We start from the raw sequence: 144,179 nt of genomic DNA, 5'->3' as shown, positions 1-144,179 counted from the left end.
GCATACATGTTTCTGTAATCACCCACGTCGGGGGATTACGTCTTCAGGCCAAGAACTACCTTCAAAAGTGACATTTCCACCAAATACATTTTTCTATTTCGTTTATCAAGTAAAAAATACAACCTGGGTGGGAGTCAAAAAAAACAAAAACGGTAAAAGGATGAGTGAGGTCTATGAAGATGATAAACATCTTTTTTCTTTTCCCCCTCCCCCATCTAACTTAACTTTTGGCTTTTTATGGCATAGGGTACTTGAGAGTTTCGTTTTCTTGTCTTAGAGTCTGTAAGTTAATAACCTTAGCTATGGTCAACCAAGTACTGACCGGTGCCTTTTTAATCTACCTCCACCCACACATACACGCAACACACACATAACACATCCATACACAGACACTGCCAACACACACAGTATACACACATTAATCCATATATTCAAAAGCGAATCCATGCTAGACACTTTTTGTTTTATTTACTGAAACTAGACAATGATTCTGAAACTACGTAGAAGATAAAGTAAAAGTTACATTAAGGTAAATAAAAAAATATAAATAAATAAAAATAAAATACATAAATAAATACATAAAAATAAATAAAAAATAAAAAATATATAAAAAATACAATAAAAAATAAAAAAATAAAAAATAAGATAAATAAGAATAAAAATAAAATTAAATTAAAACAAATAAACCAACAAAATGTGAATAAATATAAACCCGAAAGTTATCTAAACCCCACATGTACCTATATGCGTGTATCAATACACTTATAAATGTCTAACATTTATCTACACCCGCGCATATATACACACACACACATTTCAGACATACAGAGACAAATAATAGTATTTTTCTTTACTTATGTAGCGTGGTAACATCTTCGTATATGCAATATTATGCTACCCGACTACAGACGGGTGTATATATATATATATATATATATATATATATATATATATATATATATATATATATATATGTATATATATATATATACACATACATACACATATATACACAAACACACACATACATACATACATAAATACATACATATACATATATATATATATACATATACACATACATACATATAAACACACACACAACAGACATACATATACATATCCACACATACATACATATATAACATATATATAAACAACATTCGGACATCCATACATTTTTGTAATCTATATTGTTACAACAATTCTATACGAGGCAGCCTATTCTAATAGTTCAGAAATATACGTGTGTATACATATATCTACATACAATAGACACAGAGACACATCCACATACAAACATACACACAGATACATAGATACAGATATATATATATATAAACATACAAACATACATGCATACGTAAAATACACTTATATATCCAAAGTCACACAAATATAGACATATATATATATACATGCATACATGTACCGTGCCACCAAATGATACATCTAAAGTAGAAACAGACATGAATACACCTACTATATAAATTCACTTTTTCTATCAAATTCCACACGTCTAGTTATGTTTCATGGCCCCATCCGCTTGTTACACTTTCCTAAGTTGTAGGTTTTTACCGTAAAAATTGACACTACGTAAAAATTTATATTGAATTCAGCATGAAGTTCATAGGGTTATCCTCATATTTAACAAAGATTCTTTCGATGGTAAGGCAGGTATACATAAGATGTATCACGACACTATAATAATATATAATAACATATGACAGAAATCAGAGTATTTAGGTTATACAAACCTAGTATATAAGCTTATATATTGTAGTACTTACCTTCATCTTTGCTTATTCACTCTAATACCCTTATTCCTTTCTCTTCCATTCACCCTTCATTCCTTACTTTCTTTCATCTATTTATTTCTTCTATTTTTTTTTATTTTTTTTTTTTATTAATAAATTATTTTTCCTACCCGGGTATATAAAGATCATATATCCATACATGCACACACCCAAAAATATCCATATGCATACATTATTACGAGCTTCACTCAAAACGATCTATTACTCATTTAGTTCAAATATACCTTCATACAGGTACTTATTTCGGCTAGTAATACCATAACTGCTCGATGGTATTACTAGCCGAAATAAGTACCTGTATGAAGGTATATTTGAACTAAATGAGTAATAGATCGTTTTGAGTGAAGCTCGTAATAATGTATGCATATGGATATTTTTGGGTGTGTGCATGTATGGATAATAAAAAAAAAAAAAAAAAAAAAAATAGAAGAAATAAATAGATGAAAGAAAGTAAGGAATGAAGGGTGAATGGAAGAGAAAGGAATAAGGGTATTAGAGTGAATAAGCAAAGATGAAGGTAAGTACTACAATATATAAGCTTATATACTAGGTTTGTATAACCTAAATACTCTGATTTCTGTCATATGTTATTATATATTATTATAGTGTCGTGATACATCTTATGTATACCTGCCTTACCATCGAAAGAATCTTTGTTAAATATGAGGATAACCCTATGAACTTCATGCTGAATTCAATATAAATTTTTACGTAGTGTCAATTTTTACGGTAAAAACCTACAACTTAGGAAAGTGTAACAAGCGGATGGGGCCATGAAACATAACTAGACGTGTGGAATTTGATAGAAAAAGTGAATTTATATAGTAGGTGTATTCATGTCTGTTTCTACTTTAGATGTATCATTTGGTGGCACGGTACATGTATGCATGTATATATATATATGTCTATATTTGTGTGACTTTGGATATATAAGTGTATTTTACGTATGCATGTATGTTTGTATGTTTATATATATATATATCTGTATCTATGTATCTGTGTGTATGTTTGTATGTGGATGTGTCTCTGTGTCTATTGTATGTAGATATATGTATACACACGTATATTTCTGAACTATTAGAATAGGCTGCCTCGTATAGAATTGTTGTAACAATATAGATTACAAAAATGTATGGATGTCCGAATGTTGTTTATATATATGTTATATATGTATGTATGTGTGGATATGTATATGTATGTCTGTTGTGTGTGTGTTTATATGTATGTATGTGTATATGTATATATATATATATGTATATGTATGTATTTATGTATGTATGTATGTGTGTGTTTGTGTATATATGTGTATGTATGTGTATATATATACACCCGTCTGTAGTCGGGTAGCATAATATTGCATATACGAAGATGTTACCACGCTACATAAGTAAAGAAAAATACTATTATTTGTCTCTGTATGTCTGAAATGTGTGTGTGTGTATATATGCGCGGGTGTAGATAAATGTTAGACATTTATAAGTGTATTGATACACGCATATAGGTACATGTGGGGTTTAGATAACTTTCGGGTTTATATTTATTCACATTTTGTTGGTTTATTTGTTTTAATTTAATTTTATTTTTATTCTTATTTATCTTATTTTTTATTTTTTTATTTTTTATTGTATTTTTTATATATTTTTTATTTTTTATTTATTTTTATGTATTTATTTATTTATTTTATTTTTATTTATTTATATTTTTTTATTTACCTTAATGTAACTTTTACTTTATCTTCTACGTAGTTTCAGAATCATTGTCTAGTTTCAGTAAATAAAACAAAAAGTGTCTAGCATGGATTCGCTTTTGAATATATGGATTAATGTGTGTATACTGTGTGTGTTGGCAGTGTCTGTGTATGGATGTGTTATGTGTGTGTTGCGTGTATGTGTGGGTGGAGGTAGATTAAAAAGGCACCGGTCAGTACTTGGTTGACCATAGCTAAGGTTATTAACTTACAGACTCTAAGACAAGAAAACGAAACTCTCAAGTACCCTATGCCATAAAAAGCCAAAAGTTAAGTTAGATGGGGGAGGGGGAAAAGAAAAAAGATGTTTATCATCTTCATAGACCTCACTCATCCTTTTACCGTTTTTGTTTTTTTTGACTCCCACCCAGGTTGTATTTTTTACTTGATAAACGAAATAGAAAAATGTATTTGGTGGAAATGTCACTTTTGAAGGTAGTTCTTGGCCTGAAGACGTAATCCCCCGACGTGGGTGATTACAGAAACATGTATGCACATATGTAGCCATTAATGTTTGTATAAATAAAATTAATATACCTGCTCTGTTCACTCATTGAGCACTATTTTGGTAGACACGTGTTGTTTCATTGGATTTACTTCTAAGAAACTAAACTCTACTGGCTATATATATATATATATATATATATATATATATATATATATATATATATATATATATATATATATATATATATATATATATATATATATATATGATTTGTTCCTTGTTAATGTAGTCAGAAGACAGAGATGGTTTCCTTGCTGAGTTCGAATCCCATGCCCAGTGGCAATCATATCATAACTTCCTGCACCGATGATTCTGACAGTATGAAACTCTAGTGTATGTAGGTATTAAAAATAATTATTTATAATTATGATTAGAGATCATGACAGTTTAGTCACTTGGTCACTATAGACCATTCTTGTATAGCGCTTATGCCTTTATAAATGTTTAGTTTCATTTTGATATCGTTGTGGTCTGTTCCTTGCTAATGGAGACAGAGATGACTTGTTGCTGGGTTTGAATCCTACAACCAGCGACAATCATAAATCCTGCATTTATGATTCCGGAAGGATGAAACACTAGTGTCTGTAAGTATTAAAAATAATTATTTAATATATAAACGGCTGTTTGCCTGTCTGTCTGTCTGTCGCCCTATTTTCAAACTCTATCTCTCCTGAAACTAAACATTGCAGAGCGGCGCTAGGTGCCTAAAATGGTTTGATTTTTTACAGGTTTAATGGGTTTTAACCGGTTAAAATTGTTTTTAAAAGGCCAAAAATGGGTCAAAATTGAAAAAAAATCGTTAAACATTTTGTACTGTCATCTTAGTTTATTTTTAATTTTTAATCGGTTCATATGCGTGTCACGTTGGTACAGTGGTAACGTCACCAGCTTTGAATGCTACAGTTTCGGTTTTGATTCTAACTGAGTTATGTTGTAAGATTGAGCATAAACAGATTATATATATATATATATATATATATATATATATATATATATATATATATATAAGTTATGTATCTATAAGTTATGTTGTAAGTTGAGCCTAAATAGCATTGAAGCTAACATATCAAATTTGGATTCTGACTAGCCAATTTTCATTTGTTATTGTTTTACCATGCTTTGGGCACTATAAAATACTTTGCGAGATACACAGACACAGAGAGAGAGAGAGAGAGAGAGAGAGAGAGAGAGAGAGGGGGGGGGGAGAGATGTACAGGTGTTCATATTGTTTGTTCATATGTCCATACCTTTGTTCATACTTTCTAATATAAAAAATACTTTTTCGCCTGATGAGATCTTAGTTATCAATAACTACAGATAAAAACATTATCATGCCAGTGTAGCGAAGCATGTACAAGTTTGTATAAATAAATATTAATATTAATAGCTCTATATATTATGAAGTATTATTATATAAACCTGGTGGAAATTCTCTCATTTTTATCCTACGAATACATTCTTAAACCGGATTTTTATATATATATATATATATATATATATATATATATATATATATATATATATATATATATATATATATATATAAACCGGAAACACTGTTTACATCGCCATCTTGTTCAGATAAACCTGTAAAATCTTCAGTTGTAAGTAAAATGACCAATTTATTTGACCTATTTTGTTAATTCCCTTCTTTCTTTCTTCTTCTTCTTCTTCTTCTTCTTCTTCTTCTTCTTCTTCTTCTTCTTCTTCTTCTTCTTCTTCTTCTTCCCTTTGTCTCACATTTTCCTCCTTCCGCTATTTTTCTTTCTCTTTTTTTGTAATCCATCTTTTCTCCTCCTCCCAGCCACCTCTCTCTCTTTTAAAATCTAATCTTGTTGCCTTTGTAAAAGCAACTTAATTATCAATTAGACAAATTCTATTATCTACGTTTGATTATTATCAAAATATGAACTCAACTAATTGGAAATCGGTTCAATTAGAGAGGAGGGGTGTACTTTTATTCTTTAGCGTATTACTGAGGAAGTAGGGGGTGCGAAACCTGTGGTTATTATTTCAGAATATGCCTTTTTTGACCAAATAAAATAATCGATGCTTGTGTAGATTAGTGATGTTTTAAACCAACGTATTTCAGGTGAAAACATTATTACGTACTTACTCGTCATGTCGAAATTATTATAAATTCAAAAAATTACGAAAAAATAATCCAGTAGAAGATGTGCCAGATGTATTTTAATAATAATAACAAAAAACATCCACAATTACGTTCTGCCATTTTGTGTTTAAAAATGACGGACCCTTAATTCAAGTCAATTTAAGTCAAGAGAGATAAGCCATTTTGTCATACTGAATTGGTCGTACAACACTTTCAGGATAATAAACTTTGATAATTCCATAAATTCTATTTTTAATTGTATTTATTTTTCTACTGGATTATTTTTTAATAATTTTTTGAATTTATACTAATTTTGACATGACATGTAAGTATGTAATAATGTTTTCACCTGAAATGTGTTGCTTTAAAACATTACTACTCTACACAAGTACGAAGTATAATCTCCAACAGAAAACATCATGACCAAGAACTGTGTATAAGCCGTACCGTCAAGGATAGATTATCGACTGGTATGAACGCAGCCGATGAACCAGACATTCTGGGTGAATATTGGTAAACCGGACCACTCAAGATGAGAACAGTAGTCGGAATAATCCTAATAATCCAAATTCTGAACAATTGTCCTCAACTTTTTTTAGCATTGTATTCTCTGGTCTTCTACAGGTGCCTTTTGTCGGAGTCAGTGATATTTCAGGAATTCGGAATTGAATCAATACCATTGGTTATGGCAGACATGTCAAATTCAGCGTCTTCTGATAGTGACCAAGTGGGTCAACTTGCATTGTCATAAGAGATATACAATAACATTTAATAAAATTATTGCAGAATTTTTTACTTGGAGGTCACCGCTTATCAAGGCTCAACCTGCCATCTATCTATCTATATATATAAAAGCGAAAATGTGTGTATGTATGTTTGTATGTGTGTTTGTGTGTCCGCTAAAAACTTTCGACAGACACAACAAAAATTCATGGTATCATATTGAAGCTCCATCCTTCGCTCGAAAAATATCGAAAAATTGGCCAAACACGTTCATTTTTTCACCCCAAAATCGACAATTTTCGACAGAGGTGTGGGGGGGGGCCAACAAAAACGGTTCTCTCGTCACGACGACCGGTTCTACACATGCGCCAGATGACGTCATGACCTGATTTACTTTAAATAGTTAAAAAACTGCCTAAGTTTCATGTACGTCACGTTGGCTCAGTTGATTAGCACGTTGGTTCATTATCTAAACGTTTTGGGTTCGAATCGTGGTGTGAGATGTCTTCTTTTTTTTTTTCGATTTTTTAAATTTAAATATTGAACCAGTGTTATTGAAGCCATTTTTCATGTAACGTTCGTTTTTCTGGGGTTTTTTACTTCGCTTATCCACCCTCGACCACACACCCAAAAACACCCGGGTACCCACCGATTTTTTAAATTTTAATATTGAAACAGGCTTATTTAAGCCATTTTTCACGTGTTCATTTTTCTGTTTTCATCGTTCGTTTGCCTTACGTTAGTTTTTTGTGTTTTTTTTTCGATGTTTTGATTACCCCCCCCACTTAAGTTTTAACGTTGTTTTCTTTTTTTACTTCGCTTATAACAAACAAACCTGGTCATTGACATTGTCGTCATCGTAACACTCGACGACTTCTGTGCGCACACCTGTCAAGTTGGTTCTTACTTAAATAAATTCAAACATCTTTCAGTAACTCATTCTGGCTGGCCGATTTTATTTTCAAACTTCGCCTCAGGGCTTCGGGTTCGATCCTGCCCCCTCCCCCAGGTTTCTTTTTTATTTAACACCACACACACCTCCAAACACCCGGGCAACGCCGGGTACCCCCACTAGTCTTCTATAAATATAAAAGCGAAAATGTATGTATGTTTGTATGTGTGTTTGCTTTTTCTGTATGTCTACAAAAGGCTTTGTTCAGAGAAGCGGTCGCTCGCTTCACAACTTTTTAAAACTTTTTATATCACATATAAATCGTAATATCTCAGAGTTAACAACGAAGCTCGCCTGTCTATTTAATTTGCTCGATTTCGGGAAGATAAATATTCAACATTTGTCGCTTGCCACATGTGGGTTAGTCTTTTTCCTATAACATCTTGGGAAAATAAAAATAAAAAAAAAGCGTTCCCGCAGTAAATGAAATACTATCCCGTAGTCAAACTTGACCTCATTAACTCATTAAAACGGGCACCTGCCAAATCCAAGTAATTAAATAAATTCAAACATGTTTCCATTAGCATCTCGCAAGGTGGGGCAATGGTTAACATTGCATGTTTTTTTTTTCACACTTTAATTTACAACTTTGCCTCAACAGTTCGGGTTCGATCCTCATACTTACCTACCAAAACATTTTTTTTATTTTAAATCCTCCCCCCGCCCGGATTTTTCACATACACACCTCCAAACACCCGGGCAACGCCGGGTACCCCTCGCTAGTCTATAATATAAATCTCACCTATCTGTTTAAATGTATGCATATATGTTTGTAGGTCTCGCAAAAACTTTTGGCAGAGGTGACGGATTTTCACAAGATCAGTATCATTTTGAAGTTCGATCCTTCAGATGACAAATATCGAAAAATTGGCCAGAAACATCAATTCTTTCACCCTCAACTGGGTACTTTTCTACAGGGAGGGGTCGCTTTTTTCACCAATATTTCCGAAAGTCATCGCCTCTTTTCGATTGTCTAGCCTTAATTTGAACCTACATCACTTCTGGTTTGGCGATGGACGCAGCAGCTAGCGTGTTACGTTTTGGATTTTTTTTTCACTTTCTTTTCCTCCTTCGTGGTATGGGTTCGAGCCTGCCCGTCTACTACCACTTTTTTTTTTTTGCGCTCGCAATTTTCCTTTTTTTTTGCTCAACCAACACCCTTACACACACCTCCACTTTCTTTTCCATGGGTGAAAGCCATCCTACCTACTAAACCTTTTTTTTTTTTTTGCTCAACGCCGGACACCCAGGTTAGTTCTAGGATAAGGGTTATCGAATGTTAGGTAGAGGGTGAAATAACACTATGATGATCAGTAATGGTGGAACTTGGGTAGGATGTGATTATATAAAAGGATGGCTCAACAAGGACTTATTTGCATTAGTCTAGAAAACGACCATGTCGTAATCAGCTGTGAAGCAGCCTCACAGTATTGTATTCCACAAACGGACAGTTCTAGGAAAGAAACACTTCGTAGATAGTGAGGTAAAAAATAATAGATAAACAAATATGCTTCAAGTGTCTTGTTGGGAGAAGGTGGTAGAAAGTTGCACAGAAGAGGATGCAGTAGTCCAGTACTTGTCTAATTTGACCTTGAATTGTTGCATTGTTGGTGCATTTGGTACATCACTTGGAAGTCCATTCCAAGGTCCTCTGGTTTAATCGAAATTGGCAGTGAAACAGTTTCTGGTAATGCTCACACAAACCTCTTTCTGGTGCAGGAATAAATAGATTTGGTCCTGTCGGAGATAATAGTGGCCATTGTAGACTGAAAGATGACTGCATAAACATCACAGGAGAAAAAGTTAAGATCCTCTAGTCCCTGCACCATCTGAGTAGCCAATCTCTCTCTCTCTCTCTCTCTCTCTCTCTCTCTCTCTCTCTCTCTCTCTCTCTCTCACACACACACACACACACACACACTCTCTCTCTCTCTCTCTCTCTCTCTCTCTCTCTCTCTCTCTCTCTCTCTCTCTCTCTCTGTGTCTTCAGATGCTGGATATCACATATCAAATACTGGCCAGAGGACTGAACACCATATTCTAACAGTGGTTTGACGAGGGAGATATAAATTGGGAAGAATATTTCAGGAGTGAGTTTATAGAAAGAGCAGTGCGTGAGAAATAGAATATTTCTTTGCGTGTATGACTATGAACCTTATCACAGACTAGGAACTTTATGTGGGACCCGTGTTTAGTAGAAAAATTCCAAAGTTTGAAAAGAAGTACTTGAAGAAGGTCGGAGATTACATTGGCCGAAACTTTATGGAAATAACACACAAAATGATAACTGTAGTCCAAATAATCCAAATAATTCAGATCATTAATCCTCATCTCAACAAAATTCTGAAATATTATTCTAATGACAGTGTCAAAAATATGCTTCTGAATTTTTGAGCCGACGACTGAAAACATAGTACTTGGTAAAATTCAGTTGTTAGTGTTTCTCTTCTGGAAGTTGAAGGTTCAATTTTCAGCGTGGGCGAATTTTATCAAATAGTTTATCTATTATGCCATTTGCACTTTATCAAGGAATTGTGCCATAAGGGATAAATTACTTGGTAAAATTCAGTTGTAAAAGTTACACTCTTTTGGAGGTTGAAGGTTCAATCCTCAGTGTTGGTGATATTCAGAATACAACTGTAAGTAATAACTTAGGACTTGAACTAAATCTTGGCTGACGGAACGAAAGCATGTTACACCCGTCGATTATATAAAGATTTTTTTTCTTTTTTTTTCTTTTACACAGGAATCACCACTTATCAAGGCCCGGAGGCCACTCGAGGACAATAGTTAATTAGTCAATGTGATTATAGCGCAGTAAACATAAGTAGTGGGAATTTTGTAAATTTGATTACTTAGGGGGGGGGGGGTTCATCAAGAACTTGTTTACGTTGGACTTGAAGACTACGTAAGAAATTATGTGCAGATTTCTTAGTTCGACAGAAAGATTCACAAGTTCGACAAGATACACCTGAAAAAGGTAAGAGGTTGAAACATTGTGAAAAAAAAACTCAAGATGAGAATAGAAGTTCGAATAATCCAAATAATAATGAGTGTCAGATATATCAGACACCTTGGCTGGCGATGGGCGAAATATTGTGGGTTGTATAGGTTTTCAAGTCTATAGGTGAATACAGCATTGGTTACCATTAGTAATTATGAGATATAGCGCTATTGAATTTAGTGTCCTTACTACAAAGAGGAGTGGTGGGGATAATGACCCCAAAAGAAATAGACAGGTTTATAAAATTTACACTTACATCGAAAGAAACACTCCTAGAATAGTTATGACTCCCACAATCACACCCACACATGCACATTCTTATTATTCTAACAACAATGCTATTCTCAATAAAAGACCAATAACTGTAGGAGGTAGTGGTGGTGGGAGACGTGACGTCATAAGTTTGACTTTTATCAGTGGATCCCACGGACTACATTCATCTTGAATTGCTTTTATAGGACTTCATTCATAAAACACAGCTGAATACAAGTTAGATTACTCTACTGGATTAGTCCTCTCCAAAAGTGTATTTTCTTTTTTTTTTTTTTTTCATATACAAATGAGTCACCAATTACCACCACCACCACCCCCCACATACGCGCGCAAAAAACACTGAAGAATAACGAAATTGTCAACTGGACAACGAAACAACAACCAGGAGAAGATCAGAAAAAAAGATGGAGGGTTAATGAGATTGTTGGTTGGATTGATGGAGGACACCATGAGAGGATTAGGTAAAAAAAAAAAAAAAAAGGCCAGAATTTGATTAATGAAGAGAACAACGAATATTTCTTGACATTGCTATTGGAATACAACCCTGTTTTAATCAGCAGGAAGCAGTCTATTGGTAAAGTATTCCACAGAAAGGAAGTTTTGAGGCAGAAGCCCTGTTCACAAAAGTTCCATTTAACTTTAAATAACACAGGTGAAGTTCTTTGACAATGGTTGTAGCTAGACGAGTTCTTGCTGTGAATGTTTTACCGGAAGGAAACCAGAGATTGGAGTTCGGTCGAGTACTCTCCATGCAAATAATGTTAGAGTAGAGAAAGACTAGCAATGTCTATTTTGTGAGATATCGTCCCCCTCTTAATTTTGAAATTGATTTTGTATTTTGCCAAGGCAATCATAAGAAGAAGACGAAAATCTTTTTAAAATGTTTATTTTTTATTGCCATCAGTTGTTTGTTATTAAAAAAATAAATATTAATGAAACTTACCTTACCATGAGTGTTTTTTTTTTCTTGATTGGAATTGGAATTTTCTAAATATTTTGTAAACATTGTCCAATAATTATTCAAGAACATTCTTTCCATTTTTTAATTAATTTTTCATTAAAATATTTTTTTTTTTTTGGGGGGGGGTCAATTAATTTTTGGGGTTTGTATTACTGTACACATAGATTCGAAAAAGTTGTCAAAAAACAAATATATAAAAAATAAATGTTATCAAAGGCAAGATAAGTTACTTTTCTACCAAACTGGATATATTTTTCATGTTTTTATTCAATGTAACATATTTATTCAGCTCGAAAACCATACAGTGTTTACCGATGTATTGGAACATTCAAGATGGCGTCTTATTCTCTCTTTAACACGGTAAGTGTGGGAAAAGATGTTATAAATAAAAAACCGGATAAAATACTGTTAAAAACTCGCTCAATATATGTTACCGTGACATAGGTTGACATATATTCGGCGGGTTTTTAATAGTATTTTGTATAATTTTTTATTTATAACACCTTTTTCCATACTTACGGTGCTAAAGAGGGTGTGAGACGCCATCTTGAATTTTCGAATACATCGGTAAACACTATGTTTTTCAAGCTGAATAAATATGTTACATTGAATAAAAACACAAAAAATATATCCAGTTTGGCAGAAAAGTAACTTATCTTGCCTTTGATAACATTTATTTGTTATATATTTGTTTTTTGACAACTTTTTCGAATCTATGTGTACAGTAATACAAACCCAATTTTTTTTTTATTATTGAAGCTTCGTACTGACAGAAATAATATAGTTTTTCATTGATAATATTGGCCAACGTTTGCATGTAAAAAAAAAAAAAAAAAAGAAATTACGATATTCCCATTCTGCACCTTCCGGCATTTTCCGTAAACCGCCCGGACGATTCCGACAATAGTACCATCTTTATACTGCATAAATACTAAAATTGGTTATAGTCAGCTAACGTACTTCCTAACTTCTGGTGTGCTAGCTACTGGAAGCGGTGTCAAAACAAATCATTTCCTTGACTTTCACTTTTATCGTTCTTCGGTATTTCTATTGTGAAGCGATTTATTGAAATAAAAATATAAGAAAAGGACATTATTGAAAACAATATATATAATAAAAATTAACAAAATTATACAGATAAAAATAACACAATTAGTTTTTATTTGCACTTTTAATAACAAAATTTTCAATAAGTTTTAATAAAAATAATTCTTAATCAAAATTTTTAAACGTGTTTTCAATAATTCTTTTTTTTTTAAGCGCATAAAATGTTTTAATAATTCTTGAAAAAAAACAAAAAAAAACAAACAGCGTAAAAAGTGTTTTCAATAATTCTTAAAAAAAAAAAAAATGAAACTAATTTCATTATTTCTTAATTAAAATAAATAAGACCGAAAAAACTTTTCAATGATTATTAAAAAAAGAAAGAAAGGAAGAAAGCTCAGAAAAAAAAAAAAACGTAATAAAAAAAGTACATACACAAAGGTGATAGGCGTGAGAGAAAAAAAAACAAACAAAAAAAAAAAACAAAGGAACTGATCTTTCTTGTCACCGCTTCCGGTAGCAGACACACCGGAAGTTAGGAAGTACGTTACCCTGAAATTAATTATGAGGAAAGACAAAAGAGTGTGGGGGTGGAATGGGCGATACAAATGAAAGTAAAAATGCTCCCGGACAACGCCGAGTAAGTACAACTAGCTTTCGATAAAAGTTCAATCACGTTGAGGTATTTTATCACTTGTTGGTGACAGATGTGACATACGTTTGATTTTATCATTGGTACCTCATCTTACGAACGCTGTACGTGTGAAGAACAAAGGGCTTCTTTAGAACAAGTATTCTTTAAAACGTTTCCTGACTTGCATAAAGGGAGAACGACACAGATTGACAACCTAGGGTGCCAAGTCACGATCACCGAGATATTTACTCTCGGTTGCCTCAGCCAAGTCCGAATCCATGTCGTTGTGTGTGGGGGATGGGCCGGATGGGGTATTAGGTATAATCCTAATAATCCAAATTCTGAACAGTTGTCCTCCAAATTTTTTTTTTATAACATTCTACTCCCCGGTATTCTACAGGTGCCTTTTGTCAGAGTCAATAATATTTCAGGGATTCTGAATTGAACCAATGCCATTGGCTATAGCAGACATATCAAACTCAGCGTCTTCTGATAGTGACCAAGTGGGTCAACTTGTATTGTCAGAAGAGATGCCCCCAAATTGAATTCGTTTAATAAAAATATTACAGAATATTTACTTACTTCTTTTTGACTTAGGGGGTCACCGCTTATCACGGCCATGGAGTGCCACTCTAGGATAAGGGTTACTGAGTGTTAGGAAAATGGTGAGACAACACTGTGGTGATCATTAGTGGTGGAATTTAGGTGATAGATAGATAGATAGATAAAAAAGGTACAAACCAAGTCATGTTCCTTTTTATCTCTCTATCTCATCGGTATACTATTTTCATTATTATCATTATGTGTGTGTGTGTGTGTGTGTGTGTGTGTGTGTGTGTGTGTGTGTGTGTGTGTGTTTCATCCACTAGAGTTCTAAATGCTAAAGATTTAATTTTTTCAAAACCCATAACTTCAGAAGAGCCAACTTTACATCCACCATTTTTCTCTATTAACGTGTGCCATCTGATTGTTTTGACATAGACATAGATATAGGTTGAACTTCTTCAACTTATTAAAAGGGAAAGAGGTAAAAAAAAAAAAAACCTTAAATCTTTGGACATTTAATTTATTTTTATTGTTAATGGAAATTGCTGCAGACAAAGCATGAAGCCACTTGATGTAATGAGCTAACTACCATGAAAGATAATTAATGCAAAGACAGGAAATGAGGATTGACCTTAGGCTTGAAAGTGGCAAAGCTATATGTAGGAGGAAAACAGAAAGATACACCTGAAAAAGGTAAGAGGTTGAAACATTGTGAAAAAAAGACTCAAGATGAGAATAATAGTTCGAATAATCCAAATAATAATGAGTGTCAGATATATCAGACACCTTGGCTGGCGATGGGCAAAATATTGTGGGTTGGATAGGCTTTCAAGTCTATAGGTGAATACAGCATTGGTTACCATCATAATTATGAGATATAGCGCTATTGAATTTAGTGTCCTTACTACAAAGAGGAGTGAGATATAGACAGGTTTATAAAATTTACACTTACATCGAAAGAAACACTCCCAGAATAGTTATGACTCCCACAATCACACCCACACATGCACATTCTTATTATTCTAACAACAATGCTATTCTCAGTAAAAGACCAATAACTGTAGGAGGGGGGGGGGAGACGTGACGTCATAAGTTTGGCTTTTATCAGTGGATCCCACGAACTACATTCATTTTGAATTGCTTTTATAGGACTCCATTCATAAAACACAGCTGAATACAAGTTAGATTACTCTACTGGATTAGAAGAGAGTTTGACAAGCCTGCAGTTCTTGAAAAGAAGCAACTGGAATTTCTTACTCTAGCAGCTTTCAGCGACTCCAACTCCTCCCTGCAGTTTCCAGTGACTCCCACTTTCTCCTGCAGTGACTCCAGCATTGATTTCCAGCGCCTCCAGCTAACTCTCTGTAGCCTCCAGCTTACTTCTGCAACTCCAGCACTTCTAGCCCCCAGCTCCAGTGGCTCACAGATGTCTGGCTACCTGTTCCAATGCCCACTGACGTCCGGCTATTTACTCCAGTGTCTATTAAGGTTCAGTTACCTTCTTCCAGTGCCCACTGACGTCCAGCTACTTGTTCCAGTATACACTGACGTCTGGCCACCAGTTCCAGTATTAGATCCTGTATTGTAATGAAGTATTCAAACAACAGATTGATGAAGACCAATAAACCAACGAGTCAAACAAGCCAGAATAAAAGAAGCAGAGAATTGATCAGACAATTCAGAAGAACGCATGCTATAATATTATTGGTAGAAAATCTTAGACTAGCAACATCACGTCTGTGAGAGAGAGGGTGCAGAGAAGGAGAAAGGGTGGGGCGAATCAAATTACAGATACGTTTGTACACCTTATCAAGAACCCTCAGTAAAAGAGAAATGGATTTAATTATCAAGAAGATTTGACGAGAAAAAATACCAAGAAGTTTCAAAGTCGATTTATTGTGGTCTCGAATCACTGCTTCCACAATAGCAACAAACTTGAATCCTCGTCAGCAAAAAACTGACACTCCTTAAAACATGTGGGCTAAAAATAGCAACAACCTTGTCTTCAACAACAAAGAAAAAACACAAACTCAATTTTTCATGATGAAACAAAATAACATTTTTTATTTTCTGGCAGAGAATAAAATATATACGTGGAATAAACACCACATACATTTTTTGCATCCTATCTAAGATTTATTACAGCACTTTGTTTTTCGGCACCATCGCTTGTAGCATGGACGGTTTTCCATAAAACAAACGACTTCTCAGAATATCTTTGTCTCAGCTCGGGAGTTAGGAGCATTCCCATCCTAACTTAACTCTTGTCAAGACATTCCCAGTCACTGTGTAGACCAGAGGCAGCAGCAGTACCTAAACAGCCTTTTTCAGGGCTATTCAACAAACTAATTATGCGATTCACAAACTACCAGAATGTGATGTACACTCCAATCTCTACTACTGCCTGCCTCCTGGGACTTCCACCTAGGTTCTGCCACTCCAGTTCCTTCATTTTCTAGTGATTCTAGCTTACTACTACAGCCTCCAGTGACTGTAGCAACCTCAGCTTACTCCAGCAGCTTCCAGCGACTCCAACTCATCCCTGCAGTTTCCAGTGACTCCAGTTTTCTCCTGCAGCGACTCCAGCATTTCCAGCGCCTCCAGCTAACTCCCTGCATCCTCCAGCTCACTCCTGCAGCTACAGCACTTCCAGCTCCCAGCTCCTGTGGCCCACGGACATCTGGCTACCTGTTACAATGCCCACTGACGTCCAGCTAGTTGTTCCAGTGCCCACTGAGATCCAGCTACCTTCTTTCAGTGTCCATTGGCATCTAGCTACCTGTACCAGTGCCCAGTGCCCACTGATGTCCTGTTCTAGTGCACACTGACGGCTGGCTCCCAGTTCCAGTATTAGATCCTGTCTATGCTATTTGGATCAACCTGAGGCATGTCATCTTACCTCAGAGACGCAATAATTTCAAAACCACGAGACGCTCATTTTTGCTTCAGCTGATCCTGAATTCATTGCCATACATTTTACCTTTTTCTTGGTAAACAATAAGACGTGATACACATCGTCTTTAACGATCATCAGTGTCTGTCATTCTTCTTTGCTATTGCATTAACGCTTTGCTTTGTGTCTACTTTATTGGCTGTACGGTCGATTGGCCCCTTCTTGTTTCTCATCCGTCTTCAAGAGATTTTTCCTCAAGAGAAGAGCTATCGTTGGGAATTTCAGGAAGAAAAGGGGCACATTTACAATTGAAAGACACGAGCTGCTTCATAACAGGATTAAATAAAACATGTCAATTTGTACTCCAATCCACAATTACAACTGGATTCAGATCGCGTTTTAGATTAGTTGGATATTTCAACTAATCTGAGGGAAATGGATAAGAAGCAATACCAGAATAAAGAACGGTATCATTAGCATAGATGTTAATCTTCTGAATGATATTTTCAGGGAAATCATTGATATAAAAAGAAACCGTGTTGAGCCTGGAATAGAGCCCTGAGAAACACCAGTATTGATAGGAGAAGAGAATGAGGACATACCATCTAGAGTTATTCATAAGTTTCAATAAGGAAAAGATCTATAATGTCAAGTTCCTTACCATCAATACTATAAGCCTGAAGTTTGTGTAGAAGACCGGAATGCAATCACTCTGTAGAACACTTTTGAACTATCAAGTGCAATGGCCCTACCCATAAAACCTATAAACATTGTGCTTAGATATCTAAAATTACTTCACCCACACACACACACACACACACACACACACACACACACACACACACACATACATAAACTTCATTGCTTTATACAAAAATTAACCTGGGTGCCTTGTGTTACCCGGATGTTTGGAGGTGTGTGTTGAGCAAAAAAAAAAAAGTGGTAGTAGGCAGGTAGGTTAGAACCCGTATTGTGAAGGAGGAAAAGAATGTGAAAAAAAAACGTGACATCTTTGTCGTTGCGTCCATCGCCAAACTGGAAGTGGCGAAGGATTAAATTAAGGCTAGTCAATCGAAAAGTGGGATGACTTTCAAAAATATCGGAAGAAAAGTGACCCCTCCCCATAGAAAAGTGCCCAGTTGAGGGTGAAGGAATTAATGTTTTTAGCCAATTTTTCGATATTTGTCGTCCGAAGGGGCGAGCTGCAAAACGATACCAATCTTGTGAAAATCCGTCGCCTCTGTCGAAAGTTTTAGACATACATACATACATACATACATACATTTAAACAGACAGGTGAGATTTATATCATAGATGGTTTCTTTGTTCTGTCAGCTCAAAGTGTAAAAATGTCCTAAATCTGGATCAATGTTGTGTGTGTCAGTCATTCACTCGGTAACAGGAATTAGTTTCCAATCAGTGCAACCACCCAAACTAGATCCATTTGTTGAGTTATTGATATTGATACGATTGTCTGAGGAGTATTTGGAAGCTCTCAGATGAGAATTTTAAAAGAGTATGGAATTGGTATTTACATCCATTCCCACTCTAGGATAATGCGGCACAAGACTGGAAGACGGGGAGAATAAATCAGAGCAACAAATGCATTCTGGACCCTTAAAAAAAACTGTCTGGACAGTGCCATCAGCATTTCCCTCAGGCAGTTAGTAATTCCGAAGAGGGAAAGGAAGACGTGGGATAGTAGACCTTCTAGGACTACCCAGAACTATTACCACAGCCTGATAGATAAAAGGCCACTGCAATGACCCAGAACGAATCCTCAACTGGTATGTCAGCAAGTAGGGTTGGAATATGGACTTATTTGCAGGTCTAATGAATAGATGTAATCAATGAGAAGGACTTCATGCAGACCAGATAATCCTGAGGTTTGATCTTTGTGGGTTTGGTGAAGACGTCCAATTTGCTAAATAAACCAACAAATAAACAAACAGCAGCAGGGAGTTGACGGTGGCTTAGCGATTAATGACACAGACTGACAAATCATGTGTGCCAAGTTTGGATCCAGTTCGTTCCACGAAAACATTTTCACTTAGGGATTTTTAGGGATTTTAGTAATCTTCACATGGTGTCTCTCGTAAGCGCCTGATGTCTTTCCATAATGAATTCTAACTAGAAAGATATTGAGGAAACGAATGGCAACAAAAATCATCTGATTCATTCTCAATGAGCAACAACAACAACAACAACAGCTGCAGCAAAAGCAGAATCAGGCGAATGCTGTGAACAATAGCAAATAACAAACCAATAGACAGACTAACTGGTTTCAATCCCGTTCAAAGAAATTAACTTGCTACAGTACAACTGCTTTTTTTTTTCTTATCATTTTGTTCAAGCTGGGGATGAGGCATCCTACCGGATACCAGATATTCATCTGCTATCTCATACATTCCAACCAAGAGATCTTCTTAAGATTACGACCATCTCTTTAAGTGCAATTGTTTGTATCTCTCTTGCACTTGGTTCACCAGGTATATTTGCCAAGTAGTTTTTGAAATTATTTTTCCTGAATCCGGTTGCTCTTATAATTACTGGAATGATAGAGATCTTCGTAAAATTCCACTTTCTTTTCATGTCATACATGAGATCTTGCTTATTTATTATCTTTTCCTTCTCAGCCAGAATCATTGGAGACACTAACTTCTACTATGGTTGTTTCTTTCTTCTTCTTGTTCCATATCACTATGTCAGGTTTAATAGCTACGTAGCTGTCGGAATTGCATAGTCATAGTGGATGGTGTATGACTTATTCCCAACTGTTCTTTCCGGTAAACATGTTCACAGAACTTGCTGCTGCATTCAATATTCAAATTTTTACAGATGGTCAAGTGGAGATATTTACACTTAACAGAACTAAGTTGTGTTAGATTAATTTTAATAATTGTCAGGCAAAGATCTTGCCATGAAAACTAATCAAAAGAGATGATTTTTTTTTTTTTTTTTTTAATGGATCAATACCTATCAAGTTCCGAAGGCCACTCGTGGATAAGGGTTCGAGAGATCGTCAATTGAATGATTATTGTCACCAGAAATGTATTGGAAACAATTGCAGAAGGCCACTTAAGAGGAACTGATAATACAAGAAGCCATTTCATTATTTGTTTACATTAGACTTGAAAACGACCAGGGTGTAGTCAGTTAGGAAGCAGACTTGTATTATCGTGTCTCTAGGAAGAAATGTTGTTTATGGAAGTTCCGTCTAGTTTTGGAGTAAATAGAAAGAGAGAGAGAGAGAGAGAGAGAGAGAGAGAGAGAGAGGGGGGGGTTGCTGTGGTTGTAGCTGGACATGTTCTTGCTGTGGATGTCATGAATCAGGGATTGGAGCTCAGTCGAGCAGGTAGCATGAACATAACAATACAGTAGGTAGAGGATAAGAACTGTGTAGGTTTATTAGGGCATAAATGGTATGCATGGTGTGAAACCGAGAAGATATTTTCGATAGCGATGAAATAAAGAGGGCAGTTATACGATATGGCGTCATTGGACGCAGGTTGGAGTATAAATTAGTTCAAAGATTTCGTGTTGGTTAAGAAAAACTAAAATGCTTCGATGTGGTTGAGATATTATACTAGATTTAACAACAGCCTCAAATCATAGCGAGTTTACTGAACCATAAAAAAGTAGAATGACATAAGATGGAAAAACAATTGTGTAAAACCAGGTCCACCACATTTCTCTCTTTTGTTAATCAGGTTTTATAAAAATTTCTAAGTTCGCACTGGCATATAGGTGTTACATTTTAAGGTTTAGAAAGATTTCTAATGGTTGAAAATTCTTTCATGTCAAAAAATTGCTAGTACGAAGATGGCATATTCCGAAAATCCTGTAATTTTATTAAGTATTTTTTACTTTTGAGAGAATATCAAATTTTATGACGTGCTCGGTTAGCAGTGTCAGAAACCGACATTAAAAATGTGTGACAAAAAATTGAATAATTCGACCTCCTATCTTTCCAAGCTTATAACTACTTGAAAAATGTAATTCAAACGCTAATTTTTTTTCAATTAAAGGAGCAAAAAACAAATTTTAAAAAAATAACAAGTTTAATAGCAAATTATGCAATATTTGTTTTTTAAATCGGTTTTCTTTAAAAAAAGATTTGAAGAAAATCAACGAAATTTTACTTACTTCGATTATAAAATATATATATAAATTCCAAAAAATCACTTACCTATAAAAAATATTATTCAATAGGTACTTCTATTCTTCATTGTTAAGAATTTATCCATATTTATATTTTAAATTCCATGTATTTTTTAAATAAAAGAATTTTTTTAAACAACTATTTGAAAATACCGCCATTACATAAGCATTTTTACGGTATTAGCGAAAAGCAAAACTGGTGTTTGTTCTTGTTTTGAACTACGGATGTACAGAAGAACGTAAAAACCACACGTTTGTGTTAGCCGTCTAGCCTTGTGTTTGAAGAAATATGTGTCTGCATAGATAAAAGATAGTCACATTTTACTTATAAGTTTTTGCCTTAAAAAAAAACAGTCGATGAATTTTTTTTCTTTTCTCAAAGATATACATGAATTTTTGATTTAATATATTTTAATTCTTTTTTTATCCAGTGAATTTAAATATCTAAAAAAAGAAAACATTGAATGAAATAGAAAAATTGTCGTCAGCGTCCAATATTTACTTGACAATCCAAGCATAACATAAGCTTCCACTTAAAAAAAAATCAACGTGGTTTAAAAAAAAAAAGGTTTTACACTTAGGACTTTACAGGTAAATTTCCTAAAAACACTTCTTTTTTGTTCTTTAAAATTAGAATATTTTATTTATTGATCTTTTATCTTAAATTTGTGATATATAAAACTTTGGTGAGTAAATTAATTATTTAAATTTTAATAGACATTTCAAAATGGGGGGGAGGTGAATTTAAGAAAAAAAAATGTTTGTCTAAAATATCATATTTGGTTTATTGGAAAGAGCATAAAATTTCACATTGACCCTGAAAATATCGTAAAAATTGAACCAATAGAAAAATTTTGATAGATTTTTAAAGTTTAAAAATTGAAAAATATTTAACTCGTAAAATTCAATTGATTTCATTACGTAAAAAATGGCTGCATGAAGGCGCGCCTGCCCTTTGTAAACACTGTTTTTTTAAATATGAAAAATAATATTTCTATTATGTTTTAAACAACTTTAATAATTTATTTTGGAAGTATATTCCATAAAGAAAATAAACAACCAACATTAAAAAGAGAAATTACGAGTTTTTTTTATATTTTATTCGCAGTTTTATGTTAGGGGTCTCAAAAATTCTGATATACTTAGTGCTCGGTGGGAGAGAAAACCAGCCGCCATATTTAATTGAAATCGAGGGCAGTCAAGGGTGGACAACTCACAAGGGTGGCCAACTCTATATTAAATATATACAAAACGTACATTAGAAGCATGAATATTTGTTTACACAAACATTTATGCTTCTAATGTACTTTTATGGTACTTGTACAGTTTAATCAAGACATTCAAAAATGAAAATATTGAAAAAATGTTATATTGCATGTATCCGTTATGGAACGAAGTTCTCCCCCCAAAAATTTCACTTAATTTCCTCAAGTCGATTTTTTTTACAGCGAAAAAACAATTTGTTATGAAACCGAGCAAAAGGTTCAATTTTTAGGAAGAAAAGCTAGATGGGGAGGGAGTATCGGCGCTTTACATGGAGTTATCTCCCCATGGCGTGTTCAACAAATTCCATAATGGCTGACTTCAACGCGCTCTCATAAGAACGTGTTTTTCCGCTGTAAAAAAAACTACTCGATCAAATTAAATTAAATATTTTTCAGAGATCTTCAGTCCAAAACGGATACGTACAATATAACCTTTTTTCGATATTTTCATTTTTGAATGTCTTGATTAAACTGTACAAGTACCACTTTTACTCATTCCAGTGACGAAGAGAACGTATCAAGACAAACCAGAGAAAGAAAGAGGGTAAAGAATTAGAACCATTTGCGTTCGAATCGCATCTCGATGTCTAATCTACCACAAATCAAATATATCTGCCTACGTATCTCTTTAAGGGTTGAAAACTTACTCGATCATTTCTTTAATACAAATAAGTAATTTGTCTGTTTGTTTTTTGTTTGTTTTTAAAATCGTTTTCGGTTTTCTTAAATTTCTAATAAAATCTCAACTTTTTAAACGATCTCTCAAAAGCGTCGATATTATTTTATCATTTATCTTCTTATTTCAAATGACATAAATGATATATGTGAAATTCCCGAGTTTGACATAAAGATTCCCGAGTTCGACAGAAAGATTCCTGAGTTCGACAGAAAGATTCCAGAGTTCGACAGAAATATTCCCGAGTTCGACAGAAAGATACCCAAGTTTGACAGAAAGACTCCCGAGTTCGACAGAAAGATTCCCGAGTTTGCCAGAAAGATTCCATAGTTCAACAGAAACATTCCCGAGTTCGACAGAAAGATTCCCACGTTTGACAGAAAGATTCCTGAGTTCGACAAGATACACATCGACCGAAACATTGTGAAAATAACACTTAAGATGAGAACAATAGTAAAAAGAAAATATCAAAATAATACAAATAATCAATCCTCATCTCAAAAATTCAGAAATGAAAGCATTTTAGCAAACAAATCTACATTAAAGAAATGATTGAACAAGTTTTCAACCTCGATTGCCACTGAAGAGATACGTAGGCATATATATTTGCTTTGTGGTAGGTTTAATAGTTCCGTTTTCTATGTACATAGCTATAAGAATTGCATAGTTTGACCTTTACTCTTGATCTGAAATGGAACACGTACATCAAGTCTGTTGCCAAGGTCGCTGGAAAGATGGTGGGATCCTTCTACCGCTCCAGAAAATATCTCACTACTGATGCAATTCTCTATTTATATAAAAGCCAAGTACGTCCAAGGATGGAATACTGTTGCCATATCTGGGCAGGAGCTGCTAAAAACAGCCTATCCTGCCTTGACAGAGTACAAAATAGACTTCGTGGCTTAGTGGGGGATGCCCTTTTCTCTACCCTGCAACCTCTCTCCCAAAGAAGAGATGTTGCGAGCCTATCCTTGTTTTATCGTTATTTCCATGGCAGGTGCTCGTCTGAACTCCAATCTCTGGTCCCCCCTCGCCAATCTTTCACGAAAAACACCCGTCTAGCTGAAGCCACTGTCAAAAGTTTCCCCCACTCTTTATCTGTGCCTAAATCAAAACGCGGATTCCATGAACAAAGCTTCTTTCTTAGAACTGCACGCCTGTGGAACTCTGTTCCGTCTGCCTGCTTCCCACCGGACTACAACTTGGATGTGTTCAAGTCCAACGTTAACAAATTCCTAATGAACCGCCCCCTTAAGTAAACACTTCATCAAATCTCCACACTAACGTAATGTACTTGCAATAACCCTTATCCTGAGTGGCTTCCGGGCCTTGATAAGTGGTTATCACTGTGTAAAAAAAAAAAAAAAAAAAAAAAATAGTCATAGTGGATGGTGCATGATATATTTCCAGCTGTTCTTTCTGATATATGTTCTCAGGACTTGCTGTGAGAGCAATAGTCCAAAGAATCAAAATAATACGAATAATCGATCCTCATCTCAAAAATACAGAGATGAAAGCAGAAATTAAAACCGCAAAGCAAAGGTCAATCTGTAGTAGCTACTACAAATAGGGAGAGAATACTTCTCACAACTTCGAGATTTGAAATCCATTTCTCTCTGGCTTGTCCAATCACAAGCCAGCTCTCAGTCACATGACAGAGTATATAAAAGGCGAAATCACAAACCTTTAACTCTCGTTCTCGCTGGTCTGCCCCAACAGCAAACATCGCCTGGAGCTTCAGCCACAGGCTGAACGTGAGTACTACGAGCTAGCTATGGCTCTTTTCAAACTCTCATTTGTTTCCACGTGCGGTACCCAAACGAACATTCTTTATCACGCTAAAGAACACACATCAATACAACTCACACTCACGCACGACAACACGTCAATGCACTGAAGACTTTGCCCTTTCTTTCTCTTTTAACCGGCTTCCTTTGTTCCAGCAACTACTAGCTATAAACATGTGCGCACATGAACACTGAACAATTCTCTTCTTTAACCAGCCGGCATGACATTAAATCTATCTTTAAACACATTGAACATTTTTCTCTCTCTTTCAATGAACTCTCTTACTAATACGTTTCTCTCTTCTACCAAAGCTACTAACGAAAATGACAAATAAAGTTTGTTTATTAATATAGAATGAAACCCCATTGCGTTGTCTCTCATTTCTATAAAGCGTTCTATTGAAAAGTAGAGCGATAGACAGACGGTAGCAGATCTTACTTTAGCTGATGGAGGTGCTCTTTCAGAAAATGTTTAGTTTCATTAAAGAATTACTTTTGTTTATCAAAATGCTTAAAATCTTCAATAATAATTAAAATACGTATTTGAAAAGATTGTTTTCTGTTTTCCTTTATATTTTTAAAATCAAATTAGTCAAATTTTGTTTAAATATAAATAACAGTGAATTTGGTACTCCGACAAAAATCGATCTGTCGACTCTGTTTTAACGATACAGTCGACAGGTCAATTTTTTGTTAAATATGTGTTTTTAAGCAAAAAACATTTACTTAATTGTTATGTTGAAAATATCCAAAAATTACTAAAATTCATGAGTAGAACAACTGCTATTGTGTTTTTAGTAATAAAAAAAAAGCCTACCGCTATGGTCTAAAACCATTATATAGACATACTTATTTCCCCTTTTCTCATTAAAGTAGCGAAAAGGGAGATAAGTATGTCTCCTGTATTCACAACATTCAACATGTTCACATCTACAAAGCATGCAATTTCCCCAATTTTCCTTAAAAATTACTTTTAGCTATAAATAATTTTCTACTCAATGAATTTTCGTAATTTTTGGATATATTACTATTTTCGACATATCAATTAAGTAGATACTGTTGTTTTTGCTTAAAACGACATATTTAAAAAAAAGAATCGACCTTTTTGACTCTATCTTTACAAGCACCATGAGTTTTCTTTCTAGGTTTATTATTTATGGCAGTATTATTGATTATATAATAAAATAAAATTTATTGGCAAAAAAATAGCCAAGTGCAACAAGCAATGTAAAATGGACTGTAGAAGTATAAATAGACCGACTTCCATTCTTGAAAGATTTTTATATTGCTGACGAAAAAATGATTAACAAGAAAAAAACGTTGATATTGTAAGTACAATTCAGCTCTTCTGATAAGCACACTCTCGATATGAACACAGATACCTACAACTTTTATATATTGCGGCCCTACGCCGGTAGGTAAAGATTTAGTCAGCTAGTATAAATTTCAAAAGTGTGTCATTTGGGTGTATTTTTAGTATGGCCTAGCAACGAGCGAACTATACCTAATGCCACAGCAAAGTCAGGTGATATAGGTCAAGAGTCAGCTCCCTAGACAAAAACAAGCTAGATGCAGGTGTTGATGATATAAAAAGTTAGATCACGTGTTCAACCGATTCGAGTTTGAAAACGTATTTTCTGGTAGTTTGTGTCGGGGGAAGCCAGAGAGCAAATGTGTGCCAACAATGTAGAAATTTGTGTGAATCTTGGTCCAGTCTGCCCATAGACAAATAGTTAAGTTAGATAAGTCTAGGAAATTGTATATTCACATTATTTCCCAACTATAGTGAAAAAAAAAAAAAAAAAAGAACTGGTTGACCATAGTCAAGGGTGACCTGAAGTCTCCTCTTTCGTTAGTTAGTACACTAAGAAGTAAGGGAGAGCATCACTACTTTTTCCTGGATTAATCCATTTACTTTTTGTTCTCACATTTTAATGCTAATGGGTGTTGGAATTAAAAGAAAAAGGATTATGTACATACAAACACTTTTATTCTCACATAAATGCAAAACATGTAAAGGTTTTGCATTTCTGAATTTTTGGAGGTTAGGACTGATTATTCGTATTATTTGAATTTTTCAGACTATGGTTCTCATCTTGAGTGTTATTTTCATAACGTTTGAGTCAATGTAACCTCTGACTTTCTTCAGAATTTTGTTGAAATCAGGAATCTTTCTCTCAAACTCGTGAATCTGCACTGAATTTCAGTGCGGGTCGATACTCAAAATACAATTATGAATTACTTAGGACTCCTATCCAGTCATGACTGACGGAACAAGAACCCTTGTGGATTAAATAAAGTGTTTTGTTTGAAATTCCATACAGATTCTCGAGTTTGAACAGAAGATTCCAGAGTTTGACAGAAAGATTCCTGAGGTTGATTCCCAAATTTGACCAGATATACCCAAAGAATGAGGGTGGTTAGGTCGACTGAAACGTTGTGCAAATAACTCTCAAGATAAAAACAATAGTCTGAATGTAAATAATTAATTTTAAAGAAATATCGCTTTTTGGCTTCCTGAAATTTCTAACAATAATTCATATTAAAATGTGTTTATCATTAAACCAAATACAGTTGGACATTCTATGACTGGAGTTTATTTGTACTAAATATGGTTGTGTTGTGAATTAACAATTTCATGGGTGGATCTCCAGAAATGAAAACATTAGTTTTTCAGTGTTATTTTTTAAATTTTTTGTTTGGAGATACGCCATCCTCCCATATAGAGTGCATGGAATTCCAAAATGGTCATCCATCTGGTACTAACTATATATATATATATATATATATATATATATATATATATATATATATTGGATTTGGGTTCTTGCTAATGAAGCCAGACATGACTTCTGTTGCCAGGGTTCGAGTCTTTCGACTGGTGTTAATCGTGACACTCTGCATTGATGATTCCCAAAAGGATGAAACACTAGTGTCTGTAGGTATTAATAATTATTATAGTAAATAAGTGATATCAAAAACGCCTTCAGCGACTTCAACGCTATCAGAACGCTAGATTTTTATGTTACTGGTATAAGTACACTTGTTTTGTGTTGATACTGATGGCGCTTATTTCGATCAATAAATTTTTATTTGAGCTAAGATATGTTCATCTGAATTTAAAAATTAAAACTGCAAAAACTTTCTTGTCAACCTGATTTTATATATATATATATATATATATATATATATATATATATATATATATATATATATATATATACGCATGCTTTGTTAAATTCAATAGACGCTTTTATTAATTTTACATTGGATCCTTCCCATTTTTCGTATTGTAGTCTTTACTTCAAGTGGGAACTGGCTGATGCAATAACCATAACTTTGATTTGTCCAAATCCTTTCAAATCCTTCTGGATTCTTCTTCAGGGACTAATTAAACTGGTTGTATTTTTACCATTTATATTTATGGATGCTTAATTTTGATTGGTTAATAAATTATTATTTTTTCTTTTTTATAAGCATTTCAAAAGGTTAAGACTATTAGTAGAGTAATATACTATTATATAAAAGTCATTTTATGTGTGTGTGTGTATGTGTGTGTGTGTGTGTGTGTGTGTGTGTGTTCCTTCCTTATAGGCTCCGAAAGGGCTGAGCCTATCTTTTGCAATTTTCTCACAAAGCTAATTTATGTTTGGCAGTGTTCTTAGATAAGTATCGAAAATTGAAAAAATCTGATCCTAAAAATAGTCTTTCTTTCTTTCTTACCGATAAAAAAGAATTTTTACAGGGGAATATGTTAGGTTACACTGGCAAGGGAGATAATAAAATCTCAACAAATAATTTCTTCATAGACAAAAACAGATTTATTGACATTTTGAGATATAGCTCAGTGGTAGAGCATTCAACTACGGATCGTATAATCCCGTATTGAAGCCTGGGTGTATCTTACCATTTTATTTTAATTATTTTCTTATTAATGAATTCAATTTATGATAAAAGAAGAGGTACCATTTAAAATCACCACAAATCATTACTTTGTTTGCATATTTAAAAACTAAACATTAATCAGAAGTGAGTTTTCAGGGCATTTATCATCTAGCCCAAATATCAGCTGATGTGATATTGTAAACAAACACAGACGGAATTTGATGAAGTTCATTATCATTATTATTTATTTTTTTTGTGAATTTGTCCATCGAGCAAATTATTCTTCGTAATATATAATATTCAATAGCAGATTGATTCTATCATACGCAATCGGCATAAATTAAAATATCATGTTTAAGAGTATTGTACGACCAGGCAATGCCAGGTGTATATATATATATATATATATATATATATATATGTATATATATATATATATATATATATAAAACACACACACACACACACACACATACACACACACACACACATAAAATGACTTTTATATAATAGTATATTACTCTACTAATAGTCTTAACCTTTTGAAATGCTTATAAAAAAGAAAAAATAATAATTTATTAACCAATCAAAATTAAGCATCCATAAATATAAATGGTAAAAATACAACCAGTTTAATTAGTCCCTGAAGATGAATCCAGAAGGATTTGAAAGGATTTGGACAAATCAAAGTTATGGTTATTGCATCAGCCAGTTCCCACTTGAAGTAAAGACTACAATACGAAAAATGGGAAGGATCCAATGTAAAATTAATAAAAGCGTCTATTGAATTTAACAAAGCATGCGTGTGTGTGTATATATATATATATATATATATATATATATATATATATATATATATATATATAAAATCAGGTTGACAAGAAAGTTTTTGCAGTTTTAATTTTTAAATTCAGATGAACATATCTTAGCTCAAATAAAAATTTATTGATCGAAAAAAGCGCCATCAGTATCAACACAAAACAAGTGTATTTCTGTTTTATTAAATGCTAGCTTTTTTCTAGTCCAATACCGGCTTCCATCTTACCTCGAAATTACTTATAACGGCACCAACTTACTTTCGGAAGAACCCCCCCCCCCATCAGCCTTTTCTTTTATATCGTAAGCTTCTTAAAACGTTACTAGCTTAAGTTCAGAATAAAATCACGATTTTCTTTTAACGGCTAATTTAAAAAAAAATGTTTTGAACGCTACTAACTGAATTTCTTTCAATGCAGTTTGCAATTTGGAGACGGAATTGTTTTTTTGAGATAAGTGATTTCAATCATGCTTTTTATTTTAGATTTAAAATATTAACAACTCCATTTTATTTCAGTATTTAATTTGTGTATTTCTGTTTTATTAAATGCTAGCTTTTTTCTAGTCCAATACCGGCTTCCATCTTACCTCAAAATTACTTATAACGGCACCAACTTACTTTCGGAAGACCCCCCCCCCCCATCAGCCTTTTCTTTTATATCGTAAGCTTCTTAAAACGTTACTAGCTTAAGTTCAGAATAAAATCACGATTTTCTTTTAACGGCTAATTTCAAAAAAAATGTTTTGAACGCTACTAACTGAATTTCTTTCAATGCCGTTTGCAATTGTGAGACGGAATTGTTTTTGTTGAGATAAGTGATTTCAATCATGCTTTTTATTTTAGATTTAAAATATTAACAACTCCATTTTATTTCAGTATTTAATTTGTGTATTTCTGTTTTATTAAATGCTAGCTTTTTTCTAGTCCAATACCGGCTTCCATCTTACCTCGAAATTACTTATAACGGCACCAACTTACTTTCGGAAGAACCCCCCCCCCCATCAGCCTTTTCTTTTATATCGTAAGCTTCTTAAAACGTTACCAGCTTAAGTTCAGAATAAAATCACGATTTTCTTTTAACGGCTAATTTCAAAAAAAAAAAATGTTTTGAACGCTACTAACTGAATTTCTTTCAATGCAGTTTGCAATTTGGAGACGGAATTGTTTTTGTTGAGATAAGTGATTTCAATCATGCTTTTTATTTTAGATTTAAAATATTAACAACTCCATTTTATTTCAGTATTTAATTTGTGTATTTCTGTTTTATTAAATGCTAGCTTTTTTCTAGTCCAATACCGGCTTCCATCTTACCTCAAAATTACTTATAACGGCACCAACTTACTTTCGGAAGACCCCCCCCCCATCAGCCTTTTCTTTTATATCGTAAGCTTCTTAAAACGTTACTAGCTTAAGTTCAGAATAAAATCACGATTTTCTTTTAACGGCTAATTTCAAAAAAAATGTTTTGAACGCTACTAACTGAATTTCTTTCAATGCCGTTTGCAATTGTGAGACGGAATTGTTTTTGTTGAGATAAGTGATTTCAATCATGCTTTTTATTTTAGATTTAAAATATTAACAACTCCATTTTATTTCAGTATTTAATTTGTGTATTTCTGTTTTATTAAATGCTAGCTTTTTTCTAGTCCAATACCGGCTTCCATCTTACCTCGAAATTACTTATAACGGCACCAACTTACTTTCGGAAGAACCCCCCCCCCCCATCAGCCTTTTCTTTTATATCGTAAGCTTCTTAAAACGTTACTAGCTTAAGTTCAGAATAAAATCACGATTTTCTTTTAACGGCTAATTTCAAAAAAAATGTTTTGAACGCTACTAACTGAATTTCTTTCAATGCAGTTTGCAATTTGGAGACGGAATTGTTTTTGTTGAGATAAGTGATTTCAATCATGCTTTTTATTTTAGATTTAAAATATTAACAACTCCATTTTATTTCAGTATTTAATTTGTGTATTTCTGTTTTATTAAATGCTAGCTTTTTTCTAGTCCAATACCGGCTTCCATCTTACCTCGAAATTACTTATAACGGCACCAACTTACTTTCGGAAGAACCCCCCCCATCAGCCTTTTCTTTTATATCGTAAGCTTCTTAAAACGTTACCAGCTTAAGTTCAGAATAAAATCACGATTTCCTTTTAACGGCTAATTTAAAAAAAAAAAATGTTTTGAACGCTACTAACTGAATTTCTTTCAATGCAGTTTGCAATTTGGAGACGGAATTGTTTTTGTTGAGATAAGTGATTTCAATCATGCTTTTTATTTTAGATTTAAAATATTAACAACTCCATTTTATTTCAGTATTTAATTTGTGTATTTCTGTTTTATTAAATGCTAGCTTTTTTCTAGTCCAATACCGGCTTCCATCTTACCTCGAAATTACTTATAACGGCACCAACTTACTTTCGGAAGAACCCCCCCCCCCATTTGCCTTTTCTTTTATATCGTAAGCTTCTTAAAACGTTACTAGCTTAAGTTCAGAATAAAATCACGATTTTCTTTTAACGGCTAATTTCAAAAAAAATGTTTTGAACGCTACTAACTGAATTTCTTTCAATGCAGTTTGCAATTTGGAGACGGAATTGTTTTTGTTGAGATAAGTGATTTCAATCATGCTTTTTATTTTAGATTTAAAATATTAACAACTCCATTTTATTTCAGTATTTAATTTGTGTATTTCTGTTTTATTAAATGCTAGCTTTTTTCTAGTCCAATACCGGCTTCCATCTTACCTCGAAATTACTTATAACGGCACCAACTTACTTTCGGAAGAACCCCCCCCCCCCATCAGCCTTTTCTTTTATATCGTAAGCTTCTTAAAACGTTACCAGCTTAAGTTCAGAATAAAATCACGATTTTCTTTTAACGGCTAATTTAAAAAAAAAATATTTTTTTAACGCTACTAACTGAATTTCTTTCAATGCAGTTTGCAATTTGGAGACGGAATTGTTTTTGTTGAGATAAGTGATTTCAATCATGCTTTTTATTTTAGATTTAAAATATTAACAACTCCATTTTATTTCAGTATTTAATTTGTGTATTTCTGTTTTATTAAATGCTAGCTTTTTTCTAGTCCAATACCGGCTTCCATCTTACCTCGAAATTACTTATAACGGCACCAACTTACTTTCGGAAGAAGCCCCCCCCCCATCAGCCTTTTCTTTTATATCGTAAGCTTCTTAAAACGTTACTAGCTTAAGTTCAGAATAAAATCACGATTTTCTTTTAACGGCTAATTTAAAAAAAAATGTTTTGAACGCTACTAACTGAATTTCTTTCAATGCAGTTTGCAATTTGGAGACGGAATTGTTTTTGTTGAGATAAGTGATTTCAATCATGCTTTTTATTTTCGATTTAAAATATTAACAACTCCATTTTATTTCAGTATTTAATTTGTGTATTTCTGTTTTATTAAATGCTAGCTTTTTTCTAGTCCAATACCGGCTTCTATCTTACCTCGAAATTACTTATAACGGCACCAACTTACTTTCGGAAGAACCCCCCCCCCCCATCAGCCTTTTCTTTTATATCGTAAGCTTCTTAAAACGTTACTAGCTTAAGTTCAGAATAAAATCACGATTTTCTTTTAACGGCTAATTTCAAAAAAAATGTTTTGAACGCTACTAACTGAATTTCTTTCAATGCAGTTTGCAATTTGGAGACGGAATAAGTGATTTCAATCATGCTTTTTATTTTAGATTTAAAATATTAACAACTCCATTTTATTTCCGTATTTAATTTGTGTATTTCTGTTTTATTAAATGCTAGCTTTTTTCTAGTCCAATACCGGCTTCCATCTTACCTCGAAATTACTTATAACGGCACCAACTTACTTTCGGAAGAACCCCCCCCCCCATCAGCCTTTTCTTTTATATCGTAAGCTTCTTAAAACGTTACCAGCTTAAGTTCAGAATAAAATCACGATTTTCTTTTAACGGCTAATTTAAAAAAAAAATATTTTTTTAACGCTACTAACTGAATTTCTTTCAATGCAGTTTGCAATTTGGAGACGGAATTGTTTTTGTTGAGATAAGTGATTTCAATCATGCTTTTTATTTTAGATTTAAAATATTAACAACTCCATTTTATTTCAGTATTTAATTTGTGTATTTCTGTTTTATTAAATGCTAGCTTTTTTCTAGTCCAATACCGGCTTCCATCTTACCTCGAAATTACTTATAACGGCACCAACTTACTTTCGGAAGAAGCCCCCCCCCATCAGCCTTTTCTTTTATATCGTAAGCTTCTTAAAACGTTACTAGCTTAAGTTCAGAATAAAATCACGATTTTCTTTTAACGGCTAATTTCAAAAAAAATGTTTTGAACGCTACTAACTGAATTTCTTTCAATGCAGTTTGCAATTTGGAGACGGAATTGTTTTTGTTGAGATAAGTGATTTCAATCATGCTTTTTATTTTAGATTTAAAATATTAACAACTCCATTTTATTTCAGTATTTAATTTGTGTATTTCTGTTTTATTAAATGCTAGCTTTTTTCTAGTCCAATACCGGCTTCTATCTTACCTCGAAATTACTTATAACGGCACCAACTTACTTTCGGAAGAACCCCCCCCCCCATCAGCCTTTTCTTTTATATCGTAAGCTTCTTAAAACGTTACTAGCTTAAGTTCAGAATAAAATCACGATTTTCTTTTAACGGCTAATTTCAAAAAAAATGTTTTGAACGCTACTAACTGAATTTCTTTCAATGCAGTTTGCAATTTGGAGACGGAATAAGTGATTTCAATCATGCTTTTTATTTTAGATTTAAAATATTAACAACTCCATTTTATTTCCGTATTTAATTTGTGTATTTCTGTTTTATTAAATGCTAGCTTTTTTTTTTTTTTTTTTTTTTTTTTTCCTCGTACATATGTTTATTTATCTACCGAGTTGATAGCAAAAATTACGAATTATACTCATTTTTAGTTCGTGTGAGGGGAATCTATCACCATACTTTCCCTTAAACACGTCTGTTGGACTTTTATTAAGTACAATACTTAATAGTTTTTTTTTTTTTTTTTTTATTTTAATGGAGAGTAGAAAACGCATTGTGGATGCGTTATCGGCAGCTCCTGTTACTCTCGCTTCTTCTTATTTGTCCCTCAGTCCTCATTTTTTAAATGAGTGATTTTTCGGACAAAGGGAGAAGAAAAAGCTGTTTTCTAGGTTGGCAGTATTTTTGCGAACAGTTGGCTGAGATTGCGGAAATTTTCTGTTTCTATGTCTATCCTTGTAGCCATGTCACTGGTAAGGGTGCTGGAGGTAAACGTTTTGTCTGGGCTGACGTTATCCGCCTGATAGTCAGGGACCCGAACCTTGGATTAACCACTAAGGAGGCTGTCCTATCAGCAGGTGCAAAGTACTGGGGCTGCTGTATTGCCATTTGGTGAATGGATTCTGGACCATGCAGTAGCTTCTGGTGGGGCCTCTCGATGCCATACTAGTGGGTAATTGTTACGGCTTTACCTTATCATTAGCTACAAATAAAAAAAAAAAAAATTCTTCGTTTCTTTTTCTCTCTTAATTTCCCCTCTCTGTCCTGCTCTAAGTAAATCTGTCGACCTAGTCCACAAATTCCAAAATTTCATCATGACAAGTTTCAAGAAAAAATACACGATTAAACCCGGTTCTCCAACTTCCAACGTAGACCCCTACTACCATGTCTCCTTCTCCAACATCAGGGGTCTTCGTTCTAACCTTCCAGAGGTTGAAACCCAATTACAGGAGACTAAACCAGACCTTTTATTTTTAAGTGAAACTGGCATTGGACAGGCTATTTCCCTAGATGAGTTTGCAATTTCAGGATACTCTAACTTAACTTCTAAATCTGACCCCCAAGATCGCCATGGGCATGGAATATGTGCCTATATTAAAGATAGCTTTCCATGTGGGAGGGACATCTCCAGGGAAGATCCTAACTTACCCTATATGTGCTTCCAGGTTGCTTTAGCTCACACTACTGCATTTATATTTACTCTCTATCACCCCCACAACAGCGGAGTTACTATCTTTCAAAGCATATCTGAGAAAATTGACCAAGTCCTTTCTACTTATCCTTCAGCTAACATTCACGTATGTGGAGACTTCAATGTTCACAACGTCGAATGGTTGACCCACTCAAACAAGACCGATGATGAGGGGAGGTTCTGTCATGATTTCTCCATTGCCTATGACCTCACTCAGATTGTTCAGGAACCTACCCGTGTGCCCGATAATGACGGCCAGTATGCGAGCCTACTAGACCTTTTTCTCACAACTTGCCCTGAACTATGTTCAGTTTCTGTTCTGTCGCCTCTTGGATCTTCCGACCACTCTGTTGTATCAATTAAGATAAAAATGAAATGTAATAAGTCCCCAGACGTACCTCTTCATCGTACAGTATATCGATACACTAAGGCTGACTGGGATAGCTTCCGTACATTTATATCTGATCTACCTCTGCATTCCATGTTTAAAAAGGATGTGTCCTCTATAGTATTAGACCTAACTGAATGGTTAATTGTAGGTATTGACCATTTCATACCCTCTAAAAAGTTTCAGCAAAAACCTAACAGCCAGCCATGGTTCTCTCCAGAATGTGCTGCTGCCATTGCGCACAGAAATCACTTTTTCCACTGCTTTAAACGTAATAGATGTATGGAAACTAAAGCCGTTTTCAGGACTGCCAGCAACCATTGTAAGAAAGTAATAAGGAACGCAAGAGTGTTGTATGCTCAATCTGTTAAGTCCAAAGTAGCTGAGCAGCGGCTTGGTTCCCACCAGTTTTGGCAAATAGCAAACAGAATCCTGAACAGAAGCGTGTGCTCCATCCCAACTATTATCAATGGACCTGAGGTAATCTCGTCAGCATCAGACAAAGCCAAACTCTTTGTCAAGAACTTTGCAGCTAATTCTACCCTTTGCGACCAAGACCGCCAACCCCCAATATTTCCTCCTGTATCAGAAAACACGCTATGTGATATACGTATATCTGTACATGATGTTGCGAAGCTAATCAAAAACCTTGATTCGAGTAAAGCAACTGGCCCTGATGGTATTCCAATTATAGTACTCAAAAAACTTCAACCTGAATTAGTGCCCATACTTACAAAACTGTTTAAACGTTGTCTTAAGGAGAATAGTTTCCCATCTCCCTGGAAAATCTCATCAGTATGCCCTGTATTTAAGAATTCAGGTGATCGCTCATCCCCCTCTCAGTACAGGCCAATAAGTCTCCTGTGCGTCATGAGTAAGTTGCTAGAATCTGTGTTAAATACAGAAGTAATCAAACATCTCAACAAAAATAACCTTCTTAGTGACACTCAATATGGTTTCCGTTCTGCTAGATCTACAGCAGATGTCCTTACAGTTATATCGCATAGGATTAGCAAATCTCTCGACGGTGGCAATCTTTCTAGGGCAATTGCTCTTGACATATCTAAAGCCTTTGATAGGGTATGGCATAAAGGTTTACTTCATAAGATCGCTAGCTATGGTATAGCTGGAAAAGTCTTCTCAATTATTAAATCATTTCTTTCTGATAGGTTCATAAGAGTAGTAGTTGAGGGGCAAAAATCAGAAGCTCACAGTATTAATGCCGGTGTCCCTCAGGGATCCATCCTGGGCCCAACTCTTTTCCTGATCTACATTAATGATCTTCCAAATCATATCCTTACATCATTTGTAGACATTTATGCTGACGACACTACCATTTATGGTACCACATCTAAGACAGTAAACGACCAAGTTCTCTCCAATTCTCTCTCCTCTGATCTTGACCACGTAGTACAATGGGGAAAGAAGTGGCTGGTTACTTTTAATGCATCTAAAACCAAGCTTCTCTCTTTACATCATCAACATTCTAATCCACATTTGTCATCAATTGAAATGAATAGCTCTCGTCTTCAGGAGGCCTCAAGTTTTGACAAGCTTCTGGGCTTGACCATTACTCCTGATCTTAAATGGAACACGTATATCAAATCTGTTGCCAAGGCCGCTGGAAAAATGGTGGGATCTTTCTATCGATCCAGTAGATATCTCACTGCTGATGCTATTCTCTACCTATATAAGAGCCAGGTACGTCCAAGGATGGAATACTGTTGCCACATCTGGGCAGGAGCTGCTAGAAAGGACTTGTCTTGCCTTGATAGAGTTCAAAATAGACTTCGTAGCCTCGTAGGAGATGTCCTTTTCTCCTCCTTGCAACCTCTATCTCACAGAAGAGATGTTGCGAGTTTGTCTGTGATGTATCGTTATTTTCATGGAAAGTGTTCAACTGAGCTTCAATCTATGGTCCCCCCTCGCCATACTTTCACAAGAAACACTCGTCTAGCTGTAAACACTATCAATAATTTCCCCCACTCTTTATCTGTACCTAAACCTAAACGTAGATTCCATGAACAAGGCTTCTTTCTTAGAACTGCACGCCTGTGGAATTGTCTTCCGTTTTCCTGCTTTCCGGCTGACTACAATATGGTTGTGTTCAAGTCTAAAGTAAATAAGTTCTTGATGAGCCGTTCCATATAAGTTATTAAATTTACCAAATTTTCATTACTAATGATTACTATATTGACCAATTTCTACTGTACACTCTTTAACCCTTATCCTTGAGTGGCCTCTGGGCCTTGATAATGTGGTGATGCCTTTGTAAAAAAAAAAAAAAAAAAAAAAAAACATAAAAATCTAGCGTTCTGATAGCGTTGAAGTCGCTGAAGGCGTTTTTGATATCACTTAGGTTTTTTAAGCATTTCTCACACAGAAAGTTGTCGAAATTCTTGAAAAAGTGGTGGTCAGTAAGTCTGGCGGATGAGGAAGCGTTTCATTCAACTTCTGCAGGGTCGGTTTCGCAATGCAGTCGGGTATTGTCATGGAGGAGAATTGGGCCTTTTCTGTTGACTAATGCTGAGTGTTGTTGTCGAAGTTTCTGATACATTTCATCCATTTATTGACAGTACTTCTCCGCTGTAATAGTTTCGCCTGCATTCAAAAAACTGTAATGGATGAGACCGGTTGTAGACCACCAAACAGTCATTATTACCTTCTTTTGGTGCAACTCTGGTTATGGGAAGTGTTGTGGGGCTTCTTTGGCGTCTAACCACTGAGCTGAGCATCGCTGGTCGTTGCAAAGAACCCACTTTTCCTCGCAAATCACAACACAATCGAGAAACGGGTCGTTCTTGCTGCATACAAGAATAGAAGATGACACTTAATAACAGCGTTTCTTTTGGTTGTCATTCAATTCGTGAGGCACTTATTTATCAAGTTCTTTTGTCTTTCCAGTTTATCTCGTGGTTAGAAATCATCGTATACATTACAGCTAATTCAGAAGCAAGTTCTCGAACAGTTGTGTGTGGATTGGTTTATGACTAAGGCTCTTAATTGATCGTTGTCAACATTCGATGGCCAACCACTACCCTCATCATCTTCAAACTTCTGATTGCCGCCAGGAAATTTCTTAAACCATCATTGTGCTGTGCGTTCAGTAGCAGTTCCTGGGCTAAACGCTTTGTTGATATCTCGAGTTGTTTCAGCAGCTTTTCAGCCTAGCTTGAATTGAAACAAGAAAATTGTGCAAATTTGCTTTTATTCCATCTTGTATTTAACATTCTGAAAAGAAGATATAATTGTTTTAAAGCGATTGTAATTACAAACGATTAGATAGGGCGAAAAAAGATTTTTACAATGATATATAAAGTAAAGGTATCATAAAGTATAAAGATTTTTTTTTTTAAATCTTTATCTTTATTCTTTTTATCTTAAAATATCTTTTTATCTTAAAATAAATACACTCTGCTCTAAAGAGCAGAGTAAAATCACTAATGTAATTAAAATACAAGAAAGAATAGTGCTCGTTGTAATGCAGATATATAATAAGCTCAATAGCCATATATCCTAGGGCTATTTTAATATTCAGTAAGATGATTGATAATTTATAATTAAAATTAAAAATTAAAAATCGGTTTCATAGGAAGGAACACAACAAAGCCAATACATTGTACGATCGTTTCGGAAACAATATTTCTATTGAGATAGACATTAAGTCATGGAAAACATATAGTTTTTTGAAACAAAGTCTCCGCAGCAAAAAATATTGAGTGGGGTTTTATTAAAAACACCAAAAATAAACCTAGCATTTTTTAAGTAAGGCAGATGTATCTGGAAAATATTTAAATATTAAGGAAAATAATTACTTTTTTATGTTGATAAACAAAGTAAGATAAATTGAGAATAAAAATTAGAATAAAATTATAAATTGGAATTGGGTTTAAATGTAATGTTATACTAAGATATTTTTAAGACAATTTAACAAATATATATATATATATATATATATATATATATATATATATATATATATATATATATATTTACCTTATAATGGTTCGCCTTTTAAGATTCATAATTGTCATCGTCAAACATCCATTTGGGTGTTAGATGTAGCTTATGAATGCTTTGAATGTTGAATTTTCAAAGTGAACGCCAATCGAATAGTTTTATCGGCTAGAATTCGTTAATAATGCCAAATTTCAAATTTAAAAATATATTTAAAAAAATAAATCGTATTTGGCTAGGAAAATGATCAAAGGGAGATAATCCATGTTTATGTTGCCTTATAAAAGAATCTTATTGGTAGTAATTAAATAAAAGTAATAATAATATTTTAATAGCAATTACAATAATTATTTATTTAATTATTTACGGAACTTAATAAAAATAGTTACATGTGTGGGAGCCTTTTCAAGTCTCACACAAAAACACGCGTTCACATCTCAAGCCATATTTCTTGTCATATACATACGCCCACACAAACATACGCGTACACGTCCACACACGTACGTGTATTCACGTTCGCGTACATACACTCACATTCACGTGTATATACACACACATGCTAACGTACACACATGCACTCACATATGCGCACATGTACGCACACAAGGACAACGTCATTCCCCCTTTCAAAGGAAATCCGCACATGCGCAAAAGACCACTGGAAACAATTATAAAAGCAAGAACAATAAGCAGCATCTTTCTTTTTCGGACCAGCTCTCGAGCTGAGAGGTTCAGCGAATCAGCCGCCTCCCTTTTGGGAGGCGTGCGCTCGCGCGCATCACATCCCCTGCTACTATGTATGGGGCATGAGATCAGACAGTATGTACACTTTATACGTTTTCTATCTCCATGGCCTGGATTGACTTTTTCTCATTCTCTCTCTATACTACAATAGGCTTTCCTTCTCACCAGCTAACAGCGAGAGACGCACACCAAACTTGATTGACTTTCTCTCTTTCTCTCTCTACAACAATAGACTTTCCTTCTCACCAGTAAACAGTGAGAGACACACACCAAACTAAACACGTGTAGTACCCTTTTCTTTCACTTGTTTCTTCACAAAATAAATACTAGTTCATTTCAATCAAGTAAACGCGTTGTTCGTTCCTTCCTCAAAGCAATTCATTTTTACTTTCCCAATTCAAATCATTTCTCCTATTTTTCCTAATGACTGGGGGATATATATATAACATATTCACCAGTCCACCACAAATTGGCGACACCCGAACGTGAGATGAACACGCATTTACTTCTATACCCCAGACCGCTACACATGTAAAAGTTAAATTTAAATAGATATTTAAATAAGATAGAAAATAATGGTGAAAATAGCAGATAAACTAATAATAATAATAATGATCCAAAATATTCCCTTCAATTTGAAATGGGAAATAATAGGATCATATAAAGCATATAAGTTAGGGGGACAGATTCTGTGCACTTTGTAGATATTAAGCCCTTGGGATTTAAAATTATAATGGTAATAAGAATAAAACCATTCTCCTAAATCAAAAAGATGAAATTTTCTCTGAATGCATTCATAAACGTTGGTTTAGATTTAACAAATATAAACCTCCATAAGTCATTAAAATGTTCTTATTAATAATCTATCTTAAAATTTATAATTTATAAATTAATAAGATTTGGATCATTATTATTATTATTATTATTATTATTATTATTATTATTATTATTATTATTATTATTATTATCATTATTATTATTATTATTAGTTTATCTGATATTATCTGATGCCAACAGACAAAGAGCCATCAAAAGGCACTATGGAGAGAGCGCCTGATTTCAGTTGAATGTCTGCAGCGACTTCAAAAAGACGAAAACAAAAAAGCAGCAAATAAAAGGAAGATAGGGTCTCAAGGGCGAGAGCGAGAGACAGGAGGAAATAGAATACCGGTACGAGGAGGCCAAAGGTATGGGCCAGACAGTCAGATGCTGACATCTCAAAGCTAGATGCTGATATCATAGAGCTAGAAAGAAACAGTGATTACTCAGACAGTGATGGCGACGCTGCATGAGTTCCTTTTAAAGCCAGAAAAAACATTTTTGAAAGTTTATTTCCTGTTATGAACTAACGCTTGTGTAGTTCGTCTTTTGTCAGAGATAACTAATAGTTGAACAGTCTCTCTGCAGCTTTCTCTTTTTCCAGACATGCTTGCGTCTTTTATATTCTGTCAAATTAATGCTCAGTTTACTGGTTGGCTTTATTTCTGTCTTAATTTGTTGATGTTTCTCACATTATATAATTGTCAAATTGTTATTGTTAAACAGAAGATATGGAATTACTCCATTTTCGTATGTACTCAATGATTTTTTAAAGTCAATTTTTCTACTTTTCTGTTTGATTCTATTTGTTCTTGATCTGTCGCATGCTAACTGAACTGGCTGTAATTTTTTTTTTAATCTGTATCAAGTGTTGTATATGCCTTACCCAAGAATCAGAATTCAACAAAGCAAAAAGTATGGTATGAAATTTCTCCAGGTTAACCTATATGGTATGTATAAAAGATAATTTCTAACAGTATAAAAGTTTATACCTTTCTTTATTCATTTTTTATTGACTGACGTGTAGGAATACAAAATGTCTTTTGAAAAAAAAAATTTTTTTTTCAAGAAAATTTTTTTTTACCGTACCTTTGGTATCTTCAGTGTAATGAAGAGAATGCCCATGCTTGGGGAGGAAGTGGTATGAAAATATACTTATGGTAAGTAAGCTATACAGAAATGTTTTATCCCAGGTAAAAATAATCGGGCTATTCTAGGAAATATTAAGCAGTCTCCGATTACATGAATATCTAACACTCACAAGATATTTTTAACAGCATTAGTTTTTGAAGTGTTTTTACAGAGAGGTGTTGTTATCCTTCTGCATACAACATCTGATATTCCCAAATAGTTACCCATCTGGTACTGACCAGGTTGTTGCTTAACTTCGGTGATCTAATGAGAACTAGTGTGTTTAAATTCAACTTTTTGACTAGCTAGAGTGCTCATTTCTTTTGTGCTTTACAAATAAGGTAAATTATAATGCTTATGCATGTTTAAATTCAACTTTTCGACTAGCTAGAGTGCTCATTTCTTTTGTGCTTTACAAATAAGGTAAATTATAATGCTTATGCATGTTTAAATTCAACTTTTCGACTAGCTAGAGTGCTCATTTCTTTTGTGCTTTACAAATAAGGTAAATTATAATGCTTATGCATGTTTAAATTCAACTTTTCGACTAGCTAGAGTGCTCATTTCTTTTGTGCTTTACAAATAAGGTAAATTATAATGCTTATGCATGTTTAAATTCAACTTTTCGACTAGCTAGAGTGCTCATTTCTTTTGTGCTTTACAAATAAGGTAAATTATAATGCTTATGCATGTTTAAATTCAACTTTTCGACTAGCTAGAGTGCTTACATGGAAAGTTAAAAAGAAATGAGCATGCATAAACAGAAAATAGTCCTTTTAAAATCTTTGTTCAAAGTTCAGTCTTTCTTTTAAAATAGAACCTTCAAAGGCACGAAATTATGGCTTGCTAGCCCAACGGCAATGAAAAAAAAAACAACGGTTTATAAAAGGTCCATTCTCTTGAAAGGGAATTCCTGTTAAACCACCTGGCTTAATTGTCTTCTCAAACCCTCGACTCTTTGAAGTTTCTTGAATAGGCTGAAATTCCTTTCTTCAGTGGAATATTGGAACATCTTACTTTTCATAAAAAAGGGTTTTTTTTTCCTCGAATGGGAACCACAAGCAAATAAAGTCACTTTGACCTTAAATAAGAGAAATGGGGTAAAATATTTCTTCCGTTTAATTCAAAGGATAATAAACAAAGCCCAAAAGCCGCTTTGTAACTGCAGAAATGATTTATGGCTACAAATAAAATATTTTTAAAGTCTACATTACCAGATGGAGCACAGAATTTCGTGCCTTCCCCACACAGGAGAATTGCTGGTGCTAATGAATAACAGAAAATTACTATTCCCCCCCCCCTTGCCACAGGGTAGGGGGGTTAGTAGTCGTCATGCAACAAGCAAAAGGGATTAGAAAATGCTGCTGCTGCTGAGGATGATGATAAAAGGGAGGTGAGGATAGAGAACAAGCGACCTGAAAAGGACAAGTTAACTGTGTGTGTCCCTTTCACCAAATACCAAATTGCCGAATATGTATTAAAAAAAATATTTCTTTATCAAAAAATTTTCATAATAGGGATTCGAAATGTGTATATATATATATTAAATAGTGTATTTTATCGTCTGAAGAGGGGCTGTTTTGAAATATTTTCAAATGACATAATGTTTGAAATTGTCCAAATGGTCCCGAAATAATTGTAACGAATACGAAAATACACATGATGCTCTCATTTTGATTTTTATTGTCTTGATTTTGTGAAAATATTACACACACACACACACACACACACACACACACACACACACACACATATATATATATATATATATATATATATATATAGTAAGTTATAAAATGTATATGGCGATTAAGCTACACTGAATATTCCGCGTTTCATCCACTCTAGGATTCTTCAGGCTTCACTCCCTAAAGAAAACATAAGCCTGAAGAATCCTAGAGTGGATGAAACACGGAATATTCAGTGTAGCTTAATCGCCATATACATTTTATAACTTACTAACTAGCTCTACCTACGTATTGAGCACTTTTGAAGTAAATACTTAAAGTTTACGTATAAATCTATACTTTCGTATATTAATTTTATGTGAGTAAATTAAGTAGTTATATATATATATATATATATATATATATACATATATATATATATATATATATATATATATATATATATATATATATATATATATATATATATATATATATATATATACTGTATTAACAAAACCAAGACTTCAAAAAAGAATTGATAGCAACAAAAAGTGTATTTCATTGTACTGCCTTAATAGTATATATATATATATATATATATATATATATATATATATATATATATATATATATATATATATATATATATATAGGGTGAAACGATAAAATTGTTGCCCAGTATCGAGGCGGTAATTGAGATTGAAGACGGCTACATCCAATAGATGTCAACTCTACTACATCATCAAGTTACCTGAATTGATTTTTCAATAAAAGTTTTAAAATAAGGTATAGTATTGTTTTCTTTAGGGAGTGAATTGTATCGTTCTAAATATTTATTTTTCATGTAAAACCGCTCATCCAACATGTAAAAATGTCGGTATATTTTTTACAGATCCGTTTGATTATGCAAAAACAGACGATTATTATTATTATGTCGCTACTTTTTTTTTCATGCATATACTCTTCTGAAAATTAGAAATACTTTGTTTAGATAGAGAATATATATATATAGAGAGAGAATATATATATATATATATATATACATATATATATATATATATATATATTGTTTATTGATATATTATTAATATATATGTTTATAAATAAATAAATAAATAATACATCCAAATAAAGAATGGGCGACTTTCTAAGAAAAGTACCGGATCTCCGAGGCGGAGACGTTAACCTTAATATCGTTTAAAAAAATCAACAACAAAAACTATGTAAGCAGATAAATGATAAAAACTAAACAGTAAATTGTCTATGGCATCATAGCGTAATGGGTTTGGGTGCTGGACTGAAATACATAAGGTCCGGGGTTCGAATCCTAACAACAGTCAAGCTACGCTGAAGAGGAGTAGGACTCTGAAACACGTGTGTCCGTATATTACTGTTTTTAAAAAAATAATAAATAAATATATATATATAATTGAGAGTAATGTTGTCCCACGAGAAAAGTGTATATTTAAAGAAGTGGAGTTACTAAAATTTGTTATTTTGTAATATTTTCCATTTTTATGCTTATGACACGTTTTTTGCGATTTTCTCTCTTCAATTAATATTTTCGTTTGAAAAGTCTTGTGAAAAAGCGGTCTTAGCTTTCCCACAAAACGTCTAGTGAGTATACATTGTGTGTTGTCGTGAAGTAATTCTCCCCCTTTATATCCGGGACATCCTCAGTACATCATGAGGCATGTTACTTAAGATTTTAACAGGACGTTGATATAACGTTAGGGTGGGGTTCGAGACAATTTAGTTTTTTTTTTATGTGTGTGAAAGTACCAGGTAGCACCGGGTCGGACAGCTAGTTTTTCTTTTTATAAAGTTGCTTTTGAGTTTATTTTTCCTTGTTTGGACTGAAAAATAAATTTTGAATAAAAAAAAAAATCGTCATAGTTTAAAAAAACAAAATGTAAGAAAAACTGCAATTAAAAACATTACCAGGTAACACCAGGTCGGAACAAATAGTTTCCTTTTTATAAAGTTACTTTTGCGTTTATTTCTCCTTGTTTGAAGTGGAATAATATTTTTAATAAATAAAACGCCATAATTTCAAAGAAAAAGAAAGTGCAATTAAAAAGATTACCCTGTTCTACAAGTAATTTAATGGTTGATACTCAGACGAACTACAAGCCCTTGTGCGACCTCGACGGAAATACACCCGACAAACCGACAAGCAGCAAAATCCCACCCCTACACAGTAGAGATCTCTAGATGCAAGAAAGCCTTCTACTCTAATAGTTTCTTCCCTAGGACTGCTAGACTTTGGAATTCCCTTTCGGGTTCTTTCTTTCCTGACTGTACTGACATACAGAAGTTTAAGTGTAATGCAAACAGACATCTTGCTACTCAACTCCCTACTTAGTATCCTCACAAATTATGTCTCAGATAGTAGCCCCCTACATCAAAGTGACACTGTGCCTTGTTTTGGGTTAAAATGCAATAAGAAAATAAAAAGATAACACCAGTTCGGAACAGACATTTTTTTTTTCTTTTTATAACGTTGCTTTTATGTTTATTTCCCCTTATTTAGAATGAAATAATATTTTAAATAATTAAAAAAAAAAAAGAAAGAAAGAAACGAGCGTCATAGTTTAAAAAATAAGAAATTAGAATTAAAAACATTACCAAGTAACACCGGGTCAGAACAGTCAGGTTTTCTTTTTATAAAGATATAAATATTTGTGTTTATTTCTCCTTGTTTGGAATGAAAAATTATTTTGAATAAAAAGATCGCTATAGTTAAAAAAAAAAAAAAAAAAAAGAGAGAGAGAGAGAGAGAGAGAGAGAAAGAAAGAAATTGCAATTAAAAAATTTACCAGGAAACATCGGGTCGGAACAGCTAGCTTTTCTTTTTATAAAGTTGCTCTTGCGTTTATTTCTCCTTGTTTGAAATGATATAATGTTTTGAATGAAAAAAGAACGTCATAGTTTTAAAAAATAAGAAATTGCAATTAAAAACATTACTAGGTAATACGGAATCGGAACAGCTAGTTTTTTTCTTTTTATAAAGTTGCTTTTATGTCTACTTCCTCTTTGTTTAGAACAAAATAGTATATTAAATTAAAATAAGAACGTCATAGTTTAACAAAAAAAGAGAAATTACAATTAAAAACATTACCAGGTAACACTTTAAAATGTAATAGTGTTGATATAATAAATAATATAATAATAATAATATTTTTAATTAAAGAATAACGTCATAGTTAAAAAAAAAGAAATTGCAACAACAACAAAAAACATTACAAGGTAATACCGGGTCGGAACAGATAGCTTTTCTTTTTTATAAAGTTGCTTTTGTGTTTATTTCCCCTAGGGTGGGACGAAAAATATTTGGGATAAAAAGAACGTCATAGTTAAGAGAGAGGGAGAGAGAGAGAGAGAGAGAGAGCGAGAGAGAGAGAGAGAGAGAGAGAGAGAGAGAGAGAGAGAGAGAGAGAGAGAGAGAGAAATTGTATATAAAAACATTACCGGGTAATACCGGGTCAAAACAGCTAGTTTTTCTTTTCAAAAAGTTACTTTTGCGTTTATTTCCCCTTGTTTGGAATGAAATAATATTTTGAATTAAAAAAACCTTAGATTAAAAAAAAAATTAAAAAAATAAAAAATTGCAATGAAAAACATTACCAGGTAATACCGGGTCGGAACAGCTGGTTTTCTTTTTATTAAGTTGCTTTTGTGTTATTTTCTTTGTCGCCGATTTAAGGCCATAATGAACTAAAGAATCAGAATGAGTTTGTCATCTTTGAGTCAAACTCTCCGATCGCTGAGCTACTTCCACATGCTTTTTTCAATTAACCCACTTTTGCTAACAAACAATGACACCAAAACCAAAGAATGTACCAAGTCTTCCCGACTGCAATACGTCACGAAATACTTACAGTCATTTCCAAATGTCAAATCTGAGGAACAATACTTGTTGCAGATTTATCCGGGAAATGGCTTTGTGTGGAATTGGCATTGCTACCAGCTAGGCTTGAACTTAAGCCAACCATTTTCCTAAAGAAAAAAATAAAGACAGTAGAGAAGCCAAGAGCTTCAGATTGTGTTGGACAACTTTCTGGCAAGAATTCTAATTGTAAATCAAACCATGTACAAACAGTGAAAAACAAAAACTTGCCTAGGCGTGACGGGGGCCGGTATTTGTGGGGGTTATAGAAAGTATATTTTTGGCATTGATTTTGGAACTCCGCAAAAAGTATTAATTTTATTTATTTATTTTTTTTTAACGAATCACCACTTAACAAGACTTAAAGGTCACTCGAGGATAAGTGTTATTGGATTGGACAGATAGACAGTGAGACACTAAGGGGTCCTGTAATGATGGTTGTAACTTGTAGAGAAGCTGATGGTTTAAGAGGACAACTTAACAAGAATTTGTTTACATTGAACTTGAAAACGGCAATATTATAGTCAGCCAGGAAACAGCCTAATAGTACTGTGTTCTACATAGGAAAGAAACTTTGTTCATGGAAGTTCTGCTTAGTTCTAGAGAGGAAAAGGGAATTTATTGACAGTGGTTGTAGCTAGACGAGTTTTTGTTCTAAATGTTTTACGGGGAGGTGAAGGGGCATAGAATGAAGCTCAGTCGCACACCTACCATGAAAGTAATTGTAGAGTAGAGAAAGACTTGCGACATTTCTTCCGTGAGAAAAGGACTGTGGGGTGAAGAAGATGATATCACTCACTAGATTTTAGAGTCGGTTTCGTACTTTGTCAAGGCAGGAAAGGATGCACTGAGCTTCATCTCCCCAGATTTGGCAACAGTACTCCAGTTTAGGATGTATATCTTATACAAATGTATATATATTATACAAATAGAGGATGGCACCAGGAGTGAGATACTTTTTAGAGCAATAGAATGATCCAACCGTTTTTCAAACAACCTTGGCAACAGACTTGAGGTAAGTCCTCCATTTCAGGTCTGGAGTGAAGGTCAGTCTCAGAAGCTTATCAAAGCTTATGATAATATCTAGGGCTGTGACAACAAAATATTCTTTTAACTCTTAAGTATATATCCGACACAGTAAGACACAGTCAATCAACCGAGAACCACACCAGTCTATATAAAAAAACATATAAGATATTAACGGATATATACCCAAGAGTCAAAACAATGAAAAGAATATGCTGTTGTCACAGCCCTAATAATAACTAGATGTTCCGAAGTCTCACCCATGTACTAAAGATGACCTCTTCCTAACTGTAGAAATAGACTGAGTGGTCAGTGTACTTTAGTAGTTCGCCACCTTGGCTGTACTTACTACGACGGTTGCTCTTTGTACATGCTGATTTTTTGTCTTAATATATTTTACCTTTTCTAACCCATCTCCATGTCCATGTTTTCCTTAAGTGACCCTTCCAGGGCCATAATAACTTGGCGACGAGGGATTCAAATCTTCAAAAGGGAATATCAACAACACTACACATATCTGTGGTCCGTTGGGTCACAACCAAAAATTATTAATCTGTGACATATCTGTTAAGATATTCTTCTTGTACAACTAAAAATAACGTTGTTTTTCTTTTGCATTATTATCATTACTATATACTAGTTCTCAAATGGATGATTGCTCACTGACAATAACAAGTGATGTTCCTTGCAGTCGTAATATGAATAAGTCTCTCCAATTTCTAGTACTCTCCAGCTCTTTTGATAACCATTGCAAATAATTTTGCCTTATCACAACAGCCACTTACCATTGATTTCTAGCTGACAACAGCCATTGATCTTTTCTGAGATTTGGGTGAAATAAGCCTATCCAAAGTTTTAGTGCAATCTTTCCATCCTCCTTGACTCTTCACGACTATTTTGTATGGTATCATCAGAGACTTGTGCCATCATATTGTATTTTTTTTTGGGGGGGAAGGAGCATTTTATGAAAGTTTTTGCAGTTTGATTTCCCTTGGATTCATATGGTGGACTTCTTTCTGCTGCTGTTTAGTTTCTATTGCAACTTCCATATGGCTGGCTTGCCTTCATAGTTTATGATCTGCATTCGATGATTTTCCTTAAGATTTCAGCTGTTTTCCATCATTACCCCCTCCCCCGATATGAGGAACAGGCAGAGGAGATGCCCTTTTACTCCTGTCTTAAAAGTGCCCTTTTCAGAGGAATGTATTATATTTTTGCCGTTTTATTTTTTTTTTCACTTGAGCATCTGCCCTGACAAAGTTCTCTGCACGTCATGGCCTTTATATTCGCTCTTTATATTGTCTCGGGCTTCCCTTTGATTCCAACTTCTCCTAATATTAATCAAAGTTTTTCAGGAGTGTTCCTAGTGCCCCTACAATTAATGATATTACATTGATTTTTTTTATTTTCTATATTTCTTTCAGTTATCTGGCAAATTCTGTATATTTGCTTAATTTTTCTGAGTATTCTTTTTTGAATTCTCACTGTATGAACTGCTGGGATGATGAATTCTACTATTTGGAAGGATTTTTCCTTCTTGTTAACTATCATCACATCCGGTCTCCTTGCTTGGATGAGTTTCTTATTTGTACTTAAATATGTTAGAGGATTGTGATTTTTTTTCTGATACTGTCTCCAGTTTGTCTCTATACCATTTGTCCACATGTTTAAAATACAGTCCTTCACATAGTATCTAGTGTACTAACTTCATCAATCAGTTGTGTCAGTTCTTTATTCTTTGGAAGTTAGTTTGCTGCATTCAGTTATATGATTTATAATTTTATCTCTTTATTAACAGGTCGCCTTCAAGTCCAATGTAAACAAGTTCTTGCTATCCCATCCCCTTAAATAGTCTAATTCTACCCAATTCCCACCAAAATCTATCACTAAGTTGTTGTCGCACCGATGCCTTACACTAATTAACCCTTATCCTTGAGTGGCATCTGTGCCTTAATAAGTGTTGGCTCTTCTGTAGAAACAAAAAAGTTTGCATTTACTTTTTTCCTGCATTTTGTCTATTTTATCTTTGATGAAGTTAGTTCTAATCACATTGTTTTGCACAGCTGTCATTAGCGATTCAGCGTCCTTTTAGTAGCTATAGCTTTTAGATAAGATAATTCGTGACTTGTGCATTTAAAATTTGGAGGATAATCTTTTTGCTTTCAATATTGAAGATTTCCAAGGGGAGACAATTCAAAGACTTGTTAAAGTTTCGCGTCACGTATTAGCCAACGTTAAACAAATACACTGAATTGATAATAACACAAAATAAAACATTGTGTAAACATTTACTGAATTAAAATAATTTGTTTTTAGCTTTTATAAAATAATTAGAATTCCGAAATAAATTGCAATGGTTAATTTTTGTGTTTATATGCTTTAAAAACGAATCATTTTGGAAATGTATGACTTTTTAAAAGACAAACTTTTTAATGAATAGTCTCTCTAAGAAAAGAAAATTTGGAAATGACTGAAAGTTATCACTATGAATTGTATGAGTTAAAAAAAAATTATGAAATTAAACTTTCGTAATAAATCAAAATAATGATTCAAAGATTTTTTTCTTAAAAGGCAGTTACCACTTATCAAAGCCTGAAGGCCACTTGAGGATAAAGATTAATGAATGTAAGGTTGGTCAGTTAGACAACAGCATAGTAATTTATGTCGTGGAAATTAGGTAGAATTTTATTATTTAAGGAGACAACTCAACAAGAATTTGTTTATGTTGGACTTGAAGACAACTATATTGTAGTCAACTGGAAAGCAGACCTGCAGCACAGAGTTCCAGAGGCGGGCAGTTCTTTGTTCATAGAATTTGCGTTTAGATTTAAGCACAGATAGAGAATGGAGGAAATTGTGAATAGTGGTTACAGCTAAATGAGTGTTTTTTTTGTGAATGTTTTTTGGGGTGGGGACTTAAAGTTAAGTCGAGCACTTTCTATGAAAATAACGAAAAGCAGCAATAGTAATTTAAAAACTTAAAAAAAATTTTGAATTGTCTCCCCTTAGAATCCTTTAAAAATGAAAAAAAATATATATATAATAGTATTTTCTGAACATACTTATTCTTAACAAAAAGAAGCTGTCATCTTTTCTGGCTGCATATGCGCATTCATGAAGCAGCAAACAGAAAAGATCTGGTGGCCTCCCACGCACAAATTTTTCAATTTTGACCTCTTAGCAACCCTTTTTCGTGGATGAAAATCCAATTTAAAAATTTTCCACATGTATGAATACTCTATATACCAAATTTTAAGTTTGTAAATCAAAAATTCGTTGAGTATATATGTTGAGAAATGTTCTCTCTCTCACACACACACACACACACACACACACACATTTTCATTTTTATAGATATACTAGCAGGGGTGCCCGGCGTTGCTCGGGTGTTTGGAGGTGTATGCTGTGCAAAAAAAGCAAAAAAACAAAAAAAATGGTTAATTTTTTTAAACTTTGACCCCTATTATGACCCCTTAAAATTTATAGTTTCGGGCTCAAATCACTTTATTAAGTTAGATCCAGGTTCAAGAAACCTATATCTAAAATTTCAAGTGTCTAGACCCAAAATTGTCGGAGGAGTTTGGTAGAGTTCTTAAAGGTCAAATCGTTGAAATTTGACCCCTTAACAGCCAAATTTCTGGCTGACACCCGTCACATCGATTTTCCCAAATCTCAGTACCCGGTATTTCAAATTTCGAGTCTATAGACTAAAAATTGACAGAGTTATTGCGTAGGGAAATGTACACAGACAGACAGACACACAGACAGACAGACAGACAGACAGACAGACAGACACGTTCACTTTTATAGATATATAGACTAACAGACCGCTCGGCGTTGCCTAGTCATAAAATATGCATAAATATTATATTTTAATTAATACAGAAATTGAGATATGTGCATGCGAGAATTATTTTTTTTCTTAACAGTTCACTTCTTGTAAGTAAAAAAAAAAAAAAAAAAACTCGAGCTCAGATTGAAACCAAAACCTAAAGACAGTTAGTCAAGTACGATAACCATTGGACCAGCGTGACACGATATATAAAAGGCATTTTTCAACATATTCATAAGTAATCTGTAACGTGAACTATTCATGCATGTGCCTTCATGTAACCGTTAGCAAACCTAAAATGCACAAGGGCCGATAATTTAATATCGCCCATGTTCATATCTTAGTTAACAATACATAAACGACTAAAATGGATCGTAGTAGACAATCCCATAGTCCACGGCTGTGTCCATTTGGCCAATTATGCTGTCCTCTTACCGAATTATTTTTCTTTTTTCTTAAGAGTACACGCTATAAGTAAGAATTTAACTTTAGGCTTCTTCTTATTTCTTTCTTTCTTTATTTCTTTCTTTCTAAAGTTGCATAACTGGTTTGTCTGCATACTGTGGCCTAAACTCGTTCTCCACCAACCCCGCTTACATTCTTATAAAAAAAAAAGAAAGAAAATAAAAATATCAACAAAGAATGGCTAACGATTTTCACCATCCTTTTTCTTTTTGTACGATCTAAAGAAAAATTAATCTGTATAAAAAATAAGCAAATTGATAATTCATTTACTGTCCACTTGTGAAACTTAGTGCATAGTTTAGTAAATTAATGTACCATTTAACGTCTTATCTATATAATAATATAATAAGGCAGTTCATATTCGTCTGTACGTTATCATCTTTCACATATATTCTCCCCCCCCCCCTCCTCTCTCTGCCTAGATGGCAAGAACGTATTTGTGGGCAGCTGAGGACCTTGGTGACAACAATTAAGAATGATCTGACGATACTATCGGGCCCACAAGTAGTTGGTCTTTGGCACTGAGATCAGGGGTGGCTACTCATTTCCTATGGCCTGGCCCAAGATCGTCAAAACTGGACTGCAATGGTTTGAGATGCAGTTGTTCAATCCAACTGGGATGATAGTTGTTACAAGTACAAGTAAAAACATTTAACAAAAATGAGATCATTGTTGTTGCTTGACGATTAATCTGATGTCTCCAAACTCTTCAGCAAATGCCTAGCCGAGTCTTGCTTCTCTGGGAGTTGGAAAATTGCCACCATGGTACCAGTATTCAAGAATTCCACTCAATTATCACCCCATCGGTCTCCTCCCACTCTTCAATAAAATCTTTGGGCCGTTAATCAATTAAGCGCTAGTCCACCACCTTGTAAATGCTAAGCATCTTTCTGACCAACAATATAGTTTTAGGCAAGCGGATATGAATTCAGAGATAACCGTTAAAATAACAGTTATCTCTGAATTCATATACCATGCATTAGATAAGGCAAAAGACGCTAGGGCTGTAGCCTTTGGTAATATCCAAAGCCTGTTACAAGATCTGGCATTAAGAGCTTCTCATAAAAATTAAATCATTGTATTTCGGGACGATTACTTGACATAACAGATCCTTCTTAACCAAAAGAAAAATCTAGATTGTCCTCGATAGCCGTACGTCTAAGTAGTATGATATTAAAGCAAGCATGCCTGAGGGATCGATCCTTGGACCCTTATTATTCCTGATATTCATAAACGACCTCCCTGATAAAATTGTCTGAGATAGGTATATTTACTGATGACACCATGCTCTATAATAGATATAAGGGGAAAACTAATGTTCACATTTCCAAGGCAACGATAGAAACCTTAGAAAACGACCTTTAGTCTGTAATGGAATGGGACCGTAAATGGATGGCAACATTTAATGCTACTAAGACTAAGCTTCTTTCCTTTTAAAACCACAAAAACCTTCTCAATCGGTGAGGTTGCCATGACAAATAAGACTCTACCTGAGAGCTCATCCTTCAAACTCCTCGGCTTAACATTCACAGGCAACACGAATTGAAACAAATATATTGGAGGCATTGCCAAGACTGTTGCTAAAACCGCAGGCTCCCTCTAGCACACACACACACACACACACACACACACACATATATATATATATATATATATATATATATATATATATATATATATATATATATATGATTGAACTGTTAGCCTCCAGAAGATTGTCAGTTAAAATTGATTACTTAACAGGTTGCATCGGTCGAAACATTGTGAGAATAGCACTGAAGATGAGAAGATAATTCAAACAATACAAATTTACTGGTCAACAACAAATTTGTTGTCTGCTTTTATTTTAAACTGATTTAGGGCAAACCCGATGCACTGAATCAAAAAATCACATTGGTTTTGCTCAATCAGCTCAAGTTTTTTAATTACGGTCACATGTCATTTTCTACGTTTTTGTTCATGTGTACGCATGTGTGCAGCATTTTAGAAGAAGTTGGTGAGGGTAAAGTACCATGTTTTAATTGAACATGATTATTTTAATGACAAGAAGTATTCAGATCTAATAGTTCTGTGTGATTTTGTCAAAAAGGGATCAGTTTGAAGTCATAAAATCTTGAAATCTTTCAAAAATTGGTGCTCAACATACACAACGAAGAACTGGCTTGTGCGGGAGAAATTGGTGTATTGCAAAGAAAGTAAGGTCATCAATGACCCTGTGGTGGACAAAGATAGAATATTCTTCCCACCGCATCAAACTCGGCTTAATCCAGTAGTTAACCAAGGCCCTGGACAAGGATGGTGATTACTTCACTTACTTGTGCCAGGCTTTTCCAGGATTGACCATGTGGAAGTTGAAAGCTGGTATCTTTTATGGTCCTCAGATCCAACAGCTCATCAGAGAGCCAGAGTTTGAAAACTCAAAGAACAAAGTGAAACTGGAGGTGTGGAAGGCATTTGTTCTGATAGTGCAGAACTTTCTTGGCAACAATAAGGCCATAAACTATGCCGAAGTTATCAACAACATGCTAACTGCTTTCAGAAACTTGGGCTGCAACATGAGTGTCAAGATGCACTACCTATTTTCACATATGGATTGGTTTCCTGAGAACCTGAGTTCAATGAATGACGAGCAGGGGAAAAGATTCCATCAGGAACTGAAAAAGATGGAGATCGGGTATCAGAGTCACTGGGACACAGTCATGATGGCTATCTACTGTTGGAATTTGAAGAGAGATCTGCCTGCTGCTAAGCATTCCAGGATTTCGAAGAAACAGAAGTTAAAGCCCTGAAGTTTGAACAACGGTGAAGCAACATGCAATTTATATGTACTTACCTTTATAAATGTCCACCATTCAGTTTACGGTAATCGATGTTTCTATTCGGTAATCAATATATGTTGTTTAACAAAACATATTTTTCTTTTAAAAACATATTTAGGATGATATGTGTTGACAAAAATCAGCTGATAATGTCACAAAAATGTAATCGGTTTTTCATAAGATCTGTTCTTGTTTTTCTTTTTCAAATTAACTTAAAATTAAAATTAAAAGCACAAAAACCTGATCTGACGGAGAAAAAACTGGATGCCATTTCTTGATTCAGCAGTGCAAAAACACCCTAAATCAGTTGTAGAAATCCAAACAACATTCAAAAAGTAAAAAATTGCTGCCCCAGTGTTATTAATCTTCATCTAAAAAATTCCCCCAAAAAGTGTTCGTTCTGCCAGACAATTTCAAAAAGAATATTATTATAAATAGCTTCTTCCATCAGATTGTTTACCTTTGGAATTCCCTCCCTACTTCCTGTTTCCATGACTGTACCAAGATGTAGAAATTTTAATATAATTTGACTAAACCTCTTGCTGCACAACTCCCCACTAAAACTGACCCATATAAATCTTACCCTTAATCACAAGTCTCAGTGGCAACATGCCTATTTGGTGTCAAATGAAGTTTTAAAAAAAGGGTAAAAGAAAAACGGATCACCTTCTACTGATAAGACGATCACCAAAATATCCCTCCATATCATTGAAGAGTGATAAAATAAAAACCGCTCAACATTCGTGGTGATTACCTTATGATCCTGAATGAGCTTCACACTCAACGGAGATTACTCCCCTTCCCTGCCTCGAATTTTTATTTGTGAGGTAATTTCAAATATAATGTCTATCAAAATAATCCCCCAAACTATTCCAGAACTGAAAAGGATAATCACATCTCAAATCAGGGCAGTGCTAAGAGAGGAGCATGTTAGAGTTATTATTGGGTCAATGTTGGTAGAGTGTACATTAACGTATATATTACGTTAAAAATGGGCAATATATATATTATATAAATCAATAATAGATATTAGATGTTGTTTATTTGTTTTTATTAGCGATACTTTTTGAATGAATTCAATTATTTATACGAAAGTGCATTTTAACCTAAATGCGAGTTAGGAATAATTTTCCCTTTGACGAATTTGCTACCCTCAAATGGGGAGCAGCATATGTATTGTTTTTAAAATATAATTATCCACTGAAATGTGTTTTGCCGCTCCCCATTTGGGGGTAGCAAATTGGTCAAAGGGAAAATTATTCCCAACTCGCATTTAGGTAAATAATTGAATTCATTCAAAAAGTATCACTAGCAAAAACAAATAAACAACATCTACGTAAAACGCAATATATTCAGTAGTTGCGCGGGATAGCCCAGTGGAAGAGGTGTAGGCTTCTTATCATGGGGTCCCGATTTTGAATCTCGCTAGATTCAGCCGACGAAACACATGTCAGTGGATAATTATATTTTAAAAATAATAATAGATATTATATATATTTATATATTATATATAATAAATAATATATATTACAAAAGCAAATGAGCAATATATATATATATATATATATATATATATTTCTTTTCTTCGTTAATTACATTATTTATTTATTAACATCCTCCTTTTTCTCCTTTTATTCTCCTGCTACTACTCCTACTACTACTTACCTTTTCTCTTCTCACCACTTCTCTTCCATACTCTCCTCTTACCACGTTTCACCTCCTTTTCCTATCCTCCACTACTTTCGGTATCATTTGCCCTTCTTACCACCATCTAAAACATTCAATCTGCATACAAGGGATTACATTTCCTACTAATGAGATGATCACCAAAGTGTCCCCTATCCCAATGAACGGCAATAAAACAAAAACTGTTGGGCATTGACGACTGAAACTTGGTGGACAAGTCAGACATAGATTGAAGTTTATTTGTATCAAATATGGTTGGATTGCAGAAAAGATTGCAAATTGTATTAATGGGTAGAGGTTTTAGTGGATTGGTTATCTTATATTTTGATCTTTGCAATTAGAAAATCCAAACAAAATCATCAGGAATCAAGCGATTATTCCATTAGATACTGTAATTGTATATTTTAGCCGCATTCAAAAATATATTCATAGGTTTGAGTGGGGGTTAGCATTTAAAAATAATTTTTGTTTTACTTGTAACAAAAACAAAGGGTTCGATATTCGCTAAATTAGCAATAAGTTACTGTTATTTCATTTCAAACAAAGTGCAGTGTCACTTTGACATAAGGGGCCACGATTTGGGACCAATTCGGCAGGGATTCTATGCAGGGAGTTGAGTAGAGAAGTCTTTGTTCACACTACATCTGAATCTCTGCATGTCAGTACAGCCAGGGAAGCAGGGATCCAAGAGAGAATTCCAAAGCCTAGCAGTTCAGGTGAAGAAACCATAAGAGTAGGAGGCTTTCTGGCATCTAAGGATCTCCACAGTGTAGGGGATGGGATTTTGAAGCTTGTTGGATCAGTTAGGTGTATTTATGTCGAAGGGACACAAGTGCCTTGAGTTCGTTGGAATACGTCCCATTAAAATACTTGTAAAACAGGCAGAGAGATGTAACATTTAAGCGAGAGGAGAGATTATAGATCCCTAGAATGTTTTAAATAGTTTCTGTGTTAGTTAATTTCTTCAGATGGACAAAACTTGCATAAAAATATAGAAAAAGAAAAACGAGACTAAGACCAAATATAATTTTGTACTTCATATCCTGATGTGCTTATCATTAATGGTGATAAAGCAAAGACTTGGATAATTATAACTGAAATTTGGTGGACAAGTCAAGCATAGATTGAAGTTTATTTGTACCCAATATGGTTTGATTGCAGAAAGGATTGTGAATTTATTAATGATTCCATGGGTGACATTTTAGGGGGGGGGGTCACCCTGTATTTGCAGACATGAATGTGAGATTCTATAGATATTTCTGTTGAGTACAAAATGCAGAGACAGATGTTGCCAGCAACAATGGCCATTTTTGTTTTCGTTCTCCTACTTAACCGATGCCGCGAACCAGCTGTCTATCGCTCGCTCTTTGATATTTCGTGATTCGAACAAAGCAAAAAGGTCAGCTCATATGATTATATCATTCTCGACGTTTTAACAAAGTCAGCAATCAGAACTTAAACAAATCGAACCGACTTCAAAAAACGAAACGTATCTTAACCATTTTGCTACCAGCACTAGCGTGTGAAGGTGAAATCTAAATGTTTATATTAAACGTTTTTCCAGTAATCAAAAAGGCTTTATTCTTTTACAGTGATCTCTTTCTTCATCCCCCCTCTCTCTCTCTCTCTCTCTCTCTCTTTCTCTAGATACATAAGTTTTATTGATACTAACAATTATTAGCTACATATGGGCATACATGTTTCAGTTGCGACTTTATTTCAAGTCGCAGCTGAAACATGTATGCCCAATATGTAGCTAATAACGCCTTATCAAATATAATATACTGTGCATTTAATACGGCCTGAAGATGTTGGACTTGGAATAAAGTCGCAGCTAAAACATATATACACATATGTAGCCAATAATGTTTAAATAAAAATTTATATTAAATACATCTGTACATGTTATTGCAAAGTAATTTGAATGGATTAAGATCTAGAAAATAACAACCATGCAAGCACTATATATATATATATATATATATATATATATATATATATATATATATATATATATATATATATATATATATATATATACTAGCAGGACCCATTAACTGGTCAACCCCCAACGTTCTAATGTTAAGAAGGGCTTTCAGAATAGACACCTCCAAACTCCTCATGTTTAAAATGGCTTTCGGAATAGATACTCCCAACCTCGCCAAGGTAAGAACAGCTTTTGAAATAGACACCTCCTTTTATGAGGGGGGTGGGTGAGTGTCAAAGTATTTGCACCAAATTTAACCTTGATAAAAATGTACAAAAAAAAAATTATATCTGAGCAGTGCTGATAATGAGTCCTGAAAAGAGAAGTAAACAAAAAGCAAATATATAAAAAATAAGTTTTTCTGTAATTTAAGGTAAATTTGTAGTTTAGTTGCGTAAATTATTTGACAGAAACAAAAATTTTAAAAACTATTTATGCTTATATAAAACACATTATTAGACCCAAAGGCTAAAATAAAACCAAGAAAATTTCATTGTTATTATTTCTGCATCATTTTTATGAGACTAAATGTACGACATTGAAGGCTGCCATAGTGCTTGAAAAATTTGGCCTTTCTTAGGATTGACAGATTAACCTTTTTAAGGCCAATTCTTGCCTTTTTTACTCTCTTTCATGGAATTATATTTTAATTAAGAGCATAAAAAAGGCCAAATTTGGCCATAAAAAGGCTAATATGTTCAACTTTAGAGAGGCCAAATTAGAAAAGCAATATGGCGGCCTCGACTGGTGTCAATGTAGTCAAATAAAAAATGATGAAAAATAATAAAAAGTGAAATTTTTTTCTGGTTTTATTTTAGCCTTTGGTGTCTAATTATATGTTTTATATAAAAAGAAAATGTTTTATACTTGTTTGTCTGTTAACAAACGAAAACAAAGCAAAAAAGTAGCATCATGTACGGGTTGTAAGCGATTGACATGAATGAAGCCTAGTTAAGTGTAGGAAAATATGTAAATAAGTACAAGCGTCATCAGTAATAGTAATTGTTTAAAAAAAAAAAAAGAAAAATATAATGAAAAACGCCCCCACAAACAAATGAAAATCTATAAATATAACAGCGAAAATGTATGTATGTATGTGTGTTCGCTTTTTCTGTGTGTCTACAAAAGGCTTCTTTCAGAGAAGCGGTCGCTCGCTTCACAACTTTTTAAAACTTTTTATATCACATATAAATCGTAATATCTCACAGTTAACAACGAAGCTCGCCTGTCTATTCAATTTGCTCGATTTCGGGAAGATAAATATTCAATATTTGTTGCTCGCCGCATGTGGGTTAGTCTTTTTCCTATAACATCTTGGGGGTGTGAAAAAAAGCGTTCAGCAGTAAATGAATACAATCCCGTAGTCAAAACTTGACCTCATTTAAAACGGGCACCTGTTAAATCCAAGTAATTAAATAAATTCAAACGTGTTTCCGCTAGCGTCTCGCGGTGGGACAATGGTTAACGTTACACGTTTTTTTTTTTCACACTTTAATTTACAACTTTGCCTGAACGGTTCGGGTTCAATCTTCATACTTTTTTTTACCCCCCCCCACACCTCCAAACACCCGGGAAACGCCGGGTACCCCTCGCTAGTAAAACAATAAAAAGGAAATAGCATCGTGTAAGAGTTGAAAAGATGCTCCAAAAGCGAAAAATAAATAATGATACCTGTGCGTTCGTTTATGTATGAAAATGCGTATTCCGGAATAATAGAATTGGCCGGTCTCAGTCAATCAGATGAGGTGGCTTTTGAGAAAGGAGAATTTATTATTTTTTAATCGGTAATGAAAGATTATGTTATGTGTATGTAGTTATGATGGGTGCAATATAAATATTGTAGGAAAATGTAGAATAGGTCCCAGTATCAACTGGTAGCAGTAGGAGGACTAAATATTTATAGAGAAAAAAAGGGACTCCTTCCTCTGTAGATGTCGCAATTGTGATGGTGTTGCTCCTAGGATGCAATGTAGCATTTTATTATAACGACTTAATATGTCTAACATTGTGTTAAAAAATTACATAAGATAGTGGCTAATAGCCTAGATGTAATGAATTAGTATGTGGCATCTGTTATTGCAAACCTACAATACTTTAGTCCAGAGGGGAAGTTCTGCAGTCAAAATATTATATAGGATATGTACATATACATATATATATATATATATATATATATATATATATATACTCCTATATTTTTTGTGTGTGTGTATTGATATTCATATTAAAAACCCTTTTTTCTATTTCTTTAAAAAAAGAAAATATAACTTTGTTATATATGTCCCATGGAATTGCATTCATCTGGAAAAGATCTAGCTAATTTGCATATTCTTTTAAACATTCATTTTAATTAATACCCTATTAGTTTTTTCGGTTTTCTTATAGGATGATCATCTTTAATTAACTATTACGTGTAATTATATTCATGCAGATATTCTACATAATTTATATTTGCATAATATTTGCGTAAAAAGGTTATAGTAAACACAAACCTCTTTCTATATATACTTATGTATGCATATATATATTTGGTTAAAAAGTTTTGCTTACCAAACTCCCCTGTCAGTTTTTGGTCTACAGACATGAAACTTAATATTTAAGCTATTCAAACCCATGCAAAACTTTATCTTTGGGTTTTAGCCGGGGAAAATCGGTGCAAAAGTGTGAAAATTAAAAAATTGAATTTGCCAGGTGAAGGCCGAACGATGGCATTACGAATATGCATGCGTAGCATAATAACTATTGATTCATGTTTTAATTTTTAGCCTTGCAGCGAACATGTCTTCATAGCTCGCACTCCAACTGCTATATAAAACTTCCCATAATTCCCCGTACAGCTTAACGCAAACTTTCCTGGCGATGCATAGATGTCTACACAAAGACACTTCGAAAATGCTTGAACCATATATTCACACCTTCGATGTATACACAAAAAGATAATACAGAATATTGAAAAAAATAAACAAGATATTACTAAAGAGAAGCTCTCTGTTGTTTTTAACAATGTCTGCCTGAATATATATATATATATATATATATATATATATATATATATATATATATATATATATATATATATATATATTCGCAAACGTCAAGACAAAATGTAAAATGAGAACATTTTAAAATTTTCTTCCTTTGAAGATTGTAATGCTGGGTATGGGGCAGCCAAACTAGCTGCCAACATTGTCCTGCTTTTTATTAAAACCAACTGAGAGCTCTTTTTAGTATCCTCGTTGTTCCCTTAAGTGCAATTGTTTGGATCTCTTTTGCACTTGGTTCACCAGGAATATTAGTTAGGTAGGACTTCAGGTTCTTCTTCATAAGCCCTGTGGCACCTATAATAACTGGTATGATTGATATCTCTCTAAGATTCCAGTTTCTTTTCATATCATACATGAGACCTTGATATTTGGTCTGTTTCTCCGTTTCAGCTCTGTTCGGACCTCCATGATTAGAAAAACTCACTTCAACCAAGGTTGCAACTCTCTCTGACTTATTCCATATAACTATGTCAGATTTCACAGCAGCATTTTCAAGGTAGGGATTACATGGTCGTAATGTATATAAGTCATTTCCAACTATTCTTTCAGGTTGATGTTCCCAGGATTTACTGCTACATTGGATATTTAATTTTTTTTACAGATGGTCCAGTGGATGTACTTACATACTCCATCATGTCTCGTTGTGTAGTAGCCATCCCCTAAAAGAATCTTGCAACTTGATAATAGATGACTCACACTTTCCGATTCCGTGTGGCAGAATCTACATTTGTTGTAATTAGTGAGACCTGCCATCTTCTTGAATGCATTGGTTATCAATCCCTGGTCTTGAGCAACCATTATAACCCTTTCCTTTTGAGCCAGTCCAAGGAACCTTTCGCCCAGAAAATATTTTGCATGCTGATGTTAGTCCCACTCTTTAAGGTTCCTCTTTTGCACAGTCTCGGTATTTTTGCCGACTCTTTCTTGCTATTTCTGTGGCAGGCTTGTTTAGTGTTTCAGCCTCAACTGTGAAACAGCCCTGACCAAAATGCTTGGCCAGCTGGGTGACTAATGTTGTTCTGCTGGCTCTTGTCTCTTGATGTTCATATATCATTGAAAGGGTGTGGTTCTGGGAGCTTCTCAGATACTGGCCTGTGCTCACTATTGTTGCCCTATGTTGGTGGTTGATCTCTAAGAGCCCTAGTTCTCCTTCTCCCCTGGGCAAATACAGTCTTGGTAGACACTGATATTTATATATGATTTTATGAAGCGTTAGTAACTTCCGTGTTTTGACATCTAGCCGGTTGAGATATTTTTGTGGCCAGTCGATGATACCAAAACTATATGTTATTACTGGCATGGCAAGCTGGTTGACGGCAATTTTCTTATGCATTACAATTGTTTCGTAACCATTCAGACAATTTTAAGTAGCTACTCTCAAACGGCAAAATACACGTTATACATATATGAATACATTCATAATCTCTATTTTAAGAGATCAAGCAGTTAGACCTATCTCCACACCACTCTTATACTTTCTGCCGACACCTGGTATTTGTACTGGGTTGGTCACTGAACTGTGGTGTCTGCACAGATGTCGCACTCAAATTAATTGTCCTTAGTCAATGGAGAGGAAACCCTTCTATACTAAGGCAATTTTATTTTTGCAGAATTCCCTTTTGAGGGGAGCTGGTTATCTCCCACATTAAACCGACCTTGTGTCACATTTTGTTTCGTGGGAGACAAATAACCACTCTTATATTTTCTTTTTGTTTTTTATTTTTTTTTTATAGCCTTCAGATTTTGTAATCGACCCCTTTTCATATCTCTACTTTTTAAATAATGTTTGAACCAATTACCTATTTTAAATAGTAATTTAATCTTTTGTATATTTTTTATGTTAATAATTATTTTTCTCCCCCAATTTAATTATTTAATTGATTTATTTCCCAAATACTAATCTACACCTTCAAATTCTGTGTTCCACTATTTCTTCCTCAGTCTACGATAGTTTTGTATAAACTTTGTTTACATGTTACGATCTACTAATTAATTTTTGCTTATTTCTTAAGAAGGAACTGTAATTCAAACGGTTATTTAAATAGTATTTATTCAAAATTTTTGTTTTTGCTTTTATTAAAAATTTTTGTCTTTATCCCATACTGTTTATGTTAATAATTTAAATTTTAAATTTAACTTTTCAATTCTTGTCATTATCTAAGTATTTTATTAAAAATTTTTTAATCTTTCCTTTCCATTATCAATCTGTAATATCTTTACGTTCTAAGGGAGGTAATTTTATTTAGTCAATTTTTATCAATTCATCAAAATTCAATGCATTCATATTTTAATATTTTGACTTTTGTATTTATTAATCACCTTTGTTTAATTTTAAACTTATAGTTCTAACATTGTCTTCTTGATAACAATCTCAGTTCAATTTCTCACTTAGTTTTCTTCACTTTTATATTTTGATTAAATTTATTTTAAACCACCCAAATGTCCAAATGGTTATGAAACAATTGTAACGCATATGACTATACACGATATGATGTTCTCATTTTATATTTTGTTGTCTTGATTTGGCGAAAATATTATATGCATGCTTGATTATGAAAACCAATATCATGAAGTTTAAATAATTGAGTCAATTAATTTTGACTTTGATTTTATTGGTATATGAACATTACCACCAGAATTTTGATATATTAAAATTTTGGTTAGAAAAATATTGATAAGATATATATATATATATATATATATATATATATATATATATATATATATATATATATATATATATATATATTAGTATTGAAGATTATTAATTGGAATCGGGAATCGAAAAAATTAAAACTTTTCTGGATATCGGACTCAGCATTGGAATCGGCAACATTTAAACCTAATTTCTGATTCCAAAAACAATTCTTTTCTTTTTTTTTTTTTTTTTTTTTGACACCAAAATATGAAACAAACACAGATATATTCATTAAAAGTTGTTCATTTACAACATAAGACTAAGAGGCACACAAATCCCATTCTCAAATTTACTATTGATTCCCGGGGCCTAATTTATTATTTTATAGGTTAATTACTGTAAACCTTTTGCACCTATTTATAATATTTTATAGGTTAATTACTGTTAACCTTTTTGCACCTATTTATAGGTTAATCACTGTAAAACTTTTTGTGCCTATTTATATTATTTTATAGGTTAATTACCGTTAACCTTTTTGCACCTATTTATAGGTTAATTACTGTAAACCTTTTTGTACCTATTTATATTATTTTATAGGTTAATTACCGTAAACCTTTTTGCACCTATTTACTAAAAGCTTATATGCTGTCTCTCAAGGAGCTCACAGTTGATTATTAAATGATTTAAAGTGCCTTGGATAAGTTTTTTTTTTCAATTTCGCTGGTGCCGGTTTGACTCTTATTTGATCATCGGCTTCTTCTGGAATAATTAATGTTTTTGGTTTGGACACCAGCGAGAAATATAGATGAAAATCTCACAAGAGTTTATCAAAATCGTGGATAAATACATAAACAGAAAACATTTAGAAGTTTGTTGGATGACAAAAAGAAAAATTCTATCTAAATAGTCCAATGATCCAATACGTCGCTTGCAAGATCGAATTTATTCAACCAAGTACATTAATATGTTGACTGAATATTTTCTATCCTACTTTGGAATTTGGATGATAATCCCATCTTCATGCAGGATAATGCTCCCATTCACACAGCTGGCAATGTCAAGAGGTTCCTTAACAATTTTCCATTGTGCGGAGTTTCTTTTTGCCTTCTCGATTTGAAGTTAATTTTTTTAATTAACGTGCACACTACGATATTTCAATTAAAAGTCAAATATAAGCAGGTAAAATTATAGAGGAATAAAAGGCGAATCAAATGAGGTATAAGTTGTTTAAACAGTTACATTCACTTTAGCTTAGATTTGCTGTTTTTGAAAATGTAACAAGTGCAGACTTTCTTTTTGGCGGCACTGTATATACATGTGTGTGTGTGTGTGTATGTGTGTGTGTGTGTGTGTGTGTGTGTGTGTGTGTGTGTGTGTGTGTGTGTGTGTGTGTGTGTCACTTTCTACCTGGAATGAAATTCCGTATATGCATTTCCTGAAGTGTTCACACCCAAAAAGAACTGCAAGGGGCTCCTACTCTATGTTGGCATAATGTTGTTCAGCCTCTGTTAAAATTTTTATGCAAACGCTATGGGTTTTCCATCTTGGAGAAGAGTAGCGCCAAGATCTTTATTCGATGTATTGACTTGGATGATGTTGCTTTGCAGAGTACGACAGCAACATTTCCTTGCAAATAAAATCCTTGATTTTCTGGAGGAATCTCCCGTGATTTTCTGTCCAATGGTACTCTGCTTCGTTTTTTAGGAGATCTATTAATGGTACTGTTAGATCTGACAGGTACAGGATGAAGGTGAGTCAGCAGAGACTTTTATGGACCACTAGCTATTTTTGGCAGAAATTTGGAGAAATACTTGGCACCAAAGAGCTTATGTGCAAGTTCTTCTATCGTATGGGTCTTGTAATGGCATCTCATGATGGTAGCAACCATTGGTCTTCACTGGAATTTGAGTGGTAATAAGCCTTTCCAAAGTCTCAGTCCTCTTAACAATATTAAATGAAACAAGCCATTTCATACCCCAATCTACAACTGAACCCAAGTCAACTTCTAGGTTAGTTGCATATTTCAACTGATCCGATGGAGGAGCAAGAAGCAACATCAAAATAGAGAGTGGTATCATCAACATAGATGCTAATCTTTTGAGCAAAATCCCCTGGAAGATCATTGGTATACAGAAGAAACAGAATTAGGTCTAGAATAGAGCCGTGAGTAGCACCAGCATTGATAGAAAAAGAGAATGAATAAACACCATTCAAAGTTACTTGCAATCTGCAATCAGAAAGAAAAGACATAATGATGTCAAGAACTTCACCAACAATACCTTAACTCTGATGTTTATGTAGAAGATCAGAATGCCACACTCTGACGAACGCCCTCAAAATGTCAAGGGCAATAGACTCACCCTCTCCTGCTTTATGCCTAAACCGACAGATCCGTTCAGTTACAACAGTTAAAAAAATCAGCAGTTGAACGAAAACCACAAAAGCGATACTAAACATCACTAAAAAGATCCAGACTTTCCAGAAAAATGAACAAGCTTGCCGTTGACTAACCTTTCAAAAACTTTGCTAATAACAAAGAGGAGACTAACAGGATGATATTCAGCTGGGTCAGACCGATCACCAGCATTTTTAAAGATAAGGACAACATAGGATTCCTTCCAACAAGAAGGAGTTCATGATTTTGATAAACTATTTTAAAAAACTTTCGAATTTTAATAAGACTTCGATCAATTAATTTAAAAAACATTCTTTTTCACCTCAAACAAGGCATATTGCTACTCAGAAAGTAAAAGGCTATTATTTGGCATCGTGTTTAACAGAGGACTGTGGGGAGTTGAGCAGCAAGATGTCTGTTCACATTATATTTAAACGTCTGCAGGTTAGTACAGTTAGGGAAGCAGAAAATAAGGATGGAATTTCAAAGTCTAAATGTCCAAGGGAAGAAACTATTAACATCTACTCTAATAGTTTTTCTTCCTTCAGGATGCCTTCCGGCATCTAGAGACCTCAACAGTGAAGGGGGGGGTTACTGCTTATTGAGTTAGTCAGTAGTATATGCATTGTGGGGGGGGGACAAGTACTATGTGTTCATCGGAGCATATTCCATTAAAATAATTGCAAAACAGGGACAGGGATGCAACATTGCAGTGATGGGACAGAGGTTGGAGCTTTGACGATAGCACAGGACCTATTAGGCTTGAGACTCTTTTTTGGATCCTGTCTGAGATTGAAAGACTAGTGGTAGATGTACCAGCCTAGATGTGGCAACAATACTCCTTGCATGGGCAATCAGAATAGATGATATATTCAACAGTTACTATAGTATAATTGAATGAACATTTTTTTTTCTAATCTTTGATGCTGAAGCGATTGGAAAAGTTTAGGATTGTTTTTTTTTTTCTTATTTAAATAGAAAATTTGTCTGTCCGTACATTTTTGCGTGTGTCCATCAGTTAAAAAAAAGACATGTTGCTTCACGAAGGAAGAGAGAACAAAAAAAAATGTTATCACACGTGGCAACGGGGTCCAAAAGCCCGCTGTGAAAAGCTTTTTGCCAACTTAGAGTGCATTCCTTATTATCAGCCAGGTGAGTGATGCTTCATAATTGTCGAAACAGCTCATCCCGGGAACCTAAGGCCAAACAATTTTGTCCACGCGAATCGACACGATCCTGAACAACTTCATCAATTCGAATTCAAACACTTCCGTTGATTCAACATAGTATGATCCCAAATATTGGAGAATGGGTGGCGTATTCTGTATTGTAGAGAGTGGAGAAGGGAGAAGGACTTTAGGACTTTACTTGCTGTCTTTTGGGGGTATGAGAGGAGGAACATGCAAAAGTTCAATGTGAACCGACATCTTGCTGCCCAACTCCCTACATAGTACCCCAGTAGCTGTTGCCCCTGATAGTAGCCCCCTACACCAAAGTGGCAATGTGCCTTTTGTTTGGGGTGAAAATGTAAAAAAAAAAAAAAGGAACAGTCTTTACATAGGCGGTTCTGGGGGAAGAGGTCACATCTTTTGACTTCGAATCCGAAGGGAATCAATTTATATTCCGTTTTTGGTAGGGAAGCAGTCACTGGGGAGAGACAGCTTTTGATGGGGAGCGTCTATTTTTAACTGGAGAAGAGGGTATAGTTGAGGTTGAAGGTACAAGTTCTTTTTCATTTTTTTCCTTTAATTTACGTTCTTCGTCCAGCTTGGTTTTGGTTTCACTTAGTCTTTACATTTTTGTCCTCCCCAAGTCTCAGTCAGCCTTCTTGAAGTACCTTATCGTTTTGAGCAGCTGCTCTTCAACTTGGGGTCAAGAATTTAGGGTGATTTCTACCAATATCACAGTGTGATTAGCATTCCTGAGTGGGCTATGGTCATTTGTTACACAATCCTTGGGAACTGAGGTCAGAAATAGGTCTAGAAGTGAGGCTTGCTGATCCTGACGATCTGGAACTGGGTTGGGAAGTTGACAGCCTGGGTAAGCGAATGAAATATAGAAAAGCTATGTGTGATGCTACCAGTTGCATCTGTGTAACTGTAGAAACCAAGCCAATTACTGTCACCAAATACATGTACTTGAGCGCTACTATCTAAAGAGAGTGCTGAATCTCTGCTATTAGGAGACATGGTTGATTAAGGTATAGTCGTAGGTCAAATGAGGACAGTAGAGAAAATATAAGTAATTGGGGCTATGTTGCAGGTTTACTCTAAAGCACATGTAAGCCTGGCCTTTTGATTCTAATTTGAATTCTATAACCAAGGGGAGAGTGTTACAAATATAGACTCCAAGTCTGTACATGTGTCTGAGTCCTTATGATAAAGTGGAAGATAGCTAGATATGTTAAAGTGGTTAGAGAGTATAGAGGAGTGTAGATTAGTTTTATTTATGCTAAGATATCCGGGGAGATTGTTAAAAGAAATGATTCTACATAATTAGTTCTAAATCCACGGATATTTGTGAATGCGAGCCTCAAGGGAGGAAGCGAGTTGGTTTTGCTTTAGTGTGCGTCTGGTTTGATCGTATTTTTTGTTTGTGTTGTCATTTTATTTAATAGTTTCAGTTTTAGGGCGAGAGGTGTTGGACATAATGGATGTACAATGATACCAAACATGCACACACAAGAAGACCATCAGTCGACTCTTCATCCATAGAATTATGGCCTTGCATCCAATGTTCTTTAAAAACGATTAAAAAACAAAAAAAAAAAAAAAAAAAAAACTCGTTCAGCACTATTTCCAAACACCTTTATTATTGCTTTAAACCATTGCAGTCAATGTTCTTTTAAAAATGAGAGATTCCGTTCGGCACTATTTCAAAGCACCTTGTTAATTAATACGTTTTCCTTCTTTTTCAATCTGTCCGACAGTCATTCTTATAACATTCTCCGGGATTTTACCACTCCTCCCCATTTGTTCTCTCTCTCTCTCTCTCTCTCTCTCTCTCTCTCTCTCTCTCTCTCTCTCTCTCTCACGTCTACATACTCTCGCTCTCTTTCTCTCTCTCTCCCTCTTTCTCTCTCTCTTTCTCTCTCTCTCTCTCTCTCTCTCTCTCTCTCTCTCTCTCTCTCTCTCTCTCTCTCTCTCTCTCTCTCTCTTTCACTCACCCACTCCTGCCTGCGCGCATCCTTCTTTTGCTCTTCATCATTTGTCTATCATTAAAAGCTAAAGTAAATATTTTCTTCTTGCTTGTTCAAACTCTACTAGTTTACACACAACACATAAAAGGCACACACAGGGAAGATCCGACTTGAAGAACAACTTCATTATACAAACAGCCGACCTGGAAATACTTGTTCGAGCATTGCATAAAACCTGTCAGAGGTGTTCTCCTTTTTGGAATCAGAGCCTTAAACTGTTGGTTGCGTTGTTGTACGGCATATCAACCCTTTTAATGTTATTTAATGCCGAAACATTTTTACTTCATGCAATATTCAAATATTTATCCGTTTTGCAAATTTATGTGAACGGGATAGACGTGTTAACCAAAGTACTTTTGTCTTACATTGACAGGGCTCAAATCGGTTTCGCAATCTAGTGAGAATAGAATGATCTCTTCTATTACCTACAACCACTTTCTCACAGTAATACTACATATCTTACAACAAAAATGTCTATTTATTCACAGGACGACTCCATAGACATTATCAAGACCAATGTTAACAAACCCCTGTCGAGTCGTCCTGTGAATAAATAATATTTCTCAATCCTTTCATAGTACTCTTCGATCATCCGACTGAAAATCTTACTAACTTTTATCCTCAAGTAGCTTTTGGCCATGGGAAGAGATGTGTTAGGTGATGCATGTTTTAATATATAAGGCAGTCAAAATTAGTAAGGAAGGGCCACACAACGTCCACATAACGGTTGATGGATTTTAACGTGTTTACTTAAAGATAGTTAACCACATGCACACAAAAAACATGACTCCAAAGAGAAAGAGTTCAAATTAAAGGGACGTAACTCAGGATGCAAAGGTTTACCTTTAACAAAGATGAACCATTAGTATAAAAAGAATTAAAAAGAAAAACTAAAGCCCCATTGTTACTTCTGATTCCGTATTATTAGACAATACTACTGCTTAGGAGAGATGGAGGAAGTTATCGTCCTTTTGGATAATCCATAGCTATAAAGAAAAGTCGGATATTCATTAAATGAACACTTGGATGGACGTGAAATAACGGAAGTCATATGACCGAAAAGTGCATTGTGGGATACTTTCGTAAATTTCTTCTTTTGACTTTTTAAAAATGTTTATGTTTTTTCTCTTAATTCTTTATTAAAAGCGATTTTTATACTGTTAACATATTTTTTTTTGATTTGTTTGTTTGTAAATTGTTGAACTATGAACTCCCTAGTGTTGATTTGACGTTAAACACACAAACCACAAACCCCATTTACCGAGCGCGCACCATGAGTTCCCTCCTCATAGGTTCTGAAGTGGCTCAGTATCTGTTGCAAATTTCACACAAAGGTAATTTATATGTCAGGCAGTGTTCTTAGATATGTTTTGTACAAAAATTAATTCTATAAGTATTGAAAACCGAAAAAATCCGATCTTAAAAATAGTCTTTCTTCTCTTATAGATAAAAAAAAAAAAGAATTTTTACAGGGGAATATTTTATGTTGCACTGGTTATACATAACATTGACCAGTGTGACATAAAATATTTCCCTGTAAAAATTCTTCTTTTTTTATCGATAAGAGAAGACAGACTATTTTTAAGATCATCAAGCCCAAAAATCAGCCGACGTGATATTGTAAAAAAACACGGACGGAATTTGGTGAACAACATTATCAATATTATTTTTTTCTTTTTTTGCAAATTAGTCCACCGGGCAAATTATTTCTTGTAATATATAATACTAGCAGTTCAACTCTTCAACTCAGCTTTGCTCGGGCCCTATTTACTGTTCATAACTTTATGTGCATATATATATATATATATATATATATATATATATATATATATATATATATATATATATATATATATATCAAACAGTTTCACTTATGTCCAGGTAACCTACATCTAAAATTCCAAGTACTTAGACTCAAAATTGGCGGAGGAATTTGGTAGAATCTACAAAGGTCAACTCTTTCGACTTTGACTTCTTAGCAGCCAAATTTTCGCCCCCAAAATTGATTAAAAAGCTTGCTGCATGTCTGAATACCCTTTATGTAAAATTTCAAATGTTCAGACCAAAAATTTGTTGAATAGTTTGCTAGAGACTGCAAAGGTCAAATCTTTTAAACTTTGACCCCTTGGTAGCCAAATTTTCGGCCAAAAAACGATTAAAAAGCTTGCCTTATGTCTGAATACACTTTATGTAAAATTTTAAATGTTTAGACCAAAAATTGGCTGAGAGGTCAAATTCTTTTTTAAACTTTGACCCCAATTTTGACCCTTAAACATTTATTGTTTTGGCCTCAAATCAAGTTAAAAAGTTTGATCCATGTCCAAGGAACCTACATCTAAAATTTCAAGTGTTTAGACACAAAATTGGTGGAGGAGTTTGGTAGAGTTTTCAAAGGTCACATCGTTGAACTTTGACCCCTTGGAAGTCAAATTTTCGGCCAACAACCGATTAAAAAGATTTTCCCAAATGTCAATATCCCTTATGTCAAATCTCGAGTTTGTAAACTGAAAATTGACAGAGTAATTTGGTAGGGAAATGTACACACACAGACAATTTCACTTTTATAGATATATAGATTCAATACAGGATTGATTCTATAACAATACATGTGAAATCTGCATAACTTAAAATATCATGTTTAAGTGTATTGTACGATCGGGCAACCCCAAGTGTCCAGCTAGTTTATCATAATTCTCAATCCTTTCATATTATCGTTTTATCATTCAACTGAAAATCTCACTAACTTCTATCCTCGAATGGCTTTTGGCCTTAGTATATTAAAAAAAAAAAAAAAAAGTGACAATCAAGTTTCTCCTGATCTTCCTGATGGTTTCTTGCATGGTCTTAAGAATTTTTTGAATGCTGTTCTGGCTGGTATTTCTTTGTCTAAACTTCAAAGTTTTTCAAGCCATCATAATGATCCGGCATTTAATTTTGGTGCCTTTTTTTTTATCCCAAACAAGGCACATTGCCACTGAGATGTAAGTGACTATTGTGATTAGGGGCCAAACTTATCGGAGGCGTTCTGATTGAGGAGTTAGACAGCAAGATGTTTGTTCCATGGCAGACATCCTAATTGTAATCTCTGAGCGTATATACCATTCACTTGACAAAGCAGAGAAGGGTAGAGCAGTAGCTCTAAATATATCTAAGTCTCTCACTCCTAGACAAGGTTCAAAAGAGAGTCGCCAACCTAATAGGCCCTGAACTGTCATCTGAGCTTCAGCCTCTGTCTCATCGACGAAATGTTGCATCCCTCTGCCCGTTCTACAAGTACTTTAACGGTGAATGCTCTGATGAACTGCAAGCACTTGTACCCCCTCGATGTAAATACCCCCGACAAACCCGACAAGCAGCAAAATCCCACCTCTTCACAGTTGAGATCCTTAGATGTAAGAGAGCCTTCTACTCCAGTAGTTTCTTCCCCAGAACCGCTAGACTTTGGAATTCCCTTCCGGGTTCCTGCTTCCCCAACTGTACTGACATGCAGAAGTTTAAGTGTAACGTGAACCAACATCTTGCTGCCCAACTCCCCACATAGTACCCCTGTAGCATATGTCCCTGATAGTAGCCCCCTACATAAAAGTGACAACGTGCCTTGTTCGGGGTGAAAATGTAATAAAAAAAATTTTTTTTAAATTTTAATTTCTGCATGTTAGTATAGTCGGAGAAACAAGGAACAGGCAGGCAGTCTGTGGAAAGAAACTATAAGAGTAGAAAGTTTTTCGGCATCCAGGAACCTCTACTTGAGTGAAGGCATGAGGTTCGTTGGTGTACTTATGTTGAAGGGGTACAAGTGCACTGTTCATCAGAAAGTATTTGTAAAGCAAGCACAGTGATGCAACATTGCGGTGTTGGGACAGAGGCTGGAGTTTCGTAGACAGTGTGGGGCCTATTAGATAAGGGACTCTTTTTTGCACCCTGTCCCAGAGGGAGAGGCTAATAGTTGGTGCGCCACCCCAGATGTAGCAGCAATACTCCATACAGGGTTCTTGTTGAGCTTTTTCGCATAGCTGGATGTTGTTATTTTTTTTTTTTTAATTTAAAAATTATATTTATTAAATGCTAAATGGCTAGTTTTTATTGATTTAATAAAAATTATGTTTTCGATCAATAAAATACTCAATCATGGTTTATTTTGGGCAGAAACTTCCAGTATTGATTCATTAAAATAATTTATATTATTGATCGAAAAGATACTCTACCATAGTGAATCTGAATAATTATAGGTGTGTCCCTTTCTTTTCTGAGATTCTAATGGATGGTCTTATTCTTGAGGAAAAATTGATTCTGAAATTTCTTGGTCTCTTCAAATCTTCCTTAGAGCTCATACATTAGATCCATTGCTCTTTCTGCTTCTTGTAAAGTCAGTTTTCTCTATCGCTCTAAACAATTTCTCACACCTGAGGTTATTCTGTATCTTTACAAATCTACTACCATATCATGTATGGAATGCTGTTATCATATTTGGGCTGGTGATTCATCTCTGTCCCATTTGGGGGTCCCCAGTAAGGTGCAGAAGTGTAATTTGGTTGACCCCACCCTTTCTACTTTTCTGAACCCTCTCTCTCAGACATGTGATGTAGCTAGTCTCAGTCTCTTTTATAAATATTATCAAGACATGTGTTTTTCAGAATTGTCTGGTTTATTTCCTGCTTTCTTTTGTTTCAGTTTGTTCAACTTGTTGATCTAACAGTCTTTATCAATCCACTGTTCGGATACCTCGTTATAACACAGCTTCCTATTTTAGTAGCATTTTTCTATGAACTGTAGGCTTGTAGAATTCTGTCTCCGCTGACTGTTTTCCTCCTACTTTCAACTTAAGGTAACATAGTGTGGATGCGTATATATAAATGCATGCAAAGTGGCATCACAGATGAGGAAAAAAGGACTATAAAAAAAAGAGAAAGAGAACGATCATGAGAGATATAAGATAACATTCGAGATCTTGTGAAGAACGTTCTAGATCATGTGGGTGACGTCACGGTTGTACCAGTGAGGAAATAAATGTTGCTGCTACAAAGAACAAACGAATTGGAGTTGTTTCCTATTGTTTGTTTTGGTCTCTTTTGCGACTGAAACTGGACGCAGCATGTGTTGGTTGTTGCGGACAAGGTCAGTCAGCATGTTAGGTCTTTGTGTTGATTATCTTTCATTCTTTTTTTTTTTTAGTTTTTTAATATCAAGTGGCTTCATGCCTTGTCTGGATTGATTTCCATAAAAAAAATTGCTAAAGTACCAATCTTTTTTGACAATGTTGAATTTGAATAAAAACTGTCGTGATAGAAAAGTCTTATTTATCAAAGAAATACTTTATTAAACTGTGCACGACATACACGAAAATTAAACCTACGTACATTTACAATTAATCAAACTCTCGACAGCTTATCATTGAAATTTCTTCCCTTTCTCCCTGTTTCCACGACCGTACAAACAGGCAAAATTTAAATGTAATGTGAACAAACATCTTGCTGCACAACTGCCCACTTAGGATGCCCCCTATAAATCTGGCCTCCAATTACTGTAGTCCCTTAAGTCTGAGTGGCAATAAACCTTGTTGTGGGTGAATGATAATTAATAAAATAAATAAATAAATAAATAAATAAAAGGTTCCTTTAAACTAATTGATCTACCAGGGAGACTTTTTACTTTTTTTTTTTATTTATTGTTTGGACGGTCAAAGTACTGATGAATACCGACTAAAGACTTACCTTTAAAAAAATTGTTTTTGGTGGTATTTGGATTTGTTTTGAACAACTATCACATTTAAAATTGTCGCCGACAAGTAGTTTTTGTGATATTATGATCTTAAGTATCCAACGTTTCTCCTCGTTGTTTTCACTGGTCGCCATTTTGTGCCTACAATTAAAAAAAAAAAAAAAACATAATGCGCACAAAAATTGAATGCGTACATACTCAATGAACATGTTTGCTTTGGTATGTATCATCGTAAACGATAAAAACCTTACGATACAATAAAACCTGATAATTGGATGAATTCTATTTTTACTAGTAATTATTTTTCTACTGGATCATTTTTCGTAATTGTTGGAGTCTATGCTAATTTCGTTATGACACTTAAACACGTAATAATGTTTTCACCTGAAAAGCGTTTTGTTTAAAAGATCACGAATCTACACAAAGCACTCACAATTTTATTAATATAGATTAGAGATAAAAAGGAGTTTATTTATTTATTTATTTTTTATTCTTTATTTATTTATTTTATTTTTGGTCAGTGAGATTCTGGACAAGCCGGCGAAATAGGTCATCTGTATTACGTCATAGTTGAAAAATGTTGTCTGTCCACTGACTACTACCTGCATTTTTTTACAGAAGCAAAAACAAGTCCTTGCCACAAATAACAGGGAGAAAACAATGAATATTATTGTTTTTTTTTCTTTTGTTTTTTTTTCTTTGTTTATTTGTTTTTACAAATGTATTTTATTTATTTATTTAGTAACGGAAGTGCCCTTTTACTGCCTTTCTCTGCATGTCATTTTGACTTAATAAAAAAAGAAACGTTTGCACGGCAATACGTTAATCCGTCGGTACGCCAAGACGCTGACGCCAATCGATGACAAATGGCGAGTCGGTGTAGCGTTCTGACAATGACAATTTTCTGCAAAAATTGTAGTAGAGTTAACAGCACAAAAAGGAAGGGGGTGGGGGAAACAAATATGTAGCAAATAACTTTTTACAAAACATTAGAAAATTTACTTTTCTGCCTACCTGTATAAGTTTCAAGTGTAGATGCTAATTGTAAGATTATTTATCTGTGAATTTGTTATTGTCACTTTTAATCTATCGTAAGAGTCATCTTCCAAGATGACGGGCGATTTTTCCTAGAATAGTGCAGTCACTAATTTCAAACTTAAAAGAGGGTAAAAAAAAAAGAGGTGGGGGGTGTAAGCCTAAGTCTGGTGTTGATTACTAGTTGGATTAGAGTAAGTTTGTTTGTTTTTAATTATTATTATTATTATTATTATTATTATTATTATTATTATTATTATTATTAGCGGGACCTATGAAAATTCCACATCTGCATCTTTCATATGTAATATATTCCTGCTGAGCATTCTGTGGACGTTCAGTGTGATTGGAGACCCCGCAATATTATTGTAACCCTTTTGTTAAAACTATAAAATTATTTATGGTTAATGTAGTGTCAGAATATATCTGGTTATTATGGTTTATCTCCAATATCCTTATAGGAGTCTGTGACATATTTCCATTTTATGGACACCCGGCACAAACGGAAACCTCACAATATCATGATACCATCTTTATACAGAACAGATACTATTCATTACACGAAGCAGGTGTAGATGGAAATTGTCTCACGTGTTCCTACAGAGTTTTCAAGGCAACATGTGGTGGGGAAGCAGCCGGTGCAGATGTATCAACAATGGAGAAAGCTAAAAGAAACTTTCTTGAGGCTCTCTTGATTCAGCAGAAATTACTGATTTAGTTGGCCTATGTATACTATATAATCTCACTAAAGATATAGGGGTAGAAACTATCGGTTTCTATGGGGATGATAGACTTCTTGTAGTAAAAAATGCTGATGGCCCTAAATGCAATAGGATTTTTTAAATTATTATGAAAGAAATGAAAAGAATTAATCTTAAGGTAGATAGATATAACTTTAAACATTAAAATAGTTAACTTTGTTGATGTAATTCTGAACCTTAGCAAAGGAACATATGAATCTTATAAAAAGGAACACGTGAACCCTATCTATTTCCATTCACCCTCAAACGACCCTAAATAGATCATCAAACATATCCCCAAATCTATCAGCAGAAGAATTATTTTTCTATTCGTCGACCATTTTTTTAAGCTAAGTAAGAAAATTAAGTAACAAAGAAATAATTTTAGACTTTTTTTTATAAGGAACTCCCCTTATGAACGAACTTCTCTCCTCAATAAAACCTTTAAAATTGCCAACATGTCTCCTTGTGCTTTCATACATGGATTTTATTCGTACTGAGTTAACCGGTCACAGCCACTAGACGATGCAACAATGCAAGGAACGACCATGTGGAAAAAACATAGATCAAGAATGAAAAGTAGACCACACACGTATGTAAAACAGAAAGACTTTTATTTAATTGAACTGCTTCTTCATCGATCACTAGTGGGAATCCACGGCTGTACAGGTACGTTAACATCTTGTTCGTTTAATGTTTGCTTATGAAAAATGCAACAAATGAACAAATGGATGAATCATGTTTATAATTATGACCATCAAAAGATTACAAATAGTGCAATAAAAAAAAAAAACATTGTTTTATGTCGTGAAACAAATCTCTCAGCTATGGAAGACCAGAGTCTTCCATAGCTGAGAGATTTGTTTCATATGCATAAAAATCATTTCTTTTATTCTTTTATTTGAACACAATTGATTTTTTTGTTGTTGTGTGTGTGTGTGTGTGTGTGTGTGTGTGTGTGTGTGTGTGTGTGTGTGTGTGTGTGTGGTTTAAAACTTCTTTTCTTAGAATTCCAATGTGAAAGAAAAAAAAAGAAAAAAAAAAAAGAATCCCAAGATATGAACCTCGAAATAAAACCACCGAGCAAAGTCTACACAATTTTTCCCACAATTTTTCTCACCTTAAAAAAAGAATCTCATTCTAAAAAAGTGGAAAACGCAAATGTTTTCTTCTTGTCTTGCTTTATAAGAATTTAAGACCATTTGGCCATGTTGCAGTATAGGCAACAAAACGAAAGTGGTAAAAAAAAACCCCAAACAAACAAAGCAAATATATAACAGATAAATGTTACCAAAGGCAAAATAAAGTACTATTCTACCTATCAGGATAAGTTTGATTTTTGTTTTTGTTTTTAGTTTTTTTTCCTGTTTTTTTGTTTTTGTGTGTGTGTGTGTGTGTGTGTTTTGATTTTCTTTAAAGCGATTCTATGTTTTAACTTATTTTAAAGCATTTATCTATTTCGAAACACAAGTAGTGCCAAGACTTAGACTAGAACAAAAACAAAATGACTGACATGAGACGGTTTTTAACCGTATAATGTTAGCCATTTTGTTCTTCTGACTTAAGTCTTTGCACTACTTGTGTTTCGAAGTAGATAAATGCTTTAAAAGCTACTGAAAGTGTCAATACATACGGCATCTGGTATTTTCAAATGGTCACCAACATTCCTTAACTTCGGTGATCTAACGAGAATCGGTGTGCCAATGCAATTATGCCGTATATATACTATCAGATACACAGGAGAAGAAATGAACATTTTCTCAATGGTTGTAGCTAGACGAGCTTTTGCCGTGAATATTTTACAGAGGGAGGGACAGAGAACAGAGCTCAGTGAAGCATCTACCATGAAAATAATGATAGAGTAGAGAAAGACTTGTAGCTATCACTTTTGTGAGAAAGATGCTACAAGGAAGATAAGAGGACATCCCTCACTAGATTTTGAAGTCGATTTTGTACTCGGTCAAGAATGGAGACAGTGCTCTGAGCGACATCTACCCAGATGTGGCAACAGTAGTTCATCTTAGGATTGCGCCAGGATTGAATCATTTTCTAGAGTGGTAAAATAATCTAATCATTTTTCTTGCAACCTAGCAACGGATTTGATGTAAATCTACTATACACATTATTTCGTAATATTAAAACATTACATTTATTCCTAGGAGCACCATCTTCATCATCGTCCTAACCTACAGAGGTAGTAGCTCAAAATCTTTTCCCCTCTTCGATGTTCTCTTACAACCCCATTCTACGCCGCATGCATTTATATTTTTTCCTATTTTCCTGGGTCTAAGCCGTCATTAATTGACCAGTGTTATACTAAAGTTAAGTTAATCAACGTTTGTTTCCCTCTTTTATTTTTTTTCTTAATCACACACACAAATTCACATGCTAAAATATACTTTAGTTTTGGAATTGAGTTATATTTGAAACAAATCTATTTTTCGGGATTTTTATCCTCAGCCCCTAAAATCAACAGAGATTAGAGCATTTCTGCAATGATCTGGTTCCTATTGATCGCAATGTAATGCTGTTCCTGTACAGTTTTAGGAAGTCCGCCCTCTCAGGCTCTGCCTTCTCTCTTTGAGAAAGAGTTAGCTTATTGCTAATCGCTTGAGGTACTCTTAACGAGGAATGCCGATGGGACTGCCCAGGCACTTTTTGCAGGTCAGAGTGTTCCTCCTTAGGGGCACTGACTTCTCACTCCCACTTTCTGACCCTGGTGTCACAGTTCTTGCAGTGGGAGAGAATTAAATACCTCCATTTTAATTTTCCTGATTAGCCATATAATGTGTAATCAATTGAATAACTCACCCATGTTTCTCTTTGTTATATGTTTATTTCTCTCACACACACCTTTTCTTCTCATATTCTCTCCTTTATATCATAGATTATTATTTTGAGGATGGTGGCGGTGGTGAGTGGGTCCGTACATATCTTCCTCATCCCTTTCATCATTTGCAGGTAAGTAAACTCGCGGCATAGCCCTATATAAGTAGGGAAACTACGAAGATATTCAACTTCATTTTAAATGGCATAAACACAGATCTCTTGGGGGCAAGAAAGCATGAGAAAAGATAAGGCTATTGCACAAAGGCCCGGATTAAGTTTATGAAGATTATGCTCCCCCTTCCCCTCACTCCTTCCTTAGACATGTAAAGTCTGTATACTTTTTTTTTATTATTTATTATTTGCGGGAGATAACAAGCAGATATCTAATTTGAATAACATGAGCCCGGGCTTTGATTGGTCTTTTGGCTAGGAACAAAGTGTAGTATCTGTTGTGATACTACGCTTCACCTTTTCTATCCTCGGTCAGTGGAGGAGAAATCCATCTTGACTGAGACAATTTTTATTTTTGTTCCTATTTAGGGAACTGGGTTTTCCCCATTTTAAAAACTGACCTTGTGTCTAACTCTGCCCATATGGGGAGGCAAGTAAATACGAATACGAAAATGAATAAGCCCTTCATTTATTTTATATATTTTTTATACTAATGAGTCACCACTTACCAAGGCCAAAAACCAATCGAGAATAAGGGTTATGGGGATTGTTAACTAGATATTTAACGACACCATGTGAAGATTGAAAAAGAACCAGTGGAGCGTAACTGCTGTCGACTAAAGTAACAGTCTATCAGACATGTGTATGCAGTGTGATGATGTATAAAAATATAACCTGGTCAGCGAAAGTTGAGGACATGCGTTGCATAGAGATGAGAATGATATGATGAATGTGTAATGTGAGTCTTAAAGACAAGCTTGGTTCTGATGACCTCAGAGGAAGATTAAATCTGGACAATATTTGTGCAGAAGAGTAGAAGATGTACTAGATGCATTTTTTTAACAACAAAAAAGTCATTCACAATTACGTTCTGAGAGATTTAGTGTTTAAAAACAACGGACCCTTAATTTATGTCCACCATAGTCATGAAAGATAAGTCAGTTTGTAATACTGAATTGTTCACATAACTCTTCCGCACTAAAATGTGCGGTAAAAATCAATCATTCGCTAAATTCTAGTTTTACTTGCTGTTATTTTGTTACGAGCTAATTTTTCGTAATGTTTGGAATTTATACTAATTTCAACATGACACGTAAGTACGTTATAATGATAAATTCTAGTTTTACTTGTAATTATTCTGCTACTGGTTCATTTTTCGTAATGTTTTGGAATTTATGCTAATTTCGACATGACACGTAAGTGCGTAATAATATTTTTACCTGAAGTGCGATGGTTTAAAAGATCACTAATTTGGAGAAGCACCTAAAAATGTATTATTTCTGCGGTTTCCATTCTTTTTAAACAACGCATGAATGATAATGCTAGTAAAGACAATTACATCTTACCCCTGAAGCAAATCCAACCATAACACATACAGCACATAGGTATCCTTTTCTTTTTCATGCTGATTGTCTTATATTTTTTTTTCCTTATGTCCAACGGAACCGACAGGATAAACATTATCTCTACACAATTACAGTAGGACCCCAGAACACAGCATTAGAAATTAGTAATAAAATACATTACAGTATATAATACACATGTACATAATCAAATAAAATTATAAATAACACCGTAACGTGGGGGGAAATACCGTAACCAGGGACCGGAAAAAGATCGTATTCCACATCGTAACCTGGGAAAAAACGTATCCTAGGGCCACCGTATCCCGGGGTTCTACTTTATCTCTATCTCTATCTCTACTGTCATGTAAAAGGAACTTTGTCTGTGTGTCTTTGTGTCTGTGAGTTCGTTCCCTATGGCCTCCAAAACGGCTGGGCCTATTTTTATGAAATTTCACACGAAGGTACTTTATGTGCTTGGTAGTATTCTTAGATAGGCTTTGTATCAGAATGTCTTTGATAAGTATCGATAATCGATAATTGAAATAATCCGATGAAAGAAAGAACAAGCGATTTCGACCAAAGTTAACGCCTTACACAGTTTAACATCATAAGTGCATTTGAGAAGTTTTATTACCGCACAAGCCGAAAGACCTGACATATAAAATCAACATTTGAAAGGCCCAACATAAAATCAGCGTTCGAAATGAATGTTTCTGTTTAGAGCACAATTGAAGTATGATACTTGATTTTTGCATTTTAAACTTTAATGCAAGCCATTATATATGAAAAATAATTTTATCAAATCAACAGTAGGTTCTCTACAATGCAATGTAGACTACAATGTATTGTAAAATACGTTATAGGGAGAAACATCTGAGCTTCCTCCCGGTGAACTGCAATGAGTCCATAACTAGAGCAGGCAATCAATCAATTTAGTTGAAAAGTAAGCGATTTCGCCGATTTCAATGACAATAAAATATAGGAGTGTGAAATATTCGTTGATCATTATTTAATATATATATATATATATATATATATATATATATATATATATATATATATATATATATATATTTATTTTATACAACATTCATACGTCTTTATTGTACAAGTTCCACCGAACCTTCTCGCCAATATTACAGTGTTATTTTTTTGTTATTTTTTTTTTCAACAGAACCGAACAGACAACACAGTCTCTTCACACACACACATATATATGAAGGTATCGCACACACACACACACACACACACACACACACACACACACACACACACATATGAAAGTATTGGTCTTCAAACCTCAAACTTTGCTGGCAATCATATCAACCACATAATTGAACATGTCTGAGCAACCATCACCTCCCATGATTTTTTTTTTAGAAGGGAGTGAATGTAAGGTGGTTAACAAGACAATAACATAGTAACCGACAATGGTAAAAATTAGGAGGAATTGATTATTTAAGGGCACGGTTCTACAAGAACTTGTTTACATTAGACTTGAAGACGACTATATTGTAGTCAGTTGGAAAGCAGACCTTTCTTCATGGAATTTGTATTTAGATTTAGACACAGATAGAGGTAATTTGTTGACAGTGGTTGTAGCTAGACGAGTGATTGTAAAGTTTTGCTGGGGGGGCGTGATAGATTGAAGCTCAGTCGAGCACTTGCCGTGAAAATAATGATAGAGTAGAAATTTGCAACGTCTCTTCTGTGAGAAAGAGGTTGCAAGGAGAAGAAAATGACATCACCTACTAGATTTCGAAGCCGGTTTTGAACCCTGTGACAGAAGGAAACGGTGCAGACAGACGACAAATAATAAATTCAAACTTTTTTTTGTATAAATGATAAGAATAAAAATTACGTCAACAGCTATGCAATTGTTTTTGTTTGTTTTAACACCGGTTCGCAATTTCCAATTTCTGATATGGCGGCCATGACCAAGTGGATACTTTCTGTTTTACCCACATTGTTTTTTTTATTGTAAAGTGGACGACTATGGCGTCTAGTGTATATACATATATGGTCATGACTAGAGCATTGAAAAAAAAAACATTGTAGCCAGACTGACCGCTTCTCTTACGTCGCCTTCTCACACCTGTCAGTTATGCGGAATAGCAAAAATCATCTCGTACGTTCCACGCAGAAAGTTTCGTTTTAAAAGGCATGTTTAACTCTGAGATTTATCTCACGGTAGACATTCTTCAACAAAACTAGGTCAGCTATTCTGGGACATCTTTTCGTTTGTCTTGTTCTCTCTCTCTCTCTCTCTCTCTCTCTCTCTCTCTCTCTCTCTCTCTCTCTCTCTCTTAGCAAAGTTTGGATTTTCTTTCTTTTTTACTTTTAACATATTTACATCTATTATATAAAGGGCAGTTGTCTGTGTGAATGTGTGTTTGTATATCCAGCTAAAAACCAGAAACTATAAAACAAACGGACCAAGTAGATTATAAAGACTCCCAGCCGACGAAGGAAACAATAGGGGCAGCTTTCAGTCAGCACTGGTTTTACCTTGATCTTCACATAGGGCTTTCTGTTAACAAACATAGATCAAGTTGTTCGGTTTTTCACCAGCAAGATTTATTTTTTAATGTAAGATGAGTTATTATTGGTTCCCAAGGAGCTTTCGCGCAGGCCATAAAGGATCTCTCCTTGAGAACAGCCTGTGGTGTTCCCTGAAAGCTGAGTGGCATCAAATCTCCCCAGATTTCCAGTTCTTTCCACCTCTTCTGATAACATTTGCAAATGAATTTGCATTATCACAACAGCCGCCCACCATCGATCTCTCGCTAGCAGCGGCCATTGGTCTCCACTGGAATTTGAGTGGCAATAAGCCTCCCTAAGGTCGCAGTTCTCTTTGCATTTGTCCAGCGGAGGTCTGGTCAGTGCTCTCTTCTCAGTCTTTCCATCCTCCTTGACCCTTCTTGATTATTTGGCATCATTCTTTTTTTTTGGGGGGGGGGGGTGATTGGGTAATAGGAGAGGATGGGGGGAGGGATGGGGAGGGATAGAGAACTTATAGATATGTACATTCAATGTTCTTGGTTCCATGCAGTGCAGCGCTTCTTCATCTTTTGTTTCTGTAGCAGTTTGTCTGGTCTGCTCGTGTGGCCCATGTGTATTAGTCCCTGCATTCAAGGGTTTTCCTTAATATTTCAGCTGTTTTCATTGCTGTTATTCATTGTATCTTTTCCTCTGATTCCAATTTCTCCCATTCTTTTTTCAAAGTTTTTCAGAATTGTTCCTAGTGCTCCTACTATTATAGGTACTATCTTGATTTTTTTTTTATCATCCATATCCTTTTCAGTTCTCTGGCTAGCTCTGTGTATTTGTTCCGTTTCTCCTTTTCTTTGATATTTGTCCTGTGGTCAGCTGGAACAGCAAAGTCTACTATTTGACAGGACTTTTCTTTCTTGTTGATTATTACGATGTCCGGTCTTCTTGCTTGGTGGTAGTAGTAGTAGTATTATTATTATTATTATTATTATTATTATTATTATTATTATTATTATTATTATTATTATTATTATTCTTCTTCTTCTTCTTCTTCACTAGGAGCTTTCACACAGGCCATCATCAAAGAATTCTCTTAGAAAGCAGTTTGTGGTGTCCTTTGGAATCTGAGTAACAAGTCTCCCTACATTACCAGTACTCTCTACCTCTTTCAACATCCTTTGCAAATTAATTTGTTTTATCGCAACAGTCATCTGCCATTGATTTCTCATTTGTAGCAACCATTCGTCTTTACTGGGATATGAGTGCCAATAAGCCTCCCTTAGGTCCCAGTCCTTCTCACACTCATCCAGCGGGAGTCTGGTTAGTGCTTTCTCTCCTCAGTTTTTCAATCCTCTTTGATCCTCGGCACCACTTCATGGCGACAAGAAAAAAAAAGGATAGGATAACTTACAATTATGTAATTACCCAGTTTTCAAGTGGTGTTTCTTTGTGTTTTACCTTTTTAGTAGTTTCTGTATGCCCGGCTAGCATCCACAGGTCATATATATTTAGTCTCCGCACTCAAAGGTTTTCCTTAATATTTCAGCCGTTTTCATTATTGTTATCAGTTGTATCATCTCAGCCATCCTTCTGATTCCAATCTCACCAATTCTTTCTTCAAAATTTTTTCGGTATCATTCCTAGTGCTCCTACAATCATTGGTGTTGTCTTAACTTTCTTCATCTTCCATATCCCCTTGAGCTCCCTGGCCATTTCTGTGTATTTGCTCCGCTTCTCTCCTTGATTTTCACTCTGTGGTTTGCTGGAACGGCAAAATCTACAATCTGGCAGGACTTTTACTTCTTATTAACTATTATGACATACGGGGCGTGAACTTGAAATTTCACAGTGCATATGCCCTGGCCAAGAACGGTATACATGAGCGATGCCATTGTATTGCGAAACAGATCATGGCTATAATGCACTGCTCCATATCAGAGGCAGTCCACTGGTACAACATTAGTCCAAAAGATGATGAGTCATCTTTGACCTCACCAGCCAATGCTATCTACCGGTACGAGGTCCAGGTGAAAGGAATCGATGTCATGCCACCAGTAGCAGGCCTCAAGCATAGTCCATACCAAATTGGAGACTAAATGTGGGTGAAGGCACTAGAGGGTTGTTGTACAACGAGATTTTGCCAGTGTAGGGTAACCGAAAGAATCAGTCCATAGTCCATCGTGGTGGATGCGATGCCTCTATACGTGAAGGATCTGTGCTCCCAATACCGTGTACTCTTGTCAAAAGAAGATTCCGACAGTACAACATCCTCAGAGAGCAGGTTGGAAAGTCTGATACCCGATAATGAAACAGACTTAGAAGATAGTCATGAGGCAGGTTTGGAAGACGCACCTATCCCTGATGAAGCCCACCTTCTAAAGAGGCCCTACAATTGCGAAGAAGCACCTGACAAAGATAACCACCGCCGGGATGCAGTTTATGTAATCATGAGATCAGGGAGGAGTGTGACAATAGTCACTGAAACAAGCAGCCAAGGATGGTGTGTGCAATGATCAAAATTCAAAACCCGACTGATAAGACACGAAAAGGTTACATATGCTCAAATGCAACCACATCTTAATTTGCATATATCGAATTTGAGCCCATATTTCTTGGGGAGAAGTTTTTTTGCTCAGTTAGAGTCATTTTTTTATATACTTTGTGTGTCAGTGGGAAAAAGAATGGCCGATTATTTTTTTATTTATTTATTTTTTTGTATGGTTAACTCGCGTGTCAGAGGGAGAAAAGAACGATGGATGTTTTTTGTACACAAAACGGTATTCGGCAGTTTAAAACTTAAATTTTAACACTTCATGGCACGTCTGCTTAATCGATGCATCTTTTCAAGTTCTAAGTTAGTCTTTCATGTAGTGATATGAATTTTTTTAGCAAGTATATGTGTATTCCGTTGTGACGGTGCTCTCCAGGTTGCCATTTTTCGTAAGGTTGCTCTGAGGGTTTCCTTATTGATTTTATTTTCTGTCCCTTCTTTGATTTTCTGTAACTCTTCTTTTGTATTTTTCAGCCATTGGACATTTTTATCGTGATCTTGTTTCTCTTTCCGTGTCTTATTCCAGTAGCATTTTGTTTCTATTAGGTCCAGTCACTCTGTTTTTGTTTTTCAACCTTTTCCATTCTGATAGAATTGACTTTTATTGTTTTCAAAAGATCCCGTTTTGCTTGCACTGTTCAGATTTGTATTTGTATGGTCTTAATCTCCGTTCTTTTTCTGCTATTTTTCTTTTCAGTTCTTCCTGTTTTTTATTTAACCTTTCCCACATTTCTACTTTTCTGTTATCTTCTATTCGCTTTTATTTTGTTTATCACACGTGACATACAAAATAAAAAGGTAATTTAAGTTTCCAGTGATTTTTCAATGTGATAGGACGTGTTACATTCGCCTCTAATTCAGGGGAACTTTTCCTGCCTTATTCCTGCAGAAAGCATTCTTGGAAACTCGTGTTTTCTTGTGGACGAATCCCCATAGTGGGGAGTTTGAATTAATTCTCAGTTGGGAATTTGTAAAAGAAATTACTGATTTGGCTCACTTTCTGTCATGGACTTTATAAGAATCTTTCAACCAATACGACAGTACAAATAATTGCAATTCACCCAAATTCTTGATTTGCCTCAGTCAAAAAGGAGGAACTACTTGAAAAGGCCACTAACAGCCCTAAGAGTATGTAATAGCGCATCGCTTATGCAACTACAGATTGAATTAAGAAATCCATAATTAAAACCTAATTTATTTAGGTAATGAAAAATTCAAAAGTCAAAGTCAAAATTGTATGAGGTATTTAAAAAATCTAATCGAGGAAAATTAAAAATACTAATAAATACCGGAATGACTACATGAAGATTGCCAATATCCTAAATGAAAATGATTTTGTGGGACAAACTGGATTCGAAATTGAAACCCTCAGATCTTCAGTCGATAGCATTAACCACTTAGCCACTGTTACTTCTTATTAATTAATGGGATAGATAGTTTGACATTTGAACGATCATGAATACTATCGATATTTATCTCCCTCCCAAGGCAGGATGGTGTGACATAAGGGTCAAAAAGTGTGATTAAAGAACCAGCATCCTAGAGAAAAGGCACCCTGGTCTGTAAATAATGCCTGGGTAACCTCGTCTGCATTCTTGGGTAGAGATGCCTCAATCGATTAGCTATACACTAACCTCTTCTCAAAAGGAAAAGAGAAAGCCTGGGAGGGTTGGCCTCCTAAAACTGAACCGGACCAACAATATATGACAGTCAATAGGGAAAAGGCCATTTCAATAATAGCCTAGACTCTGTTGACTTTGGTGTTGAGGGAAAACTCCTAGCTGAATCTCCACATACCACCCACTCAAAATAACTGATCCAGAAAACAGCAGCCTTTTTTTCAAAGAAAAGAAAATATTTAGATATTTGAACAAATTTGATAAATGAGTAAAACGATGAAACCCTCTGTTGACTTAGAGTATTCAGGAGTTATTTACCTTGAATTGTATTCAAGTAATCTCCTCTGAATTATTACTTGCCAACCGGAAGAACAAAAAGGACTCATTCCATGCATGTGCAGGATTTATGGCTTTGAGTTTGAAGCAAATCGAGCATGTCTGACTGAAGCTCCATCTTAGCATGGGTTTTTAAGAATGGTTCGATTCCCATCAAATGTCTTCTTTACAGGTTACAAGTATCATTCAAAAATATATTTAATCATGACCTTTCTTTCCCAGGTATCACTAAAGTAAGTCGCATCAATTTTTTTTTTTTTACACCGCCTTTGTATACCTCTATAAATTATTTGCCCTGGCAACACATGTTTATTTCAGATATGTTTGTAACTATTGATGTAGATTTCTCATTAGTAACTACATCTGTGATTTTCACTGCCTTTTATGTGTAATGTTTTGTTATGTATATATTATGTGCTTGTTTTTGACAAGCCTTTTCTGCAAGAATAAATGTGTATGTGTATATGAATGTTGGGACGATTAATCGGCATCGAGAATCAGAAAAATTGGAAGATTTGGAGGCATCGGAATCAGCATCGGAATCGGCAAAATTGATGCCCATTTTCCGATACCAAAACGATTCTTTTAATTGTCTTTTTTTTATTTGATGTTGTTTAAACCCAAATCTTCCATTGCTGTTAATAATGATAAAATAATAAATATTTATTGATTTTAAATTACCAGTAAAGCTAAAATCGATAGATCATCCTCCACAAGTGTATTTTGACGTTTAGGAAAATATCTGCATATTTAACATTTGTATTTTTACGAAAATCGAGGGGAAATAACAATCTTATAGTTAAGTCATTAGAGATTTATAAAGAATCAGAATCGTTGATTGTATCAGAATCAGGATTTTAACATGGAATCGGTAATTGTATCGGAATCGGTAAAAATATTGGAATCGTCCCATCACTAGTGTATATATACGGCATATATATATATATATATATATATATATATATATATATATATATATATATATATATATATACAGCATAATCGTGTTGACACACAGGTTCTCATCAGATCACCAAAGTTAAGCAACGTTGAGCCTGGTTAGTATCAGATGGGTGACCATTTGGGAATTCTAAGCGCTGTATATGCTCTCCGCTTATCTCGGCATTTGTTTCCAGTCGTCCTGTATTTCACTTGCCATTGGTATTTAACAATGTCGTCTCAGGAGAGGTGTGGTTAGAGATTGCGCACCTCCTGTCACAAAAATTTCACGCGCAAGCAACCCTTCATTGGTATTCATAGTCTGTCCAAGACTGAAGGTGCCTGCTTTGCTTGTTTGCTACATATATGTATTAGGGTGTGCCAATTAATCAGCAGGTAATCGATAATCGGTCTAAATGGCCACTTTGCTGATTAATCGCTAATCAGCCAATTTCCCAATTAATCGTCCAATTAATTACTTTTCTCTTTCCTATTAATTTAAACCACTTCATCAATGCCAAATGACTCATCAGATAGCTTTGACACATTAAAACAGTAACTGATAATTTAACTTAACATTTGTTAAGTGTCTGACTACTATTATGGCTTTTTGCCTTTATTAAATAAAATTATAAAATACAAAGTACAATACCCAATTTTTTAAATGAATATAATTAAACAATTAGTTAAGAAAAAAGAAATTACAAACCAACTACACATTGCAATTCTTTAAGTGAATAACTATAAGCTGAAGTTCTGCACCTGCTCTACTTCCTCTTCTATTCTTGCTGCCTGCATCTTCTGCTCTCATAGTCTCCTCAGTATTTAAAGTTGAATACTTTTAAGTTGTAATGTGTAAACATTAAAGTTTCTCCATTCTCAGGAGACAGTCTGTTCCTCGTAAGGTCCTACACATTGCATGTACTAAAAAGCTTCTCTCTCTCCACAGATGAATGTGGTGCACTTAAATATTTTGAAGCCAGCTTACTGAGAAGTGTTAAGGTCTCCTGTGTCTTCTTCCACTACTGAAATGGATCATCACCTCTTGCGAGTAGTGGTGAAGCTACAAAATGATCAAGTTCTTTTGTGCTCTTAAGCATAAGGAATTTACTCCTTTTGACTTTAGATTGTGATTTTTGTATTTCTGTTGTAGTTGTAGTCTCAAGGTGTAACTCAAGCGTCTACCTTCTCTAAGTTTTGATTTGTTACTGTAGGCTTATTTGAAGCTAATTCATCAAACAAGTTTGAAAGAGATACAGTTTTACTTTCATTTTGATCTTCTTAACCTATAACAGAGATTGAAGAAGATTCTGCTTCATTATCCTCAGTAGAAGATGTAGAATTCAATTCTTAATCGTATTTTCCATGTCATTCTTTTGAAATTTAAATTTAAATCTTGGATCTAGGAAAAAAACTCACACAAGTTTTATCGGTCCTGGATATGACCTTAAACTATATCCAGTGATGAGGCCCAGCTTGCGGGCTTTGGGGAATGTGGAGTCTCCCTTTAATTACCATTGCTCTCAGGTCCACTCTGACCCAGAGTGGTAGTACCTGTTAGGGTCCCAACTATGGGTTAAATAGAAATCGACTTGAAAACAACAAATATATTCTATTAAAAATATTTTTCTTCAAAATGTTTGGATTTCGGCATTAAATAACCCAAAAAGGGTTGATATGCCGTAAAACAAAAACAACCAACCAACCAACCAACAAGTTTTTATCATTTAGATAGGATGAAAATCTTGTTTCCATTGATTCATTGAATTGTTCAACAGTAGTAAGGATTTCTACTAAAGTCAGAAATATCAGATTTAAATTGGACAGCTTTTGAAAGAAATAGCCTCAAAGCTAAAATTGTAGATATTATCATCGATATGATTGATTTTCTGTGACTTGCTTCTTTCGTGCTTTCTTCAAATGGACTCAGTAACTAGACATTTTATTAAACAAGTTCCTATTGGTAAGTTGTTAAGGTAGGAATCTTATTATTACAAGAGCTTTTTGTTGTTCGAAATTACTTTTTAGCATATAATATGTTGAATTCCACCGTGTGGTCACATCTTGAATGAGTTTATGTTTTTCCAAATTAAACTGATCCTGTATTTCAGTTAATTTGCTAATGAAGAGTGATTAAAGTGAGAGACTATATTTTTGTTAGTTGTAATGATTGTCTTAACAGCCTGTTGAGAAAATAATGAGTGCATTGTATGTATGAAGCATAATATTGATTCTAAACCACATTCCCTGACACCAGCAACCATATTTGTTCCTGAATCCCACAAAACTAAGACAACTTTGTTGAAGATCTTATACACATCCAGAACATTGTGCAATTCTTCACTTATTCTTGCACCTGTTTGTGTACCAGGGAATCGAACTGTTCAAAGTCATTTGAAATCCAATGACCTGTTAAACTCAGAAAGGAAGCATTATTTGTAGCAGTTATCCAAATGTCTGTAGTCAAAGAAATGCTGCTAATTTCAATCAAGAGAGGATTGAATTTTTGTTTTTACTTTTGTAAATATATTGGGAATTATTTTTTCAGTGGAGTACTTTTTTGATGGAATACTGAAGCATTCCATCAAAAAAGTACTCCACTGGACAAAGTTTTGCAATAAGCCTTTTAGATCCAATGTCAGATGTTTGTTTATTTGTTTGTTTTTGTTTTATGGCACATCAACCCTTTTCAGGTTATTTAATGCCGAATCCAGTGATTTTGAAGAACAATTTTTTAGTAGAGTATATTTGTTTTTTTTAAGTCGGTTTCTATTTAACCTATCGTTGGGGCCCTAACAGTTGCTACCACTCCGGGTCAGAGTGGACCTAGGAGCAATGGCAATTAAAGGGTTGCTCCACACTCCCCAAAGCCCGCAAGCTGGAGTCTCACTATCGGATATAGTTTAAGGTCATATCCAGGGCCCAATGTCAGATGTTACAGAATGTGATTGAATATCAACAGCAGATAATGAATCTCTTGTGACCTATCGTTATTAATATACCAAATTTTCTTCTTGGCCAATATTGATTCTATAGTAGTTTGGTGTTTTGATGGAGACTCATAGTTGCTACCAATTGTTCCTGGAATATCTGTCCCTGAACATTCATTGTATTTCCTGTCTTTCTGTAACTTTTGCTTATTCTGGGTGAACATTTCTAAGATGGTTTAACATATTGATTGTGAAAGTTTTTGCTGATTTGCCACCCCTTGATGTTGTGGTTTGACATAACTTGCAGACAGCTGTATTATTATCCTTGAGATTGACATCAAAATACTTCCAGCAGAAACTGGTTGCCATAATAGTTGTAGGTTTTTGTCAATATTTAGTTAATTTTTTACGTATTTAAATTACTTATGTCTGATATCAAATTAGTAATTTATCTCAATAAAATATACATTAAAAAATAAAAATGTATATGTAATGGTAGCAAGAGTCCAAAAACGAGGAACAAGAGTATGACTGATGAAGAATGCTTTATTTTCAGTTCACACATCATCGTAATTTACTGTACAATTCTTCAACACGAAAACTGAAAGATACAGTAATAATTTTAAAGTACAAAATAATAATGTTAATTTGATAGAAAGAGGAAGTAGGGAAATTTTCCATGTGCTTACTTCTATTTGTCTCAAATTCAGTGCAGTTGTAAAAGTCTACATGTTAACAGCGCGTCATGTCTGTTATTTAATAATATGGTGTAGATGATGCATGTCTATAAATTTTCACTGGTAAGCAAAAAAAGGAGTTAATTTGTCTACATCTATAATATAAATCTCACCTGTCTGTTTAAATGTCTGTTTAAATGTATGTATGTATGTATGTATGCCTGAAACTTTCGAGAGAGGCGGCGGACTTTTACGAGATTGGTATCATTTTGAAGGTCGATTCTTCGGATGAAACATATCGAAAAATTGGCTAAAAATATTATTTCCTTCATTCTCAACTGGGCACTTTTCTACAGGGAGGTGTCGTTTTTAATTTAAACCTTCGCTACTTCAATGGACTTTTTTTGTGTGTGTTCTTTTCCTCCTTCACAGTACAGGTTCGAGCCTGCCTGCCTACTACCACTTTTTTTATTGTTTTGCCCAACACACACCTCTAAAGACTGGGGCAATGCCGGGCATCCAGGCTAGTTTACAATATAACTTAATTAATATTAGTATCATTTACGACAACAAAATTTGCTGATAAATTAAAAACCTATTAATAAATTTAATAATTTGAGAAATAAACTCATTCTAGACGTGACCACACGGTGGAATTCAACATATTATATGCTAATTTGCTGATAAATAGAAAACCTATTAATCGACCGATTGTCAAATGCCGATTAATCAGTAATCAGTAATCGACCAATTTGCTAATCGGTACATCCCTAATATATATATATATATATATATATATATATATATATATATATATATATATATATATTATTATTATTATTATTATTATTATTATTATTATTATTATTTCATATATCTACATAACATTTTTAGTTCAACAATGCTCCATACGTGGGTAGAACTAAGTAGTAAGTCGTGAAAATATATATGACAATTAAGTTACACAGAACTTTTTGCATTTCATCCTCGTTACGATTCATCAGGCTATTGCATCGAATTGATGTTATTGTTTGCTTTTATACATACACGTGGTGTTAAGTTTGCAAGTTCGCCAATCAGACTTGTTATTCTCACAAGGGAATTTTTCTTTTTCGTTAAGGGAATTTTTCTTTTTTCCTTTTTCTTTCTCTTCAAAAATGCTCTATTGTCAAAAGTGTTTTTATTCATTAAGTCTGAAGAAATGCTGGCTTTTGAAAATTTTCAAACGATATAATATTTGAAATTGTCAACTGGACATGGAAACAATATATATATATATATATATATATATATATATATATATATATATATATATATATATATATATATATATTCGATTTACACATCGGATGGCAGATGGTTCATTTTGATTTAAATACAACTTAATTGATTGTTTGATGTATGTTCAAAATTAATTGACATTTTAGAGTTTACTACAAATGTAGTTTCTTCTGTTGGATCTAAACGAGTAAAACTTCATTGTTATTATTGGATATGTTCTAATTTAATTGACGTTTTAGATTTCAATATAATCCATTCAGGCTTAAGATTCCAGATTTTGACCTAATGAAATACTATTTTATAATTTAATTTATTGATTAATTGATTAATTATTTACTTTTTTATTGTCACTCTTTTGTTCCATTTAATTTTATTGAAAATGTCTTTTAGTCCCCCCCCCAATTTTTTATATTTTCAAATTTATGCTAATCAGTGATATATTTTCAGTAATGTTTATCTTCTGATGAAAAGAGTATATCTTTGAAAGTCCATGGGTTAATGATTTTTCATTATTATAATTCTTTATTTGAATTTTTGATGGATCAATAAATATTGCAATTTATTCAAATTTTATTTGTGTGTTCAATCGTTTCTTCATCATTATTTTTTTCATTGCTATTTCAAACTTGTGTGTATTCAGAAAACAGCATGTTCAAATGTTAGAGAAACCGGAAGTTTGAAGTTTGCCACTATAAAACGTGAGAATAGAATATCACCTTTTTTTCTCCCTTTAATTGTATTGTGATGGATCTCCAAAACGTGCAGACAGAAAAGAAGCGATTTTGTGACTCGTTTAGTACCAAATATGGAGCTGCTATCTTTTTTATTTCATCTGGATGAAAAACAAACAAAGAAAAGGGAGCTCTTAGTTTCTTGACGACCATTGCTTGTTGGGGAGAAAATTTTGGTTTGTCTATGCCATGAGGACATTTCTGAACCAGCTATTAGGTCTGAGCATAGCAACCAGCTCCCTTAGATGTTAACCACAATATAATATAATAGGCACATTCCCTTTAGATCAAGAGGTTAATATGACCATGGCTACATCCGCTTGATGAATCTTTTCTTTGGGTCCTTTTGAGGTTATTACTGGCAGGAATTTCTCCATTATTTTTCTCCTGAGAATTAATTATCTTGGCTGGGACCTTTGGGTGCTGGAATTGAAGTGATGGACACATTTTCTTCTGAAATCAGAAATTTATTTAAACAATTAAGAAGGAGCATTTTCTTTAACTCAAGAGTTGGCTGAACTGGGGACCGACTCACCATGGACAGCAATCAAAATCCAACATTTTGCAACCATCTGTGACAGCCTCCTGATCCTAACCAAATTATAAGTCTTCCCTCATGGTAAAGCATGAGAGAGATAGTAAGAGAGAGAAGAGGAGATAGATAGATAGATAGATAGATACATACATACATACATACATACATACATACATATTCAAAACAAGGAGACTGAAATGTTATTTTGTTTTTTTAAAGCAGGCTTGACCTTTTGCATCTGTCTACCCTGATGGCTGAGATTTTATAAATATCTGTCAACTTGAGCTAATCTGATATCAACTGACATTTCAAGGGGAAAACAGAAATAACTTGATTTTATTTGTCGCCTCGCCCCGAGGACAATGAAATATGGGTAAAAGGTTTTTAAATGTAGGGAGCTTTAGCTCCCCCAAAACGAGCTCCTTATCATTGTGTCACACATGTCTTTTCCACTTCTGCTTTGTATAGATGTAGACACCACTGAGCATGACGTATCAATATAAGTTATTAGTAACTTGACAAACAGAGCTTGAATTCCTTTTGTTATGCTACTTTCAAATTAGTCCGCTTCGGAGATTCAATTCTCGTTGCCTTCTGTCATGGCATCAATTATCTTGACCAGAGACCTGTCGTTGGTGCGTCACTATTACGCCCCCATTATAATGGATGGAACAAGAATAGCGAATTCGGTACATAAACAATCTACTCGACCATAATTTCCTGCTTAGTCAGTCGCTGTAAAATAGTTATTATATCCATTGTCATTTTCGACGGACCGACATTACTACTAAACTGCTATGATTCTCGGAGTTGAAAAAAAAAAAAAAAGAATCTAAGAAAATTTTCTATTAACAAAATTAGAAATTGAATAAGTAATTTTATTTGTGCTGATTTACGTGCCCTTCTGCACAAGGGAAAAGTTACACACAGGGTCAGTTTCTGATGTGGGGGAAGGGTGATATACAATTGCTCCTTAAAAGGGAACTATAAATCCCACAAAATAAAAACTAAAATTTCCCCTATTAAAAAACGATTTCTTCTCCACTATCAGAAAACAATTCTACCTAGTAGTTTTGGAACCTAGACGTGTTTGTTGTTATTAGGAATAGGACTAATTTTTATCTCTCTCATACCACAAGGATGTTTCACTGCTAGTGATGGGACGATTCCAATATGTTTTCTGATTCCGATAGAATGACCGATTCTGTTTTAAATTTCCGATTCCAGTACAATTACCGACTCTGGTTCTTTAAAAATCTCTAAATATTTAGTTGTAAAGTTTGTTTTTTTTATTTTGAAATTATGTTTCAAATTACCGGAAAAAAAACATGTAATGTGTGCATATATATATTTGCAAATGTAAAAATATATTTGGAAGGTGATATAAAGGTTGTAATTTTATTGGTAACTAGCAGTTTAGCCTGGCTTTGCTCGGCCCCTGTGTACTGTTCATAACTTTGTACATATGTATATGTATATAATAAAAAGTTTGACTCATTGCCAGGAAACCTACATTTAAAATTTCAAGTGTTTAGACCCAACTTTAATCTCTGGACAGCCAAATGCTTGTCTGAATACACTATGTAAAATTTCAAATGTTTGGACCAAAAATTGACTGGTAGAGACCACAGAAGTCAAATTTTTTTAACTTTGACCCCAATTTTGACCCTTAATCTTTATTGTTTTGGGCTCAAATCAAATTAAAAAGTTTTATCCATGTTCAAGTAACCTACATCTAAAATTTCAAGTGTTTAGATACAAAATTGGTGGAGGAGTTTGGTAGAGTTTTCAAAGGTCAAATCGTTGAACTTTGACCCCTTGACAGCCAAATTTCTGTCCGGAAACCAATTAAAAAGATTTTCTCAAATCTCAGTACCCTTTATGTCAAATCTCGAGTCTATAGACTGGAAACTGACAGAGTAGTTTGGTAGGGAAATGTACACACACACACACACACACACACACACACACACACACACACACACACACACACAATTTCACTTTTATAGATATACTAGCAGTTCAGCCTGGCTTTGCTCGGGCCCTATGTACTGTTTATAACTTCAGGTGCATATGTATATATATTAAAAAGTTTGATTCATGTCCAGGTAACCTACATCTAAAATTTCAAGTGTTTAGACCCAAAATTGGCAGAGGAGTTTGGTAGAGTCTGCAAAGGGCATTTCTTTCAACTTTGACTTCTTGGCAGCCAAATTTTCGCCCAATAACTGATTAAAATCTTGTTGCATGTCTAAATACCTTTTATGTAAAATTTCAAATGTTTAGACCCAAAATTGGCTAAATAGATTGCTAGAGATTGCAAAGGTCAAATCTTTTGACCTTTGACACTTTAGCTGCCAAATTTTCGGCTAAAAACCTATTAAAAAGCTTGCTGCATGTCTGAATACACTTTATGTAAAATTTCAAATATTTAGACAAAAAATTGGCTGAGTAATTTGGAAGAGACCGCAGAAGTTAAATTTTTTAAACTTTGACCCCAATTTTGACCTCTTAACATTTATTGTTTTGGGCTCAAATCAAATTAAAATGTTTTATCCATGTCCAAGTAACCTACATCTAAAATTTCAAGTGTTTAGACCCAAAATTGACGGAGGAGTTTGGTAGAGTTTTCAAAAGTCAAATCGTTGAACTTTGACCCCTTGATAGCCAAATTTCTGTCCGGAAACCAATTAAAAAGATTTTCTCAAATCTCAATACTCCTTATGTCAAATCTCAAGTTTGTAGACTGAAAATTAACAAAGTTATTTGGTAGGGAAATGCACACACACGCGCGTGCGCGCACATACACACACACATAGACAATTTCACTTTTATAGATGTATAGATAGATTTAAAATCAATAATTTTTTTTTTTATTAAGACCAGCAATGGAAAATTAAGTTTTAAACAAGAAAACTACCAAAAATGTTTTTGGCATCGAAAAAAAAAAAAGCACAAATTTTTCTGATTCCGATATCAATTCTGATACTACAAGAAGTTTTGATTTTTCTGATTCTCGATTCCAGTTAACCGTCCCAACACTAATCGCTAAATATTTAGCACAATTCTGTTAAGTACGTTTGAATGCTGTAAGTGATCAACAAACAGAAAGACAGAAAAATTCTTAATTTATATAACCAAATTTTTTAAACCTAGATTATATATTATATAATTGGGCATAATAAAGCTGACACACCATTCTCCATTAGATCAGTAAAAATATCAAGTCTGGGCAGTACTAAAATGCATGAATATTTGGGAATACCAGGTGCTATATGTTCTTTCCACTTATCTCTGCACAGTCGTCCTAGACTTCTCCTTGCCACTGGAATTCGGTAATGCCAAGGAGAGAAGTGGTTAGGGATTGTGCAACCCTTGCCTTACATTTCAGTGTGTGTTATTCATTATTGTTCTAGGATGATCAGATTTGCGTCATTTTGATGGACGAACATCCATATATTATATAATAATAATATATTTACTTTTATCCAATCTTCATTTGCTTTGCTCATTTCAAACAAGAACACGTCTGTAGGATTTGCAAATACAGATTTGCGATGATTGAAACAAGTAATGCAGCCAAAATTTTTCAAATCCAAAATGGTGACCCCGAAAAGCAACTTTGCAGAAAATAGAAGAAATGAAAATGAATAAGATTATTATTATTTTGATTTGGCCGTCAAATTGTTTTAATACATTATTTTATTCATATATAAATAAGTTCCTTTAGATGTCGAACTAAAAATAAATTTTGTGAAATAATTTTTATATCTTTATATATAAAGTAAAGTTGATTTCTGTCCTTCCCACACATTTGTGACCAGTAACTTTTTATTACAAGCTAACTAAAAAATCTGTTTTCATTAGTGTTTAGTGCACATATTGGCCCATTTTGTTAAAAAGAAAAACAAATAATTTCAATCGATTTCATCGATTTTAATATTTAGTTCTGATCAATATTTTCTTTTTTTTAGTCATGAATAAAGGATTCTCCTCTCTTACCTTATTCAGATGTGCCCCCACTTTAACATCTGGTTCTACCAGATCAAGCTGCCTGAGGATATCAGTTTCTTGACTTAAATGCACCAAACATTGATGTTATTGTTTTTTTCCTTTCCCTTTGCAAAACTCAATCATGTTCTGCAAAGCCAAAAACAAAACAACCTTTTTCCTCTACAAAACAACCAAATGAAACGCCATGAATAAATATTTGAAGATACAAAGAACTTGAAGTATAAAACATTTTGTCAAAATGATTGAACCCGACAAAGGTTGATATGCTGTAAAACAAAACAACCAAACTAAACACCATGAATAAATATTTGATGATATAAAGAACTTGAAGCATAAAAACTTTTGCCAAAATTATTCAACTCAGAAAAGGGTTGATATGCCATAAAATAAAACAACCAAACCTACTGCAGGCATAATTAACAGGAAAAAATTTTTAATAAAGCAAACTTGGTGCTTGTGGAAATTAGTGATCTTTGAAACCAACGCATTTCAGGTGAAAACATCATTACACACTTACATGTTATGTCGAAATTAGTATAAATTCCAAAAATTACAGAAAATGATGCAGTAGAAAAATAAAATGTATCTTTTAGTCTCCATAAATGGTGATTCATACGTAAATAATAAAAAAAAGTAATAAAAAAAGAGCGTTCAAAAACGCTTGCTGTTTTATGTCACTGCAACAGAGTGTAACTCCTTCTAAAAAAAAAAAAAAAAAAAAGATGTACATTTAAAAATCATTCCATCAACGTTATCACTTTTCTATTCTATTTATTTATATCTCCTTTCTCACATAAATGACATTGCTGGTATTTGTCGTCTCTTCATATTATTTGGATTCTTTGGACTACTGTTTTCATTATGGGTGTTATTTTCACAACGTTTCCGTCGATATAACCTCCGACCTTCTTTAAGTGTATCTTGTCGAAATTGGGAATCTTTCTGTCAAACTCCAGAATTTTTCTGTCAAACTTGGGAATCTGTACAGCATTTTGAACAGAACTCTTTATTTAATACAGCATGCTCTTATTCCGTCAGCCATGACTGAGTAGAAGTCTTAAGTATTTTGTAATTGCATTGTAAGTGCTGCCCGCATTGAGGATTGAACCGTCAACTTCCAACAGAGTATAACTTACAACTGAATTTTACCAAGAATTTTATCTGCAACACCACGGGTCCTTGTAATCCAAAGAATTCAAATAATACAAATAATTAATCCTCATCTCAAAAATTCAGAAACGTTTTTCTTCTCTGTCGTTATTTCTATGGAAAGTGTTCAATTGAGTTCCAATCCCCGGTTCCTCCCTGTGAAACATTCACAGCAAGAACTACATGATTTCATCACAATTGAAAAGAAGTAAAAAAAATTGTTTGTCTAGCATCTAGCAGAAATTCCAATAAATGACGTTTCTTTCCAAGACCTTCTCATCTATGGAACACATTACAACGGGACTTTTTCCCTGCAGATAACAACATGGTCATTTTTAAATACCATGTCAACAAATATTTGTCATAAACCATTCCTTTAAGTAATAAAACTTTGTTAGTTCCATTAATCATTTTCAATCCTCTCTTAATATTCATCGTCATTTAACTCCGGATTTATGCATCTCGTTAATCTTTATCCTCGAGTAACTTTTAAGTCTTAATAAGTGTTGATTCATTAGTGAATAAATTAAAAAAAAAAAAACTCTCTCTTCTTTTTTTTCCTTAGAACTGATATGATTATAAATTTCGGTGCATGCAACGTAACAACCAACGACATAATAGGAGAGTTGCAATATCAGAGCCAAGTCAACCTACGTTATACACAAGACAATTTAAAAAGGATAATAAATAATTATTTGCTAATTGTCTGGATTTAATTATTATCCAAACAAGTTTTAAATATCTCTCTTTTGCCTAAAACACTCTTTTAATCGTTTAAAATTTTACCAGTTTTGTTTAAGAGTTGGCAACTTTGAATCGCAGTCTGATGACTATTATGGGTTGGATAAGTTAATGGACCTTTCATTTAGCTTTTAAAAGTCATAATTGGTTTCTTATGTGTCTATCATGTATGATGTATGAAAGACGAAACGAGCATTTAAATGTTACCAAAGCCAAGATTAGTTACCTTTCTACCTACCTAGACAATTTTTTTGTGTGTGTTTAACTTATTTTAAAACGTTTATTTTACTTCGAAATGCAAATAGTGCCGAGTTGCTTAGTTAAAACGATAAGATGGCGAACATGAAACGGTTACTTTTGAAGTCTCGATAATCGGTCAACACTCGAAAATGAAACAAAATACTGATAGAAATCAACCTAATTAATGCCATCGTGACATTTATTGGATGGATTTCTATTAATATTTTGTTTCATTTTTTGATCTTTGAGTAATTATCGATACTCCAAAGAGTACTGCCTCATGTCCATCATCTTGTTGTCGTTTTAACTTAAACAAAAAACTTTAAAATAAGCCAAAAACACAAAAAAGCCTATCCAGACAGATGGAAGAGTAATGTAATTTATTTTTAGGAACATTTATTTATTGCATAGCTGTTTCTTGACCACTTTTTCGGTTTGCCATCTATACTCATAATTAAATGTTCCACGAAACATGTCTGTCTGTCCTCTTGTCATGTATTCCCATAAAATGTACATCCAAAACCGATGACAAATATAAACCATCATACTCTGAGCATTGTTTCAAGCCAAATTAAATTAGAACTAATATGCTCCAAATTAGTCGATTTTTAAATTTAACACTGGACCCTGATTTAAGGACTAATCAAGTCCAAAAGATTTGTTTAAGAAAACGAACTTTACTGGTCTGTTGTTTTTGGCGTCTAACAACTTCGCATACACGGTTCTCTGTTGTTTTCTTTTTCTTGTTTTTATTTTTTCAGTTTTTTTGTTCATTTCTTTTTATTACCTGAAGATGATACGACGAAGAACCGAAGGTGCTAGTGATACTTATGGAACATTCGTTAATTTTTCTGATTTTAACAACAATAACAACAACAAAAAACAAAAAAAAAACAAAAAAAAGATTAGAAAAATAAGAAGTAAAATTAAAAATAACGTTTAATCAAGTAAAATTCTCTTATGTTTAACAATGTTTGCTTATATATAGATAATATATATACATACATATACATATATATATATATATATATATATATATATATATATACACACACACATACAGTACTGTTTCGTGGTATCACAACTGATCAGTGCGGCTATATATATATATATATATATATATATATATATATATATATATATATATATATATACGAAGGTCGTTCTAAGAATAAAGCCTAATATTTTTAACTCAAAAAGTTGAAGGGCTATAAAGACGAGAGTAGTATCTTGTAAACGAGCGACCTTTTGTGTTCCAGAATTTATTTTTCTACATAGTCACCACCATTTTCAATGCACTTTTGCCAGGAATTCAATGACGCATCTCTGCTTCTGACGCACGTCTATGACAGAGAGTGCTTTCTTAGAGTTTCACAACGTCAATACCTGCAACAGAAAAATGAAACTTTCAGGTCATGAATGTATAAGTTCAGTCATCATAACAATGCAAGTTGCAATCCCCTCTTGTTCAGTGACATATAGTAATGAAAAAGTGCTGAACATCCTAGATAGAACAGGTGCGTTTAAATGCAGCATTGCTTCGGCAAAAACGACTTCTGTTGTTATTGTTTTTTTTTTTTTGTTTTGATTTTTTTTTCTTAACTCGGTGTTGCCGGGAGCCATATTACTAATAATGCATTATAATAATATTAATAATACAGTATAATAATGTTAATAATACAGTATAATAATATAGTATAATAATGTTAATAACACAGTATAATAATATTAATAATACAGTATAATAATATTAATAATACAGTATAATAATGTTAATAATACAGTATAATAATATTAATAATATAATATAATAATGTTAATAATACAGTATAATAATATAGTATAATAATGTTAATAATACAGTATAATAATATAGTATAATAATGTTAATAATACAGTATAATAATATTAATAATATAGTATAATAATGTTAATAATACAGTATAATAATATTAATAATATAGTATAATAATGTTAATAATACAGTATAATAATATTAACAATGAGGTATAATAATGTTAATAATACAGTATAATAATATTAATAATATAGTATAATAATGTTAATAATACAGTATAATAATATAGTATAATAATGTTAATAATACAGTATAATAATATAGTATAATAATGTTAATAATACAGTATAATAATATTAATAATATAGTATAATAATGTTAATAATACAGTATAATAATATTAATAATATAGTATAATAATGTTAATAATACAGTATAATAATATAGTATAATAATGTTAATAATACAGTATAATAATATAGTATAATAATGTTAATAATACAGTATAATAATATTAATAATATAGTATAATAATATTAATAATACAGTATAATAATATTAATAATATAGTATAATAATGTTAATAATACAGTATAATAATATTAATAATATAGTATAATAATGTTAATAATACAGTATAATAATATTAATAATACAGTATAATAATATTAATAATATAGTATAATAATGTTAATAATATAGTATAATAATGTTAATAATACAGTATAATAATATTAATAATACAGTATAATAATATTAATAATATAATATAATAATGTTAATAATACAGTATAATAATATTAATAATACAGTATAATAATATTAATAATACAGTATAATAATATTAATAATATAGTATAATAATGTTAATAATACAGTATGATAATGTTAATAATACAGTATAATAATATTTATAATATAGTATAATAATGGTAATAATACAGTATAATAATGTTAATAATACAGTATAATAATATTAATAATATAGTATAATAATGTTAATAATATAGTATAATAATGTTAATAATACAGTATAATAATATTAATAATACAGTATAATAATATTAATAATACAGTATAATAATATTAATAATATAGTATAATAATGTTAATAATACAGTATAATAATGTTAATAATACAGTATAATAATATTAATAATATAGTATAATAATGTTAATAATACAGTATAATAATATTAATAATATAGTATAATAATGTTAATAATACAGTATAATAATGTTAATAATACAGTATAATAATATTAATAATACAGTATTATATTTGATAGAAAGAGTAAGTATGTTTAATCAACATTTTCCTAAAGTCACTAGGTTTCCAGAAAAAATACTCGATTAAACACAGATGTCACACTTCCAATGTACACCCCCCACTACCATGTCTCCTTCTCCAGCATGAGGGGTCTATGTTCCAACCTTCCAGAGGTTCAAACAGGAGACTAAACCAGACCTATTATTCCTAAGCACAACTGACATTGAACCCTAGATGAGTTCGTAATTAAAGGATACTCGAACTTAACTTCTAAATCCGACCCCCAAGATTTCCATCGGCATGGAGTATGGGCATAAAAGACGGCTTTCCATGTGGGAGGGACATCTCCAGAGGAGATCCTAACTTACCCTATATGTGCTTCCGGGTTGCACTTGCTCAAACTACTGTATTTATATTTGCACTCTATCTCCCCCACAGCAGTAAAGTTACCATCTTTAAAAGCATATCTAAGAAAATTGACCACGTCCTGTCTGTGTATCCTTCAGCAAACATTCACGTCTGTGGAGACTTCAATGTTCGCAATGTGGAATGATTAACCTACTCAAACAACACTGATGACGAGGGGAGGTTCTGTCACGATTTCTCCATTGCTTATGACCTCACTCAGATTGTTCATGAACCCACCCGTGTGCCCGACACTGACAGCCAGTATGCAAGTCTCCTAGACCTTTTTCTCATAACTTGCCCTGAGCTAAGTTTATTTTCCATTCTGTCTCCACTGGTGTCTTCCGACCACTCTGTTGTATCAGTTAAGATAAAAACGACATGTAATAGGTCCTCAGACGTACCTCTCCATCGTACAGTATATCGATACTCTATGGCTGACTGGGATAACTTCCATACATTTATATCAGATCTACCTCTGCGTTCCATGTTTAAAAAGGATGGTTAATTGTAGGTAAAGACCGTTTCATACCCTCAAAAAAATTCCGGCAAAAACCTAACAGCCAACCGTGGTTCTCTCCAGAATGTGCTGCTGTCATTGTGCACAGAAATTACTTTTTCCATTGCTTCCAGCGTAATAGATGTACTGAAACTTAAGCTGCTTTCAGGACCGCCAGCAACCACTGTAAAAAAGTAATAAAGAACACGAGAAAGTTGTATGCTCAGTCCGTCAAGTCCAAAGTAGCTGAGCAGCAGCTTGATTCCCATCAGTTTTCGCAAATAGCAAACAGAATCCTGAACAGAAGCGTGTGCTCTATCCCAACTATCATCAATGAACCTGAGGTAATCTCGTCAGCATCAGACAAAGCTTGCTAAGAATTTGCAGCTAATTATACCCTTTATAACCAAGGCCGCCAACCCCCAGTGTTTCCTTGTGTATCTGAAAACATGTTATGCAACATACAAATATCTGTGTGTGATGTTTCCAAGCTAATCAAAAACCTTGATTCTAGTAAAGCAAATGGCCCTGACAGCATTCCAATTATAGTGCTCAAAAAGCTTCAGAACTGGCTCCCATACTTACAGAGTTATTTAAGCATTGTCTTAAGAAGAAATGCTTCCCAACACCTTGGAAAATCTCATCAGTATGCTCTGTATTTAAGAATTCAGGTGATCGTTCATCTCCCTCTCAGTACAGGCCAATAACTCTCCTATGCGTCATGAGTAAGTTGCTGGAATCTGTGTTAAATAGAGAAGTATTCAACCATCTCAGCAAAAATAATCTTCTTAGTGTTTCCATTCTGCTAGATCTACAGAAAATGTGCTTACAGTTATATCTCATAGGATTAGCGAATGTCTCAACGGAAACTTCCTCTCTAGGGCAATTACTCTTGACATATCAAAGGCCTTCAGTAAGGTATGGCATAAAGGTCTACTTCACAAGATCTCCAGCTATGGTATAGCTGGAAATGTCTTCTCAATTATTAAATCATTTCTCTCTGATAGGCTCATAAGAGTAGTGGTTGATGGGCAGAAATCAGAAGCTCTCAGTATTAATGTTGGAGTCCTTGGGCCCAACTCTCTTCCTGAGCTACATTAATGATCTTCCAAATCATATCCCTATATCATTTGTAGACATTTATGCTGATAGCACTACCATCTATGGTAGCACATCAAAGACCATAAACGACCAAGGTCTCTCTGATTCTCTCTCCTCTGATCTTGAGCAAGGGGATAGAATGGGGAAAGAGGTGACTGATTACTTTTAATGCATCTAAAACCAAGCTTCTGTCTTCACATCATCAACGCTCTGATCCCCATCTGGCATCAATTGAAATGAATGACTCTCATCTTGGGGAGGCTTCATGTTTTGACAAACTTCTGGGCTTGACCTTTACTCCCGATCTGAAATGAAACACATATATCAAATCCATTGCCAAGGTTGCTGGAAAAATGGTAGGATCCTTCTACCGCCCCAGTAGATATCTCACTCCTGATGCAATTCTCTACCTATATAAAAGCAGGTACAGCCAATGATGGAGTACTGTTGCCACATCAGGGAAGGAGCTGCTAGAAGCAGCTTATCGTGCCTTGACAACGTTCAAAATAGATTTCGTAGCCTAGTAGTGGATGCCCTTTTCTCTTCCCTGCAACATCTTTCCCACAAAAGAGACATTGCGAGCCTGTCTCTGCTTTATCGTTATTTTCATAGTAAGTGCTTGTCTGAGCTTCAATCTATGGGACCTCTCACCAAGCACATACACATAAAAAAAAAAAATATATATATATATATATATATATATATATACATGAATATATATATATATATATATATATACACATGAAAATATATATAAATATATATACATACATATAGAATATACAAATACACATACACATAAATACACATATATACATATACATACATATACAAATATATAAGCATAAAACAAAATACAAGAGCATGTATATATGATATGTGTGTACATGTGCGCATATGGGTATGTACGCATGTATGTATGCATATGGGTGCACGTATGCATGCCTGGACCTGTACATGTCATTGTATGCATATACATGTGTATGGATATATATGCGTGTATATGTGTGCATGCATGCATATCTGTTTATGCATATTATTATTTATATATGCATTATATGTATGGGGGGGTGCATATATTATATACATATGGTCGTTGAATATGACTGTGTGTTGGTATGTATGCGTATATATGGGTGTTAATTGTGTATGCATATATATATTTGTACCCTTATGCACATGTTTTTTATATAAAAGCTACTATTGGTCTATGGTTTAAATATAAATATTATTATTTATACTATTATTATTGGCTCACATGGAGCTTTCACACAAATCGACAAACGATCTGATTGGAAACCTGTGGTGTTCTCTGGAGGCTGAGTGACAAGTTTCCCCAGACGTCCAGTTCTCTCCACCTCCTTCGATAGCATTTGCAAATGAATTTACACCATCACAACAGCCTCTTACCATTGATTTCTCGCCGGCAGTGGCCATTGGTTTATACTGGAATTTGAGTGGCACTAAGTCTCCCCAAAGTCCCAGTTCTCTTTGCGCTTGTCCAACCGAGGTCTGGTTGGCGCTCTCTCCTCGATCTTGCAGTCCTTCTTGACCCTTCTCAGCTCTTTGGTGTTACTTTTTTATTGGGAGGAGCGGTGGTGAAACTATGGGGGGATGCATTATGAGGGTGTAGAACTTGTAGATATGCAGCTTCGGTGTTCTTCATTCCCTGTAACGCTTATTCGTTATATTGTCTTCTTGTATTATTCTCCGCATTCAAGGGTTTTCCTTAATATTTCAGTCGTTTTCATTATCGTTAGTCATTGTACTTTTGCAGTTATTCCTCTGATTCCAATTTCTGACATTATTATGACAGTACTATTTTGATTTTCTTCATCATCCAAATCCCTTTTAACTCTCTGGCTAGCTCTGTGTATTTGCTTTGTTTCTCCTTTTCTTTAATACTCACCCTGTGGTCAGCTGGACAGCAAAGTCTACAATTTGACAGGATTTTTCTTTCTTGCTAATTATTACTTGGTCTTCTTGCTTGAATGGGTTTGTCCGTCTGTATGTCCATGTCCCATAGGATTTTGTGGTCTCGTTTTCTAGCGCTGTTGTGGGTTTATGCTTGTACCATTTGTCTGTACGCTCAAAATGCAGTCGTTTGCACAATTCCCAGTCCACTTGGTCATGCCTGTTTTTGTATTCCTTTTGGGCCAGTTTGCTGCATTCACTTACTATATGGTTTATCGTTTCGTCTCTTTGTCCACAGAGTCTGCATTTGCTGTTTTCTTGTGTTTTATCGATTCTTGCTTTGATATGGTTGGTTCTTATCGAGTTATCTTGTGCTGCAGTTATTAGAGATTCAGTTTCTCGATTTATATGTCCTTTTCGCATCCATGTCCAGGTGTTTTCGTTATTCTCATCTTTTGTCATTCTTATGAATCTTCCGTGAAGTTGTTTCTCTTCCCATTTCTCTTTTCTCGTTTTGTCATTTGTCTCTTTGTTTTCTGTTTTGTTGTTGTTGTTATTATTATTATTATTATTATTATTATTATTATTATTATTATTATTATTATTATTATTAATATTTTATAAATATTGTCATTATTATCAATACACACAGAGTAACTTTCGAGCCAAAAGCACATACATTTAAGTACCTGCTCTGATATTATCCTCGGTCTGTGTATGAGAATTCCTTCGGGACTGAAACAATTTTCCTTCAGGACCGAGACTATTTGTATTCTCATTTAATTATTATCTAATATTAATTATCATTTAATTATTATCTAATATTAATTTTATTGATTTTATTATTATTACCATTATTATTATTATTATTATTATTATTATTATTATTATTCATTTATTTGTTTGTTTATTTATTTATTTATCTATGTTCGTCCCATCTTTATTATATATATATATATATATATATATATATATATATATATATATATATATACACTCTTGTGCCCGATATTATTCATACCCCCCTTGAAAATTGAGTTTATTAGGTGTAACTTTGTAAGAATTTATTGTTTACGTCCATATTGATACATATTCTTAATAAACCTCTTCTGATCATTTTCGTCATTTTAAAATCTCGGGATACTTGTAATAAAAGAAATATACAGCTATTTATAAAATCTGCAATGTTCAAAAATAATCATACCCCCTTATTTTTTCAGTATTAATCGAGTTTCTGACTGTTTGTTTCCTGTTTGATTCTTATTTTGAATGCTTTTATACAACCTTTGATTAATTTCATTTCGTTTTTTTGCATTTTTCAGAAATTAAAATGATATCAACCGAAAACCAATAAAAGAATAAAAATTATTAGAATGGGGAAGAAAAAAGAGCTTAGTAATGATCTTAGGACTAAAATTGTGAATTCACATAAGGATGGTTTAGGTTACAAGTCAATTTCCAAGACATTTGATGTCCCTACAGCAACAGTACAGAGCATCATCAAAAAATTCCAGAGCCACCACACAACAAACAACTTGATTGGTAGAGGAAGGAAAAGGAAACTGTCTGCTAGAGCCACCAGGAATATTGTAAGAAGTGTTAATGCAAATCCAACCACCACTACTAAGGACATTTTAGAAAATCTGGAGTCTTCTGGCATAAAAATATAAACGCAAACATTGCAAAGGACTCTGAATGAAAGTGGTCTTAAAGGAAGAAGACCAAGAAGGACTCCATTGCACACCGGAAAACACCTTGCAGCACGTCTAAAGTTTGCTAGGGCCGATGTGAATTCTCCAGAGTCCGTTTTCTCAAGTATTTTGTAGACTGACGAAACAAAAATTGAATTGTTTGGCCATATGGATGCTTCTTACGTCTTACGTTTGGAGGAAGAAAGGAGAAGCTTACAACCCAAAGAACACCATACCCACGGTGAAACATGGTGGTGGTAGCCTAATGTTTTGGGGCTCCTTTTCGGCTAGTGGTCCAGGTAGTTTGGTCAAGATAGATGGAACCATGAAGAAGGAGCAATATTTGGAGATACTCCAGAAAAACATTAGACAGGATGCGGAGAAGCTCCATTTAGAACCAAACTGGGTCCTTCAACAGGATAATGATCCAAAACATACTGCCAAAATAGTCAAGAAATGGTTTGAGGATAATCAAATTAATGTTTTGGAATGGCCTAGCCAGAGTCCCGACCTGAACCCTATCGAAAACCTCTGGCACATATTGAAAACTGAGGTTAAAAAGCGGAAACCTAGAAATTTGAGGGATTTGTAGAACTACTGCATTGAAGAATGGTCAAAAATCAGTGTTGATACTTGTAAAAACCTTGTTGATAAATATCCAAAACGGTTACAGGCAGTTATTAAGAATAAAGGGCATGCTATTGACTATTAGTAAGAGAGGTATGAATAATTTTGAACTAGTGCCATTATTGTCTTTCTTTGTATAATGTTTCAAACTTGCATAATTTATTTATTTGTTGAGTTTAAATTAAATGCTTATGCTTGATTTATTGTTTGAAATCCCTTCAATATTGTCTACCTTCTGGTTTGAGCAATATTCTTATAGAAATCTCAAAGATCCGAGGGGTATGAATAATATCGGGCACAAGTGTATATATATATATATATATATATATATATATATATATATATATATATATATATATATATATATATATATATACTAAAAAGTTTGACTCATGTCCCGGTAACCTACATCTAAAATTTCAAGTGTTCAGACCCAAAATTGGCGGAGGAGTTTGGTAGATTCTGTAAAAGTCAACTCTATCAACTTTGACCTTTTGGCAGCCAAATTTTCGCTCCAAAACTGATTAAAGCTTGCTGCATGTCTGAATATGCTTTATGTAAAATTTCCAATGTTTACACCCAAAATTGGCTGAATAATTTGTTAGTGACCACAAGGTCGAATCTTTTAAACTTTGACCTCTTGGCAGCCAAATTTTTAGTAAAAAAAAAACGATTAAAAAGCTTGCCTTATGTCTTTATATACTTTATGTAAAATTTCAAATGTTTAGATCAAAAATTGACTGAGAGGTCAACTTTTTTTTTAATTTGACCCCAATTTTGACACCTTAACATTTATTGTTTAGAGCTCAAAGCAAGTTAAAAAATTTGACCCATGTCCAAGTAACCTACATCTAAAATTTCAAGTGTTAAGACACAAAATTGGCAGAGGAGTTTGGTAGAGTTTTCAAAGGTCAAATCGTTGAACTTTGACTCCTTGACAGCCAAAATTCTGGCCAAAAACCGATTTAAAAGATTTTTCCAAATCTCGATACCCCTTATGTCAAACTCGAGTCCGTAGACTGAAAATTAACAAAGTACTTTGGTAAGGAAATGCACACACACACACACATACAATTGTCAATATTACAAATAGCTTACTTTCGTTGTAATGCGGCCATAATCACTGCGATCGAAATTGTTTGTCTTGAAGTTGATTTTAGACATCAAAATATCGAACGGGATCTGAAAATGAATGAAACAATTTAATAAAAAAGATATCGTAAAACTCGAATTGAACTTGAAAATACTGTTTAAAAATAGCACGGTAACACAAGTGCATAAGCGCCAAAAAGATATCGTAAAACTTGAATTTAACTTGAAAATACCATTGTCAATGATATGTTGCAGGGCCGGTCGTCCGGGGACAATTGACCCAACAATTAACAAGGTAGACACGGTCAAAAAGTAAACAGCAAAAAAGGCAAGGAAGAACGACAAACACAGGTTGCTTGGTTAAAGACAAAGGTTCGCCTTTTATTTGCAAAGGAAGCGAAAAATCATATGATCTGGATGCTGGTTGTCCGGAAGGTCGCACGTCACTGGAGGCTAAGGTCTGGAGGTCTGGAACAGGTACTCTAGACGTAGTATGGTTTAGGGTTGCTTGTTGGGTTTGAACGATTGTCTGGACGTCAGGACGATCTGGAACGGTCGATGGACACTGAAGTGAGGTGGTCAGTGTTAAGGAACGGGTGATATTGAGAACGTAGAGTCAGTGTTAAGGAATGGGTGACACTGAGAATCTAGGGTCAGTGTTAAGAAACAGGCAACACTGAGAACGTGGGGTTAGTGTTAAGGAACGGACTGTCGGTAGAGAGCCAGGTGCAGGCAAGGTTGCAGGCCGGAGGGGCAAGGTGCAAGCAAGGTTGCAGGCCGGAGGAGCGAAGTGCAGGCGAGGTTGCCGGAAAGCTGCAGGAGCTGGAAGGCTGCAGGAGTGAGCTGGAGGCACCAAGGGCTGTAAGGCTGCAGGCGCTGGGGTGAGCTGGAGGCACCAAGGGCTGGAAGACTGCAGGAGTGAGCTGGAGGTGCTGGAGGCACCAAGGGCTGGAAAGCTTGCGGGAATGAGCAGGAAACCACTGGAGGGAGCTGAAAGCACTGGAAACTGGGAGTGAAGTTTGCTGCTGGTGAGTCTCAGGAGACAAGCAGTAGTGAATTGCATTAGTAGAAAATCTTATTAGCCCTAATAAGGGCTGTTTGAACTGCTGCTGAGACGGCTGGTGTCGCTGGGAATCCTTCGGCTGGTGGGCTCGGTCAACGTGAATGGTAGCGTCAGTCGTTGCTTTGGGGAAACTCCCTGGTTGGGCCGAGGCTGGCTGTATTCATTTGGCCAGCATGATGTTAGAGGCATCGTTCCCAATAAGACAAACAAACAACTCTAATTAATTCTAGAACGAAATTTATGCAATCAAAAGTAGCCTGGGTGTTTGTTGATTCCATTTAAATTAATTTTGTTTAAAAAGTAAAAAGTCAATTGCCTGATTAATTGGCGTTTTGTTTAAAATATTTGAATTCTGACATGCGTAGCAAAGTTGATGATGAAAAGGAAAGTTATAGGGAGGACACTAATGTAAGAGGAATCTGTACGAGCCTTTTTCAAGTCTCACACAAAACACACATTCATATTTCAAGCTGTCATATACATACGCGCACGCAAACATACGCGCCCACGTCCACACATGTACACATATTCACGTTCGCGTACATACACTCACATTCACGTATATATACACACATGCTTACGTATACACATGTACTCACACACGCGAACACGAACACACACATGGACGACGTCACTTCCGCTTTCTAAGGAAATACACATGCGCAAAAGACACTCCAGAAGCGAGTATAAAACATGGAGACAAGCTGTTTCTAATCCTCTTTTTAGGACCAACTCTCAACTAGAGAGGTTGGGCGAACAAGCCGCCGCCGTTTCGGCGCGCGCGCACGCGCACCTCACGCCCACTTCCTACTATGTATGGAGCACGAGCTAATGACTGTATGTATGCATTCTCCCTCTTTCTCTCTCCATCTACTACTGGCCACTAAGAACACCTTCGCGTAGCTGACTACTAACTGATGACAACTCTAATATCCTCTTCCTTGCCTACACGCTGGATTCTCATTTCCACTACAACACTCACTTCAATTCCCACGCGCGAACAAACAATAATGACCCAAACTTGAGATGAAAACACATTTCCTTTTCTTGCTACAACACCAGTCCTGCAACGGACATTGGTTACATACGCGCGGACATGTTATAACTAAAATGTTCATTTCTTTCAACAGCAAATAAACGACATTTATCTTATCCATTACTTGAGTCTTTGTTTCCTTCAATTCCCATTCATTTCATTATTCTTTTGTAACGGGATTGAGGTATTTATATATCCTAGTCCCCTACAAATTTACCAATTTTTAAGACTGAGGTTGCATGTGCAGGAATCTCTAGAAGTCGAAAATAGTAGAGTATCCGAGGGACCGTTAAAAGTATATTTAACGAGATCTCCAATTAACAGGTTTTCACCAAATCACATCCTCACATACATAAAATAAAAATATGAATAACCTCGAAAAATAACGACACTTGACAAAGAACTCGAGATCGCTGTATTGATATGAAATAACAACATTTATTTATGTGTTAGGGAAATATTTTTCTCACGTTAGTGTTTTCTTGTAACACGTGTTTATTATGCAAGAGAATTTAAGGTTCATGTGCTTGCCGTGTAAATTATAGACAAGGAACTTTAACGCCTTCTAAGGGCGGGTAAGTTTTAGATCCAGTCTCAGGAAAGACAAGAAAAGAAACAGGAACAAAACTAAATTGATTTTTTGCTGTATTCTTAGCGAAGATGCTTTACGTCTGAATAGACGGAGTTCAGCCAGCGTATGTGATAATCACGGGCAGCGGTTATGTTTGCTTGTAGAACTGCATCTTGGACTGTTTGAATTTTGTCTGTAGCGCATGTAAAGTCTAGATAGGGGAGTAACATCACCCTTTTGACGGAATTTCATTGACACGTGTCGTGCTGGAGAAATCTGAAAAAAACTGATTTGATTTTCACGGTCGAATCCTTATATAGAGACGTTCTCGAACATTCCAGTCTGTTTGGTGTATCACTATGCGTGGAACACAACGTAGTTCTTTTATTGCATGTGTGCAAATGGGCTAATCGCAACATTGTGTTATTGCGTGTTCTGATATACGTGGGTGTCGAAACGGTGATTGCTACAAAAGTGTCTCTGTCGAAGTATGTAGCAGTCGCTACATGCTTCCGCTTCTTAAATTAACTTCTGCTTAAAAAAAATAGTTCGCCTCTAGAGGCGAACTATTTTTTTTTCACGCAGGTGAATATTTGTCCCCCCTACCAATTTCATGATATTTTTTTTTTATAATATGGAGAAGAAACTCGGTATGCTCAGGAGCAACAACTTTAAAACTAAAAGCTCAGATGAATTATTATTATTTTCAAAAAACTTTAAACAAACCTTTCAATCCCAAGTCATTAAGCGAAAAACTCTTTGCTCATAAGTCAATTTATCTCTTGCAATCACTGCATTGTTTTGTTTCCAAGAATTTATGCTTGTCCTAATATTATTGCAGCATCATCATTGTTTACGATGAAAACAAACTGTTTCGACGATTTAAGAACAAAACAGCATTCTACATCAACAGTGATGATCAAACACCTCCTCCTTCAAAAAGCAAGAGCAAGAAAGCATTTTAAATAAAAACATAAAGAAATGAAAATAAAAAAGTTGAGCCATATGTTGGGTATTGTATTTGAAAAGTCATTGTGAATTAGGTTAATAGTTAAATTTTTATGTTTGAATTTTCTTATTTCTGTGGGCGCTGTTAATGGATGAAGACAGAAAGGAAATTATAATAATGTAATAATTAGAAGGGTAGAACACTGTAAAAAAGAAAATTAAAAAGAAATAAAAATTCTTGCAGTTGTGGAAAGTGTGTTAGGTGCAACTTGTATTTTTTTATTTTTTTTTTTTTTTATTTGTAAGTATTGACTGCACGAATAGTGAAGCAGAATTACTGATCGGTTGAAGAAGAAGAACCAGTTTCTGCAAGAAGTATAGACGGACAGAAAGATTCCCGAGTTCGACACGATACATCCAAAGAAGGTCGAATCTTTACGTTGTGCAAATAACACTCAAGATGAGAACAATAGTTTGAAGAATCCAAATAATTCGAGAGCGATATCACTATCTAAAAGTCTATCAGCATTTGTACAGTATGATGATGTATGGAAGTTAAACTTGGACAGTGGAACTTGAGGACATGTGTTGCATGGAAAGAAATGTTATGAGAATGATGCAATTGGATGTGTAATGTGAGTTTTAAAGACAGACAGGCATAATTCTGATGACGTCAGAGAAAGATTAAATCCGTACAGTATATGAATATGTTTACAGAACAGGAGACTTCTATGGTATGACCACATTGGAAATGGATGAGAGTTCTTGGGTTAATAGATATAGAACAGTTGAGATAGCAGGTGGCAGGAAAGACTTGACCAGAGGTGGGTTAGTTTGGGACTCGATTGCTAAAAGTCATCTAATACACACAGCATATTAAATGGGTGTTAAACCGCTGCTACTATTGGTGCTAATGATAATGATAATGATGATATTTTTCATATGAATTTTTTCACGATAGTGGTAGTCACTACTATGAGTAATTATTGTATAATTATCAGCAGCATGTGTAAGGGCCATGAGAATAACCCAATGTATTCTGACATGGATGTAGGCAAGCAAATACCAACTTGAAGGCTAAGAAAATGTTTCTACATCTGAAGACATTATGATGTGGAAGGGGCGGGAAGCGGAATGCAACTTTGTAGTAGATACGTGTGATGGGCTTGCTCAGTTGTCGTTATTTTGTCTCATACCGTAGTTGGCGATTCTCATTTTCTTAACTCATGTATTGTGTTTTATCATTTTTTTTATTGCCTATATTAGGCACAATGGTGGTGGTGTGGACCGTATTAATGATATTGTGCCATGTTTAAGAAAAAATAGTTAATAACTTTATAGTAGCTCGTTTTAGTTTCGTGTTGAAATTTTATAACTTGTTATAAAATTTGAAAAAAAATGGTAAATGAAGTGTATTATATATTAACATAAGTTCCGAAACTCGATAGAATTGCATGTTATATATATATATATATATATATATATATATATATATACATATATATATATATATATATATATATATATATATATATATATATATATATATATATATATATATATATAAAGGCTTACTTTTCTTTGTCCCATAAAATGATTCTCTTCTTGTTCATCCCCTCTGTTGTAAAACGAAAGCTTTATTTAATTGGCCAAGACGATTCTCCTTGACCAATCAACAGATACTCAATTTTGGTAGGCTGAATGCAAAAATCCCTTATTCCGTCTCTTTTTCGAATGGGATTCTGTCCAGTCAAAATGCAGGGACATTTCTCCTCCTTGATTTAAATGTGACAACGTGAATCTGAATATTTAAAGTGCTATCTGCTTTCTTGAACTTATTAAAAATTAAAGAACTTCTTTTTATTATAGTTGGACTTTTTAAAGCCACAACACAATTATTTTTAAAAAAGACATTTCTTTATTATTGTTTTATTTAATACATATATTAACCCTTATCTCCGTCTTGTGTGTCTTCTGTATGCCTTTTTTCACGCATTTATTCAACTTTGATAAGTGAGAACTGGAACCGGTCCCTTGCCAAATCCCTTTAGTTGCTGTGATTTAACGTGTGAGAACTGAGCCAATCTTTTCCCTTTCTTCCGGTTTTGATTTCAGCTATACAAAATAAAGTAGATGATCACGACTGAAAATTAACGACTTTCCAACGTGTCCGGATTGGATTTGGGGATATAAAAACGTAGATAATAAATACCCCGGTCTATACTCTATGTTTATCTGAATTCGGAAGTAATTAAAAGAAAATATTTGTACCGTAAGTTTTCTGATTATTTTCATTCAAACTGACGCTAGCCATGTGGGAGACAAAAGATGAGTGATTGGTAAATCAGAATAGATAATTTGTAGACACAGCGGTCTAAAAGAGAAAGTGGCTGCTGAGTTTTATGCAGAAACTAACACTTAGAGAAGTCCTTACTCCACACATGAATTATAAAGATAATTATTTGTAAGGAAATTTGCTTTGCTCAAAAAGTAGTCTTTTCGTATTGAACAACGAAATCCACCTTTTGAATATTTCCATCTCCAACCATCAATTGATTGTAAATAACGGCTGAATGCGCGTGGTAAATTATTGATTCCTCCGCCCCCCCCCACAAAAAAAAATAGATTTGGCTATCAACAGACGCTTGGCAAACCATTGAATCATATCAAAATTGTCAGACCGCTTTATAAGTTAGAATATTGTTATTTCTTCAGCCAGCATGAAATCATTGGCATAAACATCATTTACAAGACCTGTTATATATATATTCTGATAACCCAGCAGCCATTTTCTTTTTTAGGCCGCTTTGTCTACACATTACCGTCAGAGTATGCAACACTGGTAAGCAATGTTTTTCTTTGATACAAATACACCTGTCATCATCAGCATTTATTCCCTATCAGTACGTTTCACTAACCAGGAACTGTAGTATTCTTAGCCACATATGAGATCGTATCATGTTTCCGTTTCTTTTGGCAGCGTAGCAGTCATTGAGACATTCTGCTACAACAATTCACTTTATGCATTAAATATTTCCCCCCACCCTCTTCCTTTTTTTTTCTATTAATTTTCTTATCATTTTGTTTTATCTGCCAGATGCCAGACATTCATCTGCTATCTCATACATTCCATCCGAGAGATCTTTTAAATATTCTAATCGTCCCTTTAAGTGCAATTGTTTGTATATCTCTTGCACTTGGTTCACCAGGTACATTTTTTTTTTAAATACTTTTTCATGAGTCTGGTTGCTCCTATAATTACTGGAATGATTGAGATGTTCCTAAAATTCCAGTTTCTTTTCACGCCGTATGTAAAAATCAACTTATTCAGTGACTAGCAATATGGTTTCTGTTCTGAGATGTCAACAGCTGATCTACTGACGGTAATATCACACAGAATCAGAGAATCTATTGACGATGGCTTCGTTTGATACATCTAAAGTATGTGGTAGAGTTTGGCATAAAGGTCTACTTCACAAGATTTCCATGATACAAAATAGATGGAAATGTCCTTTCAATCATCAAATCTTTTCTCACCAGTAGGTTTATTAAAATAGTTGTTAATGAGCAAAAATTTGAAGGTCATAGTATTAACACTGGCATACCTCAAGGATCCATCCTGGGCTCAACTTTCTTCCTGATCTTCAATGATCTCCTAAATCATATTTTAATATCATTCGTTGAGGTTTATTTATTTTTAAAAGGGAATCACCACTTATCAAGGCCCAGAGGCCACTCAAGGATAAGGGTTAAAGAGTGCACAGTTATCAAAAGGACAATATAGTCATCGTTAGAAGTGTAAATTTGGTAAATTGGATTGCTTAAGGGGAACGGCTCATCAAGAACTTGTTTACGTTGGACTTGAAGACGGCCATATTGTAATCAGCTGGAAAGCAACTAAAAAGAAGAGAGTTCCACAGGTGTTCAGTTCTAAGAAAGAAGATTTGTTCATGAAATCTACGTTTAGCTTTAGGCACAGATAAAGAGTGAAGAAAATTTTCAGCTAGACGAGTGTTTCCCGTGAATGTTTGGTGAGGGGGGGGACCATAGATTGGAGCTCAGACGAGCACTTGCCATGAAAATAACGATTAAACAGAGACAGGCTCGCAACATCTCTCCTGTGAGAAAGAGGTTGCAGGGAAGAGAAAAGGGCATCTCCCACTAGGCTACAAAGTCTATTCTGAACTCTGCCAAGGCAGGATAAGATCTTCCTAGCAGCTCCTGCCCAGATGTAACAGCAATACTCCATCCTTGGACGATACTACCATCTATAGCAACACTTCAAAGAGTGACAAAGACCAAGATCTTTCTGATTCTCTCTCCTCTGACCTGGAGCATGTGGTACAATGGAATAAAAATTGGCTAGTTATTTTTAATGCATCCAAAACCAAACTTCTATCTTTTCACAACTAACGCTCATATACCCAATTGACCCCAGTTAAAATGAATGGCTCTTGTCTTGAGGAAGCACCCTACTTTGACAAACTTCTGGTACTGAGTTTTATCTCTGACCTGAAGTGAAAGACATACATCAGATCCGTTGCCAAATTCACTGGCAAAATTATGGGATCATTCTACCACTTCAGAAAATATCTCACTCCCGATGCAATCCTCTATCTGTACAAGTGTCAAATACGCCCCAGAATGGAGTACTGGAGCTCCTAAGAGTACTCTTTCCTATCTTGACAGGGTACAAAAGTTTGAAATTTAATGGGCTATGACCTTTTCACTTCCCTACCCCCTCTTTCTCACAGAAGAGACGTTGCGAGTCTATCTCTGTTCTATCGTTATTTTTATGGTAGGTGTTCGTCTGAGCTTCAATCTTTGGTCCCCCCCCCCTCATAAAACGTTTGCAACAAATACTCACCTAGCTACAAGAACTATCAACAATTTCCTCCACTCTCTATCTATCTGTGCCTAAAACTAAACAAAAATTCCATGAGTAGAGTTTCTTTCCTAGAACTGTCCGTTTGTGGAACACAGTAACAGGGGTTGTTTCCTGGATGACTATAGCATGTCCATTTTTAAATCTAATGTAAATAAATTCGTGTTGCCCCGTCCTCTTAAATAATCTAGCCCTACATAAGTTCGATTATTAGTGATCATGTCTCACTACCTAACTAACGCTTATTAATCCTTATCTAAGAGTAGCGTCTGTCTGGGCCTTGATAAGTGGTGACCCCCCCTCCCCTTAATAAAAAAAAAAGGCTTTAGTATTTCGTTATCTTTTCCCTCTCATCTATGTTTAACAGCTCTGTTTAAGGAGAGAGAATCAGAAAGATCCTGGTCTTTGTTGCTCTTTGAAGTGTTGCTGTAGATGATAATATATCTGTTTAAGGATGGATTCTTGAGGTATGCCAGCGTTAATACTGTAACCTTTCAATTTCTGCTCATTAACGAACCTAATACAATGTGTAGTTGATGGCACAAAGGCGGAAGTTATAATTAATTAGGGATATCACTCGTAGAGGTAAATTTATTTGGCCATTATCAAACTTTCTGCTAACTTTAAGTCCCCCATTAGTCATACTGTCCCTACATACTGGCCACCTCAGTTGACACAAAGCGGGTTTTTAATGGAGGAGATCTGTTACATAACGAGAACCATATTTGAATGGATAAAAGTTTAAGTGAAACCTCAGTGTAACAGAGAGCGGATGCACGTATACAAAATGCGTAATGACGTCACTGTAAGGAAAAAGATTATAAAAAGAAGAAAGAGCATGTTAGAGAGGACAATCACATGAGAGATGTGGATGACGTTCGAGATCACGTTAGAGACATGGATGACGTTCGAGATCACGTTAGAGACATGGATGACGTTCGAGAGCACATTAGAGACATGGGTGACGTCACAGTCATAACAAGAAGTCACACATGGCAGGAGAATGGGGAAATAAATGTCGTTGTACAACAAAAAAAAAGCGAGTTGAAATTCTTCTCTATTTTTTGTCTACTTTACGACTGAGTCTACAATGTGTTGGGTAACATTACAGATAATTTGGCGCTAATAAAGACCAGACCTATTTTACAAAAAAAGGATAAACGGGAAGAAAACAGAAAGAAAAAAAGTTTACTGAGAAGTACAGTCACAAATGAAGGAATTGAGAATGAACCAAAAACTTGGAAGATAAAACAAAAATTGCACTAGGCTTTAAGTAATATCATTTTAGTTTTTGATCTTTTTTTTCTTCACTGTCGAATTTCTTCTGTTTGTCGGTCATATTTTTAGTTGCTAAAGCGTGTTTTGTGGAGATCTTAGGTTAACGTGAATATCATTTTTAATGTTAGACAAAAGTTCCAACGTTATGACTCGGTTTTTTAATATTATAGGAGATAAAGTTCCATGCCCAGTTAACGAAGCAAGTAGCTTACCAGGTTTTAAATAAGAAGTTAGGATAAAACATGTAAAAATAAATACATTTTATTCTTGTAAATTCATATTCTGGCTGTTCAAGGACTAATACTAAATGTCTCCAGTTTTTTATTTCACGGTATCTAAGGTTTAAAAAACAAAAAAAATAGTCACAACAACATATATGCATGATAAGTGAATACAATTCCCTAAAATAGGGCACTCTGGATTTGAACAAAAAATTAAAAAATTGACCCAGTCTAGAATCAATCAAGGACAGAAAAGATGAAGTGTAATATCAGAACAGATACTGCACTTTGCTCCTAGCTAAAGTTTAATGACTTTTTTAAGAAAGCCAAACTTTTTAAGGAAAGTTGGGGTTTATTTTTGCCATTTTGTTTTATCGCATATTAACTCTTTTCAGGTTATTCAATTCAGTCATTTTAATAAATATTTCATGCTTTAAGTTCTTAATATTTTCAGAATGTATCAATATAATATCTATTTATTTTTCGAAGTAAATAGTCTGCAAACGATTACTTAGGTGTGTGACCCAACCAGCCATGATGGTAAGAGATTACTTTAGAGGAAGGGTTAAGGAGAGCTGAATTAGAGCTATTGTTGAAAATTGTCCCAAAAGGGGGCCAACGAAAGATGAATTAGAGCTTTTTTATTTTAATGGCAGGTCCCAGATGACAGCAGATAACCCTGTCAGCTAGAAAAAGAAATGACATGGTCACCGATGTGAAATACATTTTTCTTTGTAATAGACAAAATAAAGTCGAAAATATGAAACAATATTGCTGTAAAGGTGATTATTTGGAGATATCTAACCGATTGTTTGGGCTAAAAGTTTGAACTGAAGTCAAGGACTGAAGCTGCCTGGTGCATGAGAAAATCATTGATGAGAACCTTTGTTCTGTGGAAAGTTACCTGATTGGGATGTATGGCAGAAGTGGCTGTATCCAATCAGGGCGAACGAAGGTGTGAAGGAGCATGCTGGGGTTGGTTAGATAGAAAACCCATGTCTGCTTCAACACACACCAGGTTTTGAAGTCGGAGGGAGACTGTCCACCGTCCCACACCCAACCCATTTGAGAAAGCACTCGTCCTTTGACCGATTGATAAGCAAGGAATCGGTTGTTGACAACAAGACCCTGTTAATCGACTATCAAAACTACCAGAAAAAGTAAGTTGTAATCCACATTTTTATTCTGTTTATTTTTAATTCTCCTGTGAAAAATTGTACATAATTATTTTTATTTTCCTCTTCTTGTGAATAATTAATTTCGTCCGGAAACTACAACCAGAGTCAGCATTAATTATTATTATTATTATTATTATTATTATTATTATTATTATTATTATTTGCAAGTGAACTTAAGGAAAAACAACCAAGTTGAATGATCTTTTTCAGTGGAAAAAGAAGAGAGAAAGGATCATCAACTGTTGCATCCAACGTCGTATCAACCCTATCTTTGTGAAAGTGACTCAGACTGCGTCACGGGACTTTTGTGAATGTTTGAGCTGAACTACCTAGGATTACACTTGTAACTGTGTAGACACTAATGTCTTCTCTGTGTTTCATCTTAACCGAGAGAGATCGGGTCTTCACACAAGGTTATAGATGTAGTGGAACCTATTGGACGACCCCACATATAAAGAAGTCCCCAGATTGGAACCAAAGAACCGAATACAGTTTAAGCTCAAGTATACAGTGTTATGTGGTTAACCTCTTTATAACAGAACAAAGAGACTTAGACAAAGCTTTCCAACGTATTCTGGCATAGATGTAGGCAAGCAAAGGCAAGCAAAGCCAGGTTGAGGTAGTCGGTAGCAGGAAAGATTTGCCCAGAGGTTAGTTTGGGACTCAGTTTCTGAAAGGCATCCAATATATGCAGCGGGTATGAAACATACGTTAAACCACTTCTGCCATTAGCATTTGTACACAGTGTAATGGCGCATGGAAGTGAAACTTAAGGACATGCATTGCATGAAGAGAAATGTCATAAGAAGTTTTAAAGATGTACATAGTTCTGATAGCGTCAGAGAAAGATAAAATCCATACAGTATATGTAGATGTGTGCAGAAAAGGAGGCTCCGATGATATGGTCACATTAAAAATGGATCAGAGTTCTTGGGTTAATAGATGTAGAACAGTTGAGATGGCAGGTAGCAGGAAAGACTTGGCCAGAGGTAGGTTAGTTTAACACTCAATTTCTAAAAGACATTAATGAAACAGATGTTAAACAGCTGCTGCTATTGCTACTGATGATGATGATGATGATGATGATGATGATGATATTTTTTTATATGAATTGTTTCACGATAATGGTAGTCACTACTCTGAAGAAATTGTTGCATAATTATCAGCAGAAGCAGGCGATGTGGTTAACCCCTTTATAACAGAATGTAGGGCCATGACAATACCCCAACGTATTCTGGCATAGATGTAGGCAAGCAAAGCCAACTCGAAAGCTAAGAAAACGTTTCTGCATCTGAAGACATTATGATGTGGAAGGGGCGTGGAGGGGTGTGACATCTGACCCTGTCCAAGTTACAATGGCTGTGATTGTCGTCTCTCGGGAGTTCTCTACAGGATTCTTTCATGCTGCAGGCCTAATCTATCGAGTTGATATGCAGGTTTCTGCTGAAAATAATTAACTTCTCATGCAGGCAAAGGAAGACAAACTCAAATATCTCTATTCTACATACTTAATTCAAACGGAATTTACAAACTGTGTTCACATATGTACAATTGTTCAGTTCGATTTCATACAAAACACTTTTGAATCTTACCCTCCATGGTCTACGGTGACGGCGGTCGAGGCGGATGGGCGTCTCTTTGCTTAATGTTAACTTCTCTCGAGATCTAGCTCAATCTGAGATTTTTGGCGCGGACATTTGCTTATATCTTCAGGGAAGGGTTGGATTGGAGTAAGCTGCCGGGCCAATCACTGATTAGCACGTAATTTCAGGGGCTGTTCTGATTCCTTACATGGCCCGGGAATCTGTGATCACAGCTTGACTCCGTTCACACGATCAGAGACGTTAACATTCAGAAGCCAGATATCCTTGAGTTGGGTTTTGCCAGACCAAGAACGAAATTATATCACTTGTCATTTTTCCCAAACAATAAAAAGTAATGCCTGTTTTACAAAACACAATAAATTCATAATAAACTCTTCCTTTCAGTCAGATTACGCGCCGCTGCCCAGGCACCCAGTAATGTTTAACAGTTAATACCAGCATAGTTGCCTGGCCTTATTCAGTGTTTTAGGCGTCTTAATCTCCTCCCAATGGAGAGCTCACCGCTCCCAGGGAAGAACAAATCGGTTAATGAACTTCGCGTGTAGTGATCATGTTCTATTGTAGTTATTTTGTGTCCTGGTGATTTTTTTAAGGAGAGAGAGAGAGAGAGAGAGAGAGAGAGAGAGAGAGAGAGAGAGAGAGGGTGCCGAAGAAAGGATAGGACCAACTAAACTTTTCATAAATAAATATTTGCAATGATTATTATTAACCTGGGCTAGTGTTGAGCTGCAATGGAGAAGAAAATGATAGACTATTTTGTCAGACATGCATATCTATAAATGTCTGAAATGCTTAGGAAAATAATTTTTTAAAAATGTGTATGTACAAGAGTTATCTTTCCTTTATTTTAATCTTCAAATGTCAAGGTCAGTCATCGTTGTGATACTTCAGTTGTAAACAGGATCTTCTACTAAAACAATCAAAAACGTTGTTTTTCTTTCTTTTTTTCTTTTTTTTTTTTCATTCCGGCGAAATTATTCAAAAAGCGTAAAATTATATGAACGCTAACAAAACAACAAAAATATTAGTCATTAACAAGATATGAGTAACCCCAACCCTTCTTTCCTGCAATCGTCAATGCTTAAATAACTTAAACTACAAATAATCACAACTTTTCTTTGCACTCCTTCTTTGTCAATTATCTAGCATATGACATTATCACGTTGACACAACGGTTCTCGTTTTATCACCGAAGTTAAACATCGCTGAACCTGGGCAGTACTAAAATGGGTGACCATTTGGGAATAACAGGTGTTCTCTGTTCATCTCGACATTGTTTGCAGTCATCTTGAACTTCTCTTAGCCACTGGAATCAATCAGTGCCGAGTCAGGAGAGGAGTGATTAAGGATTGTGCAACCCTTGCTTCAAAATTCAGTATGTGTCATCCATTAACCCCTCAAGGATGATCAGATGTTCAGACGGATGAACATCCATTATCCAGGTGTAGAGGTACCATCATAGGGACCAGCCAGCGGTTTTCACTTGGTCACAAAGCCAACAGAGTATAAGCCATTGTTGAGATGGCTTATTGCCTGTTGGCTGAGGTATTTTTCTAGTCCTGTGCAGTTCTAGGAGGTTCATCCTCCCAGGCTTTACTATCTCTCTTTTAAAAGGAGTTAGTTTATTGCTAATCGTCTTATACACCAGTTCTCATTATTTTTTCCTTTAGTTCACACATTCAATGAGCGATGTTTCTGACAAAGAAAAAGAATTGCTGTTTTTTGGGCTTGGAATCTATCCATCTAACACTTATCCTTCGTTAGTTTTTGATTTTGAAGTAATATTTTTTTTCTTTATTTTTTTTTTTTTGCTCCTTACATCAGGTGGCTTCATTCCTTGTCCGGAGCGATTTCCATACCAGATGGGTGACCATTTGGGAATACTAGGCGCTGTATATAGAAGAACGTCGACACCTTCCTGCAAGAACCGCAAAAATCTAACATTGTCATCTTCCCCTGACAAAGATATACACACGACTGGGGAGCACTTGAGAATTTGATATTCCCTTGAGACCGCCTCCTTTGAAAGAAGCTGGTTCAACCCACCTAGGATGAGTGCCACTTCAGGTAATTGCCTGAGGTTCTCCTATTGGGGAATATCATTCCACCGTCGGAGGGAGATAAATAGCCACACACTTCAAAAACATCCAGTGTTGGCCTTTTTTTCTGATTAGGACAATGAACACTGTCTCATTATCACTCTTTCTCTTTCTCTGGATAAGAACTTGGAGGCACTTTCTTGCTACTTTAGTTTCATATGACTGGACTGGGCTGTTCTTGGTCTACAGCGTGTCTAACTGCTCTTTCCAACTTGTAATACAAATATTTTAGAATTCAGAGTGCCAAATAAGTTCCATAAATAAATTTTACGTAAAATGCTCGTATTTTCGAACCAGTCTAACTGTTTAGGGCTGTGCGAACCTTTTCTAGTCACAAAAACATGCATTCACATCTCAAGTTATATTACTTGTAATATACATACACGCATACAAACATACGCGCGCATGTCCACACACGTACATATATTCACGTTCACGTATATACACTTACATTCATGTGTATACACACACATGCTAACGTACACACATGTACGCACACATACGCACACATGTACACACACATGGGCAACGTCACTTCTCCTTTGAAGGAAATCCACACATGTGCAAAAGACCACCAGAAACAACTATAAAAGCAAGAGACAAGCTGTTTCCTACCTTTTCTAATTCGGCTTCCGAGCTGAGAGGTCGCTGGACCAGCCACCTCCATTTCGGCGCGTGCACACCCGCGCGCCTCACGCCACCTGCTACTATGTGGGGCAAAAGCTAACAGACAGTACGTACACTTTATACACTTTCTCTCTCCATGAACTGGATTGACTTTCTCACTCTTTTTTCCTCTTTCGCTTTGGTCAATCAACCAGACAACTCGTATCTACAACATATTTTTAAGTTAAAAGCATTTTTCATGACAGTTTTTTTTCAAAACAATTGATAAATTCAATATTTTAGCACCGGGAATAATTTATTTCTTTGAAATATATTTAAAACTTAAAAGTTGTTCTTTGTTTGTTTGTTTGTTTGTTTGTTTGTTTGTTTGTTTTAGAACATTTATCTGTAAATAATTTACATGACTGAAATAGGAAATTAAATAGGAAATTTTTTATTCTCTCGAACACATTCACTTTATTCTTTAAATTCTTTATTCACGTGAACACTTTATTCATAGAAACACAAATTCATCTTAAAAATTCATTAACTAATCAGTTTTAATTAAAGTTTTGATATGAACTAAAAATAAAGAGTACATTAAATTTTAGTTAACATATTTTCTTGTGTTTACCTTATAAATAAACATTGTTTGGTATTTGTGTCGTGTACTTACCATGCTGAAATAATAACGTTATTTAGAAAGCCATTCTTAGTAGGGAGAGGCTTTCTAATTATTCTGCACTTTTACCTAACAACTTGATGAAAAAAAGAGATACCATAAAATTTAATTTGAAACCCCTATCTAAAATATAGCACAGTGCGTACACTGCACAAGCACCATTATTATTATTATTATTATTATTATTATTATTATTATTATTATTATCATTATTATTACAACAACAACAAAAACAACAATAAAAAAGGTACTTCACTGGAAACGTAGACCCTGCGTAAACGAGTTTTAATTTGTTTCTCCTTAAAAAGCGCATACGCAAAAGGTTTTCATTGGTTTATTTAATCACAAAAACTTTGTTGAAGATACTATTTGAGGCAAAAGAAAAAGAGCCAAAAGCATTATTTGAATATGTATGAAAAAATAAATGTAACAAAAAATTTAAATATTTAGTGTGGGAAATATAATAATAATAAAAATAAATTAAAATGAAATGAAAATAAAATAAAAACAAGTACGAAATAAAAGTGTGAATTAAAGAAATTAAAAAAATTCCAAAAAATAAAATAAATACACGCTCGATTACAAAAAAATTAAAACCCGAAAGACGGCGGGAGGGGGTTGGGTAATATAGAAGACTGTGTGAATGACAGCAAAAAAGAACTAGAAAAATATTTCATGCAAAACACTGAAAGAATAATCATAGCAGCGAGAGACACTGAAAAAATCAATAAAACAGAAAACAGAGAGACAAGGGATAAGACAAGAAAAGAAAAGTGGGAAGAGAAACAACTACATGGAAGATTCATAAAGATGACAAAAGATGAAAATAACGAAAACACTTGACATGGATGCGAAAAAAACATATAAGCTGAGAAACTGAATCCCTAATAACTGCAGCACAAGACAACTTGATAAGAACGAACCACATCAAAGCAAAGATCGACAAAACACAAAAAATCAGCAAATGCAGACTCTGTAAACAAAGAGACGAGACGATAAACCATATAATAAGTGAATGCAGCAAACTGGCCCAAAAGGAATACAAGAACAGACACGACAAAGTGGGAAGGGTAGTACACTGGGAATTATGCAAACAACTGCATCTCGAACGCACAGACAAGTGGTACAAACATAAGCCGGCAACAGTACTCGAAAACGAGAATCACAAAGTCCTATGGGACATGGACATACAAACTGATAAACCCATCCAAGCAAGGAAACCGGATGTCGTAATAATTAACAAGAAAGAAAAATCCTGTCAAATCGTAGACTTTGCTGTTCCAGCTGACTACAGGGTGAATATCAAAGAAAAGGAAAAACAGAGCAAATACACAGAGCTAGCCAGAGACCTGAAAGGGATATGGAAGATGAAGAAAATCAAAATAATACCTATAACAGTAGGAGCACTAAGAACAATCCGGAAAAAACTTTGAAAAAAGAATGGAGAAATTGGAATCAAAGGAATGACTGGGAAAATATAATGAACAACAATCATGAAAATAGTGGAAATATTAAGAAAAACCCTTGAATGTGAAACCTAACACACATGAGCAACAAGTGCGGGCCAGACAAACTGCTGCAAAGGCAAAACATGAAACACTACATAGAACCAAAAACACTGAAACCGCATATCTATAAGGTCTCTAACCTAACCCTACTCCCATTGCCTCATCACTGCCCCCCCCCCCCCAAAAAAAAAGATCGAGATCAAATAACCAATAAGTGCGAAGAGAACTGGGACCTTGGGGATGCTTATTGCCACTTAAATCCCAGCAAAGACCAATAGCTGCTGCCAACGAGAAATCAATGGCAAGCAGCTGTTGCGATAATGAAAATTTATTTGCAAATGTTATTGAAAAAGGTGGAGGGTACTGGAAACCTGGGGAGACTTGTTGTCACTCAGCTTCCAGGGAACACAGTAGGCTGTTTTCACGAAAAGATTTCTGAAGACCTGTGTGAAAGCTCCGTGTCAGCCAATAATAATAATAATAATAATAGCAGCAGCAGCAGCAGCAAATGTGTAGATTAAGATCTTTAGTTACCATTAGCTCACCCCCAAAAATAAGATACTACTTTTTCAGGCGATTACGTTGAAATTATTTTTAGGTGATTACCTTGGAAACTTTGAACAAATCATCGCGACTTGGTTTTTTTTTTGTTTGTTTTTTTGTTTTTTTTTCACTAGTTCGCAATTATAACATTTTGTTGTGAAAGAAATAAAGTTTTCATTAGAATTCTGCAACCTATGATAATCCATCCGAAAATAAAAATGTGATTCTTTATTTTTCAAACGATTAGGTGTAAAAAGCTTGAAAAAAAAAATAAATAAATAAATAAACTAAACAATATAAAGTCGGTTTTGCATATAAAATTAATGGAAAATGATCGTTCTTTCGGGGCAGACAACGTTTTGAAGATATAGTCAACTTTGTTTTAAAATTTTAGTCATGTAAATGTTCCTGATCAAAATTTAGTAAAAATATGTCATTGTGAATAGTCATACAAAATAAGCCTTTTTTTTTTTTTTTCATAGTACTAACCCTAAGTCTGGGCGGAAATGCGAAAAATAAAACGATTACGAGTGGTTTTATGGCATAATCGGTCAGACTTAAGATTAGTGGTAAAAAATTTGCTTATCTGCCCTAAAAGTTAGAATTATAAGGGAATCATTTTATGCTTAATAATATGTACAACTCAAGCCACTCTAAATTCTACAACAATTATTTGTTTTCTTTTTTCGTGTATTCACACATAATCGCCTGAAAAAGTAAAATCTCATTGAGGCATGACTTTAAATATCTTTTTTTTTTAATTTGATAAATTTCTAAAACGCGTTCATCCTTTTAGATATCTTATCCCCAGTTTTAATTAACTCGGTGCCCGGAAAACTCGTCCCGGGAAAACTCGTCTCCGGAAAACCCGTACCCGGAAAACTCGTATCCTGAAAAATCCCCCCCCCTTTTTGTTAGGTAGGAAAACTGGTCCCTTATTCAATAAATATCGATTGAAAACACATTTTATTAACGTTCTTGAACGAGATATTGTTTTTAAAAGAAACTATGCACTCCCATAATATTTAAAAAAAATTATTTTTTAACTCTTGCTTAAAAAAAATAAACTTGATCACGGAGTCAAGATACGAAAAACGAAACCAAATATTTATTTTTAAAAATCCTCTAGTTTTAACATTTTTGTGTCATTACGAAACAAAAATAAAGAAAGAAAACACGTATTATCAAAGAAAGCAATTATTTTATTTAGAAGAATTAATCCAGTTTAAATAATTCTTGTGTTATTACAAAACAACAAAAAAGAAAACACGATATTATGTAATTGTGGTACCGCGCTGAAATAATAACGTTATTATTTCGAAAGCCAGGAGGGGGGTATCGTTTAAAAGTCATTTCGGGGGCACTTGTGCAGTAGCAGTATCAGAAGTTTTGTAGGAATTTTTGACACCCCTAACACGAAACTGCGAATACAATATAAAAATCTCGTAATTTCTCTGTTAAAAGTGGGTTATTTATTTTCTTTATGGATTATACTTCCAAAATAAACTATTACAGTTGTTTTAAAAGTAATAGAAATATTTTTTTTTTTTTAAAAACAGTAATGAATTTTCCGAACTCAATATTTTTCAATTTTTAAACTTTAAAAATCTATCAAAAATTTTCTATTGATTCTATTTTTACGATATTTTCAGGGTCAATGTGAAATTTTATGTTCTTTCCAATAAACCGAATATAATATTTTAGACAAACGTTTTTTTTTAAATTTACGCCCCCCCCCCAAGTGTCACCCATTTTGAAATGTCTATTAAAAAGTAAATAATTAATTTATGTCGCACAAATTGAAGAGAAAGGGTCAATAAATAATATATTCAAATTTAAAACAAAAAAAAAATCGCTTTTTTAGAAATTTACCTGTAAAGTCCGAAGTTTAAAACCTTATTTTATAAGAACACATTGTTTTTTTTTTTTGTCTTTTTTTTTGTCTTTTTTTTTTTTAATGAAACCTTGGTCCTTGCTCCTTTAATTGAAAAAATAATTAGGGCTTAAATTACATTTTTCGAGGAGTTATAAGCTTGAAAAGACAGGGGGTCGAATAATTCACGCCTCTCATTTTGAAATGTCTATTAAAAAGTAAATAATTAATTATATCGGGGAGTTTTATATATCACAAATTGAAGAGAAAAGGTCAATAAATAATATATTCAAATTTAAAACAAAAAAAAATCGCTTTTTTAGAAATTTACCTGTAAAGTCCGAAGTTTAAAAAAAAAAAAACACATTGTTTTTTTTTTTTTTTTTTTTTTTTTTAATAAAACCTTGGTCCTTGCTCCTTTAATTGAAAAAAAAATTAGGGCTTGAATTACATTTTTCGAGGAGTTATAAGCTTGGAAAGATGGGGTGGAATTATTCACTATTTTCACGAAATTTCTGACACTGCTACTTGTGCAGTACTCAAAAATATACAAATTTATTTTCTTTTGAAGGTGAGGAAGGCTCGTTTTAAAACTATATCTACCTCGGTATTTTCTTTAATTTTTGGACATTTTTTGTTAAAAATTATTTACTAAGTAATGTCAAGTGCGACATGTTATTTCTTTTTAACTAAATAAACTCTTTAAAATAAGTTTAAACCCCCAAAAACTTACAAAGCTAGGTAGAAAACGAAAACTTAGAAAAATCAATTTAATTTTTTTAAAAACAATAAACATGTAAAAATATATTTAAAAATATTATGGGATGTGCATTATTACCTAAAAATATACAAATTTATTTTCTTTTGGAGGTGGGGGCTATATCTACCTTAATATTTTCTTTAATTTTCTATTTTTAAACAATTATCCTCCTAAAACATTATCCTCTTATGACGGGCATTTTTTATTCATGAGTAACACTCGACATTACTTTTTCTTTTTAACTAAATAAACTCTTTAAAATAAGTTGAAAGACCAACAACTTTAAAAGCTAGGTAGAAAACGAAAACTTAGAAAAATTAATTTAATTTTTTTAAAACAAGAGTAAACAAGTAAAAATATTTTTTTTTAAATATTATGGGATGTATATTCTCTTTTAAAGACAATATCTTCTTCAAGAACGGTCATAAAATGTGTTTTCAATCGATATTTAGTCAATAAGGGACCAGTTTTCCTACCTAGCAAAAGAGAACGAGTTTTCCGGGGTCGAGTTTTCCAGAGACGAGTTTTCCGAGGACGAGTTTTCCTAAATTCGTTTTTATTTAATCACTAGCTGTACCCGGCCACGCGTTGCTGTGGCCCAGTTTGTTAAAATGGAACACATTCCTCAAGAAAAATTGCATTTTGTTCGTTTATTTACTTTTATTATTTTTTGCAATTTTTTTTATCAATAAAAGTTATTTCCCCCCCCCCCCCCCAAAAAAAAAAAAAAAATTAATTTTTTACCATAAATTGTTAGGTGAAAGTTTTTTGGGGTTTTTTTTTCGGGAAAACTTGCACTTTTTTTTAAAAAAGAAATTTGTCAGTAAACGTTTCTTTTTGAAAACAGATTTTTTTATTATAAAAAGAACAGATGAATGCTTTATATGAACATTGTAAATAGGTGAAAGTAGAGAAAAGTTTGATTTTTTTTCAGGAGACTGTACAAATTATTTTTTTCAACAGATGGTAAGAAAAACAGAAAACATACTTCCATCATAAATTACGCAAAAAAATAAATAAAGTGGAAAACTTTCTGTTTGCTAAAAAATAAATGCAGTAAACTTCACTGAAGTGTTAGCATATGCTGCATCTTAAAAAGTTGGTTCATGCTGACAATTAAATAAAATAAGCGTCTAAAAATTAGTAAAAATAAGTAAAATCATGAATGACGGCTCTTGGGGGGGGGCAAGTAAGTAGGAACAACACAATCATTTGTGTAAAATAATTAATATTCGAGAAATTGTAAACAATAACAAAAATACTTGATACCAACTGCAGTAAAATTCAAGTATCTTTTATACGTGCTTTTATACATTTCTTTTATCAATTAACTGGTTGCATGTCGTTTAACCATTGGGGACTTCACTCTTGGAAAATTGTATAAAAAATCTATGACTATTACTAACTCTAAATTGGGAGTGTAACTCGAACTTAGGGTTAGTAGTAGATAAGTCATTTGTTAGGTGTGTCAGAAATTTCGTGAAAAATATTGAATAATTCCACTCCGTTTTCCAAGCTTATAACTCCTCAAAAAATGTAATTCGAGCCCTAATTATTTTTACAATTAAAGGAGCAAGGACCAAGGTTTCATTAAAAAAAAACAAAAAAAACAAAAAAACAACGTGGTTTAAAAAAAGAAGGTTTTAAAGTTCGGACTTTACAGGTAAATTTCTAAAGAAACACTACTTTTTCTTTTTGTTTTAAATTATTCATCTTTTATCTTCAATTTGTGATATATAACACTTTGGTGAGTAAATTAATTATTTACTTTTTAATAGAAATTTAAAAATGGGAGGCATGAATTAATTCGGCCCCCTATCTTTCCAAGCTTATAACTACTCGAAAAATATAATTCAAACCCTAATTTTCTTTTTCAATTAAAGGACCAAGGTTTCATTTAGAAAAAAAAACAACGTATTTAAAAAAAGTTTTAAACATCGGACTTTACAGGTAAATTTCTAAAAAACACTACTTTTTTTTTGTTTTAAATTTGAATATATTATTTATTGATCTTTTATCTTCCATTTGTGATATATAAAACTTTGGTGAGTAAATTAATTATTTACAAAAAGTAAATAATAGACATTTGAAAATGGGGGGGGGCGTGAATTAAAAAAAAAACGTTTGTCTAAAATATTATATTCAGTTTATTGGAAAGAGCATAAAATTTCACATCGACCCTGAAAATATCGTAAAAATTGAATCAATAGAAAAATTTTGATAGATTTTTAAAGTTTAAAAATTGAAAATACTGAGCTCGTAAAATTCAATTAATTTCATTACTGTTTTTTAAAAAATAATATTTCTATTACTTTTTATACAACTTTAATAGTTTATTTTGAAAGTATAATCCATAAAGAAAATAAACAACCCACTTTTAAAAGAGAAATTACGAGTTTTTTATATTTTATTCGCAATTTCGTGTTAGGGGTATCAAACATTCATACAAAAATTCTGATACACCTAGTCATTTGTTTACAACTTTTGAGAAATTAAGCCTCCTTACTCCTTAAGCGATAAGTGGACATTTGTTTATTATTATTTATTTTTTTTATTCAGTGTGTAAAATCCACTTTGAACAACATATTTGGAAATTAGAAAAATAAAAAAACAAAAAAACTTTGTTTTAGCATGTTAAAAGTATTTAGGTTGGTAGATAATTAAATTCTACTGTGTTTGGTATAGGCACCGCCAAAAATGGCCGCAAAATCAAGTTGTTGTTGTTTTTTAAAACTAAATTACATTTATTAAAATCCATTATTTCTGAGTAACTTTTTTTTTCCAGAAAGATAAAACCCTGAATTTTATCATATAGAAAACAGAATAATGTAAAACTTTTTCTACTATTTTTAATTAAATTTTAAATGTTAAATTTTCCCAAAAAGTTAACAATTGACATTTTTTGTCTTGCACAAAACACGTACTTATATATTTAAAAAAAAAAAAGGTTTTTGAAATAATTAATTTATTTATTTATTGTCTAACTAAGATTTAGGATGATTTTCTAAGAGAATATTCAAAAATATTATAATATAAGTACCTGAATTTCAAATAATTCCACTTATTCATATAGGTAACCAGATATTTCGCGTCAATGTAGAGTCTAGATCGACTCTGTTTACGTTTGCGTTTGATAAGGAGAAAACTATGGAAGACCAAACAGGCCAAAAAAAACTTATTTTTCAGTGATGAAAATTTCAATGTATTATTAAGCTGAGGCTGGCCAGTACCAGATGGGTGACCATTTGTATGAGTTTGGTTTTTAATGTGTATGTGTGTGGGGGCCAGGCTCCCCAAAATGGCGGGGGGCAATTTAAAGCAGAATAAAAAAAAATTATTTCAGCGCGTTTGGTCCACCGTAGTCGAAAGGCGGCAAACGTTTTCAAACGGGATCGAAAAAAATGATGCTATTTTTAACACAAAGGGCACAATATTTATCGAATTTTTTTTTTGTATCGATTATTCAAAGCATGCCCTGTTTAATAATGGTCATGCATTATTCGGCTCGCTAAAAAAAAAATTGTTAATTTATTTATCATAAATTTTAAAATGGCTTTTTTCGTATAAATATTAAAAAATTTTTTTTTTGTTTTGCTTAACTTAAATTAATTATTTTACTTAACATAATCACCGAATTTCACACTTCAAAACTAAAAAGCGGGATAATTAAACACAATCGAAGTTCTGATATTCAGACGTCAAAATAAGGCATGCAAACAAGTTTTTTTTTTTTTTAATCTATAATTCTGTCCCTTACAGCAACACAATATGTTTTGTTCAGTTTCAGATGATTATTTTAAGCATATTTGTTCCCACTTCAAAACAAGGGGGGGGTTGTAAGCAAATATATATATATATATATATATATAAATATCGTTTATGAAAAATAAGTACATTGTTATAAAGTTCATTCTTCTCCTAATAATCGCTGAAAATTTCGTATTGATCGTATAATTACCTGATTTTTGGTAGATTTTTAAAAAGACGGTCCGTCAAAAAGTACTGACCTGCCCCCCTAGTTTTGGCGGTGCCTAGTGGTATAAGTTCTTTTGGGTTTTTTTTTTTTTTGCTGTTGCTTCTTGCTTTTTAGAATTTTTGACTAAGGGGGGTTGCTTAGATCGTATTTTAAACTAAACTACGGAGGTTGGAATGCCCCCCCCCCACTAAAATGTACTTGGAAAAATCGATTTTATAGCGAGATTTAAGAATGGTTAGCTGAAAAAAAAGGTGAAAAACAAAACAAACAATCAATAAATAATTGTTACCAAAGGCAATAAATGCTACTTTTTTTTTTACTTATATGAATGTTTATTTTATGTTTTAAAGTATTTTCAAGCGCTTTTCTTTATTTTTTTAATCTAAAATTGCGGGTGTGTGAGTGCGACATATCTCCAGATTTTCTAGAATCCCCCGCTAGATTGCAAACGAAATCTCCAGATCTAGTGGGAAAACCGCTAAATTGGAAACACTGGTCACGTGACGGCAAGTGGTGATAAATAATTGTCCATAAATAAAAAAAATAAAAAATGGCCTATCGGTACAAAGAAAACCACCTATTTATTATAGAAAAATTAAGTATAATGTTATAATTAAAAAGAGATATATAAAAACATGCATAGGTACAGTAAACATATTATACCAAAATGTCGAAGCAATCATTTGTTTAGTTATTTAGACTATTAATTACGAACGAACCAAGAGTTACATTTATATATAGATTAGTCCTTCAAAGCGTATGCGCAAAAGGATTTCTTTGGTTTATTTAATCACAAAAACTTTTTTGAAGGTACTATTTGAGGCCAAAAAAAAGGTGGGGGGACAAAAGGATTATTTGAATATGTGCGAAAAAATAATTTAACAAAATAATAATATTTAGTGGAGAAAATAATAAATAAAAATTAAATTAAAATAAAATAAAAACAAGCACAAAATAAAAGTATGAATCAAAAAAAATGAATGAAAAAAAATAAAATAAATACACGCGCGATTAAAAATAAAGTCTGAGATATATACGAAGAAAGTGAAAGAAAATGCTTTGAGGAAGCAATCATTAAAAAAATACGTTTACTTTTAAATAAATGTTTTTATAATTATATATTGATACATTTTGATACAATAAATGTTTGGGTTTCAAATATTTTTCTCTTTGGAAAAAATCTTGTTTCTTATTTATTTGCCGCGTTATTTGACCAAAAAGAAATTGGAGTTATCGCCCTCTAACAATAGCCGCCGTAATGACTTTTAAATGATACCCTCCCCTCCCCATGTTAAGAATGGCTTTCGAAATAATGACGTTATTATTTCAGCGCGGTACCACAATTACATAATATCGTGTTTTCTTTTTTGTTGTTTCGTAATAACACAAGAATTGTTTAAACTAAATTAATTCTTCTAAATAAAATATTTACTTTCTTTGATAATACGTGTTTTCTTTCTTTTATTTTTGTTTCGTAATAAAACAAAAAGTATTAAAACTAGAGTATTTTTAAAAATAAATATATGGTTTCGTTTTTCGTATCTTGACTCCGTGATCAAGTTTATTTTTTAAAACAAGAGATAAAAATAATTTTAAAAAATATTATGAGATGTGTATTCTCTTTTAAAGACAATTTCTTCTTTAAGAACGCTCATAAAATGTGTTTTCAATCGATATTTATCAATAAGGGACCAGTTTTCCTACCTAGCAAAAAGGGGGGGATTTTTCCGGATACGAGTTTTCAGGGTACGAGTTTTTGGGAGACGAGTTTTCCAGGCACCATGGAAACAGCTCCCAGACCTGGTCGCCCCCCTTCTGCCATTGATGAGGCATCTGTCCATCAAGTTGAGGCTGCCATTTTGGAAGATCAGCGCATTACTATTCGCCAAATAGCCCAAGATGTCAAGATTAGTACAGGATCTGTGGAAACTATCATTCATGACCATTTGCATATGCATAAGGTGTCTGCCAGATGGATTCCTAGGTTGCTCACACCATTCCAGAAGCGAGAACGCGTTGAGTGCTCGAGGATGAATTTGGAGATGTGCCAAGAAGATGAGTAAAAATTTTTCAAAAGACTGATTACACAGGATGAAACCTGGGTCCATCACTATGATCCAGAGACCAAAGGCCAGTCAATGCAGTGGAAGCACTTGGACTCACCACCTCCAAAGAAGGCAAGGGTGCAGCCGTCTGCTGGCAAGGTCATGCTCACAGTCTTCTGGGACCAGGACGGAGTAGTGATGACAGATTTCCTAGCAAAGGGTACCACAATTACAGAAGCCTATTATGCTTCACTTTTGAGAAAATTAAGGGAAACTATTAAAATCAAGAGGCCAGGCAAGATCAGCAAATGTACCCTCCTCCTGCAGGATAAAGTTCCAACCCACAACTCGCATGTCGCCAGATCAGAAGCACGGCCATGTGGTTATGAAATCCTTCCCCATCCTCCCTACTCTCCTGACCTTGCACCCTCTGACTTTCACCTCTTCCCAGCCATGAAGTTGTTTTTGAAAGGAAAGCGTTTCTCAGATGATGCAGCCTTGATTTCTGAAGTCACGTCGTGGTTGGAGAACCAACCTGGGGTGTTCTACAAAAACGGTCTCCAGAGCTGCATCAAACAATGGGAGAAATGCATAACTTTGGGTGGTTCCTATGTAGAGAAAGACTAATAACTGTGCCAAGTTTCGTTGTTCTACTGCTATGGGAAGTGGGTCAAGGGCATTACTTATTGCACGCCCCTCGTAATTTGTATATGAAACTCTTTAGTGTGGAGGATCAGTTTTGTATATAAATTTAATGTAAAAATACTTCTAAAATAATTGTTTTTTATGTTTTTGTATTTTTTGTTTCGTTTTCTTTTTTTCTTCTTTTGGCAAACTTTTTCAGGGTGTTTAATCTTTTTTTAATTGTTTAAGGGGAGGTGATTCAGCGAAGGGTGTTAATCTATAGTTATGCTAAAATGTGAATCTATATATATATATTTTTTTCTTAATTAATTTCACTGGAAGGATACTATTAAACAAAAGTGGGGGATCAACATTAAGTAATAATATTGTTATTAAACTTTACAATTATGGTGTTTAATTAGCTAATAAAAAAAGTGATTTATTTATTTATTTTTCACTAAAGATGCAGAACATACAAAAAATAATCAAAAGTATTTCTAAAAAAGAGAAGAGAGAGTTGTTTAAAGAACAAAACTGACTATCTATAAAGATAGATATATGTAAATTAAGTGATAAAGAAGTAATTTTTGAAAAATGTTAGGTCATTAAGAATGAAATGTCTGATTGACACTTTTATTTCACAATATCATAAACAAAAAGACAAAAAAAAAAGACGTTCTGATTAAAATATGCACCCAGACGATCCAATATAGTAGAAGTTGAAACATTCAATTTCTCGGCTAAATCACGCGTTGTGCGAGAAGTATTCTACTACAGCTTTCAACTCATCATTATCGATCTTGGCTGCAGGCCTACCACAGGGTTGATTTTGCCAGACTGAAATCACCACACCGAACTCTCTCAAACCATTGGCGCACATTTCGCTCGTTCACTACATTGCCACCAAACACTTCCTTAATGTTTCTAGCTGTCTGAGAGGCAAAAGTCCTAAGCTAGAATTCGTATGATAGGCACAACCAATCTTTCATTTATCTATGGGTTCCAAAGTAATCATTTGAAATCTTTAAATCACAAAATTATATATTACCTGAGAGAGCATCTATAAGATAATAAAATTAAGATTATATTGTATGAAATTATAAAATGATAATAAAAAATGTGAAAGTTATAATTCGACAAAAATCTAATTAATGGAATCGGACATTTCATTTTTAACTAGCCTAAGTGCCCGGCGTTGCCCAGGTGTTTGGAGGTGTGTGTTTGAGCAAAAAAAAAAAAGAAAAAAGAAAAGAAAAAGTGGTAGTTGGCAGACAGGCTTGAACCCGTACCGCGAAAGAGGAAAAGAATATGAAAAAAAAAAAAAAAGAAAAAAGAATGTGACGTCTTTGCCGTTGTACCCATCGCCAAATCAGAAATGGCAAAGGTTTAAATTAAGGCTAGTCAAGGGGTTGACTTTTGAACATATCGGCGAAAAAAGTACTACCTCTTTGTAGAAAAGTGCTCAATTGAGGTTGAAGGAATCAATGTTTTTAGCCAATTTTTTAATACGAGATTAGTATCATTTTAAAGCTTGGTCCTTCAGACGACAAATATCGAAAAATTGGCTAAAACATTAATTCTTTTACCCTCAACCGGGCACTTTTCTATAAGGAGGGTCACTTTTTTTTTTTTTTCTGACAAAATTGGCATCGTTTGAAAGTTCAGTCTCTTGGCCAACAAATATAAAAAAAATTGGCCAAAATCATTAATTCTTTCACCCACCACATTTTTACAAGGAGGGGTCACTTTTTTCGTTGACATTTTTACGATGTCATCATATACCTTGCAATGACTAACCTTAATTTGAACAGTGGCGACGTTGTATCTCATGCTGGGCGTGGCAACAAAACAGTTTGCTTTTTTTTATTTCACTTCCTTTTCTTCTTAGCGTTACAGGTTCGAGCCTGCCTGCCTGCTTACTACATTTTAAATATTTTGCATTCGCATGGGTACTCGCTGCTATTTACATTTTTTTTTTAGGGGATTGGTTAATTTTTTTTCATTTCAAACACTTTTTTTAGGGCTCTGTTGATCAATACCCTTACCATAAAACCTCTCCACACCTGGGCAACGCCGGGTACCCCCTCTAGTATACTATATATACGTTACATTAATAAGCAGCTCAAGTAAACCTTAATTTACTTGTCAACTAAATAAATCATATACTATATATATATATATATATATATATATATATATATATATATATATATATATATATATATATATATGATTAGTATTTTTTTTTTTTTTTTTTTGGAAAAAGAATTCCAGCAGAGTGCTCAATTAAAAGGAAAATCCAAATTTTATAGATATTTTTATTTATTTTGATTTATTATAGAAGATATATATATATATATATATATATATATATATATATATATATATATATCTTCTATAATATAAAGCTGAACGTCTGTGTGTGTGTGTGTGTGTCTGCTCACGAATAGGCTCCTATATGGTTGACTATTATAGAAAACTGATCACATATAATGATAGAAGATGTATCAAGACACAGGAATGGGTATGTTTGATCTGGCATAATGATGATTCATTAAAATTGTGGGGTCTGTGTGCGCACCTGGTCCACAAAGTATGGAAATAAAAAATTAAAAAATTAAAAAAAAACGTTTATAAGTGTTTTTGATATAGATGTACATATTAATACTTTGATAAGTATGTTTTAACTTAAATAGGGATGGTATAATAAAATTGTGGGGTCTGC

General features: G+C 34.0%; 1 long non-coding RNA gene and 1 pseudogene across 4 annotated transcripts; one reads left to right on the top strand and one right to left on the bottom strand.

Annotated features, from left to right (window-relative positions):
- Positions 1-48,172: 48,172 nt before the first annotated feature.
- Positions 48,173-127,338, bottom strand: LOC145260221 (uncharacterized). Of its 4 annotated transcripts, none has more exons than XR_013864247.1 (4): positions 127,086-127,338; positions 113,961-114,044; positions 77,194-77,341; positions 48,173-48,501 (listed from the first exon to the last, which is right to left on the bottom strand). It is a non-coding gene; the product is annotated as an uncharacterized LOC145260221 (long non-coding RNA). The 4 variants fall into 4 exon arrangements; XR_013864248.1 differs by having other exon boundaries at positions 127,111-127,338; XR_013864249.1 differs by lacking the exons at positions 48,173-48,501; positions 77,194-77,341 and adding an exon at positions 104,496-104,943.
- Positions 91,310-91,426, top strand: LOC145260739 (5S ribosomal RNA; annotated as a pseudogene).
- Positions 127,339-144,179: the final 16,841 nt, after the last annotated feature.

This window comes from Euprymna scolopes, chromosome 36 (genome assembly GCF_053919585.1).
Source record: "Euprymna scolopes isolate OS-2025 chromosome 36, ASM5391958v1, whole genome shotgun sequence".
In the NCBI taxonomy this organism is placed as follows: Eukaryota; Metazoa; Mollusca; class Cephalopoda; order Sepiida; family Sepiolidae; genus Euprymna; species Euprymna scolopes.
Note: the sequence above shows the minus strand (reverse complement) of the source record. Positions and strands in the feature narration are given on the sequence as shown.